The 144,179-nt window shown below is 34.1% G+C and overlaps 9 protein-coding genes and 2 non-coding genes across 20 annotated transcripts; 3 read left to right on the top strand and 8 right to left on the bottom strand.

The window, feature by feature from the left end:
* Positions 1-50,133: 50,133 nt before the first annotated feature.
* TRNAY-GUA (transfer RNA tyrosine (anticodon GUA)) lies at positions 50,134-50,220 on the bottom strand. The gene is given in 2 exon segments: positions 50,134-50,169; positions 50,184-50,220. It is a non-coding gene; the product is annotated as a tRNA-Tyr (tRNA).
* Positions 50,221-52,919: 2,699 nt separating this feature from the next.
* TRNAY-GUA (transfer RNA tyrosine (anticodon GUA)) lies at positions 52,920-53,007 on the bottom strand. Its single transcript is given in 2 exon segments — positions 52,920-52,955; positions 52,971-53,007. It is a non-coding gene; the product is annotated as a tRNA-Tyr (tRNA).
* A 22,240-nt stretch (positions 53,008-75,247) lies between these two features.
* Positions 75,248-83,001, bottom strand: HisRS (Histidyl-tRNA synthetase). Of its 3 annotated transcripts, none has more exons than XM_053744291.2 (9): positions 82,651-83,001; positions 82,291-82,554; positions 81,043-81,255; positions 80,530-80,751; positions 79,837-80,043; positions 78,814-79,108; positions 78,344-78,444; positions 77,667-77,849; positions 75,248-77,256 (listed from the first exon to the last, which is right to left on the bottom strand). In XM_053744291.2, the coding sequence occupies exons 1-9, from the start codon at positions 82,741-82,743 to the stop codon at positions 77,023-77,025; spliced, it is 1,812 nt and encodes a 603-aa protein (XP_053600266.1). In that variant the 5' UTR covers positions 82,744-83,001; the 3' UTR covers positions 75,248-77,022. The 3 variants fall into 3 exon arrangements, with proteins under 3 accessions (XP_053600266.1, XP_053600267.1, XP_053600268.1); XM_053744292.1 differs by lacking the exon at positions 82,291-82,554 and adding an exon at positions 81,871-82,033 and having other exon boundaries at positions 82,651-82,999; XM_053744293.2 differs by lacking the exon at positions 82,291-82,554 and having other exon boundaries at positions 82,651-82,999.
* Positions 83,002-83,125: 124 nt separating this feature from the next.
* Positions 83,126-87,683, top strand: Vps36 (Vacuolar protein sorting 36). 2 transcript variants are annotated; one of them, XM_053744294.2, is made up of 7 exons: positions 83,135-83,510; positions 83,600-83,795; positions 84,028-84,389; positions 84,895-85,059; positions 85,437-85,537; positions 85,984-86,098; positions 86,307-87,683. In XM_053744294.2, exons 1-7 carry the CDS (start codon positions 83,415-83,417, stop codon positions 86,478-86,480), a joined length of 1,209 nt encoding a protein of 402 aa, XP_053600269.1. In that variant the 5' UTR covers positions 83,135-83,414; the 3' UTR covers positions 86,481-87,683. The 2 variants fall into 2 exon arrangements, with proteins under 2 accessions (XP_053600270.1, XP_053600269.1); XM_053744295.2 differs by lacking the exon at positions 83,600-83,795 and having other exon boundaries at positions 83,126-83,539.
* Positions 87,684-88,175: 492 nt separating this feature from the next.
* On the bottom strand, positions 88,176-90,220 carry LOC128669448 (uncharacterized protein). The gene is made up of 3 exons (XM_053744296.1): positions 89,633-90,220; positions 88,683-88,799; positions 88,176-88,472 (listed from the first exon to the last, which is right to left on the bottom strand). Exons 1-3 carry the CDS (start codon positions 90,218-90,220, stop codon positions 88,227-88,229), a joined length of 951 nt encoding a protein of 316 aa, XP_053600271.1. The 3' UTR covers positions 88,176-88,226.
* LOC128669450 (vacuolar ATPase assembly integral membrane protein VMA21 homolog) lies at positions 90,095-90,907 on the bottom strand. Its single transcript, XM_053744300.2, has 2 exons — positions 90,581-90,907; positions 90,095-90,488 (listed from the first exon to the last, which is right to left on the bottom strand). The coding sequence occupies exons 1-2, from the start codon at positions 90,602-90,604 to the stop codon at positions 90,249-90,251; spliced, it is 264 nt and encodes an 87-aa protein (XP_053600275.1). The 5' UTR covers positions 90,605-90,907; the 3' UTR covers positions 90,095-90,248.
* A 685-nt stretch (positions 90,908-91,592) lies between these two features.
* Positions 91,593-93,457, top strand: LOC128669449 (uncharacterized). Of its 3 annotated transcripts, XM_053744297.2 has the most exons (7): positions 91,599-91,785; positions 91,948-92,037; positions 92,123-92,223; positions 92,322-92,433; positions 92,689-92,775; positions 92,905-93,003; positions 93,114-93,457. In XM_053744297.2, exons 1-7 carry the CDS (start codon positions 91,729-91,731, stop codon positions 93,423-93,425), a joined length of 858 nt encoding a protein of 285 aa, XP_053600272.1. In that variant the 5' UTR covers positions 91,599-91,728; the 3' UTR covers positions 93,426-93,457. The 3 variants fall into 3 exon arrangements, with proteins under 3 accessions (XP_064291989.1, XP_053600273.1, XP_053600272.1); XM_064435919.1 differs by lacking the exon at positions 92,905-93,003 and having other exon boundaries at positions 91,593-91,785; XM_053744298.1 differs by lacking the exon at positions 91,948-92,037 and having other exon boundaries at positions 91,598-91,785.
* A 156-nt stretch (positions 93,458-93,613) lies between these two features.
* Nadsyn (NAD synthetase) lies at positions 93,614-114,127 on the top strand. Of its 2 annotated transcripts, XM_053744289.1 has the most exons (15): positions 93,614-93,917; positions 102,604-102,706; positions 104,422-104,583; positions 104,714-104,969; positions 105,525-105,670; positions 105,996-106,245; positions 106,574-106,778; positions 106,991-107,137; positions 107,495-107,643; positions 108,295-108,450; positions 108,923-109,137; positions 109,930-110,152; positions 110,662-110,838; positions 111,393-111,462; positions 113,818-114,127. In XM_053744289.1, the coding sequence occupies exons 3-15, from the start codon at positions 104,438-104,440 to the stop codon at positions 113,847-113,849; spliced, it is 2,172 nt and encodes a 723-aa protein (XP_053600264.1). In that variant the 5' UTR covers positions 93,614-93,917; positions 102,604-102,706; positions 104,422-104,437; the 3' UTR covers positions 113,850-114,127. The 2 variants fall into 2 exon arrangements, with proteins under 2 accessions (XP_053600264.1, XP_053600263.1); XM_053744288.1 differs by lacking the exon at positions 113,818-114,127 and having other exon boundaries at positions 111,393-113,794.
* Nna1 (Nna1 carboxypeptidase) lies at positions 93,911-101,726 on the bottom strand. 3 transcript variants are annotated; one of them, XM_053744287.1, is made up of 17 exons: positions 101,292-101,726; positions 99,909-100,084; positions 99,386-99,538; positions 99,080-99,312; positions 98,866-99,012; positions 98,509-98,767; positions 98,256-98,420; positions 98,066-98,181; positions 97,784-97,946; positions 97,376-97,695; positions 97,159-97,294; positions 96,879-96,965; positions 96,617-96,799; positions 96,362-96,510; positions 95,488-95,664; positions 95,147-95,314; positions 93,911-94,946 (listed from the first exon to the last, which is right to left on the bottom strand). In XM_053744287.1, the coding sequence occupies exons 1-17, from the start codon at positions 101,359-101,361 to the stop codon at positions 94,634-94,636; spliced, it is 3,015 nt and encodes a 1,004-aa protein (XP_053600262.1). In that variant the 5' UTR covers positions 101,362-101,726; the 3' UTR covers positions 93,911-94,633. The 3 variants fall into 3 exon arrangements, with proteins under 3 accessions (XP_053600262.1, XP_053600261.1, XP_053600260.1); XM_053744286.1 differs by lacking the exon at positions 101,292-101,726 and adding an exon at positions 100,303-101,238 and having other exon boundaries at positions 97,162-97,294; XM_053744285.1 differs by lacking the exon at positions 101,292-101,726 and adding an exon at positions 100,303-101,237.
* Positions 114,128-119,063: 4,936 nt separating the features above from the next.
* On the bottom strand, positions 119,064-122,070 carry LOC135309704 (uncharacterized). Its single transcript, XM_064435930.1, has 5 exons — positions 122,010-122,070; positions 121,829-121,894; positions 120,712-121,049; positions 119,960-120,116; positions 119,064-119,681 (listed from the first exon to the last, which is right to left on the bottom strand). Exons 1-5 carry the CDS (start codon positions 122,068-122,070, stop codon positions 119,458-119,460), a joined length of 846 nt encoding a protein of 281 aa, XP_064292000.1. The 3' UTR covers positions 119,064-119,457.
* Positions 122,071-122,393: 323 nt separating this feature from the next.
* ovo lies at positions 122,394-140,193 on the bottom strand. 2 transcript variants are annotated; one of them, XM_053744100.2, is made up of 4 exons: positions 139,853-140,193; positions 125,309-126,963; positions 124,526-124,951; positions 122,394-124,366 (listed from the first exon to the last, which is right to left on the bottom strand). In XM_053744100.2, exons 1-4 carry the CDS (start codon positions 140,013-140,015, stop codon positions 124,181-124,183), a joined length of 2,430 nt encoding a protein of 809 aa, XP_053600075.1. In that variant the 5' UTR covers positions 140,016-140,193; the 3' UTR covers positions 122,394-124,180. The 2 variants fall into 2 exon arrangements, with proteins under 2 accessions (XP_053600075.1, XP_053600073.1); XM_053744098.2 differs by having other exon boundaries at positions 125,252-126,963; positions 139,853-140,157.
* Positions 140,194-144,179: the final 3,986 nt, after the last annotated feature.

Here is a 144,179-nt window from a genome sequence, read left to right as displayed (position 1 = left end):
GTGTGATATTAGGAATGGACTAAATGAATTGTTTTGTCATTTTAGGATAATAATTATCTGGACTAAATTGCATTAGTAACAGAAAAAGTAGTAAGTAGAACCTTTATTTCACTTAATTTTTCTAATACTGCAAGGGAAGACATTCCATTCTTTGTTTATGTACATTCCTTTTAGAATACCAGTACTATCACAATTACTTTTTAAGATTACTAACACAACGGTTACGGATTCCAGTTGTACGAGACTAATTATATATTTTTTTATTTTATTAAAACTGAAGTTACATATATAACATATGTATGTATTAAATATTTCTTTGACTAAATGAAGCATATGTTCAGCTGTGTACTTCTAGCGGCTGAGGTGAGGATTTTAAATGTGCAGTCAAATAGAAAATACAACAATCGATCGCAAAATGTACGGGTGTTCCGAAACTTAAATCTCGTACTGTACAAATATTCGTAAGACAAATAGGTAAAAGATGTATAAATTTGAGAGACCGATACGAGATGTGCAAAAGACTATTTATGTGGGGATTGTACAAAACAGCTACACGGTGAGCTGAGTATCGATTGGCCTCTTCCTTTGACGTGAAATTGCGTGGAATGTATCGTGTCCAACACAAAGTAATGAAGACAGAGACCCTTGTCAACGAGCGAATACAACACTCAGATATATCAGTTGGAATTTCTACAGAAATATGTATGACCGTTGTATATATATATAATTTAGTTGTTTTATATAAAAAATATAGAATGATTTGAGATGCCATAAAAATGGTATGGTGGGTGTAGCTAATCTATGGAAGTTACAAATACATGGCAAATTAAAATTATCGCATACTTACTTATTTGACTGACCGGGGCGTGTCGTATGGTTCAGCCCTCGAATAGGACCACTCCATATCTTCCCGTGGATGTCATACGAGATGACTAAGGAATAACGCCAAATGTCGCCCTGACAGTTGATGGGCAACAATAGCATTCCCTACGAGGGTTGACATCAGGTATGCGGGCGGTCGTAAAACCGTAGGTAAATTAAAATGGAGACTGGTTACTTAAACCCAAAATAAACAACTTCTAATCGTCGCTAAGAAGACATAAATTTATTAGTTGCTAAATAACGAATTTTGAAATTGAGTCCCTCCAACAATATTACGAAATAATGCTGAACATAATATTTATTTTCACAGAAACAATTATGGTATTACGTTCTACGATTATAAAAAATTAGAAAATATTTATTATCTAGGGAGTCAAAAGAAATTCAACTAATAGAAAACACTGGTTGAATGTAAAATGGATTCCTCGTTTATTGATCCAATTATTAACTAACGTGTTTACCAGTATCTAACAGCCACGTCACATGAATTATCTACCCTCAAGTGAGCACAAGCACATTCAATTTAACACTTAAAGCCATTACAACAAATTATCGATGTCACCTACATTAACTCGTGTGAACTCACCTCTATGGGGCCTTTTATGTAAAAGCTTCATGTGTGTGTGTTCGAGTGAACTCACACGGCGTGCGGCTGTGTGCGTTATCTGAAAATTCCACGTCATTTCCCGCGACCCGCGCTTGACGTCACATATTATAATTCTGTTGGTAAGTTAGGTATTTAAGACTGCTAAAATGTACTTAAACTGTAAATGTATGTAATGTATATTACAAGTTGTTCGCCGCGAACTTAGACTTCGCGAACACAATATTTTTTTTTACAAAATTTTGAATATTTAAAATTTAATTCGATTTACTTACAAACTTAAAAGTTCTATTGGCATATCCTACACACCTTTTACATTTCATCAAAATTGGATCAACGGTTCGAAAGTCATCCCTTTACAAACATACATACAAAAAAAATATTTTTGCCCCAAGTACTTAGAATGTTAAACCTCGCTCCCTTCGCTCGCTCGGTCAACTATATTTTTTTTGCACAATTCATTTTACATAGCGAACACATAACTTATTACTAGTATAGTATCAAAACTTGGCCTTATTCTCTTTGATCAGGCAAATATATATATATATATATATATATATATATATATTTTTGCAAAATCATGACCTAGCTATATTAAATTCAATTATCACATCATAAAAAAATTAAACCGTGTTAAATAACCTATTTTCGTAAATAAAAACTTATGGGCAAAAAATAAACTGAGTGATGCAGGAGATGACTTTGTATTATTAGATGTATGAAAATATAAAAGTTCACGGGGCATTTACTCGACTGTCGTTTAGGAAATGAACGTCAGCTCTTTTTATCTAAATGGCGCTCAGGGACGTTAAAATGACGTAAAATACCCGTTTATATCGTAATATTGAAATAAAATGCAGCATAAGTACTATGTGTACGCTGATATACCCCAAGACCACAGGTAAATTCGTGAAGTAAATAATTTATCAGGTTGACATTATACACTCGGCCTTATTATAGAACACCGCTTTTCCTTGCGTGATAATCCCTAATATATCAAATCAAAATACATAAAGAATTTTATTTTACAATTATTTCAAAAATAATTACTATTTTCCGAAGGTGTATTCATAATGAAGCGACGCTGTGTAACTTATTTATTGACTTGTGACATAATTTTGCAATCAATGACTTCAATAATAATTACTTCATTTTATACTTATTTCAATAGCGCAATCAAAGAAATATGAACTCGGATACACGGCAAATATCAATGAACGGGAAAAATAAAGTGGAAACAAGGCGGAACAAAGGCGCGAACCTTTTTTCCGTCAAGTAATGAAGCCGTATCTTTAACAGGGCGATAAGGGCGCTAAATGTTTGTGCGCCAAATAATAAGCCCGATCATTTCTGCCTTCAAAGGGGAAAAAGGTGTATCTGATTTTTTTTTCAAAATTGACTTATATACATATTCAGAATCGCCTTTTTTCACTGATTCCGAATATGTGTACAACTCATTTTCGAAAAAAAATCAGATACAACTTTTTTCCGTACCACCACAGAATTTGGGGTGGCGAGGAAAAAGAAAATGTTCCCGGTTCCCGCGGTTTTGATGTCCGCTTATCGGACCCATAGACACGAATGTGAATGGAGCTTGTAATAGATTCTTTTGGTGGTCGTTATGCGTTTGCTCTTAATGTGGTTTGCTTGATTTATTTATCGCTTTGAGTCATCTGTAGTTTTTATAACTCAATTTAGAAACTTCATCATTCATCATCAACATCATCATCGGCGTATATTTAAAGAAATTATGTCCATAGAAAAGGAATCTCCATTGTACAAGAAATTTATATGTATCGATTTTCAGATAAAAGTTTGCCAATGAAACTTTGACGTTAGAATGTTAAATAACTATCAGTCTGGCATTCTGATTGGCATTTAACTTCGCACAGATAAAGGCAGATGGGTTATTCAGCCGATAGCGCCCATCGGAAACTTCGCTTTACGGTTATTCCCCTATAAAACCAGCTCTTACTAAAAACAACTTTACAACCATCGTTTTATACGCGTTTTTATGTTACGCGGTTATTTTACTGCCATCACCGCTCGGCGCCGTAATTGTTTTATATTTCATTTCATATTTATTAATCTGTGCTAATAAAGTATGTTTTATAAGTCGTCTTAATTGAGTGCCTCGTTATGGGACGTCAGGAACTTGTGGTAGATTGCTTAATAATTTTTACAACGTCTTAAAAGTAAGTCATTTGTTTGAGTAATATATTATTTGAGAAGTCACTTTTTTAATTGAGATATTTGGGACACTTTACATTCGTTAATTGACATAATTGAAGAAAAGGCTGCGGTTTGATGCGGCTGAAGTTTGTTGCGCCACTTCTTCTTTATCTGTGCTTTGGAAGTCGGCGATTTAGTTTTAAGAAAATTGACGTCAGTACGTAGTATGTATATATCACCTTAAGTTCAATAAATAATTTAGAAAATAATTCGAAAAATAGATACGTCTATCCCTTATCGTTCTCATATCTCATAACGATTTACCACAATCTACTTTTCTACTCTCTAGGAATATGCAAATGAAATGCGGTGCAGTTATCAAAATAAATTAGTTGGAAAGCCGCCATAATGGGTAATCGGTCTCCCCACACTTGTCGGTGGTTGTCATCAAAACTAAATTTCAGTCGCAATCCCACGTCAAATAGCGGGAGGAATGACGCACAGAACAAACTTCACACTTCTTTGGGACATACGGCCAATACGCCTGGTGAACTGGAGAGCATGGAATGATGAGACCAATATCGAGGAATATATACCTATTTTTTGAGATATTAAACGTGAGCATTTTGAATATTATCTTTAGTAAAAAAGTATTAATTTTATTTTAATTTGAGTTTCGTCATATGTTATTGTTTTTAAAAAATCTAAATTTGTAATTAACCTTTAAATCACTTTACAACAAATTACTTTAAAACCTCCAAGCCAATACTTGGACTCAATTGATTGAAAACTTAGACTTTCCTAAGTTAAGTTTCCTTAGTTCGTTGACAAGACGTTAATCTCAAAATTTCTCGTCGCATTTAAGTACCAAATCGATAATCGAGCGACTCACTTTTTAATAAATCGTAAAACTATATATGGAGAATTTCCTGGCCGTATGTCCCCACACTAAATCGCCAGATGAATATTGTTTCAAACGGAATTAAGCACGCGCGTCGGGGACGGGGATCACTTATAATTGTTATTTTATTCATAGAAATAACAGTCCTGTGGGACCTGGATAGGTGAACAAATATTTTGGCGTAGAGGGCCCCATGTGCGATGGGGATGTAAAATGTACTTAATTAATCATGTATGTCGATGACCTGTACGGGATATGCGGATTAGAGCCTCCTACATTGGTTTTTTTACAACGTTTACTAAAATAAAATGAAATGGAAAAATTTAAATCGTTTATTTATTATCAGACATCAAAAATTTAGTCGTGTTAGTAATTACTTATATGTTAATAAATTGAAATAAACCTAATTATAATTAAATCAAAATACACAAATAAAATTAAATTATAAATTACAGTTACAAATTACCACTATAATTACAGCCAGTAAGTACATGGCGAAATGGTTATCTGTTCAATATAAAATTGAACAGGGATAATATAAAATTGAACAGAGAATCACAAAATTTTACGCTATAATATTTTGCTTATCTTTTAGTTATGCTCATTTTAAATTAACTTCATTTAATTATGATGTAAGTAGGTACCTTCAATAAGATCATTTTAATTTGGAAATAAAGGTTAAGCTTTGGCAGTTGACATGCAAAAATATCAATTCCAAGAAGCCGGTTGTAAAATCACAGTCGTATTATTCAAATACGTATGATTTATTTATTACGATAAACCTCGTTTCGCGACTTCTCAGCCCCGAATACAAGAAAATAAAAAAGAGATAGACATAGAGAGTAATGTTATTGTCTATTTTGAGTGTGAATTTTTAAATCTGTCTTAAACCGCTCGTCACTGAACCTGTAGCGGTGCGATAGCCTTAATCCCGCTGATCCCGCGCAATCATCCCGCAAATCCCGTATCATTAAGTATCGCTAAGAAAGCTATTCGCCGCCCATTACCATGTTGATAACTTAGGGGAGAACACATTAATCACGTTGACGTCTCCAGATCTCACTAACTCTGTGGCATTTGCAATTTATGCATTGGTTTGTAGAGGCCTCAAGCCTGGTGAGTTTCGGAGGTTAATGATCTTTTGTTTAGATTAAAGTAGGTACATTATAATACTATTACACAATAGTCACAGTGAATGTGAAATATTTCATTATCAATGAAAATAAGTAAAATGGTAATTATGACAATTTTATTCAATCATGTTGGAAACACTAATAAATATGATGAAAATTTGGTCATAAACTGACAAAATATTTGATGGAACAAACTTAACCATCACCAGAAAGAATCTGGACTGTAAAACTGTGGTAAAACTAACAACAAATGTAAACATCATAAAAAATGCCAATTTTGAACAAAATGTTAATCGTGTTCTAAATGAATGTTTTGGCGTAGCAGCTAAAACACCGTTTAATCTGGCACATTTAAATTATAAATACATACAAATAAAACAGCGTAATGTCGGCCGGCCGCGGCGGTCAAAAGCTGATATTTCTCCTTTTAATCCCTGTCAGATTATTTAAATTCCCACCTGCGAGTAACTCCGTTTCCCCTTTTATTTAACAAAAATAAAACATAAAAATATTCCCGTATTTGTTTTGCTGGATCCTTTAATTTTGCGCGCCGTCACGTGACGCTAGCCGCTTGCAGTTGGCGGGCGCTTTGAGAAAAAATGTGATCGCGTTACATACCTTTTTTATTATATTTTAATTCTACCTCGTTTCAATTTAAAAACTGTGGACATTTACAATAACAAACCTTTTACTATTTATTTTTGAAAGGTATTCTTTTACAAAATTATGTTGAGGTAAAAACTCACATATAAAAATTATAATCATCACAAAATGAACTACGGACGAGATTTCACATTAAACATTCAAAGGTCTCCGTTAATAATTCCATTTATTATAATTATCATACAAATAGACTCATTAGAGTACTATTTTTTAAAATAGTGCATACATAAGTGGTATAAAAATCTATCTTGGACAATGTAATTCTGAAATTTGAAAGTTTTTTTATTACAAAGCTAATCAATAAATTAGACAAAATATTACTTACGACTAGGTCGCGACTAGGTAAAATCAACTTAATGAAACAAGTAAATCACATACAAACTATTATGTACCAAATGTAAAAACCTATTTGTGTTAAAATAGTTGAAAAATTATTGCTACAGCAATTGTACAAAGCTCATAGTTCTACGGGATTGTTCTAGAGGCACTTCACAAAAAGAAAACTACGACTAAGTTTGAAAAGCTTTGTCAACCCTAAAGGGCGTTCTACATGGTCCGAACATTATATAAATATTTATTGTATATCATTGCAAAACACTATCACTACATAGTATAAAACAAAGTCACTTCCCGCTGCCTTTCCCTACATATGCAGATCTTTTTAACTAAGCAACGGATTTATATACGGTTTTTTTAATAGATAGAGTGATCCAATAGAGTATATAATTTATTATTACCCACGTAAAGACGCTAGTAAACATACATTTAAGGCAAAAAATTTCTATTGTTTTTCATGAATAAATAAAGTTCAATATTTCATATCTTTAATTATTAAATAAAATGTTTGTGACTAACGTTAGGGTATTAATTCATCAATTCTGATATATTGAAAACGTTATATTTTCAACATAAATAATATAATACAGGATATGAAGGCCCAGTGCATGCAACCTTGTCTGCACAATATTTTAAAGTTGCATGGACTTCCATGCGTCGTTTATAGCGGCGCACTTATAATAACATTTAGCATTTTGATTTACTCTCAACCGCCTCAATTTATTTTCAAAATACAAAAAATATTTTAATTTTTTTTATTTATTTACAAAATAATTATTATTATGGTCGATGTGGCCGCCCCGTAAAGGACAGAGCACAGTGGTCGACATCGCTTCGGAGCTGGAATGTAGCAATTGTTGGCGCAGGCTTTATCCCAATGTCCGTGTTTTATTTCTCTCTACTTGGCATTCTTTCGCCCGTGCGCGCTCCTGCTCTACACTTGTATGTACCCGCCGCGGATGTGTTAATGAATAAACCAAGAACATTAATTTACTTACGGAATCAATACTCATTTAACAAACTGTATGTCTAAATAATACACATAGAGTTATTAAAATCATATGTCTCTCTAAAGAAATTGTGTGAATCAAATAGTAAAAATTTCAACATCTAATAACAAAAACGTGGTTTTTTTTTTGCTCTTGGCTCTGTCTATCTCGTAAGGAATAAAGCTGTAATACTATCTATCTGTAACTAGAATTCAAGTAACCTTCCACATAATATGCCATCGCCTTCCTAGGCGATTCTTGGGGCGCCTTTCTTGTTCTCAAGAGCCCTCAATATCCTCCTGTGAATATTGTACAAGACGACTAAAGCATGAAAGGATTTATTGGCAGCTGATAGGCGTAACGCAGGCGGACGGTCGTAAATGCACAGACAAATCTTCAAAATTTAAAGGTATATACGTGGACCATATATCCACCGATGCGTCCGGGAATATGGGAGAACGAAAGAGACAGAATATCAACCCATAATTTTTTTAGAACAGAAAAGAAACGCAAAATTTTGATTCACGAATCATTTGTCTATTTCTGCAAATGTCTGCGACTAAGCGACTCAGCGCTTAGCGCGCAGTGTAGCGCGAGAGCGTTTAATGAAAACAACTTTTTGAATTAACGTCACTGTAAGGACTGTTTTTTTCCATTCGCCTTTGTATAGAAAATGTTATTCGTATGCAGACTGTAAGTTTATTGCAAATTGAAAAGCGATTTATGCGCCTACTGCGTTTGAAAATTTCGTACTTTTTCCCCACATGAGGCAGATTGCCTAAGGCTGGATTTCCACTAAATGAGCGTAATAATTAAGAAATGACGCAGCTATTGCATCTCATCTATATTATATTTAGTAGTAGCTGCGCCCCGGGGCATCGCTCCCGTGGGAATTTCGGGATAAAAGTAACCTGTATTTTATTCCAGATTCTACTCGTGTACCAAATTTCATAACAATCGATCTGGTAGAATTTGCGTATAAAAGTAACAAACATAGATCGAAGGAAATCATCAAAGATAACCTGAACATTGGTTGTTTATTGTGTGCTGTGTGTTTGACAAAGTGGCAAAGAAAGTTGTTGTGTTTGTTTCATTTCACGTAATGACCATGACCCTCAGCCTTGAGGAAACATGACTATTGAATACAGTGAGACATAATATTGAATACAGTGGTAAAATCACATAATATAATGTGAAAGCATTGTTCAAAATCACGCGCGTCAATCGATTAAACAATTGTTTGCGAATGACACCTCGACTCAACGGGTTGTTTTCAAAAGAGCCGCAGTTAGGCAGCCGATAAATCACCGGCAACTTCAAATAGAAATGTCATATTATTTCCACAAAAGATTTAACTGGAAAATAAATTATATTTCCCCTTCCGCCATTGTTCGCCGACGTGTGGAAGCCGCGTTCGCGCCGATATTTAAAAAACCATTAAGTGCACGCTTTTGTGTAAATACAAACACCATGTAGATTTCAATTGTCGGGATGGTTAATTTAACGAAAACATATTTTCCGATCTTTATTACAAATAAAGAAAGTTTTCGGTTAAAACCCTTGAATGTGCTTGTTAAAAAAAATTAGGGCTCCTTATTATGCATTGTTAGCTAACATAAATGAAAAGATAAGTAAAGCAACAAACTACGTATTAAAGTAAATAACTAACAGACAAAAGGTATTAAAGGAAATAAAGTTCAAATTGTACAAAAAGTTTCCCCCGTAAACCATCATAAGGCCAATAACAAGGGCATATTTTCGTTTGTCACGTATTTGCGAACGAATCGGAGCGCGCCATAAATTGCCACTAGCCTGATTTACAGCGGGCTCCTCGACTAAATGTTTGATTTCTGCTCGTAAATCGAGATGAGCGTCTGTCAGACCGAGGTGAGCACCGCCGCTTTTGTTTTGCCCAATTATGAGCTAAAAATGTTTTAATCTTTTGATGTACATGTACCTAGATTTTATTTAGGTTTTTGTTTTGTTTTTTCAAATGCAATTAGGTGAAGATTTAAATCTTGGTAGAATGAATAAAACCACTTCCTCTCATCGCATTCGAATTTAGTTTATAACGTGTACACTATACATACGAAGATTCCTCTTTCAAAGGATTTCCTACTGCTTACTTATAAAAGCATTACCTATATAAAAATATATTGTTGTATTATTCTTGGTTGGTAGAACTGGTAGTAACATGGGTAAAGATCCTTCTTTTGTAATATTGGTCGGAATTGTCAATAGCATATATAGATTTCTATGCAATGCAGTTTATTAAAAAATGTCCCAATAATAAATTTAATAATAATACAAACTCCATTTACGCACACCAATTAAAAAGGGCTAATCAGGTTTTCTACTCCTACATTTCCCATTTGTAAAGCAATGTGAAGTGAAATATATTATACCTAAAATCTCATTAATACAACACGAATACAAGTTTAATTAGCTGGCTGATTCCGCACAAAACATCGTCAAACTTGGTCTGGCTGTGGCGGCCATTCAGACCTACCAATGTGTGAGCGCGATAACACTCATACCTACAGCTAACTGCACATTATAGAACTATAATTCATGCAAATTCACCTTTATTGCCGTGGCGTAGAAGTCTATGCAGGGTGACGTTATATGCCGTTTGCTGTTTTTGTCGCATTTTGTTTGCGATTCATAGAATACTATCAGCTTAGAAAGGTCCAATGTTTATGGCCTACATCTTGTCTTGTGTGTATTTGTCATCATGCCGGACTGTGTTCGGCCAAGATTGACAATGTTTTTTCAGATTTACTTGGATCTTGCCTTTTTTATGTATAAGCTATAAAACAAGGGGCTTCTGGGACTTGTAGAAGTTGAAATATGTACTTCGATCTGTGTGAATCACTTTAACAAATTAAAAAATGTAAACTGTCATAGTCTGCATTGGAAAATAAATCCGGTACAATGGTAAAGCATAGTCGAGTCCAATCGACAACACGCGATAAATGGCCATTCAACTTCGGGTTTCAAATCAAATGATGCTTTTGTTAGAAATTACCAATATTATCAGCATTGGTTGCTGTCAAAGTCTATGATAAGTTACTTTTGCAACATTAATTAGTACCTAATCAAAAAATAATTTGCGTTATGGAAAATTAACTCTAGAAAATATTACTTAGTCTTTATATATAAAAATATATAATAAAGACAAGAAGAAAGAAACAGTATTCAGATATTTTAAAATATAAAACGCCCAATGCAAGTGTAAACTTCGAAAAATAAAAATTCGTAAATTTTCCTTTTTTGACGATAAAAGATAAAAAATATATTAAGAAATACCTATAATATGGTTTAGTTAGCACATAAAATGTATTATGCTTTCTGGCACCGTTCAAACAAACAGAGACATCTAACCTAATATTATATTGATAGCTTTGATTTTGGCGCCCTCGCTTTTTGCGCGTTATTTATGGCCGGGCAGATATCGATAGAGCGTATCATGAAATATTAAACACATTACAAGTGGCATATAGGCCGGAAGATGAGGTAAGAAAAAACCGTTTGGTTTCATTTGCTGGGGGAGAGAATTGTGTGGATTGCGTGTGTGTACTCAATGCGAAAGCTGAAAGGAATTCTATCGTATACTGTCACAATTAGCAATTGTAATTATATAAAGATACAAATATAATGTGTATCTAACAAAATATAATAGAGAATATACCTATTATTCATAAAAAGATAAAGCATTCTTTGAACTAAAGTATGTTTTGTTACTTTCAGACTTCACAATATTTGACATTGAACGAGACAAATCATGCTGTATAGCTTAAGTATGCTTTTTTTAAGAATAACGGGCTATATTTTTTATTTTCTGTTTATATAGATCGAAGTTTATTTTGGTCTGTTGTTTATTTGTATTGTATTTTATACTTTAAAATGCGATATACTCTAATCTCTTTATATTTTTATAATAATATTAATTTGAGAATGAAATTTTCGAGAATACTTACGTAAATCTAAAATGGATGTTCACAACAAACTCCAGAACAAAATCAGTTCAAACATCATTAAAAAACGAAAACGAATATTGCTATAATAAATAACAGTGTTTACATAAAGCAATACATTTGGAGCGCAGCCACAAATTCTTTCAGTTGGGGTAGAGCGAAAGTTCGGCGCCGAACCGAGTCGTATCGCTCCGCGAATCGCACAAAAGTTTATTCTCTCACTTTTATCGCTGCGAGCGCGTTAGCGAAAATGATTTATACGATTTAACATAAATAAGTCATGCTGCATTCTGTTTTCGAACTTACTAGTCTTTCGCTGTAGTTGTTGTGCGGAAATTACATTTTTTTTAAATCGAGATTTCGAATAGGGGTGTTCGAATCTCAAATTTTAATGCTCATCTTTTTTTAGTTACATGGTTTGATTTTTTTTTACATAAATATGTTATTAATTCATGAAAAACAATATAATGTAAGTATTGTTATTAAAAAATATAACTCAACCTAAAAATATAACTATACCTACAATAAAACATAACCAAATAAAAAACAACTCTTTAGGGTCCGGAAAGAGTTGAACCACAGTCATAAAGTATCGACAGGTCCCTCGGATATTTCTAATATGATCATAATCTACATATTATTCCAATAAGTGGGTTTTCCTCACAATATTGCGTTCGGGAGTGAAGTATGAAGTATCCAACCCTTGGGTGCTAAGTTTTTACCTTTTATTGTTTTATTTATAACTTTGTGATTGATGATGGCGCAGCCGAAACTTGGCTTCATAAATATTGAGGCGGACTCACGCTGTGCAATAGTTTTGTTCGGTTTCTTTTGCTGTAGCCAACTGTTAGTGAAGTGCGCTCTGCATTCTCGTGTTCCATTGAGTTGTGTATTGAATTTTCTTTAGTAAATTATACTGAAACAGTGTTGATACTTTTTAAATACTTTGATTTTTATGTTCATTCACCTATTTATTTTTTGGAATTTGAAAATCAATTCCCAAAGGTAGAGTGGATAAATCTTTTAGATTCAAATGTTACTTAAAATTGAATAATATATGACCCAAAGATTGACTGGTAGATAACTCTCTCATTCATAAAAAATGTAAAAGCATTGTACGTTTTGTCACTTTACAATATTTGACATGGACAGAACAAGACAAAAAATACATTAGCTTAATGTACATATGTTTTGTCTCGTGTGCTTCAACGGTTTTATGATTACGAGGGTAATGAATAAATACAAATTAAAGGTTTTTTATTCAATCGACTAGCAACACATTTATTAGAGCTTCGTTATTATTTACAAAATGTGTTTACAATGAAGATAAATGCTTAAACAATTGAGTTATCTGTCGCTTTCCGGGGATTCCCGAGCACGATTTGAGTATTGTCTATAGTTGCAGAAGCAGGACAATAAAATGTAAATATAAAATTTAGTACTCGTTTCTATTGCGGTAACAGAAATACATCATCTGTGAAAATTTCATCTATCACGATTCAAGAGATAAAGATGGATGACAGACGGACAGATAGACGTTTTAAGAGCGAGGCTCTTGTCGGTTGAGTTCCTTTAATTGTTCTCTCTCCAAAGCCAACTCCTTCACTTCTTGATACGACAAGACGCCTACTATTTCTTTAATTTTCCTCTTTGGGTACAGAATCTTAAAAACAATCATTACAGAATAATATAACCGAACCTCATTTCTTTTATGTTTATGTTATACAATTTGTTTCCACGTAGCTAATAAACAGAACTAGTCCATAATAAAAACACTTGTACAAAGTTCTCATTAATAAAATTATAACAACAAGCTAACTGAAACTTTATATAGAAACCACAATCGAGTCGAGTAGAGAGCCGCAATTAATTCCTGATTGATTCACAAAGCTAGTTGGAATTCCACCCTCACTTCACTTCACCTCCGCCTCACCTGCCTCCCGGATCAGACAAAGATACCAAGTTAACGTCAGCTAAGGTTTGTTGTACAAAATTTATATGAAACTTTGCTACAGTACTGTATAATTGCGGGCTAGCTACGTCGAATGTGAATTTTTCGAAATGGCACTTAAATGATCAATGAACACTGTATACATTTTTAATATCTAGAGATCAATGTAATGTTATATTTTTAGTAATCGATATTTAAGATTTGAATTAATTTGGCATGTGTATTTTAGAATACATTAGAAGGTTGTAATTAACCAAAACCCGAGACCGCAAAATGTTAGATGGAATAGAAGCCTGTAGTATTTATGAATATAAACGCTGCTGAATTATGATATCAGAAATAACCTATTTTGATCGTTTAAATATTATTTATTATTCATAATACAAAACTAACCATCACACTCCTTTTGGAAACCATATAAGGTATCCAGGACTGTGAGAAGTGACACGATACCTCAAAAATAGTAGATGTTTTTCTATAACATATTTAATTTAACTTTTAATTAAATCAACATTGTTAGCTTGCATTATCAATGCGATTTGATGTATTAGCTTGATGTGCCAATGACTATACGTAGAAATAAATCATTAAAACTTAGATAATGTATAACACTTGTGTAGGCAGCCTTATTTACTCAATCGATCAATACAGACCATGTCGCCCTAATTTATAAGTAGTATAGAAACGAGTAGTCGAGGCTACGTACTTGTTGATTGTTTGGTTTATGTCAAGTAAATAAAATTACTTCTACAAGAAAATATTATTTGTTATATTAATAATAATTCCATACCGGACTTCTCCACACATACATTGACAAGGCACATTCAATGAAATTCGTCGCAGGTAACCGGCACGTAGAGTAGTGACGTGTGCTGGTACTGCTAAGATATTCCGAGACGCTGGCGCTCGCCTCCGCTCCATTATGCACGAACTAAACTTGCTTTTTGCTCCTCCCTCGTGACGTACGAATTATGTTAAACGCTTGACTTATTTTGTCAAGTTCTTTTGTGAACTGTCATTATTTTTTAACAAATAGTGTAATAATCATGGATTTAATAAGTATTTTGTGGAGTACCTACTAATTCCATGAGTGTAATACGATGGTAGGTAAGGGTGATCAATGAAGTTGTTGATACTATAGTCTTCTCTGGCATCTTAAACTATGTGTATAAGGTAAATTTAATAAAAATTATCATGTTACTCTTCATACATGTTAATTTTCACGTTTCCGTAACTTAAGTAAGTACAATATATTACTTACCGACATTTTCGCAGACCGAAAAACGTTATGTGCCTAGGAATCAGAATTTCCACGTGGATGATTCCCGTCGTATAAAATTACAAAGTTACATATCTCCGGCAGCAGCTGAGTGCGGATTAACCCTTTAACTCCCGACGCCTTCGCCCCGAATATTTTATTAACGTGAGCGCGTTAAATTAACTTCGTTACCTATCTCGCTGGCGTCGACTTCCCAACAAGATCCGATTTTACAGATTTAACCGACTTTGTTTTCGAAAGTGCGGTTCCTGACGTGTTAATATGTTATGGGAGTTTTAAAAGTACGTTGCAAGTTATGTTCATATAAATTGTGCTTACAAAATTGATTCTATTTTTAAATTTATTATGATTACAAAGCAAAATAATCATATTTTAGCAAATATAATTTAATTGCATGCTAAAACAATTTTATAAACTTTGAGTAGTATTTCTTACAATGAAACTGAAAGCGAACATTTTGAACTCTCAAAATAATTTCGAAAACACTCAGAGTATTTAAATAGCCTCAGCTTTCATGTCAAGTAGAAATGCTTAAAACATTTCAGGCGGCAAGAATCCCGACAAAAAGCGTCAAACGGCAAAACGTATCCGCCGGCATTCATGTACACAGGTGCTTGAAAAACTCGAGTTTTGTGTAAATGAGCGAGGGTAGACACGCATATGGCAGAGGAAGCGACGGGCATAAATCTGCGACAGTGGCGCCGCGGCCGGAAACGGAAGCTCCGTCGTCGTTTGCCGCATTGTGATATCGGACGCCGGGCCGCGCGGACGTCTTTGTGAATGCCACTTTATGCTCCCATTCAGCAGATACCGCCCTATCGGGTCTCCCACCTTTATGGTGTGGGGTTTTATATTGTGTTGTCTGATGCTACTTGACTCGCATTCATATTTGAGTTATACCGACATGTTCGGAACTTAATATGAACAATGTTGAAAAATACTTTTTGTTATTAATCTGGGGATAGAACATTGCCATCGAGGTTATCTTATTAAGTAATAGTTCAAGACAAAAGATTCGAAAGAAAGAAGAACAAATTGACTGACTTAGTTATATAGATCTTATAACATTTTATACGGTAGAAGAACGGAGTTGAGAGACGTATTTAAAAAAAATATGTTTTTGATGGCAAAGTACATATTACTTATACGTATTAGCAAAAAATTAAATATAATAACCAGATATCTAACCTAACATTAAATTTAAGTAACTCGGGGATTAATTTATTTACACCTCACATTTATAAATTGACTTTTTTCTAAAAACATAATATAAAGCCTATGTAAACGACACAATCAGAGCATATACAATAATTTCAACATAAAGCGAGAGTTCGCTCGGAGGCTAATCGCAGAAATATTTCGTTTGCAGCCACAGTTATTGAGGACAGCTGAATTTTAAACGGGGAATAAACGCAGATATATAAACCTAGATACCGCGTACAAACCGAGAAATCAGCGATATATCAACAACAATGACATAAAAAATACTCATGACACATTAAATTTTATTGTACGAATGAAAATTTACAAGCTTGGTTTTATTTTATTTTACAGTTAATTTTTATCCAGATCTATTGATAACCTTATGGTTACAATAATAATTACATAATCCTACTAATATTATTTAAATGAAAAAAATATGTGAGGATATGTGTAATGTATGGATTGTTTTGAAATTTGGTACACAGGTGGAATATAACCTAGAATAACACATAGGGAACTTTTTATCCCGAAATTCCCATGAGAGCGAAACGGGGAGGGGGAAGCCCCGGAGGCAGCTATTAATTGGTAATAGTATTTATTTTATTCACAGTAAATATAATGTCACGTGATATAAACCATATATATAAGTTATATAAAAACAGGTAATAACGTGTAAGATCAATTAATAAAATAAAAACTAATTTTAATAAAATGAAACTTATATACCCGTATGTCACTGACTGCGGTATCTAGTGTATTTAAATGTGTGGTGTCAACACGGCGGCCGTTTTACATGGCCGATACGGCGAACACTCGAAATTTAAAAATCTTTATTGAATAAAATACGTTTTAGTGGAATCAAAGGTTTTTTTGTACTGGATATCGGACATCGGGTTTTATTGAATTAAAGAGATTTTTATCGAAAATTATTTATTGTTTTTCCTTTGATCTGCACAATTCATTTTATTTATGTGTCGTACCTTGCTCCCGTTACACTTTTCAGATGAAATATCAGATTTCCTTTTATTTCCCTATATTTCCTTTATTCTACTACCAACATGAACAAAATTTTATTTGTTTCATTGATTTCAAGTGATTGAGAAACAAACAAACACACATTCAAAATTTCATTCAAAAGGTAGGATGGAATTAAATAATAAATAAATATATTAGGACAAATCACACAGATTGAGCTAGCCCCAAAGTAAGTTCGAGACTTGTGTTATGGGATACTAACTCAACGATACTATATTTTATAACAAATACATATATATATAAACATCCAAGACCCGGGCCAATCAGAAAAAGATCATTTTCCATTATGACCCGACCGGAGATCGAACCCAGGACCTCTCGGTCCAGTGGCAAGAACTTTACCACTGCACCACCGAGGTGGTAAAAATTTGAAATTACTATTAGTAATTTGCTATTAATTTTGTCAGTAACTGCATGGAATGAATAAACATATTTATTATAATGTATTATTATGTAAGTATGTAATAATTAAGATCAACTAGTGGCACATCCCGGCTTCGCTCGGGTACCACTAGTTGATGAACATTAAACAAACAAAAATACAAAACTTTTCTCTTTATAATATTAGTATGGATTTAAACTTTTATCCAAACCCTAACTGACTGTAAATAATTTGGAAACGAACCAGTTACTGAATCTGAAAGTTAGCGACTTCGCCCGCAATTGTTTTGGCGGTAAGAGCGTCAAAGGGAACTTCCACCGGCGCCCGATTGTTCAATAACGTTTAATGTCTGTGTAATTGGAGAATTCGGATATTATAATGAATCTCTTTTGGAAGTTTGGCCTTTTGTTCGCATGGTTATATTAAACATCAAATAAAATTTTCAATTTATATTCCCTTAGTGTTGAATGAATACAATTAAATGTCAGATCCCTTTAGGAGACACAAATATAATTTGACACCAGTGTTAGCAATAACACATTAAATAAAGAGAAGTAATATTAGAGAAAATAGATATTTATTATAAGTTAAAGAGTTAGCAGAGCCCGTAAATCGTCTGAATAGAAGAAGACCCGTAAAAATAGATATTTTGTTAGAAGTAATTGTTAATTATATATATTTATTCTATTTTGCAGACAAAATGTTGCTCAGTAAAATATTCTACTGAAAAATAAATATTAACTGATATTTTATTATTTTTCTGAAAACCAAGCTCTAAATAAGTCCGTTAATAATAATTAATTCATACATTACTCAAGAATTACTATTTGAATTTATTTTTCAATTGTTTGCCTTTTTATTGGTTTTAAAAAAAATACTATTTTTAAAGAAAGGAAGTGTAAACAACACGGCAAAGCTACGAGGCGCGACGACAGTCTACGACTCTCCGTGCTACGACGCCTACGCCGTAGAATGACCGCTACAGTTCAGATATATTATTTTCGCGCTGAAGCTGTAGCTATATACGCGATATTCATTCATTCATTCATTCATTAGATCTGATAGATACATTATTTATTTGTTCTTTCGTAAAGTAGTTATATTTAAATTATATAATTTTCTAATTCAAATTCAATTTCAAAATACTTTATGCAACTGAGGATTTAGGTACAGTCAACAACACATCAACCTACCAAAATTAATTGCAAACTCGTCACTATTACCGCACCCTGTACCATAGAGTTTCATGCAGGGTAACTTGATGTGCCGTTGACTGTACTCATCGACGTAAAATTTACTTAAAACTAGTCTACTGCTGACTTCCAATCGCCTGTTTACGTAAGGGTAATTTACATCAAAATTGATAAGATAATGCCTATTTTCTCCTAAGACATTATAGCGATATTTCCAAATCTTGCCTCTTCTTTGTCTAAATCAGATTCCAGGGAAACACACAGCCGTTCATTTCGCCATTCCTCGTAATCACATAGCAAGACAGTGGTTGGCAAACAAATCAAACTAGTGGCTGGCAGGCACTCACCTGCGCGTGCATTCCTCGACGAACTCACAAAGGAGTCTCGTTCAAGATACTACACGTGGAACAATGCTCGCTTTACCCACGATTGTTTCGAATAAGTTTATTGTTCAATCGATTTCGAAGTGCAGTGAGAATGTGCTAACAATCTGTGTAAGTAGACAGACAACAGGAATTTTAAGAGTGGGTTGCACCGGCCAATTTAACTTTAACTTTAACCAGCGCAAAAAATCGCAAAGTACGCCATTTTGTCTAAACGTCAACAGTAGCCGGTTTAAGTCAATGACGAAGCTGACTGGTGCAATTCACCCTAAGTGTATCTCTGGACGATTAATATACATCGAAAAGATTATAGAAACGATATCTTATATTTTTTTTTATTGGAGTAGCTGGCCACTGTCTTATTCAGTCCGGGGCAGTGGTCAAACTGCTCCGTCCAACTAGTTGAACCACGGGCCGTTACTAAGGGCAGTTATCCAACTTTTAAAATAGTTTATTAACTAAATACTTTAAAATAAATATAGGCATCCTACTGTGTGAGTGAGTGATGGACGTATGTGAGGATGTTTGTTTTTCAATCACACAATATACATACATTTTTGTGTACGTTATTATATATCCGGGAATAACACATAGGATACTTTTTATCTCGAAATTCCTAAGACAACGAAGCGCCGGTCATAGGTGTTAAAATAGCTTTTATAACTAACCATTCATACTGAGAACACTTTAGAACTATCGACCTTAGTTACACATGGCTATTCATCTTTACCTTGACTTACAGATAATTGCTAAAGTAGGATCTCACTCCGCCCCGAGGGTAAAATGGCCCCGATGTACGGAACTCCTTAAGATAAGCAGATGTTGAGGCAAATCCTTAAGCCTAAGATAACAGTTCTCAATTAGCATCTAAGATTATGGTGTTTACAGCCCTCGGGGCTAGTGAGGATATTGCTATATCTATGATCGCAAGAGTATGAGATAGTCTAGAAAATAAAAATATGCGAATAATTTACAATTTTTCAAAGTTTAACAAGTTATTAGTTTTACTGTCTGACTTTAAACTACTAATATATTTACTGTGATAATGTTAAATTTATGAATGATTGATTTTGGAAATGATTCCTTCCTTAAGAAAATTTACGGATTGTAATAACAGCGCGGCCGCAGCGATCGAAACTCTGCGAACCACATATCAAGTTTTTCTGAAATCCAGTTAATAATAATAAGTAATAAAAGAAGAAATATTAATAATAGCGAACAAACAATTCAATTTTTATATATTTGCAGTTATGTGTTTAAAGCGCTTCACTTAAATATTCTAAAAAAACATTTTCAACGTAACTTCCTCTATACAAACAATAAATCAACATATAATGTTCTTGAAGCAGTTTGTTATAAATATTTGATTTCTTACTAATTACCCTCCTGACGTGTAAGAAGAGAAAGAGGGTCTGTTTGATACGTGAACATCCCCTTTAATAATTCAAGTCGATAGGTGAAAATTCACTAAGAATTTGTTGCTGTATTCCTTAGGCGTGTGTTTTATTCCCTTTCTTTGATAAACATAGTTCGTAGTTTGTTTTATGGGATGCGTTTTTTGTACATGTTTAGTTAACATTAATTTACAAATAAAACTGTTTCAATAAATTAAAGGATCATGAACTCGTTTGATCAAGCAGACATTCTTTTAATTTTATGGTTATTCATGAAAAAAAAACTTTACAATTTCTTTTTGTAGTAGCTTTTGCATACGTCTTTGCCTGCATAAGTTTCTTATGGAAACAGTACTTTTTATTGTGTACTTATGCGAAATTTCAAGAAAATTGGTTCAATTGTTATAGAACAAAAATAAGTTAGCATTAGGCAAGCCCCAATGAAAACCACGTCAGTTTGACCATAGACTAAAGCTTCCAACATGTTTCCAACTCAAATTGAAACCACTTGCAGTGGAGAGGGCTCGCAGAGAAGCCAATAGCAATAATTTCAACCGAAATCTGACGTAAACATGACCGATATTCTCAAACCAATTTGCATGTCCGTTAGCTCTTGAATAAATTACAGCTACCTGCCCCAAGGTTGAAGCCTCTATGAATATGTAAGACAATGGCTTCCAAATCTTAAGGCCCAATTAGAAGGGGGGTCATTAAACCCTTAGTTAATTACAATTGCCTCGCCTAGAGATGAATGGGGAATTAATGCCTAGATGCTCCAATAAATTAATGTTTAGGTAATACAGTTATAAGTGTATTATGCTAGTAATATGTTCTATTTGTCAAGTATCATACAATTAATATTGATCTATAATAACTAAATACTAATATAGCTATTGTCACATGATCACATAGCGTACCTAAATAATGCATTATATGTATAGTTTTCTTCATGTGTTTCGTTATAAAAGTGCATTTAGACGACTTGAGTACAATCTAAACATGTTCATAAAAAAGAAGATACCTTGTTAAAAATATTAATTTTCAGAAAGGGCTGGAATACGTTTGACGTTTGAGGCGCGCTAATTATGTTTTTTAAACATTTTTATATATAAAATTAGTAATTATAAGAACGGATACTTTCATATTCTGGATACTCTCTTACTCGCTTTATTATAATACTACAAACCAAAAGTATAAAAAAATATAGAATTATTTTATATGAATTTTTTGAAACTTTAAACTCTATTTCAAAACTACGCTTTTTGAAAGTATCATATAATATTTATTTGATTGAAAAAGATTTGATTGAATTAAGGGCAAACATTACAACTACATAACATGATACATATAACTTCGACATATCCGTTTTGTGCGGTCATCGGCATATTACGGTCGTCAGATTATCGAGCGGTCACCGCCGCCACTTACCGCCGTAATCTGGTTACAGCGTTTAATCGACCCGATGGACGACGATCGCCATATAGCGCTGGTGCATTTTACGCGTTATTTTACGCAAAAATAGGTTACGGTTAACTAGATTTCTATTCAAATATTCTGTAGGTAGAACTTCAACTGGCTGGATGATTTGTTTTTCTGTACGCTATGCTTATTGACAGACAAATATGTATTATTTAACTTGACTAATTTGATAAAAATAAATAAATTGCTGTGAATATTTCCAGTTAAACTTCGATTGATGATTTGATTTTTTTAAATATAACCATCATGGAATTACTTTTTTTTAAATATGGAAGCTATTTTATACGCCCTCACGATTTTATAGGTATTTGATAGGTCTTATAAATTTTTTGATAGTTATAAGTTCAATCTGGGCTAGATTTAATTTTACGCCGTACATTCGTATTCGTTCGTGTTTTCAAGAACATTTGTAATGGAGGAAAATTTAATTCTATTATTTTTATTTTATAGTCAAGATCAAATGTGGTACAGTCACAATCTAAATCGCTAAGTAAACAGAATAAGTCAGCGTCGTGCGTTTTATAACGAGGTAATTATTCGGGCGTGTGTCCACTGGAGTACCATAAATACCTTCGGCAAACACGGTATTCGCACCGGTCACCACTGCGACTTGTTTGAACAGGCCTAAAACAACACGTTTGCGACCAAACGACGGAATTTGTCACTTGCTGACTCAGTACTCGTTCCATGTGTACTTCCACGAATAACACGGTTTGGTTACTGTCAGTCTATACTTATAAATATCTTAGTGTATTACTACACATTTTCTACCAAAAAGTTTGTTACAAGTACATAATAATAATCTTAAGTACATAAATAATGGCAATACATAATAATTGTAAGTACATAATAATCATTTTCGTAAGAAAAGGTTGATAATGCACTGGACAAATTAATATAATTTAAAATTAATATAATATAAGTAAAATATCCCTAGTAGTCATTTACAAATGTTGTTATACATTACAAGGTGTTATACATAACACCAGAATGTTCTTCGAAGAATATTTATTTCCATGTCTGATATCTTAAAAATCTTTTTTTTTAATTATATGGTTAGGAATTGCAGAGAAGAGCATAATTTCTATATAAACATTTTATTTGTTTAATGTACAACAAATAGTTTGTAATAAAGTAGTACGAAAAAATGGTTGCATTAATAAAATGGACAAAACACTTGAATAAAAATCTAATCCAACACTTTTGTAGCCGCATGTACTACGTGACCATGCCTAAACAGATAAAGGGTTAAATTGTTTTTATTTAAAATAATATTTTATTTGCCAATTAAATGTAACGAAATAATTTAATTCTTATAGAGATATTATTTTAGGAGATGTTAATCTCTGAGGTTTTGTTTATATACATTTTATATTTAAATCGTGATCATATATTTTTTAAAACAACAAGAGATGAAAATTTTCTTTTCCAACATTTTTTAGATTTTAAATACTGTTATTATAATCCATAAAGTCACTATTAGTCCCTTAATAACAAATAATTAATGCTTAGTCCATAGTACATCATTTTCAAAAATCTCAGTTGGATAAATCAATGTTCGTTAATTAATCTGTCTGAATATTTTAGCAGAATTATAATAAAAGGAACCTTATATTTTCGACATATCTGAATTTGAAATTAGAACTATCACCAAACATTATCTAATCATTAAAACTAGACACGTGGTCACACAACGTCCGATTCCAACTACCTTGCACAAACACATCGGTCGCACGTCTGTACGCAGCCTAAACCAACACTCATTACCAGATAACGAACGTGAGCAGCGCGCCTAAACGCTTTTGGCAATAATAATTTTACAAAATAAAAAACATTCCGACTTCCGTCCGCTATTCAGATTATTTTCATTTAACGAGTTTTCATACCATTATACCTCTGAGGTCAAATAGACAAATTAGGCATCCTCCTACTATAAATGCGAAAGTTTGTGAGGATTTATGTATGTTTATTACTCTTTCACGGAAAATATACTAAATGGATTGTTATAAAATTTGGTACACGGATCGAATTTAATCTGGAATAAAACATATGGTACTTTTTATCTCGAAATTCCCACGGGAGCGAAGCGCCGGGACACAGCTTGTAAGTATATATTTTTGTGATCTCCATTCAACTCACTCTTTCACTTTGACACAACAAAATCATGACGCACGGCAAGATCTAAAAATCGTTCTATTTTGAAAAATGTACAAACAATACCGTCAAACATAAATGTATTCCGCAAATATTTTAGTTTTATATTTGAAGCTTTCATAATTGAAATATTTAGATATTTCACGCTCATACTAATAAATGTATATTGGCTTAGCAAAAAAATTATGTCATGAAATAATGAAAACAATAAAACAAAATAAAAATTTCCTATCACACGCAAATAAATTTCAACCGTGAAAGATAATTGTACGCACATAATAATAAACTGGGAGATAAAAATACACAGAAATATAATGGTAATGATGTGAACCATGCGATTTCTCATAAATTAAGCTTCTTTTGCGGGAAGTCAAATATTGATATTCACACATTTCTGTTTGCTCCGTGCTCCGTGACGACGATGCCAAAAGTCATTTCAGTAATAAACAAATATATAGGTAATTGTTATGAGAATGAACAAAAAAGCTTCTTCATTTACTAAATATTTCCACAAAATTGTCGTATACACTACAAAAATAGAAGTTAAATTCATATATATCATGATAAACAGCTATATAACACCGGAGCGATGGATTTCTCTACAGTAGTATCTCCATTTATTGAAAATCTTGCAAAACCTGTCATTTTCAAAAAGTAATTATGTATTTTGGTATAAAATTTAATGTACTCCTGTATCAAAATATGTTTTTCAGAACTCATTATCCAAATGTTAAAAGCGTGTATAGAGTGAGAGAATTACGTATTTGATATCGATAAAGCTTATTTCGTTATCAGTGGATTGATATTTGATCAATGTTATTTGTATTAAGTCAATTTGTTAACTATTACCTATGCTATTATATTAAAACCATTCGAAAAGATTACTGGTTAAAGAGATTGTATAATCTTTATTTACTTACTAGCTGTGCCCGCAACTTTGCGTGCGCGGTTCTAAAAAAGTAACATTATCTTTTACATGAGATCCCTTTTTTTTTTGGTTACCCAGGGGAATGCTTGTTACGCACTGAGTGTGGGACTCCTGAGCTGACTAGCGGCCCAGCTACCCACTAAACCCCTGGGGCGTTTCCATGCTACCGTTATGGGAGACGTCACGGGGTCGCTAGGCATTTCACCGTGACGCCCCCCCGGTCGGCCTTTCGGCCCCGACCTGGGCGAGCAGCAAGCACAAGTGCTAACCACCCGCCCCTTACGCCACGCGAGCGTGGCGCGGACCATCAAGCCCGCTCCGCGCACTAGTCAGAAAGATGACGGGGGGAGCGGGCATCACCGACCGCCGGTCCTGAAGGGACCAGCGGTCACAACACACATAGCACACACACAAAATCTTGGGTGCCACTGGGTACCCAAGTCTGCCCCTGTACGGCCAAGAGGTGATAGGCAGGTGACACCCACACATTGCACCCAATACAGAGGCAGCCACCCTTCGGCCGCAGAGGACAGGAGATCGTCAAGAGACATACCGACGCTCCCCTTCCCCTGCGGCCCTACCGCACCGTGTTCAGCGCCACGGCCGCGCTGTGGTCGCGGAGGACAAATCCCCGTGACCCCACCTCTGGTCCCCTCTGGTTTCCACATCCAAAGGCTGGCTCACAGCCAATGGCAGTACTACCGAGGGGACCGTCCACCAGGCCCCGAGTACCCACCAAAGTCTCTAGGCCTTGGGTTCAGCCCCACCATCGCGACAAGATGGGAACCCGTCGGGGGGTTACATGAGATCCCTAATCCATGTCTTCTATTGAAGAAAGCTGAAAAAGTATCGGCTTTGCAAGTACAATTTAGGGACTACATCGACCGGACCGTATTGGAGCTTATCATAAATTATACAGTGGTTATTCTGAAATGTCAATAGCTTGTGGATTTTTAAGTAATACCATATGATTTAAAATTTGACGTGAAAAAGTACCTGTGAAGGTCCAATTTCTTAATAATACTTTGACTTTACAGATCGAATCTGGCGCATTAGGGTTGCTACCGTTCATATTTGCGTGAAAGTGGTTTATGCGCACACATCACTGATGCGCCACGGAAGCGTGGCAACAAGAACGGTAGGAAAATTCAGAGAAATGGAGTCCTTTCTTGTATTTGTTTGTTTAAAAATGCAATTTAAGAAATGGTGATATATTTGAAAATGTCGCTCGTCTCGACTGCAGTTAGCGATGCACAACAAAGCGTGCCACAACACTGCGACACCCGATGACTAGTGGGCGGTACGTGTCCACAAGAGACACATATACCAAAACAGGTGTTGCCTACTTTATTATTCTTTGTTTATAAAATGTCACGAGCAAAACTGGTACCAATGTTATAAGTATTACTACACCCATATGTATATCTGTATATTCACGCGCTGGACTCTCGTTTGTTACTTCCAAACAACAACCAAAAAACCTTTAACTTTATAACCGCTGTGTTTCCCCACAGGACTTCGCAATCCAACTCTGGCGAAACTTACCCAGTAAATACCAAAACCATACAAACTTTCAAAAACTTAAGCACTATTCCCACTGGCGACCGACCCTTAGTTAAAACGAGCTGACCAGTTGGACCCTTGGTTATTTAATGGCCATTAGTGTAATGTACTTTACCCACTTACATGATATTTCATTATAACTATCACGATTTATAACTAAGTTTAAAATTGACACTAAGAAATGAGCTAGTTTTGAGTACTTAACAAATTTTCATTTGTTCTCCCTGATAATAGAGAATAGCACTAGGCATCTAAACAGCTATTTACTACGATTTCGTACCAAACATTCATCCAGAAAAGTTGAAACATACTTTAAGCAAGGTCTAGTCTCGTTCTGTTAATGTCAATATTGTACAGTGCGACTGTGACAAATCATATTTTAGCTTTAAGTATGTTTTAACTTTTTTATGAATGAGGGTTTTTTGGGACCAAGTGAATTTGAAACTATTCATTTCCCAACAAAGCCAATACTTAGTTTACGAAGAGTTGATTTTATTTGTAGACAGCTTCATTACTAAATCAACTCCCAAAGTTCTTATTTGCCATATAAAATACATATCCACTTAAAACACCTATACAACACACACTCGACGATATCCATAATTCATTCCAAGGCTCCCCGTCTACCCAACAGTTAACCCCGTCAAATTCTTAACCTGTCAAGAAGTTCCCAAGTTGGTCGCCGGCTGAAGTAACAGATTTGGCCATTGCCGAGCCACTTCCAAATTGAATTAATCATAGTTGGGATTAGTTCGCTTTGACGACCTGCGGGCCCAGACGTGACTGTCTGAACCCGTGTGTTTCGATACCAAATTTCATTTTAGCTAATTTACTGAAGGGATGTAATCGATTTTGAATAGATAGCAATTTTGAATAGGTAGCGTTTAGCGAACCCTGGACTCCGACGCTCAATGGCTGAGGAAGATAAGTGAAAGAGACGAATCGTTTATTTACAAAATGTACGTAAATCTCTCTCTCTCTCTTCGGAGTGATTTCCCAGTTTCTTCCTCAGTACGCTTTCCCATTTCTTGTACATCATACAGATTAAAATACGTTTTTATTATCTATTGTATTTTTACGAATTGTATTGATGCAATAAATCTTAAATAAACAAAATATGTTAACGTGTTAGATTTTTGTTTTAGCTGTTTATTTGTCTCATTGCTGTAAAAAATAGGAGGAGGAATAAATAATTACTTAAGTTTAAATATGTACGTAAATGTAAATAGATTATGTTTGTATAAAATTATTTTTATTATCAACTAGAAATTAATAAGAAACACAAGCTTATTTTGATACGTACAAATTCTCAAACTTCTTAATATACTTTAATAGTTAACAACTTGAAGTTAGAATACAAACTCCGTTGGTCAGTTAGACTAACTGCTTAATTCAAAGCGGAGCCGGCCGTCTCCCGTTGGGAATCGAACCCCGGACGTCGGGTAAGCAGCAGATTTATTAAGAGGCTATTCCTAAACCCGCTTTAAAATTAAATCACGCTTAGTTGAGAACTAAGCCCGTGTTTAACTGTCTGCCGAAGATACGGCTCTCAATTCAACCTGGTATTTACATTTGAATTGGGTAGTAGTGCACTGTGTAATATCTTGTTGAAATGAATTTTAGTAAAGAAAAAAAAAATAACTCAGGATTGACTCATTTCAATGAGCTCGTAAAACTAATTGATATTTGTCTTCAAAGATCACTAATATATTTTATAAGCTATTGTTACTTTTTATTGCAGAAATGTATAGTATAACACAGAGAATTAATTCTAAGTTCCCCAGACCGGAACTGATAAGTAAAAGTATAATAACGACACATTATCAACAATAGAAGGGTCGTAAAAGTTTGCCAGGAACACACAAATACGAGGAAATATTATGTCAATTACGACAGATGACAACATGTTTAACATCAAATGGAACCCTTTCGGAGTTACACAAATCAAACGGCTAATAAAGAAAGACCGGGAATTTCTTTCAGTCCAAGTTCCGAGACGGGTATTTCCTTGCCGTACAAAAGGGGTTAGTTCCCTCAGACAGTGTTCGCAGTATTGTTTCCCCTATATTTATATTGTAAGGAACAATCAGTGTTATCTCATAAAGTAGGTACGACGTTTGAAATGACACGCAAGTCTAGCCAAATAAAACTTAATGGTTTTAATACGTAATTTAGGTGTATACATTACTGTTTTTTTCTTGCATATATATAAATGCCACTGCTAACACTGGTGCCAGATTTTATACAAATCGTCTAGAGACATCTTAGGTGACTATTACGACGACCTACCGCGTCTAGTGGCAAGCAATCGTATACACACTAATGAACATAAACTGTTAACCAGTGCGCAGGTTTCCTCACGATGTCTTCTTTCACCTTGGTTGGTTCTTTCAAATGGTTGTCTATGAAAACTTCTAAATGTACATGCATGAGTCAGATTGGTATACAAACTCATGTGACATGAGTAGGATTCGAAGAAACTAAGCAGTGTCTATATATTAATTCACGTCTGAGTTCGCCGATTGTGTATAGTAACTACAGGTACTCAACTGGTATCAAAGCAAGCACCGTCAAAATGTTGAAGTCAGATTTCAAATAGTTGACTAAGTTAAACCGACTAACTAAAATACGGCGAGTTATAACAAGCTAACATTAAATAAACAATCCGGCGGTTATTGATTTCAGTTTAGCAACAACATAATCAACCCTAATTTGTCTAAAACTTTGGACAAGCAGTCCGAATTAATGGCTGCACGAATACAAATTGTTTGTCGGAACAAGCTGATCAATTGAAATGTGAATTCCAATAACAAATTTGATTCCATAGATTTCGAAAGTCCAGTTTTACTACAAAAGTATATTATAATTATAGAACTATCAAATACCTAGTAATAGTGAGATCTATGTGCGTAATTATAATAGAGTAACAATGAATAGTTTAAATCGGCGGTTCTCATTTTTTGGAAAGCTAAGCATGTGACAGAGCTTTGAAATATGTAAAATTTAAACTTGTTTTACATGTAAACTGACGAGACAGCTGACACTCTTATTAAATTTTCAATAAAGTTCTCATTTTATAGTTTTTAATTATTAGTTTGCAAAATTAATTATGATAACGAATCAGTCTTGAAACACAACACTAGCGGGCTAAATCTACATTCGAGACTGGGATTTGAATATATTCAGTCAGATACGTGCGATTGTCTCACTATTCTCCATTTAGGCTCCGTCACGTCATTTCTAAGACAATAAGACAAGCGCGCTATCTCGTGTTAATTTCCTGGGGGACTGAATCAATGAGTCGTAGACGTCACTAGTTGCTGACTGGCGGAAGCGTGCCCTACAAAACACTCAGTTATTTGTGAACACAAATAGGTTATGTATATAGAACTGTTATTAATATTGAAAATAAATCACCATCTGGTAGGATCCAAATACCTGTTTTACACATCTAATGTAACACTACAAATAAAATTTATTATTCAACAGGATGATATATATTCTTAGATATTTACTTAAATCTTTTTGTTATTATGTGTTATTGCCCATGTTTCACCTGACTTTTCCATTCATGGAAATCTGCACTATTTCTTAAGTAATAGGTTAAAAAGGCTTATAAGAAAAACAGTTTCATATAGTCTCAAAATACAAACACATTACATTATTCAATAATTTAACATTTACTTGTATTTAGTTAACCTGTATCAAAAATATGAAAACATATTTCCAGATAAAAACCCAATTCCCTACCAAACAGCAAAAAAAAACCAGATATTTTCATTGGCAGCCACTAAAAATATTAATCGGAGAGTGAATATTTCAATATCGCATGTAAATCGAATCGTAAAACTTTCCAATAACGTTCCTTTACAACACTGTAAAAGGGAATACACTCCGCGTATATAATCAAATGCGGCCAACGTCAGAACTCAGTCGAAATGGAATTTTTTCGCTCTTAAAAATTGCGAGCACGTATCTAATATAGTGAAAACAATATTCTAGTGACCGGATGATTTCAGCACAGATGCTTGCCCTTCCAATATTATTTACGTAGGTGGGGCAAACTTTTTCGTACAATTTGATATATGAGTGCGACATCAAATACTTCTAGATTGTACTATCAACCAACCCTTTTACTACGTTTATATCATTCCAATCTCAAACACAGGCGAATTGCAAGTTAGTGTATAGCATGTTTTTCGATACATTAATCAATTCTAATATCGAATATTGATGCAACGTTTTTTGCTACACATATGTCATCTCAATTTATATCGATAAATATCAAGTTATTCATGTTTTGGAATAACATGAATTCCATTTTCATATTTTTCTGAAGGTTTAAGTATCATAATTTGAGATCACATATATCGCATTTTTAATGCGCGGTATACGGGGGGAGCTAACACGCGGATCGATCCCGAGATATAAAAACCACATTAATCTGCACTTATCTCGACTATATTATTTAATGACGCGTCATTCTGCGTTATTTGTAACATTTACGCCGATATACACGGCGTTCGATGATGCCTCTTTAGATAAGCGTTTTTACGCTGCCATGACAGCGTTTCGTAAGTGATATTTGCTTGGGGCTCTTTTTATATTTTAATTCATAGATTGACAAGCGGCTCAATATATATTCTTTCACTATAATTCTAACACTATCGTAGTTGAAGCTAACTCCATACACTATTGATACATGTCGTATAAAAGTCCCAAAATATTTTTATGTAAAATTAATGCCAAAGTTTAATTAACAAATGCATCTGTTACTTATTTGTACAAAAATTTATTTTCGAAAATATTAAGAAACATAACAAGAAAATAAACCGTTTATTACATTAGCCATTGGGCCCATAAAACTGTTTCCTTACGCCGCTGAATTTGCATGAAATATAAAGGTGACCGCACACATAGTTGGCTCTTGTTTATGGCGGTCAGTGTTCCCCCTTCCCCCTCGCATTCCTGGCTCCGCTCCTTTATTGTCTTACTTTCCGCTTATGACATCCAAATGATATATTTGTACAGCGAAAACAAAAGGCATGGTTGAAATTGTTAGTTGAATAGTTTTAAATGCGAATAGGGTATGAAATACGCGAACTTTTGGATACATTACAATTTTACTTTATAAACTAAGATATTTTTTATCATATAGGTACTAGAATATATTTTTAAAAGTTTCAAAATTCGATAATTTTATTTTTTGCCATGTTTATGTTTATTTCTCGCATAAATCGATAATACATAAAAAATATTTAAGTTCGCGCGCCAGGGAATCTCCTATTGTTTTTGAAGGTTAAAAATAACGTTCGGTTAAAAATACATATTTCTTTTTCTAGAACACCAGACTATTGCATCGATTTACCTGTCAATTTTCAACTACCAAAGATAAAGCTAGCCGCAAATAACACATTAAAAATTATCTCCATTCTCTTCGCTTTCACATTTCACGACTGAAATGACAGCTTCCATTCACCGTCTCGCCATTATTCGATTATTCGATTCCATCGAGAACTGTCAAGTGTCATCGGACAATCGGCACTCGATCTTCTATGTCCTAATGAGGGGCCGCTCAGAACGAAATTATTAAAAAACCGGCCAAGCGCGAATATTTATTGAGTTATGAGGGTTCAGCATACTATTTTCATAAAAATATGTTTTCGTAATCACTTCCATAGGGGGCGGCTTTGGGATTTCCGTCTTTTGGATATTTGCAAGCAACTCAGTAAAATAGAGTTAAGCTGAGTTTATGATAGCTGAGTAAGCAATGATTATATTACTAAAGATTTAATTAGTACAAGGATTCTATTAGCACGTGTTTTTTCGTCATATAAGTCCATAAAGACATTTTTTGTACCGTTTTGATTTAGAAATGAGATTGACTATATTAAGAGTTAGTATATGTACTGTACTGGAAGAATTATATAATCTGTGTGTCAGCAAGTACTCACGCAAATGAAATAGGCAGATAAATCTTCATGATAATTAAGTATAGTATTTTTTAATACCTAGTTATATTTAAAGGATATTTGATTTAGCTGATTCGTTACAATACTAGATACATAATTTTTAATTATTTGACGAAATCCGAGAGACATACAACAATTCTTTAAATCAATTTTCAAACCTATTGCTTCGGGCTCAATATTTAAAATGTATTCAAATTTTGTTATGCGGAACCCTAAAAAGCATTAGATGTGGGGCAAACACCGTGATGGATGGCGCTCGAATCCGATCCATTTCAATTTTGTAGTACCGTCGTCATTTAAAGGGTGAGTGTGCCCGGGGTATGGAAATATGTTGGATATTGACCGGGACACGGCGTGGACTAGATTACCTATATAGATTATATGTATTAGCAATGTCTTTCTTAAACTATCCCGCTCAATGCTTATTAATTTTTTAAATGCCTGCCTGGACGTAATTGCTCATAGCGATATGGCCGTTTTTTACGCATATAATGTTGTGTTTTGTGCAATAAATGTTTATATATTTTTTAATTACTAATAATACTTAATTATAATAATAAAATTACTAATAATAATTGTTAATAATACTCGTATACTGTACAGAAAATCAAATAATTATGCGATCAAATGTATTATTAGTACATTAAAACAGTTAGATTTTAGCAAGTTCTTTCTGAGGCAGAACTTTTAAGTTATTGAATGCAGTTTGTTTTTTTTCTTGAGGAAGTAAAGTTTCCTGTCGCCAAAATTTGCAGAATAAAATATGGAGAAATAATTATTTAACTTCTGTCAATTACTGAACATTGCAGACATATCTTATGTCATTATTGTAATGGGAATACAGTGCAATCATCACAGATCCTAGAATCATTCTGTATAATTATATTTCGTTAATAATAAGTATGATTTTACTTATAACCATAAAATTTAGTAAATATTAAAAATAATAATGTGTAAGTTTTGTCGCAGAATGCCTTACTTGCCTTGCCTTCTGCCTTTCGTTTGTATTTCTGATGAAACCAAGATATAAAAAATAACCAAGTAATGTCTGCAAGGCAATAACGCGCGCGGTCTAACTAGGAGTGATGAGCTAATAAATCATATCTAGTTGCCGATTTATATCGCAATAAACGGGAGGGATGGCGTAAATAACGCGCGTTATCAACTCTTTATGATGTTTTATATCTACCATCGTTGTTTGGCGCTACATTTTTAACTAACTTTTTCCTGGACTGTACTGGAAATGTTATTTTAAGTTCGCCATTTGTTTATAAAAGTAGGATTTTACTTGGGACGATAAAGTTTTACGAAAAATCTACTAGATGGATTTCGATACACACTGGGTATTTTTCTCAATATTCATAAGGGAACAAAATCTAGCTGTTTGTATTTAATAGTATAGTACTTAATATACTTAGTATTAAATTAAATATTTCCTAGACAAATAAATTACTCGTTAAAAAATAATACAGGTTTATTTACTTTAATTCGCTGTTAAGAATTCAGTACGGTAAAAATACAAAACGCGACATAATCGTGAAAGGACCCTATTACGATACACTCACCATTCCATTCGGCATTACATACTCGTAGCATGGCTACGAGCGCTACGGGACATAAGCTACGAAACTCTACGAACGCTAACACCGACGTTAACTCACTGTATAAAATAACCATCTGCGGAAACCGCGCTTATCCCGAGAAAAACTCTTTGTGTGGAAAACTTAGCCCCTCTTATGATATGTTTATGTACTTTGAGATTTTATGTGGACGTTCTAACGCAGAGCACGAATTTTATTGGGTTTATAGAATTTTATGGCGTCATATTCCTTGCCGGCCGCTGTTTTTCATTGTTTATTGATTCCGATGTGTTCGGTCCGCTCGCTGACTGCCGACAGGGGTGTGAGTGACGAGTTATGAATTCGGCGACAGTTATTTATAAATGATAGTTTAGTTTTTGCCTTTAACTTGAACACTATATAATATTTTCCTGTAACATTATGTAAAGACTTCGGGCCCTTGCTTTGATTTGTCAGTCAGTAACATAACGTATTTTAAAATAACGGTTCCTTCCTACGTCTATCCTGTTACATAATTTGATAGACATAATTTTAATACCTATATCTAAAATGTCAGAGAAACATGTCTGAAATCCAGCGAGCGTCCAAAGCTGGGCTTTAGCAGTTTGACGGCGCACTTAATGTATTTATACCGGCGGCGGCCCGCGGCATCTGTGGCTAATGATATCGCTGGACCCATCGACAAAATAACGAAGGCACTGGACTGCTGTACCAGTTGTTACAATTGCATCAGTTGATTTTTGAGTGAGTAAAACGGAGAAAAATCTATATCTTTCTCCGTATCATAGGGGCATCTATATGCAAAACTCAAAAGTATTTAACTATTTAGATGTGCCATCACATAAAAATTCTCCTCTTATGACTGTTCGTATATTTGCAAGTAAAGCTAAGACAAGACAAGACAGCTGCTGTTTCGTGGATGCTAGAATATTCTTTTTTAATTTAGAAATAAGACAAATACAAATTTACTATATATGAATTGTACTAATTTACGCTCGACAATAATTCAGTTGTGAGCTGAAGGACAGAAAGCGAATTCTGTTTTTTCACTAATTTATAAACACTACCCCCTCCCGTCCCCAATAGGCCCCCATGAGTCGGTCATTAGTTAAACACGCACAGTAGCCCGCATGTCGCAAGTTTATCTTTGGCTAAACTGTAGGTATGTGGCTCGATTAGCCCTTTGATCAAATAATCCGGCTATAAAACAGGGCCAGAGGAAATTAAATTACATAACGTCATTGTCGGCGATAGTCCCGATGATAAGTCCACGCAGCTGAATAAACGCTTTTGTAATTGCGTTTGTGCTTATTAGGTGACAGTTAAGAGGATCGTATACCGCCCAATCGGCCGTACAAAAGGAGAAACGTTTTTCTACCCCTAAATATTATCAGTTCTCATTGATTTAAAATACTTTACGAACATATTTTTTCTGCGCAGGTTTAAGTTAACATCAAAATTGGCTGGTGCAGCCCAACATCAAAATTAATTGCAAAGTTTAACATAAGTATTACTAGCACCTAATAGACGCCGTATCATAAGTTTCATAGCCTTCCGTCTTAAACAAGTTTTGACATAGACTTAATTATTGGTCAGCAACAATCTATGACCGTCAGAGTTGCAGGAGCTTGCCCGTAGGTGAGACCGAGATAAACCAGTTAGTTTAATCGGCGGTCATATACACGACCGGCCCTCGATAGGGTACTGCTACGCTCTATGTAACGTCATGCATTTACATTATAGTTATGAAAAATATAAACTTTATAGTAGGCTTAAATAGGCTAAAAATATAGGTTTGTATAGTAGGCTTTATCAATCACTGTTACTCTCATGCTGAGTGGTTTCATTAAAAGATAAAATTCCATTTTCGTATATCCGGTTGGGGCTGAGGATTTAGTTACATTTTACTTGCACTTGTAATATTAATTCAATTCATGTAACAATATAAATATAATAACCTAAGGGCCTAATATATACTTCATAGGCCTTAAATTATATTATTACATAAAGAGGTATATAAAACATCGATGAACAGGTATCTATTTAGATTAACGAGAGGGGCACATGACCGTGTTCAATATCTACATACAATTTACAACAAGTAGTTTGTGCAACGTAATTTTATCATGCCTTTTTTATCTTTTACAAAAGCAACAATACGATTTAAATAAAACCTAATGCATGCAAACTGGTTGGAAAATGTTGTTCCGAAACGGAAGCCCGTTGCGGTGGTCACTCGATTAATACTAACATTAATCTCGGCCGCCCCCTCCCCACGCTCGCCCGGGGCACTTTAATTTATACTGTCGTTTTGACAATTGATAGCCAAGACTCCAGATGCTTTGTTTAAACAAACTTGAATGTGAATTAATCCATATTGTATTGGATTGTGCATCAATTACAATCAAATGACTTGGAAATGAGTTGTGTAATTATTTATCAGAAGTACGCGTCAATACGTACCAATTTAGAAACACATTATTCACAATTAACTCAAGAACGTTTGAGTATTTGTATACTCAATTTTGCAAATTTTTAAATAACCTTTTCTTTCATTAATTTTCATATTACTTAAGTATATACTTGACAGAACAAATTTGAAAAGAATATCTATTCAAAATTGTTCTGTCAAGTTCGTGATCACTCTCAAGTTATGCGATCAGCTTATAATATATTTTTTAGTATTAGTTACTGTTTATAATTATAAATAGAATCAAATCCTTTCAAATAACACAAATAGTGAAAACAAAAACAATTCATAACGCATTTAAAGAAAAAAAAGTTAAACACTCAAAAGCTCGTTTGTTGAAATACATTATAATTTTATTAAAATTTCACGGTTAGAGTTTGTGCGTGGAAATGACGCGAAAGGACGCGACAGATGCGGGCGTACAGTCGACCGCGAAATCGGACGCGCATGCCTGCTGTTTGGACGTTCAGAGCTACTTACCTTTATATAGTTGATTTGATAGTGACTTTTTAAATATTATTAATTACTTGCTGAATGATGTATCTCTCTGTATGAGTTGGATAAATAATGTTTACATTATTAGTGAAAGATGAATGGAAACCGCCTTGAATTTAGTTTATTAAAATAAATAATCGGTTTATTAAGTTTATAAAAAATACGAAAAAGAAACCAATCAAAACTCCATTTCAACTATACGTAGTTGGTATCTGATGGGTTTTAAATAATGTGACCACTATATCACCGCAATTTTCATTGAACTCTCTGAATAAAACCCAAACTACCTTATCATTAGTTTCCACCTCTATATTGATATAAGTCGGCCCTTTCCTGCGGCCCTTTGTGTTTGTCTAGTTAAATTAAGTTGAAAATTTATTCCGTATCAGTACTGTTCAAAACCCTTTGTGTCAACGTGGAATTTATAATTTTAAGAGCATAACTAATACAAATATTGTTGAGATTTGCTTTTGATTGCTGTTCTTAATTGGATATATTAATTACCGTATTACATAGGTTCAAATATTAAACATTTGTTAGCTGACAAAGTATGGAAACCATTTATTGTGCCCTCATACTTATCTTACTAATGTAAAAAACAAATGTTTATATAAAATTTCTCCTCGTGGTATTGTTTTAAAAAAATATGTCCAGATTTACTAGAGAGCGTGAACAGTAAATAGCAGTTATACTGAACAAAAAATGCAAAAACAACTCAACGGGAAAGTCAATCAAACGGGCAGTGGTGTAATTTGCGTGCAACTGCATCTGAGATGATGGTAAATTAATATTCGTGCCGTGCCGGGGCACGAGGGGGCACACGGGGCAGGCGGGGGCCCGTCAGCGACAGATTCACGCATGCCTTGCGACCGCCGCGACCAGCAACCACTGGGTAGGAAGCATTTATGTTGATGACTGTACTTTTAATACGAGACGATAGATTTAGAATCATATTTTGGACTCATTTACGTTTTGTTTTCTGTTAATCTAGATGCAAGTTAACTTGAGGCCTACTAGGGCGCAATTATAAATACTGTTTTATATTATAAGTAAGTAGTATTTGGTTTTTTTGTAACAGTATGCAAAATTTTATTCGCCATATAGTTTGGATGGACACACATTCTAGTATTATCGCAAATGGCAAAAATAAATTAAAACAATATTTCCAATGAAACAAGATTCCGCGCGCAAACAAAATCATTACGAATTAACAATAATTCAGTAATAATGAATGCACTTTTAAACGGGCTAAAATTTTTGATCAAAATTAAATTTCGCGTTTTAAGCTATATGGTATTTTAATTAAAACTGCTGGAGCGATTTTAGGGTTCCATTTAATAAATCCGGGCTTCCATCGGCGGCCGTCAAAGGTCATAATTAAATCAGCGTGAAATGCAGTGGTTCTGTATGCATGTGATAGTTGCAGCTCGCAGTTATTAAACCGCAGACTGACGTGTTCAATTTACAACGTAACCATTGGTAAATTTGTTGTAATCCAGAACCCCACCTGTGGTTTCGGGAAATTCCCTACCCTGCCTTATGAACTAGTAAATTTCCCAATAGATAATTTAGTTCTTGGGTTACACGTTTCAAATAATGTTTTATGCTAAGGAATTTATTTTCAAAAACACAATTCTATATGTTTTAATTTCAATTTATAAAAAAAGCCTTGTTTCAAACAAAACAAAATATATATGATAATGCATTCTTTTTGTTCTAAAATATTGTTTCCGTTCAGATAAATATTGCAATTAACTACACTTTTTATTTATGATTCCCGTAACAGTCCCTTTAATTGCCGTGGAAAAGCTGCAAACAGAAGCTAATCATTTATGTATAATTAAAAGTTAATCCAAAGCATGTTTTGTCACACTATCTAACCTTGCAACATTTAACATTGACAGAACAAGACAAAATATGTATATATATAAAATTATGCTTTAACTTTTTATGAATAAGGTTGATTTCCATTTACAGGCATTTTTTACACAATAAGTAACGCGTATTCCGAGTCACAGCACGTTACACAACTTGCAGATACAATACGAGCCCTCTCAAGTTTGCTCCATACATTTTCATTCGGCAAACAACGCCTGGGGAAGTAATTAATAAGGCTAATATGATTAGTAGTTGTTCGCCTCAACTTGCTTTTGCTTCTCTCTATAAATTATAGGGAGTTATTAAGCACAGAATTATTATAGTGCACTTTGCTGCCGATAGTTGATAGTGTTATTGTGATACAGTTTACAAGTTACAACGCGAAAAGTTAAGACTTGATAATGCATCTGATGAAATAACTGCGACTTGAAACATTATTCCGGGGAAATAATTCAAACATAAAAATAGAAATTAAAATTCACATGACCCCGAATCTCAGATTTATCATCAGATTTGTTCTCTCCATAAATAATAATAATACCCTTTATTTCCTCTTTACAAGAGCTTCTTACTAATTATACATGTAATTTGCACATGTTATGTGAATGAGGGCACATGGTCCATACACTGCATTGTATAGAAGCATCAGCCGCAAAAGTCTATCTATTAATCAATACATAAATTCCTTAGTCAGAAATTACTTGTATTATAGTTTATGTTAGACGGATAATTAAAGTTAATATAATATGTATATTGAAGTTCCAACAGTGGCATCTAAATCAGGCAAACATCCCAGACCAACTATATTTCAGAACGGAGACTAGTCCGGGAGTTAAGCTACAATTAAACGGTCGTAAATTCGAAGTTTGGGTCGGGCGGTCACTTCGGGGAGCTCAGTGCCAATTTATCAATTATTTACGCCACTTGCTCCCCGCGCGTCCCGTCACCTGCCCACAAGTTTGGAGATCGGTCGGTCGACCAGTTTGGTATAGGACATAATTTCGTAGCCAATTATGTTTCTTGAGAAAATTCATATTCAATTTCGTTAACACTTTGTAGCACCTACTCTGTACTTTAAATGATCAAATAACTAAATTTGAAGATAAAAAAACATCAAAAACAGTGAGGAAGAAATGTTGAAAATTCTGAGACGAGAGAGAGGATGATTTTTCAATACGAAAACGCCAGATGGTTGGCACAGTTTATTGCAATAAAATTGCATGTATTTACTCTTACGCTCACAATAAATAATATTTTCGTAAGCCCTGGAATAAAAGCTGAAATATTCATGAATATATTTTATGCTACTGATAGGTATTACAATTCAACTCCGATAGCTTATTAAATAAATAACATACTTCAGAAATGTTTCGCTCAATAAATGTTGCAGTTAGAAAATATTGCCTTTTGTATATTTAATATTTTTTAGTTAAAATAAACTTGTCATTATGCCTTTACAATTATACAAGGCAGAGTCACAAATTACATCTAAGCTAATCTCGAGACCATAGACACGGCCATAGATAACAGAGCGGAGTTCTCAAAGAGGACGACAGCGGCGCCCTCCCATCAGTCACTTAGTGCTGTCTCGATGTCCCAGTGGTGTCCCGACTTCCATATTATATTATACGTAGAGAAATAGTTATTGTCTACATCAATATAATAAATCTTGATTGCTCTGTTCGCTTCGCTGCGTACGGACATGTCGCGATACTTTAGCCGACTATTGGTTAAAAATTCAAAATTCTAAAATACATAATTTTAGTTTTTTAATCTCACTTCTTAGTGTTGTTCTTCTTAGGGTTCTGACCCAGACCTACCCGACCACAGAAGTGTGACACAGCGCAAACGTAGACATGGAGACGAATTTTATGAGATGTTCAAAACACTCACGACAGAAATAAGAAGTTGGAAGACCGAAATCCAGTCGGATATTTCTCAGATAAAAGCGAACTTGGACTCAGGGTTCCAGGAACTTGTATCAGAAATCACCAGCATTTGCCAAGAACACATAGAGTTCTGAAGAACTGTCCAGGACCTTAATGCTGCGAATGTTGAATCAAAAAAATTAGTGACATCCCTGGAAACTTCTGTTCAATTCAACACCGACCAGTGCGTAGAGCTTAATAAAAAGTAGACTCTTTAGTCGAGAAGAACAAACCAATCTCAAAACTCGAAGAAAAATTGGAGGAGATGACTAATGATTATAATCAGTTGCAGATCGAGCTGAATGCTAACAATCAAAGAGATCGTCTTATGAATTTAGAAATTGTCGCCCAGAGGAGTGGAGCACAAAGGACGATATTGATAACACATTTTAACTTAAAATTAACTTATTCATCGAATCCATTAAATTGAGATGCTGACATTACAGAGCATTTGAATAGTCTACACAAGTGTAGGTCAATGTTGGGGTGCTGGCGGACTCTTGGGGTGGGACGGCATCCATCTACGTCAGACACAGTTTGCCCACGTCTGGAACCGCTGACACGTTGGTTTCTTGGGTACATATCTACTTACGTTAAGATACAATTTATTGCATCGAAAATATAGGAGTGATCTACAAACTAATTTGTTTTCGGTAACTTTGTTTATTTTAATTATAAGTGTTTTATAGAAACCAGTACAATTATATTGGTAGGTGTACTTTATTTATATATTTTCTAAATATTGGAAATAAATTAACAATTAAAATTAACCGTTTTGTGAGCTTCAATAGAAATTGCAATTTACAAAAATGTCATTTTTTTATTGTCGTCAGAGATATCACATTGCATTCGATTCAATGCATAACAAAAGTTGAGGAGTCCTCGTTGGGAGCCGTTTTGGGTCCACCAGGTCATGATTTCATAATAATGCTTTGTTAAAGCATTAGGAAATAGGTAAGACTTTTAAGATTTTATTACAGATAAATAAACATCGGGATAAATAAAACTAAAAAACCTGTAACAAGATATATATGTACATTTATAAATGTTTTATCCACCCAATTCCATTAGATGTATATTACTGAAACACACACGAACATCGGTTATTAAAGTACATACCTATGCATGCAGTCTGAATCCGTTTCCGGTGCAATAAAATTAACATTTACTCAAAACTACCGAAATATTAATTGTTTGCTTTATCAATTTACCGAAAAAGCATTTCGCAGCATTTGCTTTCATAAATACTGATATGCCCGAAGCCAAAACTGCAAATGCGATTTTACTTCGACATATGTAAAGGTATTTACTTATGACATCAGGTTTATGTGATATATAAATATTACTGTCGTGTGTAGTGTATATAACTCTGCACTAGTATCAGGTTTTATTCGAGTCACCCAAAAGTATGTGACATAAATTTAGTCTGATATATAGGTAGTTTAGTACTTTCGAAGCGGTGGTGGTGAAATGTCGCCCGCATGTGAACCGAAAGGTCCCAGGTTCGAAACCTACTCATGCCACATGAGTTTATACCAATTTATACCAATTTGAATCATGTGTAGTAATTTTCATCGACCAGCACTTGCTTCCGGTGAAGGAAAACATCGTGAGGAAACCTGCACTCAAGTTGATAATCAACCTTGATTATCAACTTGTGTATGAAATAGAGAAAGCAATCAAACAACTCCATGAATAGTGCCAAGAATGTTATCAGCCATGAGGAATACGACCATGAAGTTTATTAGTATTTCTGACATATTTAGTGATAGCAACACTTAATGGGACTAATCAGACCACACTTGCAGGATGTAGGAGGTAAGGTGAGCTAAAATAGCCGCAGAATGGGGAATTATGATGAAAAAGAGGCCGCTCCAGAACAAGATGGTCGGATGATTTAGATGCAACTGAAAAGAACTGGAGTAGAACGAGCAACGAACAGCTATGGATGGCGAAGTAGAGAGGAGGCATTTGCCCAGCAGTGGATCACCACAGGCTAATAAAAAATAGTGATATAGATCAACGAAAAATAAAAAATGTATTACCCCGGAATACTTAATGGCTATAGCGACTAATGTGACATTCTTGTCTGTGAAGCCACGAAGCCGTAGTCGCAGTGTAAAAAGAACATTAAATTAGATCTAACTGTCAATTTTGTTGGCTCCATAATTCTTCTAATATACTGATTTGTATATCAAGCTGTAAACTAAATACAGTAAAAGTAAGTAAAGTAAGTACAGTATAAAGTAATTAAGATGTATCCGGGCGCGGGAATCTCCTTAACTGCAAGTGTTGCCATGATTTAGGGTGTCCATTCATAACGGTACGTTTTATTGCCGGCCGTAACTTGTCTGTGTTGAGACAACCTGTGACTATGTTGCATGTACTTGTATAGCTTGAGAATAGTTTTGGTTTTTATATACATATCACATAACTTTTTAACAAATTTTGAAAATAATCATGAGATTTCAGATTTTTTCATCTTATAATTTTTTTTTAAATCGACGAATTGTAATCATTATTTTTTAATCTTTTTTTAAAATGAAATTTGAGTTTAATATTTAAATTTACGAGACGTAAACTTGTAATAATGTTTTTATTTGTTTGTCTTTTTCATATGAAATGCAAAATATATATTATACTATCAAGCAAGCCAACAGGCATGCGGTGCGGCTCACCTGATCTATACTTATAGATATTGTAATGCCTCGGAAAAGAGGTACAATTTTCTTTTCTATAGATTTGTGAATCTAAATATCCGAAATTAGAAGTTCCCAATCCAAAACATAAACAATCGGATATTTAAAACTGCCAGCAGCATTAAGAACAGATTTTGGAAGCGACGGGAGCCGTCAGCTGGTAAGTCGAGATCTTTAAAGGCGCACGGCAGAGGCAGGGCCAAGTTAAGCCTTTTGTTCGTTAATTCCTCAGATGAACACGCCGTCTTTGCCAGTGTATACTGGGGCAGAATAAATCATTAATTATTTATTTATTGTATGTATTTATTCACAACTTACATCTATCTTTACAGGCTAACCCAATTCAGAATTATACATTTTATGTTATTCAAATACTGCACGACATATCAGAAAGTATGTCGTGGGCTCAGATAGGTATACTATCTAAAACTAGCTTAGCGACGCAACATTAGGGCAGTTATTGAAATTATGCAAAGACACAGAAAGACTAGCCTCAGTTGCAGTAGTCAACTTTGAGGTTAACTTTAACCCATGCCGCTGATTAGATAACATGGCGTACTTCGTGTTGTTCTGCCCAGGTTAAAGTTAACGACAAGATTGACTAGTGAAACTGAGGCTTAGTGCGTGGCTATTAATAAATGGTTACGAAGTTTACTCGCACTCTATAAAGGTATCGGGAAACTAGGCGTCCCGTTCACCCGTCTGGAGTTAGTAGTGACGACGTAAGTAGTAAATAAAAATGATGAGATTTATACATTGAACACAACCTTTGCCCTGCAGTGTACGCTCACCATAAGAGCCCGGTATTGTACTGACGTCATCAGTCACGATGAGTGAAAATTGTAACAATGCCGGATTAACAGTTGAGGCCTTTATAAATATTCATCCTGTATTCACTTCGAGGACTTCGGAGTTTTGAGCGCGACAGATGTGTCGAGAACAACGGGTAGAGGCAGACTTAATATAAATACGGGAAAACATAATTAACATAACAGGAAGTCGGTAGAAAACGGGGTCTTATTTTGACACACAGAAAAACACAAAAACTGGAAAGCGTGCGAGAATCAAAATGATTCTTTTTTGCTATACAAATCATATCAAATCAAGACAACGCAGAATATTGTGTTGCTTTACCGCACTTTTAAAATTCAGCGACGTATTCGAATGTTTGACCTGTTACGTCCAAAAACTTGCACACACATTTTTTTCAGTTTCAGTGGACAAATCGCGGCGGAAATCGAGTTGGCAGCCAATGATTAGCCGCACAGCGCAACAAAAGGGTGCACGCACTAGTATAGTGAGGTAGTGGAGCGAGCATTATCGCGCTATCTTCACGCTCGGCCGAGTGGAAGCCTTCTGCTTCATCGGACAGTCGCCACGCACTTCGCGGCGATAGCGCTAGTTTTTGAACGGAGTTAGTAAACTGAAATTCTATTTTTGCATTCCTGTTTTCCATATTTAAACCAGTACCAATACACAATCGATTATGTTTGGCGTGTACATTTAATATTTTGCTTGAAATAAAAAAATGTTAAAATATTAGAATCTCTAATTTTGAACGGTCTTAATCTAGTCTTCACATGCAATCAAAATATTTATAGCATCCATTCAACAACTTATGTATGTATGACTGTACCAATTTGTGAATTTCCTCATTTTCTGTTTTTATTTATTTTACTACTACAAATAAACTAAAAAGAATATAACCTTTTTATTATCATATAAAAAAACGGATTAATTTTATTTTAGACTCTGCATAACTGCATATTTAAATTTGAGAGCGCACACGATGGTCAAACAAATAAAACGTAAGCTAACAACCGCAAAACCATAATTACGCTCATATTTGCCGACGTCACACAAACTACAATGCTTTGTTACATTAGGAATACAAAATACTACCTAATAACATTCTGCAAACAGCATTCATCATCAATATTGGATCAAATGCCTGTATTGAAGCGGCTATTTATGCCCCCACACGACCTCCGGTATTGTTTACAAATAATTAATTGTCGAATGCAACTGTGTCCGTTGATATTGGCATAATAAATGTTATATCTATGTCATATTATATCAACGCAAATGATTTGAACCCAATATGAAATATAAAACTCATTTTGCACTTTAAAGCTAGACGTATAAAGTCGTATTTAACTATATGACAGAAGTTGAATTGTAAATGGTCGTATTGGGAAATTTTAAAAAGAAATAATTTTATGCATTGGGAAATAGAGAATATATTGGCTTGGATTAGTTAAACGATATTTGTTTGCCAATATTCGCCCTATGTCCTACTGAATCCAAAGAAAAAAGAACTTTAAACGTTTGGGGATAAAGTTCAATTTATGTTGTAAGATACAGGCTGTGTGTTTGTATGGTGGTGCAAGGGGTGATACAGGGTGGTGGATTCGGTGCAACGCGTGCCGGTGAATAATGCGTCGCTAACGGGCGATTAACGGCCACGATCGGCCATTTTTACAGGCGATAACTAACAACTTGATTACTATCGGTTAATCATTAATTCTATTGATTTGATATTCAAATTCAAAGTACTACTTATAGGATCAAAGTAGGAATATCGATGGTAAGTAACTCGCAAATTGAGAGAATAAATTCGAAAATTGTTTTTTCAATTTTCAATTCCAATGTCTTAAGCCTGGTACAGTCAACAGTATTCTATATACAGACAACAGCACACCAACACACCAACCTACCCAAATCCATTGCAAACTCGCCGCTATTACCGCGCCATAGAGATTCATGCTATCTTCATCATTCATGGTATCTTGATGTGTTGTTGACTGTACAATTAACATCATATAAATCACCCCAAATGGAAATTGCCTCAATCACTGCCACTCAAAGGTTCATTAATATAAACTATTCACGCGGTATACTGTACAAAATTAATAATTATCTCACTCAACACAAACTTTCTTCAAAACCACAGGGGTTGTATAATAGTACCTAATATAGTTCAAGTATTTAAGAAAAGAATAGGTTTAATCAAAATTTATTAGCAACTCATCGAATAGGTACAGATAAATCCTGTGAGGTTTACGCAGTTTGGTAACTGTTTCTATCTTTGTATTAATAAATGACTTTTTTTTCATCCTAGAATCCGTCTATTAGGAAAATAGCTTGAGACTAAAAATATTTTAAGATGCACAAGTGGATCGAAAGGTCTCAGGTTCGTAAAAGTGATATCAGATACCTTTAGGCGACTTGAATAATGAGGAAAATAGCCAAGTACTATTGTTAATGCTTCTAGTACATAATTGGTCTATCGGAGCTGGATATTGACTAAGGATTAAACTCGATGCCAAACGGTAAATCAATGAAGCCTGTCTAGTCAGGTTAATCAAATGTATCTACTGGGCTTTAGGAATATGCGACAGGTACTGTCGATAACGCAAGTGTTAATTAAAACTCCTGTCTTGCTTAAAACTACGGATCAGATCTAGTATTTATTCCTTACGGAATAGGAAGAGCCTAGGTCTGTGATGCTAGTAGATTGTAGCTTGTTCGTTATGTAGTTTGATTTAATACTTATATAAAATTCCGTAGGATTTGTTCAATCCATAAAATGGTTTCTTATAAATAATTTGTATATACTCTGTAATGTTTTTAGACAAACCCTGGCCTTCAAGGAGTTACAAACCCCAAATTAAACTGGGAATATGCAAGAATGAAAAAGAAATACATTCTGCAAAATTGCTTATCTATAGATAGATTATAAAGAAGTAAGCGTTTGTGAGTATATTGATTTGTATGTTTGAGGCGGGTAATATCCAAAACAACCGAACCGATTTCGAAAAATTTTTCACCATTAGAATGGTACATTATCCTAAATTTCTATAGACTATATTTTATCTCAAAATTACCGCGGGAGCGAAGCCCCGGGCGACATCTAGTAAATAATAAATGTATTTAAGAAGTTGTAATCAAATTTTCTTTGCAACACTTTTCTACTCGCCTGTCCAGGGTGATACTGCAACGTGATCACATTCCTGGCATAGCGCACGTCGGAATTACCCGATGGCTCAGTGAAACGGGCTGCGTCTCCCGGCCATACGTTTATTACAGTCTCGAGTGTAAGCCCGGACCCGGATGTCGGGAAAGTACTAATTAAGTGTACCTATTTTAGCTTTATAATTTAATCCTTTTCGCTCTATGTAAAATACTTTAAAATATAAATACCTCATAACCATTATTTATTTTATGAAAATTTGTATGTCAATCTTCTTTTATTTTTTATCATTCATATCTCTGTAATAAACTATTTTACAAGTAATCAAATCAGATACTCTTTTTCTAATGTCAAAAACATAAATGTATATGGAGCATGCGTAACAGTGATATCCTGTGACAGCACAATTTGGAAGTCCAAAGTATTAGTAATATAGGTATATATCCTGTAATCAGAACAATAAAAGAACCTTAATGAACCTTATTAATGAAAGTGACATTTAAATATGGTGATTGAGTATTGAAAGACCTTTGTATTTTATTTTTTACACAGTCAAAGAGGCAACTTTAAAACAAAAATTACATTAAGATTCCAAAAAAATATATAACAAACATATTACTGCGTCACAGAAAACAAAATACTAAATTAAAAAAACACCAACGAAAGTTACAATTTTATTAAATGTATTACACTTTTAAATCTAAACACATAGGTACTACCGTCAAGAAAACACTCCCTCATTTCCATCGCAGAAAATACGTCAACGAAACGTTTTATCATTCAAACAAAATAGCCTCATAAAAGAGCATTTGAATGACACTGAAAAATGACAGTCATCATTTCAACACCATTTTTATGGGCACAATTTCTTTCGCATAAATACAAAAATCGAGCCGTCTTTATAAAAACATCTCTTCAATTGTCATTCATAGCGGCGTGGCGCGTATTTGTCACCCGACATACTATCGGGTCGCGTTCCAAATATAAAAATGCAATTTTAAACAAAAATCCGGCCGCGGAATACGAACCCTCACAATAAAAAATAAATGCGTGCCAAAAGTACGAACACACTGCCAGAATTTTATTCAACCAAATATTTTTTCGATTCCTTTTTTGAAACCAATATAAGATAGTGGATTTATCGCCAGTATTTGAATTTATATGAAACACGTTCATTCAAATTGACATAAAAAGTATTAGGTATTTAATATGAAAAAAAAAAAAACATAAATCGCTATTTCAAAACATGTCAAATATTTAGAGAAATAGACTGTAATTTGTCTATAATAAATTAAAACACGAAAGCATTATGTTATTATACGGTATGACTGCATATTTCCGATGGAATTAATATTAACATCGCCTTATAAGTGTAATATTAAACCGGATTAGTACTTAATATAATACCCAGGAGTTATATAAATCCAGTAGAATTATAAAATCTACATAAACGGAAATACATATTTATTGTCAAGCATAAAATAATTTAAAAAGTAATGTGCTTTAAGCCACCCTCTTACAACACTTGCGGAAAGTTTACGATAAGATTACAAAACCGGCAATATCAAACACAAATACAATCACCAATAAATTCCAATACAGGAATCAAAGCGGAGTCGACTGGGGAGTCGGAATTTTGTATTCACTGCGTCGTCAAGAAGACATCAGCAGGCAAAGTAGCAAAATATTATAATAGCGTAATGGTGTCAGGTGGCGGGTGCCATGAGCTTGTATTTACCTGCCGGAAAAATTAAGGGACGGGATGGACAATTATCGACATCGATATCCAAATGTTGATAATAATTTTGTTAGAATATAATGGGATAAATTTGCTATTTTGTATGTGAAAAAAAAATTCAATGCAATTTTCATATACTTTGTTAAGGGCTATTGGGGACTTGACCTAGCATTTGAATAGTAATATAGGTTAAAAAAAGTTTTGTATTAATAAATTATATACTAATTTATTTTTTTCGCTCAAATGAAAAAGTACACCATTGACAGATTTTTGACATAAGTAATTGGCCATAAAATAAATAGGTTTAGGCCACTATTCAATCTGTACGTAGCCAAAAATCGTATTTTATTTTTTTTAAACCTATATTTTACAAAAATAACGCCGCCCTATTGTAAGACACAGAAACCAAAGTGTTCGCTGTACGCTAAGCGGCATTTGGGCTCGTGATGTGAAAGCGAAGTGACGTCACTCAACTCTTGCCCGAATCCCGGATCCCCGTACAATCCCGACTTTTATTGCTCCTGGATTGTCGTGTGCTTAGTTTTATTACACTCTGTTTAGACACCGCTCTGCGGTCGGAATGCCAAATACGAATATTCATGTATGAAAATCGGGCAATCGCCGGCACTAACCGGGTTTATGGTTGTTTGGGAACTATCAAAATTTCAACTGAATTTACATAAATGTAATAAGGAAATTTTTGCCTATTTCGAAAATACAAGTACTGTCATATTTTTTCATTAAATCTGATGTATTCTAAATTACTGAATGATTATTGATTAATGATGAGCAAAAATATTCCTTCGAGCCGGATTTGAACCAGCGACCTATGGATATCAATTTAACCAACTACAGTCCACCGCTCTACCAACTGAGCTATCGAAGGCTTATTGAGTAACACAAAATTCGAAAACAGTTGAAACTTAATGTAAATCATTACGTAAATAATGGTTATGGTCATCAGTCATTAAGGACTGATTATATGAATGATTAAGATTGATTATATTAATCGAATTCAAGAATCTAACGAGAACACATAATTAAACTATGTATAAATAAAAATTTTATTTTTCACAGTCCATTTAAAATTAGATATTGATAGGCATTTTAGCACTGGCCATTATTCTGAAAAAAAATCTGTCCGTAACATCGATTTACTCACTTCAATTATCCAAAAGATCTTAGCCTGTGATACTAGATTTAGGAATTAATTTTGGTTTGATGTAGGTGCCTAATTCTACCTGCACCGTCTCCTGATATCATGCAAGGAGTTCATGTCGTTCAGAGTAAGCGGCTTTCAACGTTCTGCGGCGCCTTACATCCGAATACTCAATTAATATGATAATTCATATGCACGAGCATTGCACCAAGTAAAACCATAGTCGAATCTGAGACTACTTTGAATTTCAGATTCAAATGTCAACCTCTAAAATTTAAAACATTTAGTAATAATCTTGCAACCGATTATAAGGTCTATAATTCTGATGTCACTTATTTTTAAATGACTGTAATAGTGAGTATTAGATATTCGTAATATATATTTTACTCGTAAAAATTTTGATTAAAAAGTGAATCTGCAGTTAATACTTCATTAACGGCTATTGTTAAAGTGAACTGTTTGTTTAAATGGTGCAAACAAAACAATTGTAGAAGCATGCTTAACAAAAAAATGTAATTAATACCTACTTATCTTTATTATTCATGTTATAGCTTAATATATAGTAACTTATAGGTAAAAATCTATATTGGGAATCACGTACGATATTGACGTGATTTAAATTGCCAAAAATACCTAGTTGTTGTTTTGAATCCATTAACAAATCTTCTGATATAAGAAAAAATGCATAAAGTTTAGTAAATTTGGTTCTATAATTATCAACTTGGTATATAAATTTTAAAATAAGTAGAAAACATTAAGAAATTAAAGCCCCTGATATTGCAGGCATCAATAGGCTGTGGTGACCACTTCCAATTAAGTGAGCCACATACTACTTGCACATATTACTGGCATAATACTTGCATAATTTGCCAAGAAGTAAATAAGGTTTTACAATACAGATAAAGGGGAAAATTTAAAAAACCTTAAATATGTAAGTGTAACAAAAAGGCTTATTTTTACGGAACCCTTGGTGCAAGAGTCCAACTTGCACTTGATCGGTTTTTTCTATATGTTAAATCATAACCTGCCGCTTCTCTAACCCCGCCTGACATCACTTAATTACACAGATAACAATTTGACGTCATCCCGCCTGCAATTCAAACTTGACGTCCGCGGATTATATCGTTCCATTTATTTTGTTTGTTTTGACATGATGTTGTATTTTGACGATCGCCCGGATATTGTTCGGCTTTTATCGGTTTTTATATATTACATTACATTCCGAAGAAAAAGTGCTTTGGTAAGTAGCAAGATAGAACAGGAACCTTTCGACTTCACTTACAAAAGTATGTCTAATTTACTTACGTAGGTAGCTATTTGAACGAATTATAAGGAGTCTGTTGCCCGTAATCTCCCCCTAGTTGACTTTATAATAACTTCAACTTCATGGAAAGTTCCCAACGACTTAGATAGTTATCGAACTTGCCGATAAATAGATGTAACTGTCTGTACGAATATTACTGTTTTCATTAATTTGATTTTGATACTGACTTCAGACAATAATTTTAAAAGTATACACATATTCTACAAACAAATCGTCCTAATTCCAAACAATAACTCGCTTTCAAAATACGCAGATCAATTAATTATATCATTGAAACAGCTTGTCATATATAAATATTAATCAAAGTCAACGAAGAGCCGCGCGGAAGCACGAGTATGTGGGGGTTTTTAATTATAAGTGGGTAATGATCATTTTTCATTCCTAATTGCCATTTTAATATGGCTGGTTTACATTTTAGCTAATCACCTTTATTAGACAGGACATTTCTAGTGGGGTTTGGGACAAACCCCTTTTTGGTTAATGTGATTTGGTAACACGTATTTTTCAGTTCAACACGTATTTTTCAGTCCATAACTTGCGATCTTAACAGATCGCAAGTTATGGACTGAAAAAAAAATGGTTTAACATGTTCAAAATAATTTTTAAATGATCTCAGGTTCAAACTCATACCCTAAGGCCTTCTGCATAATCTGAATAGTTTCCAAAATAGTTTTTCCGAGAGGAAAGCAAAATTTGATGCATATTCGTTGATTTTATTTTTAGGTATTTTTTTTTTAATCACGAAATGCACCAATCTCAAATTTAGTTTTATAAACAGAGACACACACACACATACAGAGTGATCTATCGTCCAGCAGGTGTCGCCAAGCAACCAATAGGTTCGTGATGTTGAAATATATATTGTCAGAATAAAATAACTTGTACATTAGATAAAACTAAAAGATAAACTAAAGTTAGAAAACCTATCTTGGAGACTGCCATTAACCAAGTAAAAACAAGTCACTTTTTAGATTAATGATATTAAATTCAATTAATTTAGTGTATGTAACTTGTACTTAATTAAATATATCCTATATTATATCCTAATATAATTTTACATGTAGTATTTTAAGTTAACTTTTACCTACATGAGTAAAAATATTCCTTCGAGCCGGATTTGAACCAGCGACCTATGGATGTCAATTTAAACCAGCTACAGTCCACCGCTCTACCAACTGAGCTATCGAAGGCTTATGTACACCTACAACAAATCCAATTGCATTCAGAATGCTACGTAGGTTTGGTGAAAGGCGCTCTAGTTTCGCGGTCACACACTCGACCGAGCCTTCACATGGATTCTCATTAACACATTGCGAAATTATATCACTAGCATATGCTAATGATATAACTTCGCACTCATTATTCATTCATTATGAAATAGATATATACCTATTTCATAATATATTATCCGTTCTTTGAGAGACTTAATTGATAACGGCAAAAATAGTAAAATACTTCAAAATAATTCGCAATTTAATATTTCGAATAGGTACTTAGAAGGTGACACTTGCAAGTTGAGATAAGAAATACTTATTATCAGAGTATGCATTGACAATAATATGATTGACTTGCATTACCCTCAGTGGCTTATCTGTCTGCAGATAAATTGGAACACGCACATAAAACGTCTTTATGTACTGTACATACACGATTTCAGTTTCGTTAATATATAAGCACCTATACCTATAGTTTATTTAGCGCGCGTGAAATGTCTTTCGGAAGTCGTCTGACGTGTCGTCTAGTACTTATACAAAACCTATTACTAAAAAAAACAAGCTAAAAAACTGTAACAAAGTGAGCAAAGTCCATTGATAGTTTTCTTCGCGAATTCAAAATGGAATAAGACCAAAGAGACCATTGAACATGGAGACAAGTGAAACAGTTAATTCGAAAATAGTTTTGAATTTCAAACTCGGGTGAAACGTTCCTAATTTGAATAGAAACTGTCGCGGTGGTCCGCGATAGTCGCCCCGCTTCCGTCCCGTCCCGTATCGGCCATGTATAAGCGACCCTAACGAGTTCCCAAAGAATTTAAGCGTGAATTACAACAGCTACTCACGTAAATGACTGGGCTCGTTTAGTGCTGGTTGCTCAGAAATAATGAAGCTATTTTTTTCACGCTTTTTAAGAAGTTTAACATATAAGCATTTTAAATTTGATTCTTTTTGAATGACATGAAGTAAAAAAGGAATAAGCTATTTTACTGAATAAAATACATATAAGTATTGAAATTAATCAAACATGACTTTTAAATGTCACTTACATTGATCACTTTTTCTATTAATGTGATTCACTAGTTATTTTGTTGATAGTATATTTCGAATGGTTTTGGACTTTAAAATTGTGACATAATATGACATATTTTCATAAAATAATGATTAATTTCAATAGACATAGCCACTTCCTGGTCTTAGTTCAATCACATTTACATGTTCTATGAAGAAACGTGTTATCAAACAAATTGTAAATTCTATTAGTAGATACAAATTGCCTCTTCCCATAACAACCTGGAGTCAGAACCATCACGCTACAGTTTTCATATTCAAGTAGCTCGGCATTAGCGTCACAAATTGACAGCAATCATATCTAAAGGGCGCCTTCAAAGATCAAACGCGGACTCGTCAAATAATTCAGAGGTACAACACTTAGCATAAGGTCAAACTGACATTTTCTAAAGGGCATGGGTGGCGGGAACCACTGTAGTTTAGCCCTACTTTGGAAGACAGGGGGAGAAATCAACGTGTCACTGGGCTTTCAAATTAATTTTATACGATTTTTATAAACTTTTTCTGTATCCAATCTTCAATAGCAAAAGAAAAACGACAGCCAGCTGTATTGTAAAAGACAATCATGGGCTAAACTGGATATTTTTCTATTTAAACTTATTTTCACCACTCATACTCCCGTTATACCGTATAATGACCGTATAATACAGTATAATACAGTATAATGTGACCTTCAGGATTCACAGCTTTAGTCCAACAACGTCTGTCCAATACATTGTTCTGATTTTACTTGAGATAACGGCCTCCTAGCGAGCTAGCCCACAGAAATAGCGGCGAATTTGCAATGAATGATTAGTTTGATGTGATGTCGACTGTATGTACGTATGTCTGAAAATATTTAATGGCGCTTCAAGTGCCTTATAAAGGGCTGTCAAAGCACAACAGGATTCGTTAGCATCAATGTGAAACTTTGAAAGAATGCTTATTTAATTATTGTAATTTTAACTACCCCCAGACATGAAAGGAGTTGTTCACGAAACTATGTGCTGGCTTCGCAGTTGGGGGAGTTCAATGAAATGTTTTACTTCGTTTGTATTTCTATTAATTTTATTGTTTTTCATTTGAAATATTATAAATAAATCCCGTGATATCGATAATAAGAAGTTTAGAGCGAACGCAAGAAATAAACGTATTAACTATTATTTAAGTAATAAGTACAAAATATTATTATAAAACACAAAATTATAAATTGGTCGATCATTTGCTGTTATAATATTATATCTTTAACAATGAATACTTTCAAATTATGTCACTCAAAAATCCTTGCCCTAATTCATATAATGTAATCAAGAGAATCCGCCATTAAATCTCCCTTTCTTGAACTTGCGAGAATCTTTAGGGTGCTCGCCCACCAAGATCATTCTGTTCTATATCCCAATATTATAAATGGGAAAGTAAGTTTGTTTGTTTATTTGTTTGTCTGTTACTTCTTCCCGCGTTATCTACTCAACCAATCTAATTGAAATTTTGCATCCACGTAGTTGAGAGTTCGGAGAAGAACATAGGAATATATCTAACACCATTTATCTCGGGAAAAAACGGTGCCCGTGGGAAAAACACCGGAGCCGCCGGTAAAAGCTAGTTTGAAATAAACGCCGAACACACAGCCTAGGCAGCAAATAAGCAACGACAGCATTCCCAAAGATTTATAACTAGGACTTCTATATGAAATATGTTACATAAATATGTAGATCAAAATTCTCGTCATTTTTCAATAACAACCGAATGTTGCCGGTGAATACAGACCTTTATTTTCCGAAAGTGTATAAAACGCGCGAAAACGTAATGGCATTTCACGGCAGAGTAAACCTTTCTTGTGGAGTTAACGTCTATTTTAACTGGGAGTTAGCGTCTCTTTAAACTTGGCTTAACTTAATCAATCGAGAAGGCCTTTAATTATGGTTTTATCTCGACAACAATGAGAGGCGTATTTTGTTTGACTTGGATTAGATATGTATAAAAATTATAAGCGCACATATATAAGCGCTTAAGGACTAACGATGAGTCAAAGGTTTTTTTTACTTTCAGTGAAATCAGTTCACTGTTTTCCTTTTAGGGTTCCGTCCTAGTCCTACAGACAAGGAAGCCTTATAATTTCGCTATGTCCATTTGTCCATCCTAAAAAACTCATAAACTGTTATAATATTATATCTACTGTACTACGAGGAAAATTAATTGTTTTCAGTATAACGCTTAGCATGTTTAGCTATTTATGCAATGTCGAAGCAAAAATTCTTACAACTCCTTCCCTTTACCTTCAAGGGTTTATAAACATCTAAGAGGTGTATATCACCAAAATTGATAATTAGACGTGACTGGCATAACTTTAGCAGGGGGAGGGGGGGTTGTCTATCCGAATGATCGCTAAACCTCCGCGACCTGCGAGGCTGCGTATTAATATTCATAATCGGAGACTTCGCTACAACCTGTCGAACACAGGGTGTCTCCAGATTGTGTATACAAATATGCCAATATATCCGTGTCCTGTCACTGACTATCATGTAAACTCTATTTCTTCTCTCCTGTCTCGTCTTTGCGAAATTTTAATTCATGAATGTGATGCCGCGAAGCGCGGGCCTGCGTAAAATATTAACCTTAAAATTTTCAACTTTCAGGTCATTCATGCAAGTCGTCTGCCTATCGTCAATACTCCTTGAAAATGGTATTGTTACATGCCAGCTGCCCAAAGTCCTGCACCCTTAGTCACTCACACGACATTTACGGAGGATACGGATTCCTACGGATCCTATTTTAGGGCGGAACTACACGCGAACTTCTACTCTTTTATAATTACCTGTACTGGAAATTATTTATCTGACAAAGTAACAAATATTTCGGACGACGTTCTAAAATGAATTGATAATTTCTTTCATAACACGGTATTTTATGGTTGATAACATGTTTGTCTTAAAACCGAAACATATAATGAACAAACATAACAATGTTTTGTCTTTACCCTTACGGAGTATTCGCACGACGTGAGACACCCTGTCTCAGGTTCACCACACTCGGGAGAAATGGAGACGTTCATTTAATATGACAAATTCTTGTCGCGGTATGCCGTCGCGTTACATAATATTATAATTATTGCTTCTGTAACGTGAACGTAATTATAATGCCTGCACATGCCAACACGAAGTAGTTAAATCCGGCATGATACTAGCAACTACTGCAAGTTACTATTTTTTATCAACGAACGAAATGTGTCATAATAATCGATCATAATATTATGAAAAAGTGTGATATGCAAACTAAAATTTATAATTAATTAAATATTTTATATACTTGAATTCCAGTTTATTATTTTATTTCGTTAAACTTTGTTTTTCAGAATGATGAAATAGAATCTATTTAAAATTTCATCAAAATCGATCCAGTGACGTTTTTTCCCCATGGATTCTATTCCGTTTGGCATGAGTAAAACGAGTAAGTGTGTTTTTCGAGTAATTTATTTTTTAAGTTTTTTCAAATATAAAGACTAAAGGTAAAAGTTAAAGTAAAAGTGTAAACACGATAAGTCGTATCTAAACATCAGGAGAGTGACTTGCGGATCGTTGCAGATCCACGCGGGACCACAAACCCTAATTATGTCTGAAACCCTGCATTATTTTTACCCATTTTGTGCTCAATCATAATTACCCGGCCGTCCCGCAGGAAGCATTGTTAAGGAAAATCATCGCCCTGTAACCCCCGTTTTATTATACCCCTGAAAAAATATTTACCTCCAAGGTCTGTGTTTTAACAGTGAAACAAAGGAAATTTTGGTTTTGTCATCTGATAACGTTATTAGGTGAAAGGAGAATTTCCTTTTGGTTAAGTTAAAGTAAATGATTTTGCTTGACTGCTCTAACTTAATTTAATAGAAATCTAAAGTAAATACCATCGGCATACATAGTCGTCAGCCGTATTATTAGGGACCTTCTATATGGCTTTTTTAAAATCTAATTCTTTAACAGTATTAAAAAAATATCTATCGACAATATCAGCTATTTAATTTATTTTACTTATATTCTGATGGTGACTAGTTAAAACAATACCTCCACTGGTTAATTAATGCATTATGAAAATACACAATTTAAATGTAACGAAAATTTAAAAACGAAACTTTATTTCAATATGTTTCGTAAAATTGATGTTTGTATAAAATTGTTAATAAATAAAACGGTCATAATACCTAATGGCTTTAAAATCAAACAACGACTCAAACCAAATTCAATTACCTGGCTCTCTCTCATATTTATCTTTTTCGTGTTTAAACGTTGTGTAGGGTTTAACAATAGCGGGTAGGAGGAGGGACGGAAGCTTTATATTTTTTTTTAATTAATGCCAGTGAAAATATCAAAGTCATTGGGCGTGCGTAGTGAGGAGTGCGATTAAAATTCAATAATAATATTTTTAAATAAATTACTTTTAAATATAGATTTTTTATAATATTCGCGTATATAAAAATAATTTTGTTAATAAATAAGCACATGACTGATAATTTGACCTTTTTGGACTTGTAATAAAATTTACATTTATATATTTATTTTAGGTTTATGTACACATAAAAACTACAAAAAAGTACAACGGATCTACTTTTTCAAATATAAAAAGAAAACCTCTTCCAGTAGACTCGTGAGAAGAGCAGTGGTTTATAGCGGAAGACTGGCGAACGCATAAATATTAACACAAATAGAAAAAGATTTACATTTGTTTATGACATTATTTAAATATTATCATCGAACCTGTCAAATCATCCAAACGTTTTATCTACAAAAGGAACAGTGACATGTTATTAAATTACTCCGTTTCATAATCAAAGACAGAACTTGTCAGTCCACCTATTTCTGCCTTCAGTTAATTCTATTGGAAACAAATGTGGATTGTCAAGGGAGGTCGTGTTTACCGGGGCGAAGCAAAACGACAGTTTAAAGGATTTTTCGCCATATTTGAATCTACTTATTCTGTTAATTAATAAATTCGTTTTTCATAAATCGCATTTTTTCATAAATTGATAAGTTCAATAAAGAATAGCGCATGATGACCCAAGATCGTGGTTTGGTGGAATTGGAAAGAGACCTTTGCGAATGGCCATTAAGAAAGGCTATTAAATAAATATAAACCATAACACAAAACAAAAGATAATGGCGCTCTCTCGTTTCGCAAGCCAAAATCCACTTTTCTTTTGAATTATTCAATAATCATGTTTTTTTTTATAAGTTTTTGCCCCAAAATGTAACGTTTCCATTACTATTGAGTATCCGAAAGCAATTAATACGTACAGCTTCATTATGCCCGCAGACCAGGGGTCCACCCTAACTAGGGTTGTCAACCATACTGTATAATATTCAAAACGTATTAATACGTATTAGTTGATGATACTACTATATTATATTTATCTAAGTCACATCACCATTTAAGAGCGCATATTTTCTGTGATTAACAGAAAGCGCAAAGATGAGTGTCACAGAAGAGCCAATATAGATTTAATAAAAGCTAATCTAAAACTATTAATTCATTCAAGTTCTATTTTTATGGATCCAAAAATATTTGGACTAAAAAAAGTTGGCAACCCTAACCCATACGGTATTTGATAAAATTTTATCACACCGCAATGGCAACCGAAATTAGCGTTATTAGCGTCCATGTAAATTGCCTCTCTTTCATTGGACAATTGATTGAATGTCCTTCTTTGTTTGAGATTAACGACCGATTTGCTTGATTGTCATCGAGCGCTTATAATGGGAACACATTTTACGTCAATTCATCCCTCTCTTTAAAACCCTTTTCTGCAAATTGTGAGTTATTATCTAGTGCAAGGCTTCGCTTCCTTATGAATTTCAGGATAAATAGTGTTATATTCTACCCGTGTTAAATGTAGACCAATTTTGTGATGATGACCGTGAAGGTATGGGTGGATAGTAACAGACATCCTCAACCGCAGTCAATTGTGGCGATGGCATGTTACAAAGGTGTGATGACAAGTTGCGTAATCGCACTCTATTGTCTCTAACGTAATATATTAGTACAACGGATCTACTTTTTCAAATATAAAAAGAAAACCTCTTCCAGTAGACTCGTGAGAAGAGCAGTGGTTTATAGCGGAAGACTGGCGAACGCATAAATATTAACACAAATAGAAAAAGATTTACATTTGTTTATGACATTATTTAAATATTATCATCGAACCTGTCAAATCATCCAAACGTTTTATCTACAAAAGGAACAGTGACATGTTATTAAATTACTCCGTTTCATAATCAAAGACAGAACTTGTCAGTCCACCTATTTCTGCCTTCAGTTAATTCTATTGGAAACAAATGTGGATTGTCAAGGGAGGTCGTGTTTACCGGGGCGAAGCAAAACGACAGTTTAAAGGATTTTTCGCCATATTTGAATCTACTTATTCTGTTAATTAATAAATTCGTTTTTCATAAATCGCATTTTTTCATAAATTGATAAGTTCAATAAAGAATAGCGCATGATGACCCAAGATCGTGGTTTGGTGGAATTGGAAAGAGACCTTTGCGAATGGCCATTAAGAAAGGCTATTAAATAAATATAAACCATAACACAAAACAAAAGATAATGGCGCTCTCTCGTTTCGCAAGCCAAAATCCACTTTTCTTTTGAATTATTCAATAATCATGTTTTTTTTTATAAGTTTTTGCCCCAAAATGTAACGTTTCCATTACTATTGAGTATCCGAAAGCAATTAATACGTACAGCTTCATTATGCCCGCAGACCAGGGGTCCACCCTAACTAGGGTTGTCAACCATACTGTATAATATTCAAAACGTATTAATACGTATTAGTTGATGATACTACTATATTATATTTATCTAAGTCACATCACCATTTAAGAGCGCATATTTTCTGTGATTAACAGAAAGCGCAAAGATGAGTGTCACAGAAGAGCCAATATAGATTTAATAAAAGCTAATCTAAAACTATTAATTCATTCAAGTTCTATTTTTATGGATCCAAAAATATTTGGACTAAAAAAAGTTGGCAACCCTAACCCATACGGTATTTGATAAAATTTTATCACACCGCAATGGCAACCGAAATTAGCGTTATTAGCGTCCATGTAAATTGCCTCTCTTTCATTGGACAATTGATTGAATGTCCTTCTTTGTTTGAGATTAACGACCGATTTGCTTGATTGTCATCGAGCGCTTATAATGGGAACACATTTTACGTCAATTCATCCCTCTCTTTAAAACCCTTTTCTGCAAATTGTGAGTTATTATCTAGTGCAAGGCTTCGCTTCCTTATGAATTTCAGGATAAATAGTGTTATATTCTACCCGTGTTAAATGTAGACCAATTTTGTGATGATGACCGTGAAGGTATGGGTGGATAGTAACAGACATCCTCAACCGCAGTCAATTGTGGCGATGGCATGTTACAAAGGTGTGATGACAAGTTGCGTAATCGCACTCTATTGTCTCTAACGTAATATATTTTTATTCGAATATCATAAAATAAAAAATTGTATTATTAAATACGACCGAAATTATCTAGTAGGACTTATTCCCATTGTTAAATTTTTTTAAGGAAAATTGACTCGTTCACTTAACAGTATAACAAATGTATGGACGCAATAGAGACTAGGTATAATTACGAGCAATTTTCCAGCGCTTGTCGTACTATGAGGTGATTATGGTTCTTTGGTCGTTTTAATTGTTCAGTTTGAAACAACATGCAAGAAAAACTTGTAAACATTCATGCCGACTTGATAAATAGTAGCATTTATAGGTAGTGCTTAAAGCAAAAATGTACTTAGTTTTAATAAAATCGAGAACAAAACTTCCCATAAGCTTATTTTTCTTTTCGAGAGTATTATTACTAACACTGGTGTCCGCGTCACCTAAAGTCACCTGACATGACTTTTACGACTACTTACCATCGTAAATTTGGCAAGTAGTCGCATACATAGGTACTAGTGAACTTAAACTCAATAGTTTACTTTTTAGTCTTTAGGGTAGTTACTCTTAAGTCAACCAGTGTGTAGGTTTCCTGACGATGTTTTATTTCACCGGAAGCAATGAAAAGTATGAAAACTACTACACATGATTCAGATTGGTGTACTAACTCACGTGGCATGAATTTGCATCAGCTTAAGTATCTAAAATGCAATGCAAATGCATTTTAGATTTTAAGCGACACTATAGATCAATTCGGCCGCATACGAAACTACGGTTGCGCCACATAGATATTTATTTCCCTTAAAACTTCATATGTATGTATATAATCCGACTGACAATAATCTAGAGGTTAACAAGTACGTCCTTATTTACTGGCAAGGAGCGGGTTCGGCTTATCTACTCCCTTTAATTGTTCGCGGGAGTGCTATCTCCTCGCAACGATTGCTGCCATAAAATGTTACAGCCCTTTTGTTGTGAGCAGTTTGTACTGAGGTTTGTCGCTAACTTGGCCTACTTTTCAAACATTATTTTGTCGCATTTTAGTGAGCTTCTTGATTTTCACCACTCTTTTTCGGCGCTCTGAGTTGCATTCTTATCTATCTAGAGCATAAAGGGTAATTAGGTTGACATAAAATGTTACTAACTTAGCGTATTTTTCAAACATAGGGCCTAAAGGCTAATTAGGCTTGAGCCTAGGGTAAAAGGATCAGGAAGCGCTGAAACGCAATATTTACATGCACTATTGATATAGCATAATTTCACGTGAAATTACGTGATTAATAAATCATGTGATATTGCAACCAGTCCGACACAAAACACTTAAAACTAAACGCTACGAAATAAATAAATGCGCCGCGAACTTTTAGCTTTAGTTTGGGAGCCCCTGATTTAAGATTCATCATCACAATTAGCCCACGGCGGCGATTGGAATTCTTGATCAGTTGCTGTAGTGTGATGACTTGAAGCTCATGTCTGCTCTGAGAGCACGAACTGCCGACAAATATTTCATAGTTTGACACATTATTTAATGTACGATATTGTGCACTAAAAAAATACTAAGTAACTAAGTTATTTCTTGATTACATGTTTCATACAATAAAGAATCTTGCGGAAAGCCAGGCGTGAATACTCTTATAAAATATCTTACCACGTTCTCTATTTGAATAATTTAGTTGGTGACAATTTCCATGCACTTCATTCCTTTTCCGGAACTTCCCGTTTAAATACGTGACGTCTGACACAAAATATTTGTATCTTTGTATCCTACTTCCCTCTGTTGATACGAAAGTGTGGATAAGTGTTTATCACGCAAAATCTGGAAGGGTTTGACGGACGGACGAATACCACAGGATAGTTTTCATCGATGATGCAAATTATCTTCAAAGAAATATACAAATTTTTGTGTGCCTGGACAAAACCTCGCTCGCTGGTGCTCGACTATAAATCGTTTACCTTCTGTAACGTATGGACAATTACATTGGGCATTAGTCTGCTCCACAAAAACATCCACATTTCAACAAAAACAAACGTGGGGTTTGCCTCTGAGCGGTGATAATTTGTCAGGTATACACTCGCCAAAGAGTATGCAGCCGAGATATGACGTCACGAAACTGGAACATCTGAAATCATTTTTCGTAATGATGTCTACACTAGAATAATGAACTAATTACAATTTTTGTAAAAAAAATAAGGTTTGCTTAGCACGTTATATTTCAGGAAATCTTATCTAACCCGGTCTCGGAAGACAATATAGACATAGACTATTTGGCTGACTAAAAAAATATATCATCTTGTATGTTTTTCAATAAAGTACCGTCACAACCTCCATTTTGCTTCTTGATTTACCATGAATAAGTAGAATATTTTTTCGCAAAGAAATGACAAGAAGATTGGTTTTTACGTTAATGTTTATTAACACTTTCATTTTTGCATTTATCATAAGTCAAGATGAGATGCAAATATAAATTGCACAGATAATATATTTCTATTTCTTGACGTAACTAAATCCGTGATTCTTCTTTGGCACACCGCGTGGGAACAATCCACACTGGAGCGGGCGCCCGCTAACGTCTTCTTCAAGGGGGATGAAATATCTAAACGCAAGTCTCTTAATGGCGCTCATTTATTTCCGCCGAATCTCGCACTGAGCACTTGTAATTATTGCATTTCCAGTAGGGTTATTAAGTTTTGCTTCGGTTAAAATGAGAAATGGCCGCATTTATTCGCCGTTCAACTTGATATCTTGAAGGGCTGAAAATTTAATTATGGAATGACGATATTATGGCGCAATTAATTTAATTGTTGCACCGCGAATGTAATTTTTCAGGCTCATAAGCTCTGAAATCTTTTTGGAAACAATCACAAGCGAAAATTTTAGATGAGTATACATTGAAATTTGTCATGTAACTGTAAATAAAAATAAAACTAAAATAATATTGGATTTAATTTTGCCCCATTCATCAAATAATCCTTAATAAATCTTTTAATATATTGGACAACCACACAATAGGACTCTGCCTTTCCTTTTCTCCGCTAGTTCAAGGGGTTTTCTTCACGAGACAGTCATCATCTCAGCCAATTTCGAAAATTGGAAAATCCGTCTGACAGTCATATTTTTTCCCATTTGGGATTTATAAAGGCACAAACACAAAGACTATATTTACTTCGAAATGAAAAGTACTTTATATTATATTCAAATTCATTATTTTATTCAAGACGTTCATTATTTTACAAGCATCAAGATAAACTAAGCAATAAATTGATCTGAGACAAATGTTGTGAAGTAGATAAAATCAGACAAATGTAGTTAATCGTCAGCCCTAATCGTTACTGATAGGATCTCTCCGTCAGTCTGTCGTTATTCTCTTAAACTTACCCTCCTGGAAGACAAGACAAAGTTTGTCGATACTTCTGTAATTTAACTAGCCCAATCTGATCATTTGATTGACGCAAAAATGGAGCCAATGTTATTTTTGTAAGATCTTTTTTTAGAATGAAAATTAACTTGATATCTATGGGAACCAAAACAAACTTTATGATTCCATATATGTACTTATCGGTCACTTATCGAAATCGCCTTATACAACATTCACGTCCTCAGTCCTAGTCCATGTCCAAATGGAGTCCTACTCCAGAGTGGAACCATACGCCAGGTATTACGGTATGTGTTAGCCTCTAATGCGTACATATGCATTCTACAGTATGTTACATAGCGCAGCGTGTTGTGAACTATCCGAGGCAGGCGAGCGATTTGTGTCGAGCTCACAGTTATGCGTCTTGCACAGGACGATGAAATTTCTTGATGAAACGTAGCGCAGGATGCTCTATTATATTATGTTAGAATTAATAGAGGATGCTGAAAAAATATATCCGTACTGACGTAACTAATAATATTATAGAATTATAATAGTAAAATAGTATGGATATGAATATATCCATACTATTTTACTATAATATTAAAAACTTATATTAGGTATAGGAGTAACTAGTGTTAGTCCTATAGCTGATATAGGTTTTTTTTAGAATGAAAGTTAAATGTTAGCAAGTTCTAGTGCACTTGCTAACTTTAGCTCTATCGACATAAGTGACCGTCAATAACAAAGCGCTCAAAATGTGATATATTTATTCGCAATAATAAAACGTTGCCGTGTCAGTGTGAACCACGGATACCAAGCCTTACACATATAATATAAAACAAAGTCCTTTGCTGCGTCTGCTTGTCTGCTCGCGATAAACAAAAAAAACTACTGCACGGATTTTCATGCGTTTCACTAATAGATAATATGATTAAAGAGGAAGGTTTAGGTGTAATATTTAATTATGTTTTTATCCGAGCGAAGTCGGGACAGGCCGTTAGTTTTTTTCTATTCCAACGCATTTTAAAGCCAGCTACTGGCCCAGTTTACGTGCAGAGTATCTTCGCCATACCATATAAGTAGAGCATACACCAGTGAAGCTATGAAGCATTGGCCCCGGACCAAATGCCCGCAAACCGCCTCGAGGCACGGAGCTGCCAAGACAAACCGAAATCTTATCACGGCGCTGTGTTGGTTTGTTAATAAGCAAAACTACACACAAAACCGTACCTGAGGCCGTATGGTTAGCATGGCTTTCATTGGCATTGTAAAGCTGGCTAGCTATTGCTCTGAGATATAAGAAATTTTTTTAAGACTTACAAATGTCAATTGACGTCTTGTTAGAAAAGGTTACAGTGAAGTTTGTTACGCCGCTTCTTCTTCACCTGCTCCTTGGAAGTCGGAAGATTTAGTTTGTAAGTATATTTTTGACGTCAATAAGTGATGTAAGTTTAATAAAAAAATTAAATTGATTTCTTTAATTCATTGATTTAGAATTATAATTTGTATGGGATTTGTATGACAGCGATGTGCTATAGGTAAGTGAAAATAATTTGCATTTATTGATTGCTCTAGAAACAGTAGTTACTCTGAGCCGGAGGCTGTTTGGCCAGCATATTGCGCCGCGCTCTCGCAAACACCTCCCCAATAACTTATGAGCAGGTTTAGACCCTTTGAAATATGATTATAGCGATTTACACTATACATACGATATATCATATGTAAAGTGCCTATTAATACATGCTAAGCAAGGATGTAATCGTGACCGACATATAAATATTGAAATATATTTAAATATTTTTTGTCACGCTTACTCAGAAGTGATATTACGCTTCACACTGACTGCGTAACACGCATATACGCGTTATATTGCGTGCGTTACAATTCCATAAAAAGTAACAATAGGTGTACAGTACCTACACCGACCTTTACAGTATAGTATATCAGAGCGACTGTCATCCTGAACTTTTTTCGAAATAACATATAACAAAAATTAAATATAAGCTTATATTCGTTTCAGAACTTTTCAAATAAATTTTAAATTATAATAATTGTGTATCTAATTACACACAAAATCATATTTTAAAATTTTACTCACCTTTTTATTAACCTATCATTTCGGAATAGAATTAAAAATAAATCCAACTTCGTTACCAGTGTTGAAATTTTCTCCCTTTCGTTGAAATTTTGTAAAAGAATTTTTAAAAGAGTTCACTTCGAAAAGAAGCCACGGTATTCCGAAGCCGTAAAACTTTCCATCAAAGAAATTTTTCTTATTGTTGCCTTGAAGTAGCAAAAAAGTTGTTTTGTGTAAGAAAATTGTTGGTAATTAAACTTGTACTCTCAAGATCACATTAACTCAGCTGAATTCATATAAAATTCGGCTTTAGTAGCAAAGACTTGAGAGATACAAGTTGGGTGACTTAAAATGCAGTAGGCTGTACTTAATTTGACGTTTGTGATTGTGACAATAAATCCGCCGGTCTTGAAAATTTCGATTAAAACAAATTCGGGGCGGAGTCCCGCGGGAGCTCTTAATTTCATAGCAATTAGTTGGCTACAGGCGGTGGATTCGTCACGAGCGAATGAGTACCCCTTTCATAATTATGCGCTTTAAACTCAACGACACGAAGAGGAATTTAAAAACCTTACTCGAATTAAAAAAAATGTATAGAAATTCCATGAACGAAACATTTGTAACTTTTGTACATCCATATTCTTAAAACTACTGTAACTCTAAGTGTTTATTTTTAATTTTAATTAACGTTTATCGTAATTAAATAACTACTTATCAAGGACGCAAGACGTACTTAATATACTTACAATGTCATGCAAAATTCGAGGAGCTTGAGCAGTAAACTATTCATTTTAGTTTAGAAATGAATATTAAGATAAGTATTGATAAGTACATACTCGTGTATAGAGTAGCTTTTAAACATGATCAATAGTGTTTTATTTTTACTATGATCGTATATTACGAAGCGTCCTCGAAAAGTAACGAAACGAGTAACTTGCTCATCTGAACGTAGTCTGGGATCGCAACAACTCCCGACTAACTTCAGACAATAAACAGCCAGATAAGACGAGTTGCCGACTTCATTGTTCACGTGACGCGGCGCCCGCCTGCTTCAAGTCAGATATTACTGGATATTACCAGTTTGCTGATTCTGCTCTGTCGTATACATTAAGATTTAAATGTAACATCCTTGTGATATTACGCGATAGTTTATGACCCACTTGTATTCTTGGATTTTCGTTATATTTTTTCACTATGCTAAACTGCTTTAACCTATTGTTTCATGATCATGACAATGAGTAGACCTAACTATGCCTAACTAATAAATTTCATTGAACATGTTTTAGTAATTGGCTTATTTATCTATCATTTTGTTCGCATCGTAGGTACCTACATATATTGCGACAGATACTTGTAATAAATCATTATATGAATTAATACAAGGCTTTTGGAATTAACTGTCTCAAATAATACTTGCAAATCCCATTCGCTGAAAGACTTAGGACAGAAGTCTTGGAACCCCAAAACGGCCATCGAAAGTTCGTTAAAGTAATGTCACTATCTCGTCCATCCCTCTTAGAAAGAAAGAGATGAACATATCGAAAATGTATGCGCAGGAAAGCGCCGGAAAATTCCCAGATAATACCCTATAATCACAGTTTTGTTTTCCAATCGGTGCTAACGGTTATTGGCGTGTTATTCGGGTGCCATTTTGAATTGCTTTAGTGCTAAGACAAGTCGTTATCAAGTACAATAAAAAGGCGGTGATTAGTCCGAGAGGTGGACTCGAGTTTTATTAGCAAACTTTTCCGCAGTTAATTGTTCTTTTTAATTGTTTTGTTTATTTAGAAATACAAAAGTTCTTTAGGGATTTGATGAACGGGTCTAAATTAATAAAATGTTTTTTCTTTTTGAAAATATAAAGTAGGTAAGTAACTACCTACCAAGTTATACCTAATTTATTTACAATTTAGTACGACTTATAAATAATATATTCAAATGATTATTATATTGTATTAATATTATTTTCAGTTGATACGTTACTGAGGCTTACTATATCTTAAGTCTATTTTATTGCTGACGTTACACCTCACAGTTCGGGAGAAAGTGTTCAAAGTCAAAGGATTTATGTAAAATAAACTACACTTAAATTGTACTTAAATTAATTCACTAAATACGATTCGGTACAAAGCGAGTACTTCCTATTTTTAAAATTGCAGATTGGCTGGCAATATGCATATTCACCAAATATTTGTCTGACTTTTGTTTATTTATGAGAATTTCACAACTGTGTAGAATCACACCATTCTATAGTTACTTCATTAAGCATCAGTCGTACGTAGGTAACAGTACTAAGAACATTATGTTTTAACCAATAATATGTACACTGTACTTGATATTTTAGTAAGTAAATACTTCGAAACCTGAAACTTATGAAACCGAGTCTCGTAGAAATCTGAAAATTAGAAAATGGTGTTCCTACTTATGGAAATTAGTAATATGTTTTTCATTTTCTATTTTTAACAATGAAGAAGAAGAAATAAAAGTAAGTATATAGATTATAGTGTTAATTTTCCACTAGCAATGACAATCAACTGGACCAATACGCAGCGGTGATGTTTTACTACCATTAATTTAGAGTACCGCTTAAAAATTAAATTTCACGTGGAAAACGAAAAATATTTTTTACCTGTATCTAAAACAAAAGCTTAAAAAGACTTTCCACTCACTTTATCATAATACTTGCATTTAAAAATGTGCATGCAGAGGATTTAAAAGGACGGACGGACGCTTAATCCAATTTTAAAATGTTGCCAGACCGCACATACATATACAATACATATTATAAAACAACATTATAGGCATTGTCGGGAGCTTAGCGTTTAAATTAGTTTATCCCCCCAAGCAGAACCACAGCGAGGGTTGCAGAATTTAAATTACAAATAAAAGTACTGAAAAATATCTACGAGTGGGTAGTGGCTCAATAACAAGGTCTGTTAATTAAACCATAAAGGGTAATAAAGACTTTGTAGGAACACGAATCAAGTTATCGTGTTAGCGAAACTGCGCCAAACAAATACAATAGAAATATAATTGTGATGTAGAATGAAACTTTTTTCGAAATGTGAAAATTTTGATGACCACGAAGATATTAAACTTATTTGTAATAAAATAAGAAAGACAAGATAACTGTCTAACTTATTATGAGAATTGTCCTAAAAATAGAATGAACGAGAACAGAGATACCTAATTGGGTTATCTCTGCTCAGCGCGTAACTCTTCCCAAGTCAATCAGCGTTGCTTTCAACAATCACGGTTGACTATAACAAGAAGCTGTGACATTCCATTTCAAGTTATATACCAATTCACTAAAACACTACGTCAATAAAACGATTATTTTAAAAATTGGATATGCTTGCTTTTGCCCAGCCGTTGAATGATAATGAAAAGTGCAAAAAGTTTTCTAAAGCCTGAAAAGCGACCGCAAACCAACAGGTATCAATATAAAAGTGTAAATAAAACATCAACGCAATTTGAAGGCACGGTTTTTAAGCCGGACTCGCCGGACCAATGACACCGATTTTCCGCCGTCCTGACGTTCGTTCCGCTCGAATGCGCCACATGGGGCTAGAGATGGGCGCCTACGCGGTATTAACCCGTGCAAAAAATATTTACCAGTCTCATTAATTAATGTAATGTAGTTTTTAAACCTTGATATTAAATACATTATGACGACACATTTCATGTAGATAATCATTTATATATTTATTTTTTATGGACATAGTTATTACCATAAAAATAACTTTAGTATACTACTAATGTCATTTCTAAAGAATGAAAACTTGGTATTATGGGAAGTTAATAAATAATTATCTCAGACGTACCAGATACTCAGATGTACCAAGTAGATCTGTATACCCATCTATAGGTACCTCATGTAAAGTGCATGTATGAACAAATTACAATTAATAAGGTTATGGCTTTTATACTTACCTAAATACTAAAGCCATAATACTATACAGATGATCTACTTCTTTGAATGTTAGTTGTTTTCAAATTAATAAATAAATAGATTAAAAAAATAAATAAAACTATATAACGGTAACTTAGTCGTTACACCATATGCATATTTATTGCGATCTTAACTTAAATCAATATTTATGCCGTATTAAGTATTATTTTTAATCATGAAGGTATGTAATTTTTTCTTAGGGATCCCTCAAAGACGAATAAGCTCAAAAACAAAACCGGGTTTTTATTTATTTTTACCCACTTTTCTTTAATATTTTTTTATCTATCCATCTGCCCGTCTCTACATGTAGCATATTGAAATATGCCGCCCGAATGGTTGTCCGTCCGTCCGTCGGTCGGTCACGTCTCCCTGATATAATTCCCTTCAAAGCACCTGTATTTGACTTGCACGCTTCGATGAATCGCAGTAAATATGCAATATCAAGATTTCTTTGAATAGCTCGAATACTGATACGTCCGTAGGTACATGAGAAATGTCAAAAAACGTTACAGGGAAAAGATGCAACGACCATCGAATTGAATTTATAATCCTAACGACATCCACGAACGGTCGTTACAAAGTCAAATCCATAGACATTAAATAAAAATATTTATTTATTTACAATAAATAATATCGACTGCTTTCCATTTTTCCATGCATAACTGTATTATGACATTAGTACGATTTTTTTAATCACACTTCAATAAATTAATCCCAACACCAAAATCCCAAAGTCAAATTCGTTGACAACTCCATCTGACTTTTAAATTAACAAATTAACTCGATATCTTAATGAGTATCTATAGAAAGCATTAAATTAATAAATAGTTATCTAGCTATCTCGTTTGCTTTTTGATCACTATTTTATTAAGATGATAATTTTAAATTCATCTTGGTACAGACTTTATAGGTTTATACATACGCAAAGTAATTGGTATTTAATAACGTTCTATCACTGTCGCCTATAATTGTAAACTAATCTATTAATTTTACTTGCTTCCATTGCACCTTCTCTAGCGGAAGCTGTAGCAGGCACATTGTAATAGCTATCGTAGCTTGCGTATCGATGTGTACTTGGCTTATACTCAAGCTGTAAATAATCGCCTTCCTCACGACGCAACTGTCCTTTGTCCTTCCCATCATATCGTGGATCTTCGTAAATTGTGATAGTTTGTTTATGGTGTGCGACCACTGGTGCGTTTTTAGGAACTTGAGCTACAGGATCATTTCGAGACTCATCGTATCCATAACCATAACCGTGATAGGGCCCCCGACCGTACCCACCGTCGTGGCGTACACCATAATCATCATAATAACCCGGACCACCGTAATCCCAGCCAGGATCTCGTCTTTCCCAACCTGGGTCTCGTCTTTCCCAACCTGGGTCTCTTCTATCCCATCCTGGATCTCTTTCCCATCCCGGGTCTCTTTCCCAACCTCGATCTAATCCAGGACGCTCCCACCCCCTCCTGCTGTCCTCCCATTTACTCCAATCCCACCCTGGATCGTGACGAGGCGGCGGAGGCGGTGGCGGCGGAGGAGCCCTAAATTCATGACGATCATGGACCTTGCTCCTGTCATAAGAGTTGCGATCATCAGCAAACTTATTGTGATGAAGATGATCATCCAATTGGTACTTCTTTCCGTAATCTTGATGACCTATATGCTTCTGCCCGTTGTCGCCATAGCGTTGGTAACCTCCGCCGTGATAATCATCACGAATGTATTCATGATCGTTATTGTGTCCACCTTTATACTTTCTACCTCCATGGTTATCATGACTTGCCAATCTACTATTGTATGCAGCTTGGTCGCCTTCATCATTAAAATCGTCGAAGAAAGTGCTTTTGTTGGATGATTCATCTTTGTGATAAGAATTTTGGAAGCCTTGTTTATGATGTCCTTTCTTGTGTCCTCTTTTAAATCCCGTAGCTTTACTATCTTCTGCTTTATCCTGGTTTGCGTTATATCCTTCGTAAGCATCACTTTCGGAAGCTGATTTAGTGTCATGATCTTTCTTGAGATATTTGGCTTCGTCGTTAGCTTTAGACCATTGGTTTTTATGGCTGTCGTTTACTTGATTTTCAATCTGGTGTACCTTTTCACCTTTCTGCTTCTCATGTTTAATGGATTCCGCGCCCTCTTTGTGATCAGCATCCTTGAGATGTTCTTCCAAAGCTTCCTTCAAAGCTGACGCGCCAACGCCTGATGCTAAAAGAAACACACAGAATAGAATACTAAACAATTCTTTATGTCGAGGAATCATTTCATCACAGTTCGAAACACTAAGGTCTTTCCGTCACAACGAGCAAACTGGTAGTAGGTGAGATTCCTGTTGTGAAAACAGTTTTATATCAGTAAGAATCGTGTCGGGCTTCACGGCGGATCAGGGCACAATGACAGGAACCACAGAGGCTATAGCGGGAACAATGCGCGGGCGGCGGCGTGCCCGCACGAGCGCCGGCCGTGACATCACATTATCGTAGAGCCACGGACGTGCTCGGAGATCGAGGTCAATAGAATCTGGTGAGGACGTTGACAAAGTTCATCATTCGTTCCAAAATGCTCAAAGTACTTATAGATTATATTTTGTACGAGCTGCTTCCCAGGATTTTGTTTGCTTTAAAAGAAAAAGTAAGTACTTTTTTTCTGGTGTCACAACACTCAGGAATGCTTAATATACCTAACTAGTGAATAAGAAGTTTGGAAAACGATTGAGTATAGTTTCGAAGAGTAAGTAAGTACCTACCTAATATGGGATAAGTTCTCCATCTCAAGACCCATTTTATCTCCTGATTAGCAACTTATACTACACACTTACCTACTAGGTATTTTGCCTGATTCGCATATGTATTTTAAATAGTGTATTTAATTGTTTTTCATATTAAATACTTTTCTCTTATCTATAGGTACATCTCTGGTATCTGCTAATATTCTGTGCACGAGCCTACAAATACTTTATTATGTACCTACAACCTACTACTGCATACAGCTTGCGGTAGCTGTATGCAGTAGTAGGTAACGTACAAAGAACAAAAAAACCTACATAATTACTTGGGTACATAAGTAATAATGTAGGTTTTATTGTTCTTCGTTCAGTTAACAACATCACACACAAGTTACTCTATATATACCTTTAAGCAGAACTAGTAACGGGTAATTTGAAATTAATTTGATAGGATTGTGTACTATCGATAACGTATACATTATTTCCCATTATTGACTAATTTTTATGCATATTAAATTAAAAACTTATTGACTCCAAAATCATCACTGTCATGCCAGATCTGTATATTTATCACAGATATAAAAACATACCTATACTTTATTTTTCGACTTTAGAAAAATGTGTCTGATTTGGCTAGTTTGAAAAATAATGTAACTAATGTAAATCCGAGTCGAGTTGAGGGTATCTAAGCTGCTGCGTTGACTTGATTCCCGTACACAGGGTCACTCATTGTCAGTTTTCCGGCCTTTGTATCGAAACCCGGATTAGTGAAGTGCGTGACATTCTATTTAGGCTAGGTCAATGTTGTGTACAATGAAGAATAGCCACTTCATGTTTTCAGTCATTTTTCTACTAATTATTTAAGTAAAAAATAAAATTATTCAAACACTGGACAAAAAAAATGTATGTAAAAGTACTTCTATTAGATTGTGAGCTAGTTCGAGAAACTCATTTCTCATACGAGATAATTTCAGAGTTGATTGATAACTTTCAACCGTGGCAACACTATAGGAACTTCTCATTTAGACTATTTTTTTTAATATATTTATATATATATATATATATATATAAATCCGAAGCAATACCTAAATATACGAAACGTAAGCGGGTAATCGTTTGCCTTGATATTTTTTTTATTTCTCACTTGCTGTTTAGAAACAAGACCACAGTATTTTTTTTTATTCGTTTCTTTTTTTCTTAAAATGAACAGTCACAGCATATCAACCTACCCAAGTTCATTGCAAACTCGTTGCTATTCCCGCGACAGAGGTTCATGCAGGGTGACATAATTAGCTGTTGACTGTACGTTGGTTGGCGAAATCATAAATACACAATAAAATCCAACATGACATATCTCATATTATTATGAAACTATACTCTGGCACAGAAATTAGTGTATTGTAAAATTTATTCATGCATGAACTTTTTACGTAATTTAGATAATACGGCTTTATATCGTATAGATCAGATACATCTGTATCGAAACCTGAAAAATATACAACGCAGCTAAGGTTCATGCATACACATAGAAAATATCTATCGACTTATAGATTCCATAAAATGCAAAGCGGACATTAGGTGTTCAGATCAGGAGATTTAAAGGGCAACAAAAAAACAAACTTCACATGAAAACCATTTATTAATGCTAAATAAACTCACGCATATACAAATAATTAAAATTGTTTCCACTAAAACAAAGAAAATGCTCGTTTTTAAACGCAGCTACAACCTAACTGTAAATAATTTATCTAACAATAAATAAAAGAAACAAAACCATTTCCTTTGAACATTTTTTGTATTATTGTTTAGTTTAATTTTCGGTTATTGAGGTACTATAGTCACTCGGATAATCAAAATAAAATATCCTATAACACCGTCGGACACAACTGCTGTAACAGATATAACAATAAATCTTCTTGTGTGTCGTCGAGTGCCCACTAAAGTGTGTTTAACCACTGGTTTGCTAAGTTCCCTGATGTTTCTGCGACTACTGCCACTAGGTGGCGGTATTCGTAAAAGTGTTGCCATATGCCTTTAAGTAACTTGGATTAAATATGACACCAGTGTTAACAATAACTTGATAAGAAAGAAGGTATATTAAAATTATGTATTTTAAAAATAACTCGTAGGATTACTTACTATCACATCGTTTACCAAAGATTTTTATAAATTAACTACTACTAATACTTGTTAAAACGCAACACTGGAAATCTAAATAAATGCCGGATTATAAAATCGTCAAATCAGAAAGTATCACATCTTGTTTCACTTGTACCGCGTTAAATTTTAATATAATAGAACAATTATTATTATTTTCAATACGCTATCTCAAAATTTGATGACGACGATTCGACGTTTGACGTCACAATGAAAATGTTGAAAAATTCCTTTCCCCCTTCAAAATGTAGATTTACCTTCTCTAGATTTCATCCACAATCCAAAATATTATATGTAGTAGATGTAGGACACATCAAATCAATCTGTATAGAATATACTAACGTCAAAAATATGTATCGATGGCATAGTGCTTCACATAGTTCAAATTATTACTAATGTGTAAAAAAAATACTGAAAATCCACTGAGCCACGTTTACAGCAAAAAGTTAGCAAAAATGGTAACAAAAAACTTCAATGTTTACATTCAATTTTCAGGTCACAAATGAAACAACAATGTTGACGATGTCGAACATGAATAATAAACAACGGGAAAATCCAGGAAATTCTAGTTATATATTAAGCTGTATAATAAGAATTTTCTGGACAATTTACAGATACAGATTGTGCTAAGCGAGGTCCAGACAAATATACGATAGGTCAAGCATTGGTCAGATAATGCAACCACAGTTTAATAATTCATAGTTGTTCATCGGCGTTGATATTGACTACACAGTCGCCGAATTAGTATAGAACGAAGTTACCCACCCGTACCTCTGACGAGTTATTTGATAGCAGAATGTCTGACCATAAACAGAGAAAACTATAGACTTCGTCATATCTTTCTTTTCGCTGATACAAGAGAAACGAAATTTTTTTTAAATTAGAAATACACAATAAAAGTAACAGAGCGACAATTTTTCCTGTAATTACAATAAAATTAATGTATAACTTTCTCCAGATATTAGCGCGTCTGTCATTGGATTTACAACGCCTACCATGCCATTTGTATGAGGTAAGCAAGGTGTATGTAAATATTCTATCTCATTTGGTTACACTACTTTTTTGTCTATAATTTCCTTTGTTTTTGGTAAGAACCAACTAGTGAATCGACTGTGATGCAACACAATTATTTGATTTTTATAACTGACCAGATGTGTCAAATGTTGACCAATAGCAACACAACATTGGACTCTTTGGACCTAACACGTCTGATGTGTCCGGTATTCAGAAAACCTCCCTTAGCGAGTCGGACCATTTATCTCTTTCCCCAAGTTAGCTATCCTTGTCTTGAGCTCCTGCGCGAGTGTTTCTCTAGGAACTTCGTATTCTTCCCTGGTTTTGACATTGCGGATTTTGACCACGCCACGCTTTAGTTCAGAATCTCCAAGAACCACAGCTAAGGGAATACCGTTTTCTTCGCAGTGTTGCAGCTGATTCAGCATTTTAGGATTTTTCTTGTATGATTGCTCGGCCTGAAATTAACAATGGTTATGTGTTAGAAAATGTATAATGTGCTCATATGGTGTCACTTAAAAACATGCCGAATACACTAAACAGATATCTTTGAATGCTTACATGCATGAACCAGCAAAACATGAAAGGCAAAGTGTTTACGTCAAACAAATTATTAAAAACGGGGGAACTTGATGGATTAGCCCAAACTCGAAGGCTATATTTAGCTGTACGGTCGGCTTGTTACTGGGATTGAGATAGTTTTCTAGCCTATTGCCTATGAGAATTTGTAAACGAAATTGAAAATCTATAGTTTATAGTCCTTTACCTTGATTGACTTCAATTTACATGGGATTTCTTCCCTTCCAAGCAAACAAGGAAAACAAATTTTAGAAAACATTAACATTATTAACAATAACATTATTATTACCTTGATGCCAGCGTCCCACAGCTCTGCGCAAATCTTCATCCTCTCCTCGAGGAAGTTCTTCTGCGCGGACGCCACGAACACGTCCACCTCGCTGGTGCGCACGCGCAGCTCGCCGGCCGCCAGCCGCGCCTCCAGCACCGAGAATATGCGCTCCACGCCGATACTCACGCCCACGCATGGCACCTGGAATTGTCACTATTATTCTTAGTTTTTTTTGTAACTATTTATTATACGAAAAATAAGTACAGTCGAGCTATTCTGATAGACAGAGTCTGTACTATGGCAATAGCGGCGTACTTAATGATAGACTGCTAAGGTGAGGTAACCTTGAGTGATCGATCGATCGTGGTAGAATGAAAAGAAGCAATACAATTTATTTTTTTAAATAAAACATCACGCCAAAGCAAACTTTTCTTATTGTATCATTTTGTTGAAATATACTTTTTCACTTATACAAAACATTTTCCGAATTTTTGTCTTAAATCAGACTAATGGTGAACACCACCAATAACTAGTTTTAATAATTGTTAAATTAAAATAGTTCAAAAACAAATTAAATAAATGTATAACTAAATCTCGATAAATAGTCAATCTACGCACGAAATTTTGAAATTACACAATATTTTTCAATGGAGCAAACATATTTCTCGGTATTAACAATGAAATATAACGCTTACCTGCTTGTTTTTAGAGTCGAACATGCCAACGAGGTTATCGTATCTTCCACCGCCCGCGATGGATCCTACGCACTGCTCCTCATTGCCAATTTTAATTGGCTCTATAAAGGAAACGTTATCAAATCAAGGTTACGAAATTATTAAAGTTAAGATTTCATGCCCATAATTAGACTCATAAATTTTGCGCATCAATCATTATCTTAAATATTATTCTCCGTAGATATTAATTTCAAACAAGTAAATTAAATCCAGTTATTTTATAATTGTACGCGTTGTTAAACCCACCTAATTTGTTTGTATATATTATTTTAAAATTTAATACAGGAAGCATTCACAAATAAAAATTAAAATTGATTAGCTTCATTAAAATTTAACGTGTTTTTCTTTACAACAAATCAAAACTCATACACTTCAATCATATTTTTCAAGAAAAGTTTAAATTAGGAAAGTACCATATTAAAATAGCTTACCTATTAACACAGCTTCGTAAATAACTCCAGTATAGTAGTCCAAGCCTCTTGCTAAGCTCAAATCGAACAGTATTTTGTCTTTAACGCCAAACAGTTCACAATACTCCAGCAGCAACTTGATGCCGTTGAGTCCTTCAATGGCCGCTTTGTTTTTGGACAACTTCTCGTCTTGCAGCAGTTTGTCAACAAGCTCTGTACTCCCATTTAGACGCACATACTCGCCTATTCTGTCTGCTGCGTCAGGCAAAATTCCTTTCTCATTTATCATCTCATTTCTCACTTCCGACCATGGTGACTGTAATTATTTTTATTAAAGAGGTTAGTTTGTAAAATCTTTATTGCACATCAAAATCACATACAAAGAAAGGCAATAAAAAAGATAGTTTAGTTAACGTAAATTTATATTACATATTATCATGGACTAACTATTGTTATAATATGTATTATTGTCCATGATATTATGCACAATTTTTAAAGCATTTTGGATTATATGCATTGTCATAATTATTTACACTAATCAACACAGTAGTACACAGTAGTACTAATCTACAAAGTTGTGTATCTTCTATTTTCCAAATTCTTTCACCAGCTACATTATTCCTGAGTGACATTGGATCCTTCTATCGTGGGGCGCATCTAGTGTTGTTATAATGTTGATGAAGTAGAAGTATGATGCTAAACGGAGCATATCTGATGGAATGTCTACTAATAGCAGAGGCATTCCGTAATGCATCATTTATTTTCTATTAATATTTTTAGAAGATAATTATATAAGGCGCCGTTGAATTACAATAGTGATTAAAGTTCACAATATTTTAATAAAATACCTGTCAATGTTATCTATGACGATTTTCTTAAACTACTAAAAATCTTGATGATGAGGAAATTTAAAAATCTCATTTATCAATATCTTTGATTTTTAACCAACACCTAATATAATTACAGATACGGTTGACTGAACCGAACCACAATCATTACAGACTCGTCAACTCAACGACAAAAAAAAACTGAAGCAAAACTTACCTTATCTAATTTATCAACAGTAGAGCAAGTGGTACGGAACTGATCAGCCGGCACTCCGCACGCCTCAAACATACCATCGAGCAGACGCCGATGATTCACTTTCAACACGTACTTGCCGATGTCTATAGCGTCCAAGATCTCCGTCACCACTTTGAGGCACTCGGCGTCAGGTACCATGGCGTCGTACTGGCCGGCGATGTCGAAATCCTGAAACCATGAAGTTTAGAAACAATAAATTACAAAAAGCTATAAAAATCACAACAATCAAACAATTTAGTTCTTGATAATATTGAAGTTTTACAAGGTAACTGCGATGTCTATCTGTTACTAATGGAATTCTCTAATTAGTTGATAATTCTGATCTCAAAGTACATGAACTACAGTGTAAGTGATATAAGTAGTGGAATCGATTGAAATCTTGGATTAAATAAGTCTCATTAACCCTGATTTGTAAATTTTTTAAAAGTTGTAAGACTATCATTATATTTTATTACATGGTATCTCAGGGCTTCACTTTCACGGAAATTTCAGGGTAAAATGTGTACAAAATTTCATAGCAATCCATAGAGTAGTTGGTGTGATTGAGTTACAAATATTGTCACATATATCAAAAGTAACATATAATATTACTATCTTCTATCATTAACTTTTGAACTAAAAGAATGACCTTAAAAGAAGGGAATTTCAACTTACACATTGATAGAACTCTCTATATCTGCCTCTGGTCATGGCTGGATTATCCCGCCTGTAAACCTTGGCAATGTGATATCTCTTCAAGTTGGAAATCTTGCTCATTGCCAAGTAGCGGGCTAGAGGTACTGTCAGATCATACCTTAGGGACAAGATCTCGCCTCCTTGATCTTTTAAATCATAAATAAGTTTAGAATCCTCACCATATTTCCCAGTTAACACTTCCTGCAATAATCATTTTACATAGTTCATCATTTTACAATAAAAATAAGTAAAAAAATTTTGTAACACATTATAACAGTAAGCCACATTTTTATTACTAATAAAAGTGATTGAAAGCAGTTAATTGTGAAAGGATTTGAGAACAATAACACCATTAAATGTAATTTATTATTACCATTAAAATTGTAAAATGCAAATTATAAGTGAATTATTGTATTATTTATGAGTCATAAAGATCTTTAAACCTAAATGTATAGAAAAGCAATAGCCTGAAAACTTCAAAATACAGCATACCTTTAATTCAAATACTGGTGTGTCAATACATTCAGCACCATGCTTCTTAAAAACTGTGATTATTTTCTGGAGTACATTGTTCCTTATAGTCATCTGTTGTGGATTATAATCCCGTGTGCCTTTGGGAGTTTTGAGTGTGAATTTCTGTGGAGCAGCATCCTCAGAACTAAGCTGAGCTTTCAAGGCTAGTAGCTTTGCTACTTCCTCTTGTATCTAAAAACAAATACAATTAAAATATTTGTATACTGCATCTATGTTGAATACATTTGAATGATAATACATCTTTTGTCTATATTAAAATAAATGGAAATAAACAGATACTGTGGAAATACTAAACCAATATACCAAATAATAATTCCATTATTTCTATGCAATGTGTAATAGTGTATAAGAAAAACTTTAGATGGAGGAAATATTTGTCCCCTTTTTCAATAGTAAATTAAAAAAATATCAAAGTATGTGGCACTACATATAGCCCAATATGTGCAGACTCATTGAAATAGAAATGAATCAGAAATGCTAGACATATTTTTAAACTGTAGCATGTACACAAAAAGATAATGCTATATGATAAAACAATATTTTATGTATGCTACATCTGTTATTATTTTATATCCAATGAATGTTATATTATATATTATAGCTTAGCAATGTTAAATTCTGGAAAACTGCAATTCCCTGGAAACTAAAACAACACTGGAAACTGAAACATGTGTTAGCATTTCTTTTTTTTTTTCATTTTTGCAATATAGTAAACAGTTAATTAATATGTATGAAAAGAAAGTTTGTTAAAAAGTGAACATTTCTACAAGCACTACTTTCCAATACCTGGCAACTAAGAGTTGTTGAAATACCCCTAACTAGACGGCCTTTATATACAAAATTGCACAACCGCAACACCATTACTTGGTTTTTTGCAAACATTGCCACTCTGAGCAGCATGCTTCAATAAATCCAAAAGCAGATCCAAACTAATGATTCCTTGTCACCACTGCAGTACATCAGTTCAGAACCGGAAAAAGAAAATAGGACAAATAACTGATTTAAATTAAAAAAAGAATCAATTACAAATTTTGAACAATAATTTCATTCCAGAACTGCTGATGTGGTGACGAAAAGAACCATATGTGGAATTTCTACATAAACACAGGCTGGTGTACCAAGGAAGAAGTAATTTACAATTTCGACTGAACTATATTAATTAATTACTATAACTAAAATACAAGTGCACACAGTACAAAAACCAACCTGTTCATCAATTGTTTTACTATTCTGCTTATAAATACTCTTAGGCATTTCATTTCTATTGAATAACTTAATCTCAGATTCACTGAAACTCCGCATATGGTACCACCATCTCCTGATATATTTATAACTTTCGAAATCTATATTGTTTCCTAAACTTTTGTGTAATTCAACGTCACAAATACTAGGCACATAACCACAAATGTAACTGTACTGAGACATGTGTCTATCTATTTCACTGAGGTCATATTCTTTTATCTTCTTCCCCTATAACATGTAAAATATAGGTTATACTACATGATGCAATTCAACGTCCAACCTTGAATTAGAAATAAGTAAAGAATAATGAATTATTTTACTGACCTTTTCACCAGATTCTTTCGCTGATTTTAATTTTCTTACGATATCACCCTGTTCTTTAATTTTCTGCAACAATATCTCTTGAGATTCTGCCATAGCATTTACAATAGGCTAACATACAAATTAATAAAACGTCCGTCTCTTAGAATCGCTTAGAATGAATTACTATATGTAAGAGCGCTCCAGTGTCAGAGGTAATTGCAACTTAGCCTTTCGATATGCCTTTCATTTTCTGTTTCACTATTGCAAACACCACAACACCACAGACTGCAAGTTGCAAGTTGGCTGTATTGCAATGCAAGCAACCAAGCATGCATTGCATGCAAAAGGCAACCAAAGATAGAAAAAGACACGATACGACGTTCATTTGACATGACACGACGGCGGCATGGCATGGTATATCAATGTCAATATGTAAAAATGCCATCCCAGGAAAAATATCATGTGGTTTGCATAATATTTAGTATTACATTTCTACACACAGACTTAAGCTTAAGTTATGCTTAATATATTTGTCTGTGAGAATGTTCTATCGTGAATATAATAAGTTCGTTTATATTTCCCGAATAAAATTAAAATGATTGTTGTCAATATAGCGCCCTTCTAATCTAAATCTATACGAACCTAACAAAACAAAATGCCAATGTCAAGTCAATACTGTCACGTGCATGCATGTTTTGACAATAATATAGATTTGATAAAATCGATGAAATCATAAAAAATAAAATTTATTTAGTATTTACAAAACTCAATCGAAGTACAATACAATGGACAGATTTGAATATATAGATGCCAGATTATTTGAAGGTGAAAATTATATCAAACGAGACAAGAATGTTAAGATTTACGACGGCGACGATAAAGTACGTTTACTTCAACTTTCCTTACCTAGGTACCTACTCATTTATGTATTGTTTGATAAAGTTTTAAAATGTCAATGTTATTTTTATAGACACAATATGTTGATGGGGAAGTTGTGTTAACAACTCATCGTATACTTTGGGGTAAGCCAGGAGATATACCCAGAGGAAATGTATGCCTATCCCTTAATTTATACTATGTATTCTGTTTAGAAGAGGAAAGCAGTGGTGTTTTTGGTTTGGGTGGGCCCAAACGTATTATACTTCATTTGGGACCAGCTCTTCCAGGTAAAATTGAATATAGTTTTTGTTCAATGGTGTCAGATAAAATAGTATCAATATTCAAGCTTGTAATGTCTGCCTTAGAATGTTCATTAAACATTAGTATATATTTTATTATTGTAATAAAATAAACTAGTTTATGTATAATTCCAAGTCCACAAATCTATTATCCACTTAATATCAAGTTTCAAAAGAAATACTTAACAAAAGTTGTAATTTTCTTAAAAATTTGTTTTAGGAAAAAGACCAGGCCCTGCCGTTGTCAGCCCATATCATTTCATAAAGCTATCATTCAAAGATGGTATTGACGCTGCTTTCTATAAAGCCTTGAGTGATGCAGTGTCAGCTAAAGCTTGGGAAAGACAAAGCCCTTTAGCTTCACCTGTCAGCTCCACAAGTCCTTACTCTTCTCCAAAACCATCTGTAGCACCTGTAAATTCTAAAATTAGGTCTGGCATTGTTGGAATAGAAAGAAGTATTGAAGAGCAACATAGGGCTACAGATGAGAGTATTACTGTAGCATTTCAAGATTTGACAAAGCTCATGGCAAAGGCAAAAGATATGGTTGCTATTTCAAAAAATATATCAACTAAAATAAGGGTAATTTAAATTAATATATATAACAAAACAATACCAAAAAGTTACTCTGTTCCAAAAAAATAATTTGTTCAGTAAAATAAGAATTAAAAAAAAATTTCTCCAGACACACTAATCTCCAGAACTACTGGATGGATTTGAATGAAACTTTTGTTGTATAGCCATGAAGTTGGTGCATAGTTAAGAAGTGTATTAAATAAAGCATTTTTTGATAACAACATATTGTATATAATAATCTTTGATAAAATCTGTCCAGCAGGTTTAGCATAACTGACATCAACATGTAACTTATATAGTAAATTGTAAATGATATATTTTTTATTATTAAAAGGTTATAAACTACTAGCATTATTAGGGATGATCATGCTGAAAATTGCCTAGTACAGTAGTTGCCACTATCTTTGATATGTCATAAAACATAGTAAAAGTAGAAGCCTTAAGGATGAGATTTATGTTTATTAAGTAGGTACCTTCTGTAGAAACTAATACCTTTTTCTTTTAATTGCAGGAAAAGCAAGGAGATATATCAGAAGATGATACTGTGAGGTTTAAATCTTACCTGATGAGTTTGGGTATTGATGATCCAGTGACAAGAGATGCATTTAGATCAGATTCAGATTATTATTTAGGACTGTCTCAACAAATTTCTGATATGATGGTAGCAGTATTGATGGTGAGAAATTAAATGTTATTAGTAATGATAAGTAAGATGTCCTAGATTAGATTCCCTGTGCTGGCAAATATTTATACCTGTGATCCCTGATCAATATTAGAACACAATACTTTACAATGTTTGACATTGATATAAATATAAATAAATAAATATATTAGGACAAATCACACAGATTGAGCTAGCCCCAAAGTAAGTTCGAGACTTGTGTTATGGGATACTAACTCAACAATACTATATTTTAAACAAATACATATATAGCTAAACATCCAAACGATAGAACGATACAAACACATTTTAGCTTAAAGTATATTTTACCTATATCCTAAGCCCACCTTACTAACTTGTATGAAACTAGTACATTCTTCTTTTTTTCTCAGGAATGTGGTGGCATAATGTCATTAGCAGATGTTTGGTGTAGGGTGAACAGGGCCAGAGGATTGGAGCTCATATCACCTGAGGACCTCTTGAATGCATGCAAGTCAGTACAATACTATCTACCAATAGCTGTTATTCATAAAAAAATACATGTTTTTTTTAAAGTAAGTAGGTTTTAGAGTAAGTTCTTGTCAATGAGAACATTATTGAAAATTATAACATAAAATACATTATAATACAGTTTGGAGATTGTTGGCGCCAATAAAAGCTCGCAATGCATGTGCATTCGCATCGGCATCTGTCAGAGTTCGACGATTGTGTGCAGAAAAATAACAAAAATATCACTATTTATTTTATTATTTATAGCAACAGTGTTATTTTCTTGACATTTCAATAAGATATTCTGAGATCTGATCCATATAATTTTCTTTTTTGTTTGATCTATGATATGATCTGGATGCTTATTTGTTGAATTAATTATAGAAGACAACTTGGGCATTCAGCGGAAAGGTATGAGAATGGTTAAAATAAATCAATCATATTGTGCAGGTTATTGCAGACTATTGGAGCACCAATGTCGTTGAGAAAGTTTCCTAGCGGTGCTTGCGTGCTGCAATTGAACAGCAATAGAGATGAAGAAGTAGCTAAGTCCACTAGTGAATTGGTAAGTATGTAATAGATTCTTAAATAAACTCAGAGCCTATTTGGCTATTACTAGCTATTGCCAACAGCTCCACCTCTCCCAAGTTTTTTTAAATTCACTATTACCTAATTAAAAGAAAATGATAAAAAGGTGATGGAGGCACTAGTGAGCAGAGAGCACCCCTCTTCACCATTTTGAAAAGTATCTAAAAGCTTATTCTCATTTTCAGCTTGAAGAAAATGGTTCCCTAACACCAGTGAAGCTGTCCCAGATAGCAAGTGTATCTGTCCTGCTCGCGCGGGAACGCCTATTCACCACCGAGCGCCTTGGTCTCGCTTGTCGAGATGAATCTATTGAGGGCTTAGCGTTCTATCCTAATTTATTTTTAAACCCGCCGGCGTAATTTTAATCTGGCATTGAATGGGACGAACCCAGGATCCGTCCTGGCGTATGGGAACGAGGAGGGCCAACCACAAATAATGGGAAGAGGAAATGAATGGGATGGATTTATGAAAACTAGAGCAAGTGATCCTTGGACGTATTGCTATTCGCCATCAAAATTATTTTCTCACGACAATAATGTGATATAATATTTTAAAGTTTAGACTTTAAGGAAGTAATCAGTTAAGTGTTAAGCATAACATTGATTTATTAAAAGCTTTAACATCACATAAGCTTACAGCTGCATACAATGTTACACAATTTTATCATACCTTTTGTAAACCATCTCCCAAAATATCACTCTTATAAGTCATTTTCGCATTACAATATACCACATACATAACTGTATTAAAAAATATTTTAACTTTTCATCGGAAGTGACGTTGCCATCAAGTCAACTAAATTTTAAATTATAAATTATCTAAATCTTGTTCCTACTTGTGTTGTATAAAAATTGCCAAATTGAGCTAAGATTTTAAACCTGTTTATTTCACCGCGCCACGTCCGATGCTAAGTCACTCCAAGTTATACTTATTGTACAAGTTCAAAGACAACCTCCCCTCAAATGCTCAAAAGCATTTTTCTAAATTCCTTAACATATGTATAAAAGTTACCTAATAATTCAATAAAATGCATTTGAGTATTTTGCCCTTACAACCTTTCAACCAGAAGCCATTGAAAATAGGCTTATAATATTTAAATACAATATGTAGCACTTAGCAGTTATTAGGTGATTATAATTTAGCACTTATGAAAAACTTATAATCTTAATATATATTATAAATATATTTATTTATAGATTTTTTGAACTGAGAAATTTATTCGTTACTAGTAAATATATGTGGCCGTCCAAATCAAAAGGGACCTTATGGCGCCCCGGCACTTACGCAATTATGCCGTTGATTTGTATTCGAACAAAGGCAATAAAGACTTAAGTGCCAGCCGCCATAAGGTCCCTTTTGATTTGGATGGTCACATTTATGTAGGTACCATAGACCACTCAACTTGTGTGAGCTGTAGTAGAACTCATTTACTTTTTTACACAGTTTACAGTTTCTTATCAAGAAAAGCCTGCCTATCGGGTATGTACACAATGGAAAACGGGTAGAGTTTGTAAAGTGTTGACTTGTTTTTAATTTTGATAAATAAATACATACCTAATTAAGTGTCTTTTTTTCAGTAACCTTTACATTCTGCTATTAGTCTTTCGCTTCCAAACATTTTTTTGTCCCAATATTGTAAAACACGAAACGATTATCTTATGACTTTTACCTTCTCAATTTTACAATCTGATAAATGAACTGGGGTGTAGGTTTCCTCACAAACTATGACTTAAATAGAGGCCTCTGCAGGCGTGGTGGGGGCATGAGAAAACGGAGTAACCATTTGTCTTGTATAGCAACATAGTGTGTATAGTATAGGCGCGAATACTGCCCGCTCCGTACACTCGACGCCTAAAAGCTAGAAAAACGCTACAATACAAAGATGCATAAAGCATTATTATTGGTTTTATATAATCTTAACTATTAAATCTTGACGATAAAGACATAACATTCAAAAATTCATTCTGCTATAAAAGTCATCTGAATATCATGATATAGAATACTTAAATAAAAAAAAAACAAGCAAGAAAACAAAGAGCGAAAAAAAAACAAAAAATGGGCCTATGTCTACAATTTATTATGTGGAATGTGTCACATCAGTAAATTTAATACTCAATTGCACTTTTGAAGTCCTTTGGTATCTGATGGTCTTTTCCACTTGACAGTTCCCAAGCTTTGAAGTCGTCACAGGATCGGAGGCTCTCTACAAAACACTCTACACCACGGACAAATGGCAGAGACATTTCATCATTGATGATTTCTGAAAGACGGTGCAGAAAAGCTATGTTCTTAGCTAGAGTCTCCTTGATTTTCACTGGCAATGGACGTTTAGTACATTCTACTATATCCAGCTGAAAGATAAAAAAGTTGTTATATAACAATTATATATGGAAATAAAAATATAAAACACAAATAGGATGAACTATACTATGTTACAGTAAATATATTGGTATAATTATGAATTAAAATATGTGTACATCATTATTGCGGATTCATATGTTTATGAATCCGCAATAATGATGTACACATATTTGATAAGAATAGAAAATTTAAAAACTTACCTTTACTTCATCAGTATTAATTTTTAGACCAATGTAAGAATTCATACATTGAGATAAAGTCTTTACTTCACTGGGTAGACATCCTTTTTTATTTTTCGTGATTATCAAATCTCCTACCTGTAAAATATACATCGTTTTTTCAATAGGCTAGTAGAATTTTTTTCTTATTTGAAGTCCCTTACTGGTACATATAACTATAATAGAAACACCACTGAAGAAATTACTGTGATAATGACAATGTTTTCAAAGATATGACAAAAATAAAATCACACATTGATTAACATTATGATCAAATTTTAATTGATGTATTGCTTACACTATATTTTCACACACTAGATAAGATTCAAGCAATGCAAGTTTATAAACATGAGAATTTTGAAATTACCACTAATTTGTTGTACATATAATAATATGTTACTGTAAAAGCACGAACTAATGTAAGTCCTACGATATTCCAGTAAAACCTAAGATTTACCAACTCTTAATGGTAAAAGTCCGAACAATTTTGTGATTCGAACTTTTACCACCATTTACTTGGTAAATCTTAAGATTTATATTGAAGACACAGTAAAGGATTTGACTAATTACTTAGTTAATTAATTACTCTCATAATTATGATACCTACATAAAAATATGTAAGATTTTGACTGAAAAATAAATGATTTATAAGAATGAATCATTGTTTTACTCCCAAAACCAACATTTACCAGCCATCAGTAGCAAAACCTAGCATATACTAAATTCTAATGGCATAAGCCTGAAAAAATTGTCAATTATTTAAAAGTCCTTACATTTACCAACCCATACCGGTAAATCCTAAGATTTTCTGAAAACACCTAAGATTTATCTGTATATGGACTTTTAGAGTAACATATATATACCTAGTATCAGAAACATAATGCAAATGTCCAATTAAATACCAGTTAAAATTAATGTAAACGTAAACTTACTTGGGTGTCAAATATATGTTTAAGTTTAACATTATGCTTATGATATAGACAATCTGCTATTTTCCTGCAGTCATGAACAATCTTTTTAGGAGCATCACTCTCAAGCAGCTGTCTCAGACCAGCATCAAAGGCATGGTACTGCATCACTTCAGTATCAAAAATATAAATTTGTTGAGGTGTAGACAAAACAATAAAAGGCATTTTAGATTTTCTTCCCATGCTTGCACCGTCAGTACTAAGAGCAATATAATTATACTCATTTAAATCTTTGATCGCTTCATGAAAAGTATTATCCACTTGATTTATGAAGATATATTTTTTTGATACCTTAATTATTTCTTCACAATCTTTCTGAGATATCTTCAAATGTTTTTGTTCATCAGTCTCTTGAAGCTTGATAATGTTCCGTATCTCTGAGTTATAGTAATGACAAACTCCTTCAGTGGGTTCATTTTGTGTTAGTTCTTTCACATTGTATAAGGATATTTTGGACTTGTCACTATCCATGCCATAAAATCTACCCTCAATTACTTCATAATTTTTAGTGTGAACTTGCAAAAGCTCTCCTTTCATATAAAGACTGTCCATTTTTGTAGTGTTCTTATATTCTCAATGTTTAGTCCTTTTTGGTTGCCTTTGGCGCTTCCGCTTCTGCGTAAGCTCGATATATATACAAGCCTAGAGCGAAATGCAATACTAATACTGCGACAACAGCAGAATAAACACTGCTGGTAACCGGCGCTAAGTCTAATCCATCGAATACAATTTTCGACGAAAAGAATGCAAGCACCGGTAGTACAATAATCACTACACAATATTTGATTACTGTCTGAAAGACCTGAAAGTCTGGCAGTTCCTGTAAGAAAAATAACAAATTATAGTAACAAATTCAACTATTTATTGGATTGCACTGAATAAAATGAAAGTAGGAGTGGAGGGTGTACTTACATTTGCTCGACCTTCAATCATCATAAAATAAAAATTAAACGAAATTAAACGGCAACTTATTTACTATCAAAGCTAATAATCATTAGCTGCACCGAACCCACAAGAAAGGACAAATTCACCACAAATACCTAAAAATCGATATTTTTACAATTTCATTTGTCACTTCAATCAAATAGGTAGGTATGAATAGGTACCACCAAGGCAAGACAAGTTGGTTTTGGTTCTACTTCTGTCAAAGTTTGGTAACGTTGGTACCAAATACGGTTGGTAAGTAAATCGCATGACATAATGTCAAGGAACAACAAACTATTGATAAAATTGAGGTCAAAAACCTAGTAGTAATGTAGTAGTACCACACAGTAGATAGATGTTCTGTTGTTCTTACATTATATAGACCCTGGACCCCGTTATTCATAAAAAGTTAAAACATACTTTAAGCTACAATATGTTTTGTCACTATCGCACATAATAAATTAGAAATTGACAGAAAGAGGCAAGACATGTCCAACTATTAATAATTATTTGAATAGGTACTTAACACTGTCATTATAAATTTGATGGCAACGATGTGTAGGTATTCTTTATTTAAAAGAAGATTCTCGATGTAAGTATAATGTACATTCTAGCATAGTGGGCAAAAATGCGGTTGCTCGATGGTAAGCAAACATTGCAGCCTTTGGGCACCATGCACCTGGTACGCATGGAGGTATAAAAAAGATTTTATACGTCATTACTGATATGGATAATGATTATTGCGATGAAAGAAGTACCTAACTACAAAGAGCCTGTAAGATTCATTTAGGTAGGTAAGAAATGATGAATTATATATTTTTAAGCAACAAAAAATATCACTAGGCAACTCATGTGTGTTGATCTATTTTTATACAATTGTTATTGTTCCATTGTGCTGTACCTATTGACATAGAAGCTATTGAAAACGCGACTTATAACTATTTAAATACCTAAATTTTAACTGTTTAGCAACAAAAAGGTAACATGCTATAATTTTGACGTGTAAATGGGTTTTAAAATACAATGAACTGTATGCTTACGCCCGCACTTTCTTGTTGCATGTGAGCTATGCAACAACTTTGCAATATTTTTTTCGTCATACTGTATATATTATATTCATCTTATTATTTAATATAATGTATAACAGTTCACGTGTTACATATTTTTATTACAGTCTTCTTCTTACGTTTATAGTAAGTAATTTTAGTAGACATTATTTTAGAACTTCTTTGCCTTACCAAATAAAATTTTGCTGTACTTTAAGCCAATTAAATTATAACGTTGTTCATACGTATATTTTTTTTAGTATATTTCATGGGTTCTAATTATCTGTGTCGATTTTTTATTATTCACAGATCGGGCTTAATGGAACTTTTATTGACTTAAATCAAGTACAAAACAGTATTTTACAATGGAAAAATCAGAACTTACAAAATGTTAATGAGGTCAGATTTTTTATTCACAAAATTATTACAATTACATTAGGTATCAAACAATATTATAATATTCAATAGTTATTATTTGTTTCAGATAGGAGTTGGCACCAATGGAATTTTTGATTTAAGTGACGTCAAAAATAAATTATTACAATGGAAAACCCAAAAGTTAGCTGCTTTTTGTCCTACCAATGGGTAAGGTGCACTAAAACTAATAATTACTGTAGGGGAAATTTATACGACCAATCAATTATACAAATTACGTTTCACTGAAATAAAATCATTATTTTCAGGCCACAATTGCAAAATTTATTAAACATTGTATGCAGCACAGCTCAACCAACGAATGTAACTTTGAGAGATGGATGTATCAACTGTTTCACCAGAGTTACTTCTATGCCTGAGGTTTATTTTTCTTTGTTTGCGTTAGTTATTAAACTAGTTAAATGCAAAAATGCAATACAGATATTTGAAATGGAGCCCAAGGATATTTTGTGTATATTATCTTTAATCACGATTAACTTTTTTCTTATTGTAGATAGTGCCAGATTTTAGCAAAATACGAGTATTTTGTAAAATTATTAGGTTCAAAAATGCTGCAAAAGTACTTACTCTATCTATACATAATATATTTATATTTCATAAAACAATATTTTCAAGGGACCTCAAGAATTAACTGATCTTGGTGCTTGCGCAACACAGTATTTCGTTAACACTTCTTATGCTGCGTGCGCGACAGCTTTGGTCGTAAGTAAAACTTTATGTTACAACTTTTATTAATGACTTGGTTAATCAATATGATTTTTAGCTATTAGTGTCCCACTGCTAGGCAAAGGAAATAATATGTTTAAAAAGTCATAATAACGTTTTTTTAAGGCTCTATCAACCTCAGCTTTGAATGTGCAGCCATCTGGTTGTTTCATGGGATACTGTGACTTTGTACGGTGTCTCAGAAGAACTAACTCCATTAATTTGGTGAGACTTTTTAGGTTATTAAAATTTCAGCTTGACCTATGAATGAAATTAAAATTCCTAATTAAACTTATCTAAGAAAGAGAACACTTATTGTGTATCTTATTTTACAGATTACCCAATGTACAAGAGAAGCAAGAACAGGAGTGAACATAACTTTAGATGCAGACAATGTGCGATTTTTTACTAATGTGACATCGTGTATATTGGCTAAATCACGGTGCGGTACCTATAATCCAATAACTGGCGAACCTCAAGTACCTGGTTATTCTACGTCAGGTGCAAGAATCAGTAACGCTTTGCAATTTTCAAGTACAGGAGAATTGAGGATATTTGCATTTTCAGCGACAACACCGGTGATCAATTCATTTTGTACTTCTACCACCAACTTAACTCAGAATGGCTGGTTAGCAAATGATTGCTAAAAATTAAATATGTACCTATTTGAAAACAGTTATCTGTGGTATTTTTTTTATTTTCGCTGTTAATGATAAACATATGATGGTAGCACTCGTACGACTACTTGTCCAACCAAGCGCGTGCTGGTTAAGTGGATCTATCTTATGTACCTACTCGGTTTTATTGCTTACGTGCGCTGGTTAAGTAGATCTACGGTACTGATTTAAATAAGTCATTCACGAGAAAGTTGTCAAGCGAATTTCTGAGAAATCAGAATTTTCGACGGCACATCACTAACTGCGCAGGATCGCTGATGTCATTTGTCATTGTCTGTCAGTGTCATCAAGGATTTAGGGACTTCGGTCGGTCGGTGTATGAGTTTCTCGGCGAAGGAAGACGAAATGAAAATAAAACAGATTTACAGAACAATTTCTCTTTTTTCTACAAGTCAATGATTTTTTAGTTGTGGATCAAGTTTACAAAACAATACATTCAGTGTAAAAATCATCAATTGCGCGGTACGTATTCATGAAAATAATTTTTCACAAGTGAAATTTCTATGAAATCTACACCATACAATCACTTTTGAGAATACTAATTATCCAGTTTCTTTCAAGTTTAACTTCTCCTTGGTCTGTCTTGGTCTTGTTAGTATGTACTTTGGTTATCCTGACGATCGCGGAGAATAGAGACATAATAGATAAACAATTATTTGACCTGCACGCGCATAGGTAATTCACCACCTGTTTGTAAGGTAGACGTTACATACTATGTTAGTCAGATACTACTTACACTACGACCTTCTGTTGAAAGTTCACCTAATGAAAACTACAGTTAAAGAATAACTGAATTCTAAATATGTAACAAAATTTACCAACTTAATTTCTTTTTTTTTTGTTTTGGTAAAAATGTATCATCAATAATGGATTAATATCAACAACAATTTTATTAGTAGTCATCATGCTTAATCCCTATAAAGTCCTTCAAGTTTATACTAGACCCCTGTCTAGTGTAAACTTGACTTTATAGAGGTCACTAATATAATAGTCAAATTCATGTATTTATTCATAAATTAAACCTTCCTTTCAAGTTTCAAGGCACTTTTATCCAGAGAAGCTACCAACTATATAAAGAAAAATCATACTATGTAGAAAATCATACTTTAGCAACAATTACTACCCTTACAACTATTTAACATTTTAAACAACTTTATTTTAATGATTGAAATATTATTCTAATTTTTGTGTTTACTCTCTGAAGCAGACTTTTTTAACTTGGGTTTATTCGATTTTGTTTTCTTTTTCACCTTCTTTATAGAATTGATAGACTCGTCTGAATCAGAATGGTCTGACATTATTGTACTAATCAATTTCCCGGCAATCTTTTTAGTCTGTATTGCCGTTGTGACAAGTGCAGTTTTTCTAAAACGGCTTTTGCTTTGTTTAGTTTCACTTTGTTTTTGTGATTCTGGCTGTGTATTTCTTGGTATATCTGTAAAACTGGTGTTATTCACATAAGTGGCATTTTCAGATTTGGTATGTTTCAACCTGAAATTAAAATTAATTTATTAGTATTTTAATAAAATTTAAATTTTGATTACTGTGCTGAAATTTTTTGTTATTTGTAATAATGAGTTCTGTTTAAACTTGAAAAAATGTCAGAAAATCGTAAGTGTTGTAACATTAACAGTTCCACTCACAACTCATTGTTAACAAATTATTATAATAGTCTTAGTCTAAATACATACTTCCCCTTTTTCTTGATAGTTTTAGGTATTTTGTTAACTGGTTCTGCTATATCATCAGCATTTGGCACTTTCAGAGAAATTTTCTTGATTTTCATTTTTTTCTTCTTCTTTTCCTCTTTGTTCTTTTTCTTTTCTCCTTCCAGTTCTTCTAGTTTTTTTGAGCAAGACCTGTTTGTTTTTCAGAAATGAAAAAGAAATGTAATGATTTTTACCTAATTATTTTATATGAGAAAGGCTGGATTTAAAATGGTATTGAAAGTGCTTATAATATACACTTTTAATTGAATGATTTATATGACTGGTATAAATAAATATAAATTGAAAGAGCAAAGTACACTAACCTCAGTAGGGCTTCACTATCAGTGAAATATGAATTCATTGCAAAACTTGATATTCCCCAAGATAGAGGCCCCTTTTCGTCACTGTGTATTCCACTCCATACATTCCTCTTAAGAGAACTAAGTTTGACCTGTACCTCTGATGGTTGAGTATTTTTAGTTTTTATTTCTGCTAAGCATCTGAAAAACCATTTTAATTTCTCATAGGTACTCTGAAAGTAAGTACGAACGTATGTTACATTCGAGTTAGTGTTACATGCGAATCTCGAGGGCGGGAAGTGAACTGAATTTGGATTTTGTTCCATATTTCAAATCTTACAAATACTAGGTATTTGGGTTAAAACTCTTGATTTAAAAATCAATAAATACTTTAGAGCCTTCTTTTCCTTTTTCCTTTTGCCTTCAATAAAAAATCTTGGTGTATATCCAATCCGGATAGACGACGGATTGATTCCTTTCGAACCTTGTCGTCCCAATCTTATTATTTGATATCTCAAAATTAACATGAATGTGAAGTTTAAGTATGAACATAGATATATCATAAATTCAGACACTTGTAGCGTAGATAAATATACATTTCTCCTCAACAAGAAGATGCTACTCTTGCGATGCGATGCTACGCAGGTAAATAAATAAATAAATATATTAGGACAAATCACACAGATTGAGCTAGCCCCAAAGTAAGTTCGAGACTTGTGTTATGTAACTATACTATATTTTATAACAAATACATATATAGATAAACATCCAACACCCGGGCCAATCAGAAAAAGATCATTTTCCATCATGACCCGACCGGAGATCGAACCCGGGACCTCTCGGTTCAGTGGTAAAACTACATAGAGCATTCTAAAAAGAGAAAATGAGATGTACTCACTTTGGTGGGGGTAAATGTCTAAATTGATGCCAAGAAGCAGGTTTTAATTTGGATTTCTCAATAGTTTCATTAACCATTGACACACTACGAGGCCTCCCAATTTTGGATAATTGTTTCTCACGATCTGAGTGATATGGCGAGTCACTTGTCTGAAAATAATAATTATTTATTCTTACTACGGAAGAAACGATGGTAACTTAGTGTTATTAGACATACATCATACGAAATATCGCTAATTTTAATAAATATTGCTACCGGTGCTGGAATAATTTTGAGTTCTGGAGGCATTTTCTTCTTTCGCCTTGGCTTTGGTTTCGCAGAGGAATGTAAATGTCTACGAACTCTTCTGATTGGACTAAGATTTTCATCGCCAGAGTCTCCGTCTGAAGACATGTCTGTCATTGCATCCGATGTTAAGTCTATTGTAGCTCTTGATACCTTTAATTTAAAATGTATTCGAACATTAAAATTGACATCAGACATAAGAGACACAACTGGTTACGATTTTCATACGTACTCGTAAAGTTTCTCGTTTCGTCTTCTTCCTTTCTATCCGTTCTATCCTTTTCATTTTTTCTAATTTGGGGCGTGCTTTTCTTTGTTTCTGAAAAGGTACATTTTGGTTTATTACATGTTTATTATCAAGAACAAATATATTTCAAATCAGACACTGTCATGGTTTCATTCATATCGAGCGTAGTTATTGTTATTGCTAGTAACACTGGTGTCAGATTTTATTCAACTGACTTGGTAGACTGTCAAGGTAGAGCAGTAATAGAAAAAGTATAAATAATTACTACTTCTCCGCTGCCGGTACAGGCATTGTGGATATCAGGAAACATTGGCGAAGGTGGCGGTGCTGGCTGCTTTATGTCTATGGGTTCCTTTAGGTTTCCTGCTTCAGAACTACTGCTTGATGTATCTCCCTCATCACTGCCAAGAAGGAAAGCGGTTGTTTAAAAAAATAAGTCCGATAATGATTGATATGCTGCCGTTGTAAATATATCTTCTCACCTTGAATAATCTGATAAATCAATATTAGTTGGTTCATCGGCATTAGACCCTTCCTTCAATAGACGAGTAACAATTTTTGTTCTTAATCGTTCTTTACTGGGATCTTCATCACAGAAATCTAGTAATGTTTCACAGAAAGTTCGTCCTAAGCTTTCGTAGTCTTGCACAGAAAAGTGTGTCGACATCCTGCTGCCTAATTCTGATCCTCCGAATGAAGCTTCCATGGTGTAACTGTTCGCTACTCCTAGCAACCAAACTTGAACACGGCCGGTACCTTCTTTACTACGTTGTATACGAAACTTGCAGTTTTCGAATGAGAACTGTAATATAAAATTATAAAAATGTTTCGTTAAGTCAAGATTAAATTTCATAAAAAAAAGATGGACTCCTCGTTGTTATTTAAATCACCTTGTCCGCTGCATTTTTATGTAACATCAATGGAAAAACTTGCTCTTGTAATCGTCTGTCAGAATTCCTTATACGACTCTCACACCCGTAAATAAATATATTATGTTTTCTTGAATGTGCATGTAAGTCTACGTACATAGCTACCCCACATTCTTCCTGTAATCTGTGTTAGGTAGTGAGAATATGCCGATGATTAAACGGTATATTTTACTATTTATTTCATCGGCATACTCTCAAAGTAATGATTGAAAGGTAGGTATGCGAATGATGTCATAAACATACCTTCTAATCATCACTTTCGTGTGCCAAACTGGTGGATACGTTTCTCTGATTACTGTCCGATATTGTCTATTTAAGTCCTTTCCGGTCAGTGAACACCGGTTGTTCCCGACAATAACCTGCACAACAATAGTTGATATGTTATTTTAAATAAGCGTTCATTCGCTACAATCGCATGTAGTTCATCACTTACACCATCGGGGTTCAACATAGGCACTAATTTGAAAATAAACTTTTCACGCAGCTCACGGGCTTGGTTGGAATCGCCGGTCAAATAATCCATAAAACCTTTCATCATCCAAGAGGATGGAGTTTCTCCTGGATGTACTCGGGCTGTTATTATTACAGCTTTCTTTTTCTGAAAAATTATAAATAGCCACTAATGTATTCGGAGATCGGGTGTAAGAAACTTATATTTCTGATTCGTATGTTTTAGTAGGAGTCACCTTTGGTTCTATTTCATTAGGATTTGGCGGAGCAGTCACGGTAAGGTAATACACATTATTGCCAGCTAAAGTCCGACATAGTAGTCTTAATTTGGAGTAAGTTGATTTCACTGGATGGGCTTGAAGTCTCGATAAATATTCTTGTAAATCCGAGTATGTGTATGGATAACAATGGGCTATATAAACAGCGTCATCAGTATGAGGAAATTCTATGTTAAAAGTCAGCGTGTAGCTTGGAAATTGTTCCTCTTCTTCTGATCTGAAAACAGTATAGATTTTACGCACATAAGAATTATATTATCTTTGTTATCCAATGATAGTTTAACAATCTTTAATTACGTTCAATAATATACGTACGTTGAATCATTTTTGTAGTACGCAATATTATCACCACACCGTCTCCAACCTATAGAATGCAGTTGAGCATCTTTCGTAGAGTATAATAAAGGTCGCATGCCTTCATTGTATAAGCTTTCAGCCTTCGACAAATTTACGATCGAGAATCTGAAAATTTGTTTCATACATTTATTACCTTGAATGACGTTTGAAGCAAAAAATTTTGATTACTTACCTATACATCATTTGTTTCTTTGTGTTCGTTACCCTAAAATAGAACCATTGCATATGTCTATTTGTATAAAGATCGGTTCTCAAGTGCAATTCGTAATATTCTGAGGTAATTCGTATAGCTTTAGCCAAGTTTCCGCTTTCGAATCGTGATTCAAATCGCAACTCATCTTCTCCTCCTGCACTTGCACAAGCTGATAAATATAATCTAGATCCACCAACAGTGGATCGGCTGAACTAAAAGAAGAGGTTATAATATTTAGCATTTTTTGTTTCATTACGGTACAATTCATAATTCTTATTTACTTACATAGTTGACGGCACTCATGGGATAGTATTGAAAAATTACAGTGCCAGCTTCCTCTCCCACAGGCTGCGGACGTAGTTCTTTCCCAGTTGCAATGTAGTACGGTTCAGGGGATGCAGGATTCCACATGATATGTTGTATACGTTCTTCAATGACCTTTAAATTACATATTTCTAATTTATTCTTCGAATGACGGGCCAATAAAGTTTTTATGTGCTCTTCATAAAAACTTTATAGGCCCGTCTACATATGTTCCGTAGTTCAACACGATATAGTTACATCGTTGCATATTATAAAAAATAGTCCCCTGTATGTCTGTATAAACACGATAAATTCAAAAACCAATAGGTGTGGTTTTGATTCCTGAGGAAGGTACCTTAAGTAGCCGGTAGATACACCAAAGTGTATAATTTATTGTGATTTTACCCGAGTGAAGCTGGGATAGGTCGCTAGTTTTAAATAAATTATTTTTTTTTCTGATTTCCGATTATATAATAAAATGGTTTTACTGTGCTTTTATATTTACCTGGCATTCCGAAGGCCACCTTGGTGCTTGTTGTGGACAATCAAGTTCTTTAGGCAACGCGAAAAGATCGCGAGGTTCTTTCAATTTGGCTGTAGTTCGAAATGTTCGGATATCGGTGTTGATTTCTAACTGATTTGTCTTGAGATTGTTTTGCAGAAAACTCGATATGAAGGTGCCTGAGTTGGGAAAGGATAATTTTAAACTAAATATTTTTTTATTTATTACTAAAAACACTTTTTTGCTTTGCTACATTTTCCGTGTTATTTTCAATTTACATTACATGGCTTTTGTACTCGATGACAAATTATAAAGTGCCGTGACAAACTATAAAGTTATGTGGCTATGTTTTTGTGTTACAAATACTTATTCATTTAACTTAACGTTTTATTTTTACCTTTAGTACATATAGGAAAAAGAGAAGCTTGGAGTGATTTGACATGCTCCAAGTTTGCTATCAAAAAATTATCATGTAGTATCGGATCCCTAGTGGGTATAGTGAGGGTCACTGATGTTTGTTCACGGTACTGTCTGATCCGCTCTTCTTCCCGTTCAATCATTATGACGTTGTCCTGAACCCTCTCGAGCTGTTTCCACCATAACATCTTAGCATAACTTTCTAAAACTATAGTTTGCGGGAAGTCACTAAATTGCTTTGTTCGTTTTGTTATCTACGAAAGTTAAAGCCAGCTTTGTCGTAACCATGACTACAAAATGGATTACCCCGGTCGTCAATTTTGTATGAATACTTGCGGGTCGCGCGACACTCCGAAATCAACTGACTAAAGAGCTTTTGGCTGGCTATCGAAAGACGATTGCCCCAGTGTGTACTCCAATGGAGGTTTATCAGGTGATTGATGACGTCAGTGGGCTACGGGGCATGGAAAGCCGAAAGTCGTAGAATCCATGAGTTAGCTTAGGTTCAAGCTATTAACTGTTGTACGGTCACGCACTGTAGGAGTTCCTCGAACTCTACAGCAAACTTTAAGAACCTTAGATAATTTCTTCGACTAATATTTTTAGCATATACGATCGATCTTTGGCGCAAAATATTTTAAAAAAGTCAAAACATTCAGAAATTAGACCTTATCACGTCATATTCTATATTAAATAATATCAATGCCACAAATCAATAGTATTTAGGAACTACCCCTTCGGAAGAAATGGCGAAAGAATCTCTGTTAAACATTGTTAGCCTTATCATCTATCAAAGGGCGTACCATTATTATATTTTTTATACGACTTTTTAACAAAGTACATATAAATTATACGGTCAAAAAGTATACTTACATACAGAAAGACGAATGTGATCGAGTGCCAATAAAAAATAGACACAAAAAGCATTGCCCACATTCTTTAGACATTATGTAATGTAATTTAACATACCTTTACTTTCATCCAGTAGGTCTTCACTGTCAATGTAAACTTCATTGACGACTGCAAACGTGTCAGACATTTTTGATCATACCTACCTACATTCAAAGATTTCAATTCAATCAATGTAAATTTCTGGCAAATAAATATCTTCTTACAATATTAAATTAAACATATTTTTAAAATACTGGAACATATTGATATAATATTTATTACGAATTAAAAATACGGGTTTGAACTTCAGACGCGTTCTGAAACCTAGACAGCGCAAGCAGCCCTTGGAAAACCTGAAAGGTGACTGCACTTTGCCAGCCTAGATGGCAAGTTGTAAGCTTGTGTGGAAAAGTTACAGGAGCCCATTCCAAAGCTGTAGACTTTTAATCTGTTCATAGAGTTATAAAGAGATAGATGCCCTGATAAAGTCAAAACTTTTACGTGTAATTTAGTTTTTAGTATTGAAGTTTTCCATTTCAGACTGTTAATAACTTTAGTTTCTGTCATAGGTGGTGGGCCATAATAACTTTATATCTCTTGAAATATCTGTATTCATACCATGATAATTTATTATTTGTCTGTGACATAGGCTTTAATAACAAATATGATAGATATAGATGATAACAAATATACAATATATGTCATGAAATAATTTTGATAAGGATGGAGAAGAGCGATGAACAGAAAAAGCATTGTGCATTGACAAGAAAGTAATTTTGTACACATACACGTACATTGACACCATTGATTATGAACTATCATCTCAAATAATAAGAATAAGAAGAGCAGCCACATTTAACTAAGTTTATAACTCACGGCATTTTACAGTAAATAAGTTAAAGTCATGTCAGATGCCTTTGCGTACACTCTCATAAGAAGTAAATAAATTATCACGTCTAAAGGGTATTCAAACTACAGTTTTATTCTTACTCTACATTCATAACCAAATAAAAGTGCTGCGAGCAATAATCAAGGTATTTTTAAATCATTACGGTTAAAAAACTGGCAGTTCATCATAAAACATGAGGTTTTACTTTTTTACTAAAAAAACCTGCCTATGTAACAATCTGTGTAACCGTAAATTCTTCTTTATAAAGAAAAATCCATAATTTCCTCAAATGGGAATTTAAAAACTTGGTAATGGAAAATAATTTTCTTTGTTGATTAAAATGACATCGTAAATTTCAATATTGTTTGCGATGTTATCAGTGCAGGTCTTTCTCAGGTGTTATTTAGCTAAAATGACTTGACAAACGTAATTAAATTCATCGCTTACTACTATCATGTACGTAAATATAAATTAACTATTGTCCCGCTTATTATGTTACAGACGCAAGAACTAGATATTCACGATTAGTTTGTAACAGAAGGTTGCCTGGGCAACTACATTGGCGAAATCGATTCGGCGAACCAGACTTTTTGCAAATTTCCCGGTAAGTCAGAAGTCTAATACTGTTATTGGTATATTATACATATATTGAACTTTATTGATTTATACAGTAGGTGTGTTCTAATATAAGTGTATTCTAATCAAACTTGATGCTGTAACATTTACTACTACGTACGTAACTTACTTTACTACGTAATTCTTCATGCATAGCTTCATGCATAATTAGTAGTAAAATATAAATTTATGTTATTGTTCGTTATGTCATTAATTGAAATCTCATAGATATCTTATCGCGTAGTTTCAGGGTCATGGACATTTAATTCTTCTCTATTAAACTTTATCTCAACAAATAAGCCATTATCGACCTTATAAGGTCATATAATAGCGTTTCAAATAGCTAAGTAAATAAATTGCATATATTCATTTTTCAGTGATCAATTTGAATGAATATGCCATTATGTTCGGGCATATAAATATCTCACATGGGAATTGATTCTTTTCGAGCAATCTACTATTTCAGTTTAAAACATTACTTACCAATTACAAATCATAAAATTACCAGAAAATGACGTAATAATTCATCACTTACCTACATCCGTTCACACGACATTAAAATTTGCATTCGCTCTTCCGGAATTTAAAACGGTCCTTTAAAGACATTGACCTAAATGCAAAAGCGTGTCAATATGTAAATGATTTCCTAATGTAACCCCGCGTCCTCATTGAGACAAAAGTTCGCGACGCGATACGATGCGATGGGACGCGATACGTCATATCATTACGAGTCGCACAGACGTATAAAGTTAGTTTTTTCTTACAAGTATTGTTACGAAACAATCTTACCATATGTTTTTATGATATTACAGCAATAGAAATAGACTTCTTAGGTGATTACTTTCGGTGTTCATAAATTTTACTCTAGAATCTTAAATAAGTATTGTGAAGATTGATTACATGTTAGGACTCGTAAGAAAAAACGATCTTTACCTCCTTAAATTTGACGTTTTCGTATGACGTCTTTTTGTCTCAATGAGGACACCGCCTAACGCATCTCTACGCGCGTTATGCGTGTGATGCGCACCAGAGGGTAGTGGGGTTATTGGCCGGGGCCTAGCACGGCTTGCCACGGGTCGATCCCACCAGACAACCCTGCCTTTGTGCCAAGCTCCTCATCAATGGACTATACATTTCACTAGCTTTAGTCGCAAGTACAATAAACTACACGTTTATGCCCGCAACGTTCAACCTTTTATTTTTTTCAAATTACTTTTTATGGATCTGCTCAGGTTTAAGTTTTCATGTCTACGTTTTATGTATGTATTGTTGGAAGTTTTATAGACAAGATTTTGCACGGAAGTAATAAAAATTGAAATTGTTTTATTGTTTGTTAACAAGACAAATAAACTGAATCTTTAATAATTTAAAATAACGTCCTAACAAACAAAAGAGATCGAAATCTTATCGCCATACCCGGAATTTAGATAAAACAGTAGGGTAGATAGCCTATTTAGGTGTATATATAAGGTAAATTGCATTTTCATATTTACATGGAAATGAATTAGATACACCCACTGAAAAATGTGTGACTGATAAAGAGATCTGAAAATGATATTCGAAACCACTTTATGTTACCTATATGATTTTATGCGATGGATTTTCTTGTGTGGAGATAGTTTGAGAGCTGTAGGATAGGATACCTTTGGCTGCGGGTTATATATAGACTTAAGTAAATGTTAAAATATATTGCTTTGTTTCTAGAGTTAATTAAAACAGGATGGGTCGAAAAGTGACCGTGGCAGTATGCACGCTGAACCAATGGGCGCTGGACTTCGAAGGGAACCTGAACAGGATCCTGCAGTCCATACAGGAGGCCAAGGAGATGGGCGCCATGTACCGCACCGGGCCGGAGTTAGAGATATGGTATTTTTCTGGATTTTATTGAGAGTATACTGGAGGATTAGGAAACGTCACGATACAAGCTTAGTTCTTTATACCGTTGCGTGTTGTCTACATATTTTTAATTAGCTGCCATTATTCTATGATGTTTCAGTGGATACAGCTGCGAAGACCATTTCCACGAGCCAGATACCTATCTCCACAGTTGGCAAGTCCTCGCCGATCTCCTAAAATCACCGACATGCAAGGACATGCTTATTGATGTCGGTATGCCGGTGCAGCATAGGAACGTGTCTTATAACTGCCGTATTGCTTTTCTGAATAAAAAGATCCTGTTGATCAGACCAAAGATGATTTTGTGTGAAGACGGAAACTATAGAGAGAGCAGGTGGTTTTCTTGTTGGACCAAAGTGAGTTGACGCTTCGGTGTTTTGTTGAAGTTTTCGTACTTACGTCTGTTGACAAACTGTTTAGTATGTCAAGTACCTAACACCTGTAGATGTTTCTTCATATAGATGTGTGGAGCTATTTAAAATTATTATTGTTAGATTAGACTCAAGAAGGGTAAGGAAATAGTTAAAGCTAACAATGAGACACATATTAAAGTGGTTTTGTCAAGACTAGATTTAATAACTTACTGTCTTGGCTGTGTATGTGTGTGTAGTTGGAGGTAATAAACCGTAGAACAAGAAAGCTATAGACCCGTCAAATATTACATAAAGCTCATACAAGAGCGTGCTTATTAGAAATACATGAGAAAAAATGAGACAGTGCTGATATCATTTGTGCATCACGTGCTCGGACGTGCCCGGTCCAATCTGTTACTTCGCTTTGTATGAGGTTTGCCTGATTAGACCGAGAAGTTGTATGCAAATCTCATTTGGTTATACTCGTACGTTGCCTGTGTGGGTGTGGTCTTCTTGGTATTTAAATTTGTGATATAATTATCACACTCTCGTTTTCAGGATCGCCAGGTGGAGGATTACTTTCTGCCGCGCATGATAACGGCTATCACCGAGCAAACAGTGGTGCCGATTGGTGACGCTGTGATATCCACTAGAGATACGTGCATAGGATTCGAAATATGCGAGGAGTTGTGGAATCCTCAGAGGTATATCTGCTTTATTATATTTTAAATTATATAAAAGTGTTAGATCGTGGACAGGATAGTGAGAAAAGCTGCGCTCGAAGTTTATTTATTTGACCAAATTTAATCTATCATTATAGAAAACTTGTTCTAATAGAATAGGAATAATATTAAGTAAAAAAAAATCAAATCATTTATTAAAAAAAATAGACCTTCAAAGACCCTTTTTCACAATTATCTTCTAGTGTGTGAAATTCTTTCCACGACTATCAATCATGAGAAAAGGAAATGTGCCGAGAATGAAACTGGAAACGAAGTAAAGACTTCTAAAAATTTGTTTACGTTTCAGCCGGCACATCCCACTAGGATTAGACGGAGTAGAAATTATATCAAACGGTTCCGGTAGTTACATGGAGTTACGAAAAGCATACGTCACCGTGGACTTGGTCAAAAGCGCAACTTTCAAGAGCGGCGGTGCGTATTTATTCAGCAATCTCAGAGGGTGCGACGGACAGAGGGTGTACTTCAATGGATGTTCCTGCGTCGCTGTCAATGGGGAAATTGTTAATAGGGGGTTGCAGTTTGCGTTGCATGATGTCGTAAGTATATATTTAAAAAAAATATTATATTTTTAAAATTTGAATGCAAAGGCACAAACCTGAGGAAGCACGCGGTACAAGAGATAACAACATACATGAATAAATTATTTTGATTTTTGATTTTTATATTTGATATTTTATTTGGATATAATTTTAATTTTGAAAATCTTTCTCTTGATAAAACCAGCCTTCTACGTTGATTTAAATTTAGAACAAGAAAAAGAATGATTTATTTTCCGCGCGAAGTGAAACCGATCAAATATATTTACTTAGTTTAAATTTAGAATACCAAAATACCTATTCAATAAGTGTTTTTTGTTTTTCACAGGAAGTGATACCGGCCACCATAGATTTAGAAGAGATACGCGCGTACCGAACCCAAATACGTTCGCGCTCGCACTTGGCCGCCTCGAACAAACCATTCCCCAGGATCACTGTGGACTTCGCGTTGTCTGACGATGATGATGTGCACCTTGTGGCCAATTCGCCCATTGAGTGGAAATACCTCACGCCTGAAGAGGAGATCGAATTAGGTACTTATAACACCATAGAACACAGCTTTGTATTCTTAGCTTGTTTTAAAATAAAGTAGTAATGATAAAAAACATATAAAGATAACATGTTTAAGCTTATTTAACCCAACCAGGCTTCGCGGCGTCACAGCCCCGAACGAAACGGGGAATTTTTGTTGTGCAATCTGATGAATTCAGGATCAGTCACCATCTCTATTCTCCATCATTGAAAGGTCCAGCGTGTTGGCTTTGGGACTACCTCCGAAGGTCAGGTCAGGGCGGGTTCTTCCTCCCTCTGAGCGGAGGAGTGGACTCGACCAGTACCGCGTGCATCGTGTTCTCCATGTGCACGCAGATCTGCGAGGCTATACAGAAGGGAGGTTTGTATTGAGAAATATATTTTATTTACAAAATTCGTCTACATAGTTAAGTATATTCTCATAGTTCTTACTTTCATCTATACTAATATTATAAATGCAAAAAAGTGTTTGTCACGCTTGTCTCGGCTAATACACTGGGTCGTTATAAGGCAATTTGAAATAGGTATAATTACAAAAATGGGTAACCGCTAGCGAAGTTACGGACAACAGCTATACTTATCTTTGTTAATTTACGTCTTTGAAAAATGGCCGAGGTGAAGTCGGTTGGTGGTATAATAGCCGATTTGGTAACCAGCCAACTTCACCATAGCCATTTTCCAAAACCAAACTCATACAATAACATTTTGATTTTTCCAGAAAGCCAAGTTTTGTATGACGTCCGCAAGATCCTGTGCCAGTCAGACTACACGCCTTCAGACCCCATGGAGTTATGTAACAGACTGCTAGTTACGTGCTACATGGCGTCTGAGAACTCCAGCCAGGAAACTAAGCAGAGGGCTTTACAGGTACGCTATATTTTACATGACTGCATAAAAAGGAGTGTTTTATTTTCAGGTAATTATAATTGTATGTGTGCGGGTTTCTTTATTCCACTATAATTAATGGTTCAAATTCCCATATCACCCAAATATGATACTAGCATTCTCCACTATTATGGATAGAATTATAAGAGTCTATATTGCCAGGACTATAAGAAATGACGTGTGATTTTAGGGGGTGTAAATTTTAATTTGGTATATTTCAAAAAAAATATTTACTACCAATTTCGTTTTATTTACATTCTACTAGATTTCGATGTAATTTGGTCCATAGGTAGAATAGTTTAATAGGTTTAATTTTTATCCCGAAAATTTTACGAGAGCGAAGTCCTGGAGCGCCTCTGGTAGTAAGTAAGTAATATTTATTTTTTATATCATATATATTATTAGTTTACGAGATAACTTGTCTGCCCAGGCTTCGCTCGGGTAAAACCATAATAAAAACGTTGCCTCTGTCACTCCTGAAGGTTTCATCTATCTCTGTATCAAATTTTATCGAAATTGGCCCAGTAGTTAGTTCCTTTTCTCATGATTGAAAGTTTAGTCATTACAAACAAAAAAAACAAGAATACAAATCTCTCTTTATAATATTAGTATTTGATATAAATTTGATTTCAGCTAGCAAGCGAAATAGGGAGCTACCATTTCCCCATAGTGATCGACGCGGCGGTGAGCTCAGTGATTGGTATATTCACCGCGGCCACTGGTCTCGTACCGAAGTTTAGGAGTCAGGGCGGTTGCGCTAGACAGAATCTGGCGTTGCAGAATATACAGGTGAGTTCGAGTTTTTAAAATAATAATTTTAGGACCTATTTCACCGCTTGCTGATAAAACATTTGATAGCCTATATGTATGATACATATATCGAACAGATAAAAATGTGTTTCACAAATGTGAACTGGCAACATGGCTAACTGGCAAATCACATCAGGCAGATTTATCTAGCGGTTAATTTATCTGTTAGATTACGATATGATATTTTATCGGAAAGTGATGAAAGGCTATTATTAGTCTTGTATTTAAGCGTTTAAAAAAATATGTTTCTTGTATTTAAAAAATAAAAGTTAGTTGGCAACATTTTGACACGCCTGGTCAATTGTCAAATTTCAATAGTTGTACTATTTGACAGTCTGGGATCAGTAGCGCGATCCGGTGACAAAAATCAGAAGGAAAATCTCAACTGCTTCGACTAGACTGTGCAGATACGTCGAAGTGAGTATAAAAGACAAAAATGCTTCAATTCCAGGCGCGTCTACGCATGGTGCTATCATACTTATTCGCACAATTGATGCTCTGGGCCCGAGGAAGACCGGGCGGTCTGCTAGTATTAGGGTCGGCGAATGTGGACGAGGCGTTGCGAGGGTATATGACCAAATATGACTGCTCCAGTGCCGATATCAACCCTATTGGAGGCATATCTAAGACTGATTTGAAGGCGTTCTTACAGTATGCCAAGAGTCGGTGAGTTTGCTAGGTTGATTATTTTGGAGCGAATTATAAAATTGACATTTGTTTTTTTTTTATTCATGTAATCTATTGTTTAGTATTAATTTAGGAATGGAATCTTATTTTTTTCTGCATTCGTGAAATGACTTTATGTTTTGAGCAGTTCATTCGATATTGCAGTGCCACTGAATTGATTAAATTCGTCTAGTCTAGCAAATAACTATGTGCTTTTTGTCGACGGTTTAATTGGTGTACCAGTTGCCGAATACTACCCGAATATCGACATGGTTCTATGTCGATTTTCGGCTTTTCGACACATATATTCTCATAAATTTTCCATATCTTTAACTTTGTGTATTTGAAATAGCAGCTCAATCTATTAAGAAGTTTTATTTTACCCATTAGTGATGATACTGTATGCGACTACTTACCGCTAGATTGCAGTGGTAGTTGTAAAAGTCATGTCAGAGATAGGCGACTACAATATTTTTTTCTCTCTCAATAAAGTGTTATCGCGTGCTGATAGCAAGCAAAATTCGAAAATATTGCATCGAACTTACACATACTTCCACCATACTTAATCTTTACATATTATAAAACAACGTCCTCTGCCGCGTCTGTCTGTCTGTCTGTCTGTTCGCGATAAACTCAAAAACTACTGCACGTATTTTCATACAGTTTCACCAATAGATAGGTAGTGTTGTTCTTGAGGAAGGTTTAGGTATATAATTTATTATGTTTTTACCCGAGCGAAGTAGGGACGCGCCGCTAATTAGCAATAAAATTAATATGAATCGATATTTTCAGATTCTTCCTACCCTCACTCCTAGAAATCCTGCAAGCGCCGCCTACCGCAGAACTAGAGCCGCTGTCGGACGGTCAGATCACACAGACAGACGAACAAGACATGGGCATGACGTACGCGGAGCTGGCGCAGTTCGGACGGCTGCGGCGCGCGCTGGCGTGCGGGCCCTACTCCATGTACTGCAAGCTGGTACACGAGTGGAGCGGCCGCTGCTCACCGCAGCAGGTACTCGCGACTGTGGGCGTCGGCGCACTCTGTCCGACGGGCGATCGATCTAAAGCCAAAAATAAAACTAAACAAAATCATACTACTTTAAATGGATCTTTTATAATAAAGTCACACATGCTTTTTAACTTATTTTTGAAAATGATAATGAGATGAAAAAATTCTGGAATCGATCGGGAAATGAACCCGCGCCCCTGTCTATCCGGGACAGTGCTCTTGACCACTGAGCTATCGAGACCATGCCAGTTCCCGCTCGATTAGAGAGATTATAGAGATCTAGTTATTAAACATACAATTGCAATTCTTTCACGTTGTGTACATGATTTAAAGACGTTTATTGTATGAAAACATAGGCCTTTGTATGTTGTATTAAAATCAATTAAAATCGCAAGATGTCAGTTTTGCACATTTTTTTACAAAATAGAAATATCTCTGTAACTAAAATCTGCCCAGTGATACCCTTTTATTTGGAACGCCACATACGATAATATATTATTATATACATACAGGTAGCAGAGAAAGTGAAGCATTTCTTCCGTTGCTACGCGATCAACAGACACAAGATGACGGTGCTGACTCCATCGTACCACGCGGAGAGCTACAGCCCGGACGACAACCGCTTCGACCACCGTCCCTTCCTGTACCGCGTGCATTGGAACTGGCAGTTCAGGGCTATCGACAATGCCGTGAGTATATATTGTACTAGCATTCGCCCGCGGCTTCGCCCGCGTGATTTCCCACAGGAGGTAGTTATTTTTCCGGGGTGAACTTCTGATGATGATACTTCAATTCAAACTATATGTATGCAAAATGTCGAGTAGATTGGTTGAGTTGATAGAGCGTGAAAAAGTAACAAACTTACTTTCCCACTTATAATGTTAGTATATACTACGCATGCAATGTAACAAATACGTTCAGTTTTTTCTTACAAGTCATTTGTTATACAATTATAAGGCAATTTATAAAATAGCATGAATAAAGTAAGCCTAATAATGTTGGAAATGCTGAAGAGAGAGAGGTAGGCATAGAGATAGAAAAGTGTGTTGCAGATAACACATATATATAATAAGAAATTAAGTCTATGATGTAGATCATTCTTTATTATTCTGTAAGTTCAAATTTCACACAAAACACTCCTCTGAGAATTGAATTATTACCACTACAGAATATTCCCCTTGCCTATTCGTGTCTTCGTCAAAGATTTTTGCATTCAAACATATGTTTATCTAATATTTTGCAGGTAGCATTAATGACGAAAGATAAGAGGGGATCGAGCCACGTCACAGATCGTCCAGCCAATCAAGACAGTGGTAAATCGTCTAGCAATAGTTCACCCGCACTCGGTGGCAACGCACCTTTTAATTTGCGAAGTGGCGACCGAAAAGCCGTCCTTATTTAGTACAGTCAACAGCACGTCAAGCTACCGAAATTCATTGCAAATCCACCTCTATTACCGCGGCATAAAGGCCAAGGCTGGATGTTAACTTAATATGCTGTCGACTGTACATATTCGATAGACTTTATGTTTTGCTAAATAAGTTCAGAACTTATTTAGTTTTGTACGAATTTATAAAATCGCCATTTACCTCAAAGATAAGTAGATAACAAATTAGTTTAGAAATGCTTTGACGCCACAATTATTTTTAAGAAAATCGTGAATACGTAATATTTTTTATATATTTTATTTTGCTGTGTTTCCATTTTGAGCGGGTCTGGAGTATGTGAAGGCTAGTACACTCGAATTGGAAATTTACATTTTGTATATTTTCAATATACTATTTCCTTTATTCTTTCCTTTGGCTGTTCGTGGTCCTCAACTTGAGTCTCGGGCCGCAACATACACCCTGACTTTCATTTCTCGGTTATTTACCGAGTGTGCTATTATTTAGTCAGTAGATGTGTCTTGTCTACCTTTAAAAATGAAAATGAGTCTGTAAATGCCAATTGATCATATAATTCGAGTACGCTAAACTTCTTGGGTTATGAACGCTTAGTGCTCAGTTTAATGGTGTTGTCATCACATCTGGGATTTAAAGAAATGTGATATCTTATGGATGGTTTTTTTGTACTTGTTTTTTATTTTTGATCTGGATAGTCTTTCAGCGGAGAAAATCTGTGGAGGACAGAGGGGGAGGCCTTTGCCCATTAGTGGGACACGTAAACAAGTTATATAAAATAAAAGTTTTTCATTATATTTACTTACTGAAATTCGATAAGGTTCCTTTATCCATGGATCGTCATAGATATCCATAAAATAAATGTAAAGTTGATAACCGAGTGTTTCTATGAGAGAGTATGATAATACTGTAAGTTAATGCATGGTGCTAGGGCTGTGCCTGTGTATAGTGTGATTTGCAAAACATGTCTATATTAAGAGATTTATTAACATAAAAATTCGCACAGACTTATACAATATTATAATAGAGTTGCTTGTAAAACATGATGAGACGAGCCTCTCTTTTAAGGTTATGAAGAAATTGTTGACCCAAGGCTTCGCGGCGTCTCAGTCCCGAACGAAACTGGGAGTAGAAAATGAGAGAGAAATAGAGTTCCTCGGTGATAGTAACCCTGTAAATTAGATGTGAAAAACAATAGCAGTTTCTAATACACAGTAGTAAACATTTTGGGGTAAAGATAAAACACTTTTCTATAGTAAATTTAGAACAAAAAATTCCGTCATTTCAATGTTCTTGTCTTATGTTATTGGACATCAAATGAGCAAACTGCAACATTTTTGTGCTTTGATTATCGTTTACCAAATAAGCTTTCTTTATTTTCTGATACTACCATTTTGAAGGTGCTTCCACGCAGCAGTTACGTAATGTTCTCTATTTATTTTTACTTTTGATTATAATTTGTTAAAAGAAAGAGACAAAACATTTCTATCATGTAACCGCTGACACTGTCGTCGCGCCTTTAATGCTTTTCACACATATTTCAATATCATAGTTCGGACATTATGTAAATGTGTACATCGATTTTTATTATATTTAAAAGTTAATAAATAAGTCTGTGTGTTTAATGAATTCCAATTGTTTCATCATTTTTATAATTCTATTTTTTCTCCTATTTATTTTTTGTATACTGAATTACTTCATTTATTCTTCTGTTTCTAGTAAGGTCAGGATAAGGGGGTCGGACGAGAGGACAAAGTTCGACTTCCCTTGTTATTACTTGGAATCTATAAAATTAGGCTAGATTAATTCCGAGTGATACTCGTAGCACTCCTTCTAACAGTTCCTATTCCCGCGTCTGACCACACCTGACCTTATATATAACTTCTGGCTATTGTATTTTCTCGTGACACTTGCTCACTTTGGTTTGGATTTTTTAATGCCTTGTTTTGTTTTTTACCTGTGGTGACCTAATTAGCTTTCTGTTCATACCCTCATTTCTATATCCTTGTTACCTAGCTGTAAGTCTTCCTAGATAGTAATAAATAAATAAAAATTATCAACAATTTTCTACATATATTATTGCCATGTATATGTAAATAAATGTGCCATTTTGTCTAACGTGGAACGAACAATTTTTCACCAATATTTTTATTTTCTATGGTACGATGTTTTATAATTTTATAAGACACATAACTTCTATACATGAACTGAAAAGAGTTTTAAATAAATTGAATTTGTTATTTCACTTTGTTTTTTTTTTTATTTCAGTACCAACAACCGATTCGGGACCAAACTATTAAAAGGGCATGCTGCAAGGCGACTTGTTTGTAATGGAGTGGTAGCTATATACCCGTTAGATATTGAACCTTGTGTCACATGTAACATCGATTTTGACGCTGGCTCTGCATGTAGTAGGTTTGTTGTACAGTTCAGTTTGTAGTTCAGTGGCAGACAGTAATTAACGCGAACGTACATATAAAGTATTTAGTAGTTGTACGTAAATAAAATATTTACTTTCACTTTTATTTGTGAAGTGCCTAACTAGTATTTTTATTGAAAACTTAAACAATTCATTTATTACACTAAAAGATAAAAAAATATTAAATAAAAAAATTATTACATAAATTAAGATTAAGTTTGTTTCTCACGCAAAAAGTTCTGAGGGCTTAGAGCGGGTTTGCACATTGCAGTGTGGTTGTCGATTGTAATTGGTTCACTCCGTCTCACTTCGAATCGATTCGATGGTGAGATGTAAATAGCAAACCCGCACTAAGCCCTTTGTAGAGTAGTGTAGTTGACTCAATAATTGTTGTAACTATTCATCTGCTTTAGGCGGCACACTAAATCGTACTTGACATTATAATTTTGAATATTGGAAAATCTTTTGTTTACTTATTTTCACGTGGGCGACAGTACGCTTACATAGGATCCTTTAGATTATAAGGTCGAAAAGAAAAGATAACACTTCGTTTAAAGTAAGTATTATATTAGATAGACATTTTGTTGAGGTAGTAATAAATTTTGAAACAAAAATACAAGAACAAGTAGTTGTTACACTTCCGCCACTGCACTCTCTTTCGCGGCAAGAGTTTATTTTTATCATAATTACAAATGAATAAATAGAATAATTTTCAATATACCTGTGTTATATCATTGAAATTATTTAAGGAATATTCGGTAAGTATTTTTTTATTAGTGTCTCAAACTTGAATAAATTCTTTTAAAATGACTTAACTGACAATGATTGCCACCCATTTTGTTGGAATAATAGTACCGACATAGAGATATCTATTTCAAAACACTACAAAAAATACCAACTACTTACACTACATAAACATTTTTTCGCGATATGATACGATCGGTACGTACTTATTTTAACATGTAATAGACAAGTCTGTCGGTAAGGTTGGGTTTAAAATATATTAGACAGAAAATTAAACAAAAGAATATTATGCACGAGTTTTATTTTTGAAATGTACCTATAAATAATCTGAAAAAGCGATTGTATCTACATTATTATTGTAATAAACTAGTCAAAACAAAATCAAAATTATTTCAAATCTTTTGCACTTCAGCTGGTTAAGAAGGAATGTACATAAATTGTAAAACATGCGTTTTGTCAAAGTATTATTTTTATTATTTATCAAGATAGTAGGTAAGTGTAGGTATCTTCAAGGGTTTCTCGTGGGCTTGACAGAAGACTACAGGAACATCTCATCAGTTTTATTAGAATATTTGTCTTCCAGGATTTGTGTTGCCAGTTAAATCTACTCCTGAAGATAAAAATAAAAGATCGGACTTTAGCACGTTACTACAAATTAATGTACAAGTAATCCATGTTAGGTAACCCTGTATAATAAAAGTTAAAGCTATTTATATTATATATACATATATACTTTATTGAGATAATATTTGCTGTAGGATATTAAATACATCTACTCATCTACTCACCCCCTGCTTTCAGCAAGTAGTCAATGACAGCGCGTTCCTCTTGAACTCCGGTCGCTATGAGTTTTTTAAATGGATCGGTGATATTGTTTGTCGCACCTGAAAGTTACAAACAAATCATTCTGTAACTAGTAATAGTAATAAGTTTTAGTAATTAGCAGCATGTGCCATGACGCCGTGTATAAGTTGGCACTGCCATAAATTTTGTAATAGGCATTAATAAAATTAAGTAATTACCATTGGAAGTCAGTGGCTTGGTTAATGATGGATTGGTTAATCCCCCGGGGACTGCTGATGCTGTAAATGAAACGGAATATTTTTTTTGGCCATCATCTAGGTGCATGGATAGCATAGCAAAGTTGTAAAAAATATACAACTAAAAGTACATAGTATAAATATATACTTATGTTACGGCTAAACCCCGGTGCAACTCTATACCCAGTTGCAGCCAGTCTCAGTTGATACGCCTAGTAGCCTGCTATGTTCGGCTGTGCCTTTGTCATTTCGGCTGATTAGTGTGTAGCTTATAGGTATCAAAATATATTTACCTGGATTATCGGCTGGTTTGGCAAACTGAAAGGAAAGAAGGCAAAAAAATGTGAAATATGATTATTTTTATCTTATATCATGTATACCAAGAAGTCCATTGTTGGACATAGGATAGGACCATAAATTTAAAATACCGACATACAATTAAGAAATTCTACAAAGTTTAGTTTAAAATTTAAAATTTTCCAAATTTTTGTAATTGTAAAAAAATTAAATAAAATAAATAACATACCGAACTTACGATTTGCCCGGCCAGCGCGATAAGTAAGAGACAGTAAAATAGCTTACACATCTTTATATTTACTGTTGTTATCTCTGTTCTCTCTAGAATCGATAGAAACACTGATCCCCAAAATATTAACTTCCCAATTATATACTAAACGCTTGACATAAAGATTATAGGTAGGTTACAAAGGCGCTGAAAATTCATTCTAAGAAAACACAATTTGTATCACTCATAAGAATTGTTATTCAAATTTCGTACTTAAAAATAAATTACTCAAAGGACACATATGTCTAGTATGTATAGATACAATGAGTTCTCATTTTCTATCATGACTTTGTAAGACATGGAAATTAACAAATAACTATAAAAACAAAAGACAAGGAAATAGTTTTGAACAATCAATTAGACATTTTCTTAGTTATAGTATACTTAGTCGACATTAGCTTACTGCTTAAATGTATTGTATAGGGCTCATGGTAGTTTATTGGTTTGAAATTCATTGTTCAATAAGAAGAAAAAGAAATCTATTACAAAACAAATAATAAACTTTAAGATAAAAATGCTTCACGAACCGCATTGCTTGTTAATTTGTGATATTTATTTGATACTTAAATATAGTTATATTGTAATAGATAATAATATATTACAAATAGACCAATATTTTAAAATATTGTAAAGTCTAAATTCTCATATATCTATAACAGAAGGCGCTAATACCTAAGTATGTTTGCCAAAATGATTGCGATCGAACCTAACACTTTGATCTTAAACGACTTTGCCACTAAGTATGAAATTGTTTTTAATGATACCCCGACAATGTCCACATATTTGTAGTGCTTGCCAAATTATGTTATTATAATAATCAATGTAGTCTTTGATTACATCTTTGTTTGTATAATCTATGTAATCCATAGCCTTTTAGCCATAATTATATTACAAATTCTGATTACAAACTTTCTTCTGTGCTTTCATTTTAATAAGTATTTCAACTATATATAGGTATGTAGAGTACATATTGAATATCTAAACATTTCCTACTACTTACTATAAAAGTTTTGTAAGATAGAAATCAAAATGTAGTTTATCAAATAAAAGCATCTAATTTTAATTCACTACAAGGTTTAATTCACTTACTGATGTTACCAAAGGGAACTATTTATTTCTATTCATAATATAATTGATTTGTTCAGTCATAGGTAATGTCCTTAAGTCCCCTGAGATTGAACACACGACAGTAGTCAAATTTGGGTTGTGGTAACTTTGCCACTAAGTAAATTCGTCACGAAAAAAGTATGTGTAAATCTGCCACACCTTAATATTTTTTTAAGTTAATTCGTCACGTTTTGATATCGAGAATTATAAATTCGTCACATCGACAGACAGACAGCAAAAAAAACATTTCGCCCTTATTCTACCTTACATCTAACATAAAAATCACAAATAAATTTGATGGATTTAGTTATAACACATGGAAAAGCAAAACAAAGATAAATTGACCAAAAATCAAGGAACGTTTGAACCATCTATTTTGAATATGTTCTAAAAATTCACAGCAGTTATTAAACAATATTACTTAACATAAGTAAAGATATTGCTTTTAGTTTAAAACATATCCATAACAACTATGTAATAGTAGAATAAGTCAAAGTAAATAAAACTATTAATATCATATAGAAGAGCGCGTTTCATGACCAATTAATAAATCACAGTTAAAATAACAGAATTATTTGTAATAAGTCAACGTTCGTTTTCCTTAAGAGACATAGATTAATATTCGTTATATAAGAACTTGAGTATAAAATTAAATGAATATACTATATTTATGTTACATGTCTTTAAAATGCTGCAAATAAGAAAGTTTTGTAAGAACTTCAACCAGTGACATGTTGTTATAATTAATTGTCTAAAAGAGTTTTCAATTCTTTGTCATATGCAATAGATCTAAGTGTTCTCAAGTTTAATGGCCAGTTTGAAGTTTTTTATTTTAACATTACGTAATCAGCCTCCTTTTTGAATGTATCGAGAAACTGTAGCATTCTAGGTTTTTTTACGCATCATGTTATTTAACGTTTATGCCATGCTTCTGCTAGATTTATTGTCCTGTGACGAGAACCATGTACATTCCGATGATAGCATGTGCAGTCCTGTCTAGTACCTATGTTTGTTTTAATTTTCCCAGATTATCTTGTCCTCATATAGTTGCATACTTAAAACATTTGCAATAAATATCTATATTTCATTTTGACCGCTAAATAATCACTTTGCTTGCTGACGGCACTTTACTACTTGTGGCAAATTTACAATAAGCCAAACCTATCTGTGACGAACTAACACTTTTAAATGCATGTGACGAATTAACTTTCAATATATGAAGTTTTAAAAACGTGACGAATTTACTTTGTGGCAAATATACGATAAATTTAGGGTGTGTGATTATGTCGATTATGATGTATGGCATAGATTACCCAGTGGCGTGTGGTTTCCACTTCATCTTCCTGTGGATCACGTTTGAGACGACAAAGGCTCATATCCTATTGCTCAGTCCGTCGTTGTTTTCTATATAAGTTTTGGCATTGACGTGCGTTGTCGTAATAGAAAATTACGAATTAGTTGTTCTGCGTTGTCTGACGTACGTCAAACTAACGGAGCACGACTGAGCAATGGGGCATGGCTTTCATGGGATATTAAGTCTTGACAGCTGATAAACTTTGCCAAAAATAGTTGAAGTCAGACACGAGGTTGAGATTATTGTCTCACAAGACTCGATCTAAGCGATATTCTAAAAAATAAAGACTCCTTGCTTTCATACTACGTTCAACTAATAAATATACAAAATAACCTAATTACCTACTGTAGCGATGGGACCGCTTATTAATTAAAATATATTATTATCAGATAATATTTAATACTTTTTTACACTCAGGTAATCTTTCAGCTCCTCTGGGAGCTGACTGCCAACATACCTATATCAAATAAAATCTTGTTGGTCTTTCTGTTCTTCGTTCGAAATGCAATAAAGAGGTTTTTGAAATGTAATGAAGGAGTACTAACTAGTTGTAGAAGGATACTAACTAGTTCTGTAAATAACTTGTAATACGGGCGATATACTATAACTAATATTAGGCGATTAGGTAGGTACTTGTCATAGGGATAAATTACTAAGGTGAACCTACTCTGATATATATTTATGGATTTGTGATGGTAGAATTTAATTCGTTAGTTTTTCCAAATTCCATCAAGGTGAATGCCCATTTCCTAGACTGTAAAATAACCGTAATGTAGACAAACGTGCTAGCGGCGAAGCGAACCACCATCCCCGAGTCGAACTGGAAGACGCCGTAGATAAACGGCCGCGCATCCCTGCTCTCCAATATCTTCTGAAGCCTTTTCGTCAGCTTGAAAACATCACCTTCAATCAAAATTAAGATTATTTTAAACAGCAGAAGTAATTATATATTTGAAGTAACTGACGTTGGTATTTTGCCTATATATTATTTTGCGTTTCATTTTGAACTTGTTGTGGTAGAAAAAATCTACTATAACGTAGTGATTGGTTTTTGGTACCATTGATTATATTATAATGCAGATATTATCCCATAGTTTGATAAAATCAGTAGGGTAACTTATGAGGATAAAATATTGAATTAAGGGTCAAGAACAATCATAGAGATAATGCAAACTATTTACCATTGTTTTCAGGCTTTAGTTGGGCATATATACAAATGACTTTGGTCTGTTCGAGTTGGCGCAGTACTATGTCGGATCTTAGACTTACGGTCATCAACATTATCCAAGAGATTACGACCAACATTGTTATACACATTTTTCTTAAAAGTTCTATATCCTAAAAAATAATATTGAACATTTTGTAAACTTTTGGCTTGTATGCAACCACCATATAAATACAAAGTAAGTATATTAAATCTATCGTGCGACAATTGAATGACTAATACTTATGTTTAATGTGTTCAAATTGCCCAGTAAAAGCTTTTATTGCAAATGCTTACTTTCACGACAAATACTGTATGTATACATATTAAAGAATTGCAAAGCACAGTTATCGATGCAAATAGGATCTGTAACAAAAAAAATAGCTTATCAAAGTAATAGAAATGCGCCCCGCTCTCCACACGTATTTTAATAAGCAGTATTACAAACGATGAGCAAAGTCTTTAAATTGAAATTCGTGAATCTATTATGTACTTGTATAGTAGTAGTATAAGCAGTAGTATTGCAGTGTACTAGGTAGAAGTTGTTTTCCTACGACTTCTAGGCACAGATGTCGGAAGGAAGTGGTAAAAGTCATGTCAGACACAGGTGTTAGCAAGAACACACTCGATAAGAAATAAAAATACTGGTTTCCAGTTTATTTTAAACAAAACAACAAAAAAGCCTAAAAGTAAAACGTTTTGGAATAAGCAATTAGGTACAAAACTTACAGAAAATCTAAAACCTTTTTCGAGGCGTCGAATGTGATCGTAGATCATTTCAAAAGCGCGGATATATTTCTTCAGGTCGGTATCTTTATGAAAAGTAACATCGTCATTAAAACGATCCTTCCACAACACTCCGTTGAAGAGAAATATTTTTGGCAAATATTCAAGCTTCACATTCGAAGTTTTCATTAGAGCAATGTTTAAATATTTGATCCTCATACCTAAGAACGAGTATTGTGCAACAAGGAATAAGAAATCGTATAAAATAGAGAACGCAAGTATGAAAAAAATAGAACCAGTTACATGCAAATCTATTTCTACATCAAATGCTATATATAAGGCTATAAAGATTGCAAATTTAGTGTTAAATATGCATAAGCTCAGAATAGAATTAATTTTGATTATAATGTCCCTCATAAATTTTGTCTCTCGGGCCCCCAGCATCATGTCAATGTTGATACAGCTATGTATTATGTCGGACCCTGTGTTTCTCTTTGAAAATGTGATATTCACTATAAAACCATGAATCATTATATTGGTTTGAATCACAACGAAAGCCTCCTCGGTATAAATAAAGTGATCTCTAAATAGTCCCGCGTATATTATATGCACCACGAGGAAATTAAATAACAAAATTACGAATATGCCGTATATAATAGATGTAATAGTTTTTTCTTCAATCTTGTTTTTCTTTAGGGTAAATCTGGCAAATCCTGTCAAATTCAACCATTTTAATGTTATATTGTCGTACATTTTTACATATTCCTGGATTAATGCCTCCCTTTCTAAATTCATTTTAATATAATATCGTCAATATTTTCGTCAAAATAATAAAATTATTATAGAAACAGTTTGCTTGTTTCAGTTTTACTGAATAACTGACAAGGTAAACTATAAAATTGATGTAATTTTCTTGACTAGACTAGTAATTACTTGATTGTCTATAATTTGTACATTATTATAGGACTGGTCAGGGAATTGTTGACATAAACAATCAGTTACATTTGGTTAAGTTGTCATCTGCACAAAATATTTTATTTGTAATTTTTTGGTAAATCTATGAAATATGGATGGAAATGATAGTGACATCATTTTTTTAACTAGCTTGTTGTGTGCAAACCTTTCCTTTCCTTCTTCATAACATTATTATCACCAATAAAAGGTAAATCAACAAAACCTCTTCCTCCTAAAAAGCAAAAACAATATTTATTTGACCTTTAACTTAAAATAATCCCTTATTATGTATGAATATTTTGTTAAGTAAATAGTAGATACGCATACATAAAAATGAGAGGATTTACCTAATTGCCTACCGTTGGGAAGTATCTTTGCCAAACAAGAATATGTAGGGGCAGTAGCCATGTTTGACATTTAAATTTTCATGCTGAGTTCTACTACGATCATAGATAAAAGAAATATACCTACATAGACATTGCTTTATTTTTTAATTCAACTTTTTAATTCATGCTAGTCGTATGAAAGATTTTGATGAAATTCTTATACTTAGATATTATATTTAGTTATCCCGAAATTTCGAGTAGAAGTGGATCACAGTGGTAATATTCATTCAAAGTCCAAACCAATGTGTAAGGGCCTTTTTATTGTCCTTGATATCTATATATCAACTGAAATTAGAAATCTATTAGGTAATATTCAATCGAAGGACGTTTTAGGCAGTGAAACGATTTGTGTATGTTTTTAATCATGATATATTGCTTATCAATATAAAGTAACAGAGTTTGTTCCTTAAATATGAATCCAGTGTGAGGATGGATCAAATGCTAGTAAATGCAACAGACAAGTACTTATAAACAAGGCATTGCGCTATCACAATTTTTTTCAACCCAAAAATATTCAATGATAAGCCAATATAAAAAATCAGATCTATCAAAACTTATCAAATTGTACAAAATACTATTATAATATAATATTACAATTTTAGAATCTCATAAATGCTAATTAGGTACCACTATGTTAAGTAGTTATTACTTTCTCATTTTTTCTACTATCAGCTAAATTTAGACATATTTACAATTTATTATATTTCATCCACAAGCTTTGCTGTGAAAGCGCAAAGTATCAATTGAGCATCATAGTATATATTATGCCGCGATTCCACTGCTGCCCGAGATAGACATAGCTGGTAGTCAGCTGTGCCTGCTGCCAACGTTGGTGGCTATATACATTAACGAAGAAGTTACTGTCACTTCCTCTGAACTGACCAGTAGTGAACCACTGACTTCTATACTATACTATCTTAAAAATGTTGAATACGCTTGTGTTCAAGTGCAGCAGTGGACTCGGATCATTACCAACTCTCTGCAAGAAATGGAAGCGCCACTCGAGACCGAGTTAACACTAACTCGATTTCTATTAAACAATATAACAACAGACGCATTAAATAACTCATTTATACAGTACATTAAATTCTCACACACACTCACAGCACAAACTGTAACCGATCATAAATTTAATTTAAATAATATAAATATTGTAAAAATGCATTTCAACTTGGTACGACATACCGTGAACCCACTGAGAGGTTGACGTTCGAATTCCAAAATTTTGACATCAATATTAAGTACAAACAAAGAACAAACATAACATTTTATAGTACACATAAATCTTGTGACATAATTTGTGTTAATATTTTGAGAAACAATTAGGAGCTAGTATCACTAAAACGAGGAAAGAGATTCCGTATCGAGGAGTAATCGCCGGAGCTTCCCCATCGACATCAAATAGATCGGACAAGAGATGTCATCCGATCTATAACTGCTTCATTTCAAGTCAGCGACCGTCTTTTACTTAGCACCATCTAGTTTAACACCCCCAACTCAACATTTATGACTGCATTCCTTGGCTGGTTTGAAATGAAACTTAAAATGTTTCTAAGACATATTATTAAACTTATGTTTAGTCTAACTTACCAACTAAACTTAAGTGATAATCCCGTACCATCACCAAAGATTGCACATAATACCCGATACTTTGATTTTTGCAGTCATGCCTAAATACTAGGCCAGTGGACATACTCATTCACCTTGACTGTTAAAATAAGGTATTTTGGAGGAACAAAAGGTGTATCGTTCCGTAGTTTCAATAACCTTTCAAAGTAAAGTAAACCCAGGCATGCCTAGGTCTAGTTTGGAAGACATCTATTAAGATAAGAAGATTTTTGTGCGTGTTTTGCGGAATAAGCACTGGGGATAAATTCAATATTTTGAATTTGTTTTATTTCACTTTAAACGGACGGAATAAATTCGTAATTAAGTACCCTTCGTTCCATTACATCAAATAACTACCTTTTTGTCTTTTGTCATAAGAGGCCTAAGATTTCTGAAGTGAACTCACTAAATCAGTGAGAAATTCAATATTGAACGTTAAATACTGCCTCAAGATCGTTAATTTTGTCTTTAACAACATTCATTACGCTAATGATTAAAATTAGACAGCGGTAAAGTAGGTACAATTAGTTGTGAACTGGCATCGGCAGTTGTCCCAGGAGTTGATTGGCGAATGTTGCGTTTGTGAACTTGAAATGCCTCTTGTCGTAGAACTTGAGGAGAGCTGGTGAGTAGGGATGCTGTTTTTTCAAATGCATGTAGTGTTCTTCTGGTTCCGAGGTCGTGTGGCCGCATTCTTCGCAAACGTACATCTGGAAAGACGAAAAATAAAATGTCAAAAAAATCTTTGCCAAGTAGATGTCTTAAATTACTTTTAAAAAATGTTAAGTGTTACTTTTTAAAACATAAACAAATATATTATGAAGTAATGCCGAAAAATTTAAACTAATTAGTAAATATTATATGGTTACCTTAGTTCGCCTTTCCTTATACGCGTAGGTATGCTGCACACCGTGGACTTTCAAGCAGTGTGATTCTAAAGAGCATCTTTGGGTAAACGACTTCTCGCAGAGATTGCATTTGTAGGGCCTGACACCGGTGTGCGTTCTGGTGTGGCGCTTCAAGTCAAACGTGTCATTGAAACCTTTGCCGCAAAAAGTGCACAAGTATCGTTTAACATCTGAATGACACTTCATGTGCCGGTTCAGCAGCCTCTGCAAACTGAAGTTCTTTGAGCAAACTCTGCAGACAAACTTCGTGGGATCATCCTCGCTGACTAATACTTGTTTATTTTTTTCTTCTTCTCTTTGCCTGGCATTGGCTTCTGTGGCCAACGGATTCTTCACTCCGTGCCCCCCATTGATAAATTCCAATGGGAGCTCTGCTGGCAGACCCAACTGTAAAAAAAGAAAATAAACATTATTCGTGTGCCAATTATAAACTTAGTAAATAATATTTTTCATCATTATTATAAGGCTGAGCTTAACGCTATCAGTTATATAATAACAAGAAAGAAGGGCAAAGAAATACAAAAATAAATGCAGGAAGTAGTAAAGCATAAGTTGATTCAGGCTCAGCGTTACAAAATAACGACTTTTCATTATCAAACTTCAATGTCGTCACTGATGATTTACATTCAACGACAAAGAAGGATAAAAACGAATTGAAGCTTCGCCTTAAAATCAAGTAATGCTTACCCTTTGTTGCAAGATTTGCATTTTGCCCTCCGTGACAGAACTTTTCTTGAGACTTACAGCGGCTGCAGGACTGAGTGACGAATTCTCAATGTGATTCGTGCTATCCAAGGAGTTATTTCCACCTGGAGACGGCAGCGAGACACCGGTGGGGGAGTCCAGATCCAAGGGGTGAGTAGGGAACGGAAATCCTGGTGATAGTATTTGTGGCCTTTGCTGGAATTGTACGTGAATTTGAAGCTGTTGCATTTGGCCTTCATTCTGTTGGAGTAGAGCAGGATTCAACTGCATCAACAAGTCAGGGCGATCTTTTGCAAAATACGAAGGACTTTGTTCTTGACTAGCAAAAGCCAAATAGTTTGCTTTTTCATAATACTGCCTACTAAGATTTACTTGTTCTGCTAAAGTCTCAATATCTAATGGGTTATGTACTGAGTCTGGAGTAATTGATGACGATTCTCTCAACTCAGAATCGGTTATGGATTCCACATGATTGTTCAATAAATTGGCAAAGTCTTCGGTTGAATCGGAAAGATTACTCAAAATGCCTTCATTTGTACCCGAAAATGTTAATGTCGTGGAAAATTGGTAGTTATCAATAACATCGTCTCCCATATCCACTACCATAGAGTCATCGAAATTATTTCCATAATTACTAATTCCGTTTAAGTTTTCTAGCTTGTTCTCGTAATCTATATCTTCATCTTTTAGGACAATACCGTAGTGTGCATTTTGCATCAAAGAATATTGCTTGCTTTGTTCAGGGAAGTTGGTGGCATTGTCATTATTCTCACAATCCATATTAAATCCATTTATTATGTTAAATTCATTAGAAAAGTTTCCATTTGCATTAAAAGAGTTTTGTCCTCCTTTGGATGATGGTCCAAGCGTTTCATAGAACGGTGGAAGACTACCAGTAGGTGGGCTGTTAGGTCCATAATTAGATCTCCCATCTCGCCCATTTCCTCCACTGCCAGATCCTCCTCCCATTGCTCCACCGCCACCTGAAGACGGAGCAGTACTACCGCCACCAGAACTGAAGCTACCAGATCCTCCACTACTTTGAGAGCTACCACTAGAGCCATTGCCTCCTGTAGATCTTCCATGACCCGCTGCAGCACTAATTATTCCTGAAACTTTACTTGCAGGGCAGTTTCTTAATACCAAAACTGGCCGCGCTAAAATACCATTAGCAATTTTAGAGCTACTTGTTCGTCTTTGTTCTCTTATTTTCTTTTCTGTTTCTTCATCTTCAGTTTCACCTCGCTTTTTCGCAATAACGTAATCGATAGGTTGATCTTGTTCAGGTTCTGTTGTGGGTAATGTTGAAGGTATCGTCACTTCTGATAATTCTTTTTTATTATCACGAAATTGTGACTGTGACGGTGTTCTTTGTATTACTGATACTTTTTGACATGTAACATTGTTATCGATGCCAGGTGTCGATTCGGGAGAAGGAGAACTTCGCGATGGCAACACGACTGGTTCACTTTCTAGGTTGACATCTTTTTCCTCTTTAATTAGGGGTTTCTCTTCGGTTTTCTTATCTTCTGCAACAACAGGTAAATATTGCTTGCGTTCTGCTTGAGTTAAGACGTGGCCTCTGTGACTTCCATAGGGAATGTCGCCACCAAGGATTGATGAGATGAATCTCCTAGGTTCTTTTGTGCGTCTATCTTGTTTAGATCCATTGCTTTCTCCGAACACATCTCGATCTGAAATAGATAAAACGTATAAATTAGATATTGTTTCAATTGCAATAAGCCTATGTAGTAAAATAGCACTAACGAAAATATAAAAGTTACATAAGTTAACTTCATCCACTGCTTATTATTAATGTATTCGTGCGGCGTCGGAGGCCTAAGACCTCATTGACGTCACTGGTATGTGCCTCCATAACGGTAATGCTCGCCTCCGCAACACGCCTACAGGTATATGTGTTTGTCGCATTATTGTAATTGCGCCACCAGACAAAATGACAAATCCAATCTCGACCTCAATCTGGTATCCATTGACACTGCTGTTTTACCTATTCTGTTAATGTTCACTGTTTCCTGTCCACTAATATGTTATGTATCTATGGGATATATCGCAATATTTTTTATATCCCTGTCATCATAAGTATCTATTTTAATAAATTTATACCAAGTATGTATCTACTTCCAAAATGATTATTATCTATCAACCTGAATAGTTAATATACTGAAATTCTCATGGAATCAGATTTGGAAAACAGCAGGGCGCAAGTATATTAGTATTTTCTATTTTGGGTTATCCCTCAAAATATAAAATATTTACAGCAAAAGTACGTAGGCAGTCAGTGAAAGTCCCAAGGTTGCCCTAAACGAGTTCCCTTGCCCTTTCTCGGCTTTTGTTAGAGACCCAAGGACGACGCCAGCATTGTTAAGGCTCTTTTTTTGTCCGGTGCCCATAATTGTATGCGTCTGCGCAGGCAGGCGTGACGGGCTGCGGACTTCAAATTTTTTTGAATCTCTTTCCATAGTGCACTGGTTCGTGATGCATCAATGTAAAAACTCCCTTTAAGGAATCCTTTAGCAAAGTTTTATAGCAGCTCTTAAGGACTTCGAATATGTGTTTAAATTTTTATGTTTGCTTTTAATGTTCGTTTGGGTTTAGGCCAACGTTCCTTGGTTTGATTATGTCAAACAAAATTTTGTTTTGAATGGAGAACTCGCATATTAGGACTGCTTATTTTTAATGCATCTTCATTTAAGTTTTTAGGTCACATTAGCAATAAAATAATATATTTACGATCAATATTTATTGCCACAACGAGTTTTGATTGTATTGCTATTTTGTTTTGCTTTATTTAGAAGAACTTAGGAAACAAAGGTATTTTTGCAATGTTTTTCTGAGATTCCTTTTATTTCTGTCTTCACTTTTATTGTAGTCTGCCAGTTTACAATATTTTTATGATGTCTGTGCTGCTTTTGGTCCAAATCCATTGATTTAAATCCATAAATCAGTAGTTATATTCTACTTGTTTGTATAAGTTTCCTTTTCTGAGTTTCCTAAATTCAAAATCATTGAAATTGTATTCAAAATTGTCCTAAATAATTCAATTTAGGTCTAGATCTTGTGGGCGTAGAAACCATGTTATAAGAGTGCCTCGGTGTGCCCTCTCGTGGAGATTTACCTTGGATCTTATACTTATACCACATTTGAGGTTATGCAAAGTGCGCACCAGAAAATAAATTCAGATAATTCAGAAATTCAAAATTCCTACTTATATTTTAAAATTATTCAGTATAAAATGCGCTAGATTGATAAATATTTTAAAAATATTATAATTACTACATTTTCCAACTGGTTTATGTCATGCTTTAAAAATCACGTATCTTCGCAAAATAAATTAATAACCCGACAATGTTTTTGAAATGTTATGCTAATAAGTAAATTTGAATAATATAAGCAAATATACGAGTTCAACACTCGGGTTCATGGTCAACCAATGTTAAGTACGGACGTGAGACTCAAATTCTAGATAATATAGTTTTCATTGGAAATGTGACCGTGGAAGTTTGACATTTGGAAACCAACCTATGAATCGGTATTAGTATTCCGAAGGAGACGTGCCACAGCGCACAGAGAGCTACAGAATTCTAATGAGAAATTAGCTACACGTAACAGGACTGTGGAATTTTTGTTGGTTTGTGGAACTAGTAAAGTCTTTTCGTGTTTTCTTACTCGTTTGATTATCTTTTATCTTTCATCTTCCTGTCTCACTCTCGTCTGAATTATCTTCTCTTTTTTCTGATAATCCATTAGGAAGAAACGCCTCAGCCCCAAAGCGTCAGAGTAGAGGATCCACTTTCCTACTTTTCTTCTACACTCGCTCGGTCTGCGGACAGACATTGCTAATGCTAGACATTGGTTTGTTCATTTATTATTGTATCATTATTATGGAATCAGTACAAGAGTCTAGTCTAGGATCCGTTTATGATTTAACCTATAGGTGTGAATTGCAAAATTTCCGTATTATGTATAACGTCACGATATTTTCAATAGCGGCACTCAATATGGTAAATATTAGCGGTGTCGCGATCACGTGGTAATCGCAGCTTGTTCCACCGTTGTTGGAGCGATGGCGTCATTTTTGCTAATATTTGTTAGGTACTTTAGAAACTAGATGGATGCAAATCATTGGAATTTGGAGGATACATTTTAGATAGTTTTATATACTTACAAACAATTGCTAGTATTTTTTTTCTTTTCTTTTGAATTGTTATTAATGGAATTATATTTCTCAATGCTTCGTTTGAACTTAGAATTACTTCTTTTTTATAACTATTATTTTTAAATAAGTACTACTACATTTTTATTCACTTTTATAAGATCACAATTCAGTTACCTTTCATTGAAATACATATGCACAATTCCACATTTATCGAGCATTTAAATAGTGCGGTTTTTATTCTAAAACGGTAAGTCAAGGCTCCGTGATTACCATGTCCATATCTATTCAGCTAGTGCCGTTTCCTGCCGAGAAACGACCAACCTTGTGCGCGGGCGCACTCGAACGTTACGTTTTACGTGCTGTCGTCCCCGCATTTCGGCAATGATTAGCGAACATGAAGACACTTGTCAGGATGTTACTGATGAAATAAATAATTAAAATGTAATTTTGAACCATTATTCGTAACTTGAAATTCAATATTTCTATGGTTACAATGCGACTTACATAATTTGAAGAGTAATTTATTGGTTCTATATTGCGATAAAAAATGACGTAATAATTATTGATTTTTTTTTAAAGAAGCCAGGTAATTAAAGCAGCTATTCAAGTGCCAAACAATTGCTTTGCCAATTATTTTGACATTAGCGTTTGGATCACATAATACACTGAGCATTCCTTTTAGTGGAACATTATTACTTCAAGTAGAACCAGCAATTACTGATACATTAATCACGGGTAAAAGGTTGTTCTAATCTGGTAAAATGATTGATTGTACCATTGTGAATGTTAATAATACATAAATACAATGCCATAACAAGCGCCAAAGAATATAAGTGAACGCGTTGCATATGTATAACTAACCGCATATTAAAATCAAGCATTTGAAACTGAACTTACGATTACCATCGATAATGTTTCCATCTCAATATAGATTAGCATTTATATGTGAACAATAAAACAGTTTGATTCTGATAAATCATTTAAAAAAATGCAACCAAAGAGTGAGCATCTGAGAATCCAAATACTGTTTTTATTTTGGTCTCATTGACGAGAATAGAAGAAATAAAAAAATATATTATTAAGACAATTAGGTCAAACAGTAGGTATGTTATTAGCTCGCGAAACAAAGGAATTATTTGTACCGTACGAAGTAGCAACATACAAGGCCTCGCCATGACTGAGACCTTCAAATTTTTATTGTGCTCGTTAGTGAGACTAGTCTTTATCTTTACTTGAACTATTTTTAGTTATATTTACTAAGCCATTGTCATTTTAGTTACAAGGAATTAAGTTTTTATTATTACTTCCATTTCACGTAAAAGTTTTTTAATTTATCGAAGTTATTTAATTTACTTCTTGTAAGTATAATAATTTTGTTATTTTTAAATTTGTGATATGAAATTATTCATTTTTTCTGCAGTCTTTCTCTTACATTGTTCATGACGAAATCTGTAAAAAAGTCCAAATTTAATGAAAATATTAATCATGCCCAAAATAATTATTACTTTATCTGTTAAATATTTTCATAATATATCGATTGAGGAGGCGGTAGTGAAGTATTAAAACTAACGAGTCCGGCTGGCTGCCTGTCCTTGCGAGGTTATCGCTCGCTGCTAGCATTTAACATTACAGTAGACAGCTACGAAGACCCGCTCCGACGGGCCACATAAAATTCCGTTGAAGCCTTTTTTTCTACAGAAACTCGAGTACCGATAGTACACGGTACCCGGGAGCGCACCGGCCGCCGTCGGTTAAAAGGTCGCCTCGAAGGACATTTTTTGTTTTGAATTATTTATCATGTGTTCGATCCGAACGCATGTGTATCGTTTCTGCCATATGTAGATTTAGAAAGACTTTGCCCATTTCTAAACTTTTCAGCTTTTGATGCGAGTTTTTATATTGGAATTTTATGTAATTTTAATGTTTATTAACTCTTATTAAATGAGAGAGTTCTAAACTCTTATAGATTTTTTTGCGATCGCAAGCGGAAATTCAGGCGTTGTCTGTTCTTAGTGACGAGTATTACCTTGACAATAATTAGCGAAAATCGTTATTTTACTGTTAACAATGAACTGACGATTCCTTTTAATTTGTATGCAAAAACGTCTGACATTGGTGGTAAAGATCTATAAATACGCGAAATGACTGTTTCTTGAAGAGCATGTGATGAGTTAGCATAGCAGCCGTAGCGTAATATACTTAATGTAAGGTTGAAGAAGTAAGGTACCTACTTCTAACACCCACCGAATCAGTTGCTTATCCTTCCGTATGTTTTTCACTGCCACTGCCATAAAAACGGCGAATTAATACGTGGTCTATAAACGAACGGTCGCAAAAACTGTTCAACGTTTAATTATTTTGTTCACGGCGTGAATCACAACCAGATTTGGAGAGGGTTAACGACCTAAATATGTTTAGCGAAGTGTTCAAGGCTAGTCAACTTATTCGGCTAGAACCGATTGAAAAAATCGGGTATCTACGCAGGCAATCGGTGGCTTGTTTTCGTCGGATACTCGTTCCGAAGGCAACTCAAATTTTATTACGAGATTAAAGATTTAAGCCGTTAAAACGGTTACCGTTATTTAAATTTTTTCGATGGGTCGATATTTTAAGATGTTTAGAGATGAAGATGATGTGTATATACAGGTATAGTATTTGGATGATTTTAGAGCAGAATATAAATCTAATAAACATCATTGTATCTACGAAGTTCTGTATGTTTGTTATGTCGTATGTTCAAAACATTTTGTGTGCTTTTAATAAATCATAGAAATCACGAAACAGGGGCAGACTGGTTAAATTGCTCCAAAATGCACGAAAAAATAATATTTTGTCGCGCGTGACACCACAATGGATAAGATGACCTTATGCGTACGAGATGTGATGTGAGCCTCACCATTCGCTATTTTATATAACCTTTAAAACGTTATAAGTTTTAATCCCTTTTGTGTTTTTGAAAACGACTGTGGTAATTTATGACTCCGAATATTTCACGGTTTTTAAAAGCTTTCATTGTTGAATAAGATAAAGGATTAGTTTTCGTCCTAGGTGGTCCTTAATGTACTCGATAACGTTGAGTGCCCACAGTAATGACGTAGATTGTCGTGGCACTTAGTTCTAAATGGGAAGTGTGATGAGCAAGGATTCTTCTTATATCTACTTTGAGATGATTTAGTTGTTTGGAATACCATTAAATATATGCATAGGTACTTAGAATATGTAAAGTAAATTCCATAGAAAATATTAAAATGCATTCAACATTTTACAAAGAGCAATTTTTCAATGAAAGAGAAAGAGAATTTAATTATTTGGTATCATACATATTAGCTGATTAAAATCACGTTAAATGAATGTAGCATTTTGCAACTGTTAAAAGATTGGCTTGTTGTATTAAAAAAGAACTGTTAATTCCGATTTGAATTAAATTATTTTTAAGCTTGATCACATATTTGTTTTGATTCCTGAAAGAACAAACATCTTAAAATTAAAGTAGATATAATTAGTCACGAAGTAAATACAAGTCGATTGTCAAACTAAGATGGAACTAATGCTTTAACTACACGTGCGTGAAATTGACGCAAGTTTGTGTTTAATCCGAACTAAAGAACAATCATATTACCTAGTTTCAACACGAAAGCAAAACGTGGTACTTTTTATTTATCATTATTTCTTAAACATCAAAATACATATTTACAATTTTTTATACATTTTAGTGAAATAGTAAAGAATATAATAGTAAATTGATATTCAATCGCCTCCACCTTTTTAAAGTGCCTTAATTGAGGTAACGATAAACGAAATGAAAGTCATTTAAAATCTAAACTTAATATGCGATCTGAAGTTGTTTGAGAATTATTTTTATAGCTGTGTAAGAATTAGAAGTCAATTAAAACAAATCTATGTACACATCTAATAATAAAACGTGTATTACGGGCGTAGAATTTAATGACGTCAATGGATAATTGCAAAGCATAACGACAGACTATATGATTGGCGGACCGTTAGTAGAAATATTTTCTGTGCCTTCTTATTTATTCTTATAATATACTAAAATCTACCAGACAGTTATTTTTTGTAATAATAATTGGTTTTTAATAATAGTAGTCAATTTCTCAAATTAAAAAACAAAGTGTTTCCTGACAGTAATTTTTACAATGATCCTAAATACGCGAAACTGCATTGCGATCATATTCCGTTTTTCATAAAACACGTTAATCATATAAACACGAGGTGTATGAATATATGCGAATTAGAACGTACATCTAAATTTGAACAATAAGAAATAAGGAAGTGGTTTTTATGAAATAGGTACTCTGAACTGTATACTACATTACGAAGATGTAATTTATATAATAGTCTAGTATGTGCAATAATAAACTGAATATAATACGGTATCAGTATTTACGTTGGCAAATTAAGATGCCAAACTTGCAAGTTAGCCTTGAACCAATTGCTTTGCTAGTTTTTTTTTTTGTGTGGCGGTGAATAATTGCAATAACATGGACCGCTTCCTAGAATTGCGGTTATGAGTAATTTAAAAATTCGGTAATAAGCATGGGAAATGACTTGCGTCTCAGGGTCGGAACTGTTTTTATTATATTTTTTAAGATAATTGCCTTTGGCCCTATGGCCTCACTCACGACACGCGTAACTTGAAGGTAACATTCTAAAGTAAAAATATACTTCACCTGTGGCTATAACTTTGGCATAAAACATGCAATTGCAATTACCGAAAGGGTCTTTGATAAATGTCACGTTTTATAATGATAATCTGCAACCATTTAGTATTAAACTGGTATAAGCAGATGCATTGGGACCGATGGGTGTAATTAAACGTAGGCTGGACCCGCATATCTTAGTTATGGAAATACTGGTCCTGAGGGCATGTGTCTTCGACTGTTCCCGGAACGGTCGACACGTGCGTCGCATCTTGACATTAGCAAAAAATATTGGCTAATGCCCGCGGAGCTGATAGTTTCGTCCCTTTTTGTCATTTTGTATTAAACAAAGATAGCAATAGCTCATTAATTAATGCTGCTACGGATTTTTAGTAGTAAAGTAATAAGTAGAAATATAACAAGTGCCGTTTATTTTACTGATCTCCCAAAGTTTTACGAAATCGGTGAAGTAAATAAAAATTGTAATGTAAATGTTAAACCACGGCGATTTAACACAATCAGACCGATGTGTTCCGAGAAAAGGTTTCCTGAGCCTATTCTTAACGTAATCGTCTTTTTATGATCACTTTTGAAATGGCAGCCTTAAAAAGGTAGCTGGATTACAATGGACAGCGATACAATAGGCCACATGGTAATGTGTTTCTTCTTTTTGGTTATTTTTAAAGATGCAGATTTTACTGTACATTCAATGCTGGAAAATTTGCGATAACGTTTCGTTCATAAGACGCGATTGTGAATGAATGCGTCTTAGGATTCCTTGTGTGCGTACATTTTATTTCTGGTATTTAGTTCGTGCTTGATCTGAAACATATTTTAAAACCGACCTCGCTCTGAGGATAGCTCCCGTATATAGTCGTATTGTCAGCATTAGCGAAATACTAAACGAAAACTTGTTATATTAGGTTGGTTAAGCCAGTAATCACATATTTTCACAGATTATAAAATTAATTATTTATTACTTCATTTAAATATAATTTAATTATTACTTAAAGTAACTACACTTTCCTCATCTGTATGGTTGTTATCGTAATATGATAATTATATATTATTACATAATATTTAGACAAAGATATAGTGTAATGTTTGACAAAGACGATCCAACGAGTGCTCCCTTGGCCCTAATGCGTATGTCAACAACTGGACTAACGTTAATTGACGCGATGAAGGTTGAAGAAAATGCATTCCGTTCAGTGCACCAATTGGAGGCATATATTTCATTCCTAGAATCTCCTCGTACTTGAAAAATATTGACTGATGCTCTAAACGCAACCGTTTTCGAATCGGTGCTATTCGAGTTGATGTGCTGAAAGGAATGCCACGTGGAGAAGCGTTACTGCATCATTATAAGTAATCATTACTCTTCGTTTAGTTATTCCTTGACTGAAGTATATAATGAAAATTAGTAAATAATGCAATTTTGCTTGATATGCTTGTTTTTAATTTGAAAAGTAAATGACAGCATTAGAGCAATAAAGAATCCTGACTATTTATTGAAAAATCATTTATCAACATGCAAGATTATAAACCACTTACACCACTTAACCACAAAATCTACCTAAATAAATATTTATTATGAAAAATAAATCATTTTATTTCAAGTAATAAAATAATTGCGACATAAAAGCCTAACATAATTGTGAGTGACCCTTATTATAAATATCTTACAGACTAACATACACATAGGTAAAATTATATCAGTTATATATTTCGTTACATCTAAACCTAACGTGTAAATAACGTGTACAGCCAACAAAATAAAAGGAACAATCACCTTTTAAATAGCCTCGCTCGAAGTTCGCAATTAATCAAATAATGTTAACAGGCAGCAATTCCCGCGGAACTAGAACCGAACAAAACGACCGTGTACTTAGTATAATCAGTTTTAATATTTTATTTTTAGTGATAATCATAATTTTAGGTATAAAGTGGATTTTTATTTACTAACCTCTAAATTTTAAGCAACTTTAAGGTTGCTTGTTCAATTGCTTCCTAGGCTCTTCTCTTGTCCAGAATTTAGCAAGTACGTTATTTTAATTTAGTGGAACATATTGATATATAAAAAATGAACTTAATATTTCATATCAAAATGGCCAGTGATTTATTGTCATATTAACGTAAAGTGATATAAAAAAAAAAACAAGAATTTTATAACAATTTAGTTAAGATCATTATAATACCTTGCACAACGTCAATGTTAGATTATTCTTGGCTGGCAAACATTTTATAACGAAAATACCAGTATGGCATTTGAAAATCTTAAAATCATTACTTTAAGTCCTCTAGTAGGAAGTATTAATAAGTCGTTATATTGTTGCGAGACGTGTGGTCCCGCCCTAGAATTGGATCACTCCAAATCTTCCCGTGGATGTCGTACGAGGCGACTAAGGGCAACAATAGCATCGCCAAATAGGCAGGCAACCGGTTGTAAAAGCATAGCCAAATCTTAAAAAAATAATGGTTGATTTTTTACGTGAACTGGGTTGGGCTTCGGGGCGTCACAGCTCCGACACATTCGGAGCTGCCGGGAACATGTGAGGATGAGAGAGTTTTATGTTCTGTATTTATTTCAACATGTTTTTGATAAAACAGGAAAATAAATATTTTTTTACAAATGTGTTTTTTTATTATCTTTTTAATTAAACCTGATTAAAAAGCCAAAATACGTAATAAAATTGTATTTTTCTCTGATTACGTAGGCATTTATTATTTGAAAATGGAACACAAACATAACGGTTTTGGCTAATAGCGTCGAAGGTCGTCAACTTCACAGCGCACGGTTCCCATCATGTGACGTCACGTGACATGATTGGTCAATAACATACAACTCATCTATGTTAACTATTTGGGTTAATTATTTTCATTGTTATTTTGCCTATAGGGAAAAGTTTAGCCCCTATGTACCTATAAGTTATGCTTTTAATTATATTATCACTACATATATTTTTATTACTTATCATTTCCTAGGTTTTTTGTACCATAAATATCACTGACGTAAGAAGTTTTCTAGTAACTGAATCAAATTATCTGTTATGATTTGTTACTTGTTACAAGCAAGTAAGCTTTATCTTAGCGAAAGTGATAAATCATTTTTCGTAAAAAGTTTTTAATTCCCATCAGTTCCCGAACTTGAAATAGTTTTGCGCAATTTATAATACAATAAGAATAGTACAAAATTGTTTAGCATGAGTTTTATAAAACAATTAAGATGATTTTGTATGTTTTGCGCGGAGCGCAACTCGTTGATGTCTTTTGTATCCGCGGCGTTTCGTCTTACGTAATATGCGATCTTTCAATTTATAATTAACTTAGTGATAAACTTGATAGAGGTGGATATTGATGTATTTCTTCCGCAGTCAATAACATCTATTGAGCCAAAATAACGTTCTATTGAGCCAAATATATATGTAACATTAGAAAGAAACAACAATATATCTTTTACTGTTCCAAATGAAAGTAAGCGAATAAAAATACATATGTATTTTTTAGGATATCCTTTGTCGCATAGTAGTTTCATCCAGTTTTGTAACATTCGAAGCACAATAGTCGAGCGTTGCCATCTTGACCCCATTGTGTACATGCCCTTTAGTGCCCCTATATTTATAATGCACTTTGTCACGGAGGGCGACCTTCAGAACTGCTCACAGGTGAACAAGCACCTGTAATTCTCGTTTCAATTGAGAACTGCCAATTAATTTTAAAAGAAAAACGTTATTGTTAATACGAGTAACCAGTATTACAATTTTAAATTTAGAACTTACAATTTATTAATAAAAATAATAAAAAACGCGGAATTTTCAGTAGCCTGTTCACTGTTCACGCTTGAAGAACACGCAATTAAAAATAAATATATAGTGGCCAGTGTAACAGTAAAATTATTCGCTTTTGTGTCGTATACGTTATTTAGATTGACCAAACAGCTGTATTGTGACACGTATCTACATATGATTTCAGCGTAATTTGCATTTGAAACTAGTTTTCCGTACTTCGTAGATGTACGTGATATAGTCTGTTCATTTTGCTTTTATTTTAAAGTTTAGTTAAGTATTTATTACACGAAACATGAGTAAAGATGAATACGATAGACTTTGCAAGTTTTTTTCGAGCTAAAATATTTCATACAAATCAATATACACTCTTACCACAAATTAACAAAGTGTCAATTAAAGCAATGAATGTTGCACTCCGCAGCACACTATGCCAATCGGGCGCTGTACGGTGACCAGCAGATCAATAATTCCAAAAATTCATTGCTCATTCACCTCTATTACCACCGCATATAGGAAAACTTGCAGGTGACTGTACGATGTTAATCAAATTGAAATGTCAGTGGAGATTGCGGTGACTAACCTAAATACAAAGAGTGATAGCCGGAAGCGACGCCATTGTGAGCGAAGCATTGACACCTCGGCGGACATCATCCGGTCAACTCCTGACTATGTAACTCTATGTCACGTGTCGAAGCTTAGGTGGCTGTTGGATACAATTCTGCAGAGGACCAAAAATATGATCCGGTGCTGCTATTGGCTAAATTTGATAAGAAAGACAGAAACAGAAATGACTGATACTATTTCCAACGCCGCCGGATCAATCCTTCATATCAGTCCTTGTCATGTCGTAATTGTTTATGGGTATTGTTGTATCAGACCACCATTTTCTTGTTAACATTTTGTTAACATGGGCTTTTATTCAGGGAAACGTAATTAATATAAACAGGACATTGATAAAGTTCATATTACAGTGCGCAATATCATTGGAACTAATAGTTATGACTGATTAGAGAACACAGTTTAAGCGAATTACAATAATAAGATTTCAACTAATCAAATATTCAATCAAGAATAAGTACGTAATGAACTTGTCATTAAACTTATGTTGATACCGTCAACTCAAAATGTAACAAGCCACAACCGAAAACCATGTAGAGTAATTTTTAAAACAATTGTTAAAAGAATAACATTTTCTTCCAAAGTCCGCTTATCTAACTAATTATCCCAAAAGTGATAAAAGTACATAGTTAGGAGGAGGCTTGGGAGGTTTGAGTAAAGCTAAATTTTAGCGTCTCGACGAGAGCAAACAGTTCGAGGAAACGCAAAAACACGACAGTTATATCAATGATTCACGCGTGGTTACTACCTGCTGGGACCGTTAACAGCGCAATGATGATCGTGACAAGTGCGGATGATTTGACGATGATACTGACTGCTTTGTGTCATTAAAATTTAGATCGGATCAATGAAGTTTTTGGTCAAGATTTGTTTGTAGATTTCCTTGGTGTAATTTTAAATATTGTGTTTGCGTGTGCGATTGTCGATATAAAAATGTAAGGGTATATAGAGATAAAACCTGCGACAGTTTAGGATCACGCAAGTCACACAAATGATCTCAGGTAGACGTCGCTGTGGAGCCGAGAACAGGATTCTGTCCAAGTGCGGGCCGAAACCTTTTTTTTTTTGGTCGAGCGAGTGGCCGTTATGGAGCAAATAAATAAAGTAACATTTCCAAAGAATTGGCAACATAATTGTATATCTAAATAGGGTGCGAAATTGACAAGTGCAAAATCATCTTTGATCAATATAACGAGCAAAAAATAATAGTAGTAATAGATATAGAACGACAAGTTTATGAAGATATTTAAGACAGCAATGCAAATTAATTTTTTTAAGCAGGAAATTATGGAAGTAAAAACATGCATTTTGAAAAAGTAAGTAACAAATAATGGGGACTCACCAGCGCATTCCTTGTCTTTCTTAGAAAGGAGAGGAATGGGTCCGTCATCCAGAGAGAATCCTGGGCAGAGCGGGTCAGTTTTGTTGGATATCAACTCCTGCGCCTCCTGCAAGCCCAGTTGCTGCTCGTGCAGCCGCTTCTTGATCAGGAAGATCTTCGGCATCTTCGGGCGTTATAGTACACTGCACTCGATCCTTCTGTTCGTGTTTGTCACTGTCTTTTAAAATTCACAGGCTAGCATCATATCACACTTCACGGTAAGTTTCCTCGCGTTGTTGATGTTTATTCGGTGCGGAGTAGCTAGCGGCACATGCGGTACCGTTGGCCGCTGCGAAAGGACTGAGTGTAGTGTGCGGTGCCTGCGACACCGTTGTCTGAACAGGTCCGCCCCCGCCCCCGCCCGCGCGGCGCCCGCGCCGCTGCCCGTCGCCGTGCGCCCGGGCACCTCCGCGACTTGCTGCACAACCACCGCTCCACAATACAGACTCGCATTCCTGTATTTCCAGTAAAAGTGCCGATTCCTTTATGAATTCTCATGAATATTCTTTCAACACCTTCCTTTGTTTTATTTACAAGAATTAGAAGCCCTTTTTCGTAAGAGCTGATAACGTTTGTTACCTACCTACGTATTACTTAAATGGTTTATTACTATCACATAATCCAACATGGATAATAAACAACATGGAAAATAAAAGTAATTTGCTTTTATATCAACCTTTCTTTTAATTTGTATGCGAAATTTCATATAAAATGCTATATCGTCTATTACAAAATTAATTGCTTTAGTTAAATATTTTATAATTTTTGTTGCAGTTTGAGCTTACTCTTAGAGTTACCTTGATGTAAGCATAATTTTGGCTTTAAGCCTTTCTCGGAATCAATTAGCAACAAAGTGTGCCAGACGAATCATCAAATGAATCACATGTGATTTTTACAACAACAAATGGAATTATCTACATCATGATTTCAGAAATTAAAGTAGTTAAGTTATAAAACTTCTTGGATGCAATTTAGTCAACTTTCAGTTTTATATTTTATTATCGTTCTCCGATATTATTCTGCAATGGCTTATCTTGCATATTCATGAGTCATTTATTAAACAATTCACAGGCGGACCTCACAGCATTTGTCGGCAGCCTTTCAAATAACGAGAATATGATAAAGCAATCCTGCTGACGGGAACCGGTGAAGGGAGAAATAGGGATTTACAGGACGTTTGTTCAAACAACTGTAGTCTGCAATAAACTTTACGGCACCTTTTGTTTTGCGAAGTTTCCATGTTCAAATTATTGGTCTTTTGTCTATGGTTGGTCGACGACTCGGCGGCGTCTTTGGTGTTCTATCACATGTTCGTATTGATGCCATCTTTTCTTAAGTCTACTTCCTTAGGGTTTATTGCACGAGTTTTATTGGGTGTGCCAGAAAAGAAGTCCTGATCAGTGAGAAATTTTGGATAGTCTGTTCAAGTATTTCGGAAATGAAATTTCATATAAGTATGTATGCATGCAGTTTTTTTTATATGGAAATTTGATTGATTTTGTGAACATAGTTTCATGCTAGATTTATCAAATCTTTGCATTCTAAAAAAACCTTTTGATTAGCTATTCTTACCCAAAACAATTTCATAACTTATCGATTTTTGTATAATCTAGACCAGTCATTTGAAATGTCGGCCATGTATTGAATTCGATACATTATGAATTTTATTGAGGTAACTAAAGTTTGTTGACATTTTGTTTTACTCAGATCTGTGGTCACATGTCATAAAGTCATTTTCTATAGTAGTAGTAGTAGTACTATAGGAAATGACTTCTACGTATCACTTCACTCAATTTGTTAAACCAATTTTACTTTTTTTTAAATTATATTAACGTAAAATATTATAAAAAATATTTCAGATAAGATATTTTTATTGCTCTTTTACATAAACTATTCCAATACAGATGGAATTTGTCTCAAGATACAGAATAAAGAACAAATAATTCCAAAATCGAAGACAATAGCTAGTTATGCGTCCTGGAATCAACTACGAGATTGTTAAGTCCAGAAGGTTTGGTCTTCAGTTCAGTAATTTTTCTTTTACAGTCTCAACATGACGGCCAGTAATCCAGACCACGAGTGCCGTCAATCGCAACGTGTACTTTAACGATATTATTTTCAAAACCATTCTATAGACCACTTGAGGAAGTACAGCAACAATGTACAAAACTCTTTGAAAAATCCGAATGGAGATTTCTGCTTACACTTCCAAATAATGAGCTTCCTACTTGGAGTGTTATACCTTCTTCCTGTACTTTTGATATTAATAATAAACATATAAATAACACCGTATTTATTTAAACTCGGTTTAAGTATTGAATTTGGGCGACGAGAAATAAATGAACTGTGAATTTCGTATATTTGTTTGGATATATTAAATCCTTCTTTTGAATACCGTAAAAAGGAGATTACGACGTCCGATACACACAGACGGTTAAACAGAGTCCCGAGAAAACGGTCTTAAGATTTTTTGTGGCCGTACGCAGGACGGTAAACACGTTAAAAGGAGACGTCTATGCCGTAAGTGTTCTCTACCGGGAATCAGCTCCCATTTGAATAGCAGTTTTTTGTCATTCGGACTTAATCCTAGATTAGGTTTCTGCAAAACAAGAAAGTTTGGTAAGACAATGGTGAGATATGTACCTACCTACTTCTTTTGCAAGTTTTATATTCGGCTAAACTCCAAAAAATAAAAAGGTAAGCAGATTTGCATTGTTGTAATGTTTGAAATCATGTTTAACCAATTCACCAGGTAAACTTGTTACAAGATTAAAGTTTCTCAGAAAATAAAAACAAAACGGACGGATTTTTATCGACGACGCATTTTCATGGACGAATAAAGCATCATTTTAGTGATCATAAATCATTTTTATTTAAAAATTAAGCCAACGAGTTCAAAAAGTGCCAAGTTGTTTGACACAAACAAACTAAAACCCTAACTTGCTACCGAAATTTTTATGTTTCTTTCTTTTTTAGCTCAGATAAAAAATGGACGGTAACAATTTCAATTAGCAGCATGCATTTTTTGTTCAGAATCAGATGTGATTCATAACTGTATGCAATTATGTCAGAAACTTTGTGGTTAAAGTACTTTATTTTCTCTAAGAAATTATAAATTTCACTTAAAGAGAAATACACTTAAAAATAAATTACATTTATTAGTGTTAGTATGAGCATTCTAGAAGATTAATACATGAGTTTTTTTTTTTTTTTTTTAAACTTGTCGGTAGTTGCATTTCGGCGTAGCCGCTACAAACTTGGCAAAAGATATGAAACATAAGGGTGCTGGTACACTGGTAATGTATCAGTACAGTAACAAAAAAAAATAAATAAATAAAATTAGTATCAGATTAGTATTAGCACTAGCCTGTACTTGAATGTGTTGCATTGTATATTATTAGCTTAGTAAGATTATAATTATATATATCCAATTTAAAGAATTTTTTTAAGTAAAGAATTTCATGGGTTTCAGATTTCATAAAACATAATAATAGATTAACAATATTCATGATAGGGTTAGTGGTTTTAATTTTCTATTATAGTTGATAATGTACATTAAATTAATTATTATTCCTAATTTATAGTTAAGTATAAATATCAAACTATAATTGTTAATATAGTTATTATTATTTACAATTTTATTATTTATAGTTATGTATTATTTATATTATTATTTACAATTTTATTATTTATATGTATTATTTGTTTATCAATAAAACAGTACATCTTTACATCCTAAATAAATAATGCTTGCGCATCGGTGTGCGTGCGCCCTATGGAATGACGTTTTTTTTTAACTTGTACAGGGTCGGATCCAGTTCACTGCAATTGGGCTTGATTAAAAATAAATTGTTTCAACTTAGTTTTAAATTTGTTATAACATGATGTTCTGATTTCAAGCGGTAATTTATTATACATGTGAACTCCCTCGTTTTTAATATTCTTTTTTCCGTAGTTTGTTCGCGCGCTTGGAACAAAAATATTATTATGGCTTCTAAGGTGTCGAAATCCTAACTCCTTCTTAGTTTCAAAATTTAATTCGGAATGTAGTTTTTTACAAATAATTTTTTTAATTAGAATACATGTACTATAGTTATATATTTGTTTAATTCCCATGAGTTTTGTTTTTTTGTAAACTTCTTTGGTCGGGGTGTGGTAGTCGAGGTTGAAAAGAATTTTTACTATTTTGTTTTGACACCTTTGTAATACTTTTAATGACGTCTCTGCTGCAGTGCCCCAGACTTCAATTAAATAATCTAAATGAGGCTTAACAAGCGTAAAGTAAATA

This window comes from Plodia interpunctella, chromosome 4 (assembly GCF_027563975.2).
Source record: "Plodia interpunctella isolate USDA-ARS_2022_Savannah chromosome 4, ilPloInte3.2, whole genome shotgun sequence".
In the NCBI taxonomy this organism is placed as follows: Eukaryota; Metazoa; Arthropoda; class Insecta; order Lepidoptera; family Pyralidae; genus Plodia; species Plodia interpunctella.
This window is presented reverse-complemented; position numbering and strand designations above follow the sequence as displayed.

What these genes read in the sequence shown, in the direction of transcription:
- HisRS (XM_053744291.2), bottom strand. Translation starts at nt 82,743, where the DNA reads ATGGCAGAATCTCAAGAGATATTGTTGCAGAAAATTAAAGAACAGGGT. An exon ending in GTAAAACAATTGATGAACAG is followed by an intron (nt 81,256 to 82,290) that starts GTTGGTTTTTGT and finishes ATTTGTTTTTAG; the next exon opens with ATACAAGAGGAAGTAGCAAA. An exon ending in TTACGAAGCTGTGTTAATAG is followed by an intron (nt 78,445 to 78,813) that starts GTAAGCTATTTT and finishes TTTCCTTTATAG; the next exon opens with AGCCAATTAAAATTGGCAAT.
- Vps36 (XM_053744294.2), top strand. Translation starts at nt 83,415, where the DNA reads ATGGACAGATTTGAATATATAGATGCCAGATTATTTGAAGGTGAAAAT. An exon ending in TTTGGGACCAGCTCTTCCAG is followed by an intron (nt 83,796 to 84,027) that starts GTAAAATTGAAT and finishes AATTTGTTTTAG; the next exon opens with GAAAAAGACCAGGCCCTGCC. An exon ending in TGATGGTAGCAGTATTGATG is followed by an intron (nt 85,060 to 85,436) that starts GTGAGAAATTAA and finishes TTTTTTTCTCAG; the next exon opens with GAATGTGGTGGCATAATGTC.
- LOC128669448 (XM_053744296.1), bottom strand. Translation starts at nt 90,220, where the DNA reads ATGGACAGTCTTTATATGAAAGGAGAGCTTTTGCAAGTTCACACTAAA. An exon ending in AACATATATTTGACACCCAA is followed by an intron (nt 88,800 to 89,632) that starts GTAAGTTTACGT and finishes TATATTTTACAG; the next exon opens with GTAGGAGATTTGATAATCAC. An exon ending in TTAATACTGATGAAGTAAAG is followed by an intron (nt 88,473 to 88,682) that starts GTAAGTTTTTAA and finishes TTTATCTTTCAG; the next exon opens with CTGGATATAGTAGAATGTAC.
- LOC128669450 (XM_053744300.2), bottom strand. Translation starts at nt 90,604, where the DNA reads ATGATGATTGAAGGTCGAGCAAAT. An exon ending in TGATTGAAGGTCGAGCAAAT is followed by an intron (nt 90,489 to 90,580) that starts GTAAGTACACCC and finishes TTTTTCTTACAG; the next exon opens with GAACTGCCAGACTTTCAGGT.
- LOC128669449 (XM_053744297.2), top strand. Translation starts at nt 91,729, where the DNA reads ATGTATAACAGTTCACGTGTTACATATTTTTATTACAGTCTTCTTCTT. An exon ending in GTCTTCTTCTTACGTTTATA is followed by an intron (nt 91,786 to 91,947) that starts GTAAGTAATTTT and finishes TATTATTCACAG; the next exon opens with ATCGGGCTTAATGGAACTTT. An exon ending in CGTGCGCGACAGCTTTGGTC is followed by an intron (nt 92,776 to 92,904) that starts GTAAGTAAAACT and finishes CGTTTTTTTAAG; the next exon opens with GCTCTATCAACCTCAGCTTT.
- Nna1 (XM_053744285.1), bottom strand. Translation starts at nt 100,510, where the DNA reads ATGTTATGGTGGAAACAGCTCGAGAGGGTTCAGGACAACGTCATAATG. An exon ending in ATAAAAATGCAGCGGACAAG is followed by an intron (nt 97,696 to 97,783) that starts GTGATTTAAATA and finishes TTTATATTACAG; the next exon opens with TTCTCATTCGAAAACTGCAA. An exon ending in ACTATCAAGAAAAAGGGGAA is followed by an intron (nt 94,947 to 95,146) that starts GTATGTATTTAG and finishes TTTTAATTTCAG; the next exon opens with GTTGAAACATACCAAATCTG.
- Nadsyn (XM_053744288.1), top strand. Translation starts at nt 104,438, where the DNA reads ATGGGTCGAAAAGTGACCGTGGCAGTATGCACGCTGAACCAATGGGCG. An exon ending in GGGCCGGAGTTAGAGATATG is followed by an intron (nt 104,584 to 104,713) that starts GTATTTTTCTGG and finishes ATGATGTTTCAG; the next exon opens with TGGATACAGCTGCGAAGACC. An exon ending in CTAAGCAGAGGGCTTTACAG is followed by an intron (nt 107,644 to 108,294) that starts GTACGCTATATT and finishes ATTTGATTTCAG; the next exon opens with CTAGCAAGCGAAATAGGGAG.
- LOC135309704 (XM_064435930.1), bottom strand. Translation starts at nt 122,070, where the DNA reads ATGGCTACTGCCCCTACATATTCTTGTTTGGCAAAGATACTTCCCAAC. An exon ending in TATGAAGAAGGAAAGGAAAG is followed by an intron (nt 121,050 to 121,828) that starts GTTTGCACACAA and finishes CAATCTTTATAG; the next exon opens with CCTTATATATAGCATTTGAT. An exon ending in AAAAAGGTTTTAGATTTTCT is followed by an intron (nt 120,117 to 120,711) that starts GTAAGTTTTGTA and finishes ATTATTTTTTAG; the next exon opens with GATATAGAACTTTTAAGAAA.
- ovo (XM_053744098.2), bottom strand. Translation starts at nt 140,015, where the DNA reads ATGCCGAAGATCTTCCTGATCAAGAAGCGGCTGCACGAGCAGCAACTG. An exon ending in GAAAGACAAGGAATGCGCTG is followed by an intron (nt 126,964 to 139,852) that starts GTGAGTCCCCAT and finishes TATCTATTTCAG; the next exon opens with ATCGAGATGTGTTCGGAGAA. An exon ending in ATAAGGAAAGGCGAACTAAG is followed by an intron (nt 124,367 to 124,525) that starts GTAACCATATAA and finishes TCGTCTTTCCAG; the next exon opens with ATGTACGTTTGCGAAGAATG.